Source organism: Gorilla gorilla, chromosome 9 (genome assembly GCF_029281585.2).
Source record: "Gorilla gorilla gorilla isolate KB3781 chromosome 9, NHGRI_mGorGor1-v2.1_pri, whole genome shotgun sequence".
Classification (NCBI taxonomy): Eukaryota; Metazoa; Chordata; class Mammalia; order Primates; family Hominidae; genus Gorilla; species Gorilla gorilla.
In genome coordinates, this window is record NC_073233.2 from 68,455,402 (window position 1) to 68,598,467 (window position 143,066).

General features: G+C 47.1%; 4 protein-coding genes across 5 annotated transcripts; all 4 read left to right on the top strand.

Annotated features, from left to right (window-relative positions):
- Positions 1–17,651: 17,651 nt before the first annotated feature.
- Positions 17,652–33,583, top strand: MS4A8 (membrane spanning 4-domains A8). The gene is made up of 7 exons (XM_004051287.4): positions 17,652–17,817; positions 18,910–19,129; positions 21,438–21,560; positions 24,984–25,043; positions 26,621–26,752; positions 32,797–32,910; positions 33,086–33,583. Exons 2-7 carry the CDS (start codon positions 18,911–18,913, stop codon positions 33,188–33,190), a joined length of 753 nt encoding a protein of 250 aa, XP_004051335.1. The 5' UTR covers positions 17,652–17,817; position 18,910; the 3' UTR covers positions 33,191–33,583.
- An 8,933-nt stretch (positions 33,584–42,516) lies between these two features.
- Positions 42,517–63,077, top strand: MS4A18 (membrane spanning 4-domains A18). Its single transcript, XM_031016409.3, has 7 exons — positions 42,517–42,591; positions 47,083–47,565; positions 51,329–51,442; positions 54,765–54,821; positions 56,666–56,761; positions 58,769–58,882; positions 61,700–63,077. The coding sequence occupies exons 2-7, from the start codon at positions 47,095–47,097 to the stop codon at positions 62,042–62,044; spliced, it is 1,197 nt and encodes a 398-aa protein (XP_030872269.1). The 5' UTR covers positions 42,517–42,591; positions 47,083–47,094; the 3' UTR covers positions 62,045–63,077.
- A 12,024-nt stretch (positions 63,078–75,101) lies between these two features.
- Positions 75,102–94,903, top strand: MS4A15 (membrane spanning 4-domains A15). Of its 2 annotated transcripts, XM_063693186.1 has the most exons (7): positions 75,102–75,166; positions 81,815–82,053; positions 85,665–85,787; positions 89,438–89,494; positions 91,564–91,656; positions 92,009–92,122; positions 93,778–94,903. In XM_063693186.1, exons 2-7 carry the CDS (start codon positions 81,829–81,831, stop codon positions 93,883–93,885), a joined length of 720 nt encoding a protein of 239 aa, XP_063549256.1. In that variant the 5' UTR covers positions 75,102–75,166; positions 81,815–81,828; the 3' UTR covers positions 93,886–94,903. The 2 variants fall into 2 exon arrangements, with proteins under 2 accessions (XP_063549256.1, XP_018891530.2); XM_019035985.3 differs by lacking the exon at positions 75,102–75,166 and having other exon boundaries at positions 81,801–82,053.
- An 8,959-nt stretch (positions 94,904–103,862) lies between these two features.
- Positions 103,863–119,828, top strand: MS4A10 (membrane spanning 4-domains A10). The gene is made up of 8 exons (XM_019036063.3): positions 103,863–103,951; positions 108,840–109,044; positions 109,502–109,621; positions 110,793–110,849; positions 112,501–112,632; positions 114,085–114,195; positions 116,933–117,051; positions 118,363–119,828. The coding sequence occupies exons 2-8, from the start codon at positions 108,862–108,864 to the stop codon at positions 118,442–118,444; spliced, it is 804 nt and encodes a 267-aa protein (XP_018891608.1). The 5' UTR covers positions 103,863–103,951; positions 108,840–108,861; the 3' UTR covers positions 118,445–119,828.
- The last annotated feature ends 23,238 nt before the right edge of the window (positions 119,829–143,066 follow it).

Below are 143,066 nucleotides of genomic sequence, written 5' to 3' on the forward strand. Positions count from 1 at the left end.
AAAATGTGCATAATGGTGAACACATAAGGAAAGAAGAGAGAAAGAAATAAAAAAATGGCACAATGAGTTTGTGAAGAAATATTGGAAAATGTATAGCTGTAAAGACTATATTTTGAATAAGTATCTGAAATCAAAAACCCAACTTTCCCCCTTAAAAAATCAGGAAAAGAAAACTAAACCTAAAGTGAAAATATTAAAGACTAGAGTAGAACTAAATGAAATAGAAGATAGGAAAACAATAGAGAAAAACAATAAAACCAGAAGTTCCTTCTTTAAAAAGAATCCCAAAATAACAAACCATTAACCACACTGACCAAGAAAAAAGAAAGAAGACTTAATTTACTATAATTATAAAGAAAGAACATTACTGACAATGTTTTAGAAGTAAAAATATTGAACAATCATATGCCAACAAATTAGATAACCTACATAAAATGGACAAATTTCTAGAAATACAGACATGACTGAAACTGACTCAAGAAGAAATAGAAATCTAAGTACACCTATCACAAGTTAAAGAATCAAATTAATAATCAAAAACTTTCCATAAAGAATAGCCCAGTCTCAGATAGCTACATTGTGAACTCTACCAAAGGTTTAAAGCATTAATACTAGTTATTCACAAACTTTTTCCCAAAAAAAAGAGGAGGAATAAATACTTCCCAACTCATTCTACAAGGCTAGCACTAGTTTGGTACTAAAATAAAACAAAGACATTATAATAAAAGGAAACTATAGACTAATATCCATTATGAATATAGATGCATAAATCCTCAAAAACTATTAACAAATGGAATCTAGCAACATACAAAAAGTATTATATATCATGACCAGTTAGGATTTATCCTAAGAGTACAGAGCTGGTTCAATATATGAAAACTAATCAATGTATTCCACCTTATTAATAGAATAAAAGCCAGAAACCACATGATCACCTCAAAAGACATAGAAGAAGCATTTAAGAAAATTGAACACCCTTTTATGATTAAAAAAGTTGAAAAACTAGGAATAGAATGGAATTTTCTCAACCTAAATATGGGCGTTTATTAAAAATTTATAGTTCACATAATACTTGATAAAGAGACACTGAATCATTTTCTTCTTAAGATAAGAAACAAGATATCTTGTCACTTACATTCAACATTGTATTGTAGGTTCTATCCAGGAAAATCAGGCAATAAAAAATAAACAAAAGAATTTAGTTTAATCAAGGAAAAATTAAAACTAACACTTTGTACAAATGACATTATCTGATCTTGTATAAAATGCTGAAAAATCCATAAAAATCTAGTCGAACTAATAAATAAGTTTAACAAAATGGCAGAATACATGGCCAATATACAGAAACCAACTGTATTTTTGTAAACAAAAACACAGTTACAGTAACATCAAAAGGAATAAATATACATATACTTCACATTTAGGAACAAATTTTTAAAAAGAAGTGTGAGACTTGTCTACCACAAACTCTAAAACATTATTGAAAGAAATTTAAGAAGATACAAACAAATGAAAAGACATCCCATGTTCATTGATAAAAGACAATGTTTGAAGACAATATTATGATGGTAATACTCCCCAACTTAATATACAATTTAACACAACCCCTGTTAAATTACAGCTGGCATTTTTCAGAAATTGACAAGCTTATCCTAACATTCATATGAACATGGAAAAGACCCAAAATAGTCAAACCAATATCAAAAAAGAAAAACAAAGTAGGAGGTGTTAGGTTTTGAAGGGAAGGTAAGGGTTAAAGAAAGACACACACACACACACACACACACACACACACACACACACACACATAAAAAGGGCACCTCAACAGCAAATGCAGGTTTTACATCCAGCATAAAACCTACAGAAGTGGGGAACCAGTGTAATGCTAGAGCCCACCGCTGCTTATAGCCTGGGGGTACTTATAGGTATGGGTGGGAGGGGTCTAGACAGTACGGCTTGCTACTCAGCAGGATATTGATAAGATGTTCCCATGATGAGGTGGTTCTGGCCCTTGGTTTGGCAGAATGTCATTATGGTGTTCCTTGGACCTTTGCCCAGCAAGATATAATAGGGCTGTTTCTTTAGTTGGGCCTTTGTCTGCCTTGTGGTCATGTGGTTAGGCAGAATGTTTCTCACGGCCCGAACTCCTGTGAAATGTTTCACTTTGACCAAGGTCTGCAAAATAGCAGAGAATTTACAAAATGGTGCAGTTTGGACTAACAGGAAGGCTCGCACTTCCTAGTTTCAAAAGTTACTAAAAAATTACAGTAATCAAGAAATTGTGGTGTAGCAGGATGAGCCGTGGACAAAACTCCACAGACACTGAGATAGTGAGGGAAGTAGCTTTAATCAGCTGGAAGCATCGGCAGACTAGCGTCTTAAAATCCAACCTTGTTGAGTGCACAATTTCTGTCCCTTTTTTTTTTTTAGTGCTCACAATACTAAAGGTTTCGCATGAAAGGGTTGTGATTGATTGAGCAATCTAGGGGGGTACAGGACAGGGGCTGCAGCTACATGCACCAGTAATCAGAGTGAAACAGAACAGAATGGAAAATTTGTTGTATGTCCTTCCACACAATGTCTGGAATCTATGGATAACATCAGTTGCTAAGTCATGGGTTGAATTTTAACCATCAGGCTAAGGTCAGGCAGGCTCAGGCCTGGTTTTGGGTCTGGTATTGGGTCTGGTGCCTGGCGCCAGGCTGCCTGCCTTTGGTTTCGCTTCCTTGTTTCTTCTTAAAACAGGTACTGAGTATAAAACAGTATAGAACAATATGGGGGGGTCTCTTTCTTTCTTCTCTCAGTGATACTGCCATAATGATAGACATAAAAATCAGTAGAATAGGATCAAAAACCCAAAAATAAGTTCATACGTAGCTACTTGATTTTTGACTAGCATGACAAGACAATTCAATGGAGAAATAGTGGTCTCTTCAACAAATGGTGCCAGGACAACTGGATATCTGCATACAAAAGAATGAAGTTAGACCACTACCTCACAGAATATACACAAATTAACTCAAAATGCATAGACCTAGATTTAAGAGCTAACATTACAAAACTCTTAGAAGAAAATACAGGCATAATTATTTCTGGCCTGAATTAGTTAATGGTATATTAGCTATCACACCAAAAGCATATTTAACAAAAGAAAAATCATAGATAAATTGACCAAGGGAAGAAAACTACAGACCAACATGTCTGATGACTACGGATACAAAAATCTTCAACAAAAAACTAGCAAACCAAATCCAGCAACATATAAATATGATTATACAACAGGGTCAAGTGAGATTTATTATAGGAATTCAAAGTTAGTTTAACATACCAAAATCAATCAATGCAATATATTTCATTAAAATAATAAAGGGCAAAAACATGCTCACTAAACAAAGTGATGAAAGGAAATAGATTGTAATGGCTGATGATTTTATCTCCTTACTTATCTATTTTCCCTAAATCCTTTCAAAATAGATAATTAATTCCAAAAACAAAAATCTGTAGTTTGGTGTCAACCTAAAACTCTGCCAGGAGCCAAAGGAATGGCATGTTTGTGGAATTCCTGTAGGATAATATGTGGGGGATCATGGCAGGAAATGAGGCTGTAGAAGTACATTGAGACCAGATCTTAATGGGGCTTAACTATACCTTATTAAAGAATTTTGAATTTAGTCTATAGATACCAGGGTGCTCTTGCAGGGTTTTTAACAACAGTGTTTCTTGATCAAACTTTTCATTTATATAATTATTTTCATTAGAATATTTCCTGCGGCAAATTACAGCCCTTCCCCCCTACCCTCAACTCAAACTGCTAAATCAATCAGGAATCATCTCATGATCATAAGACGGCTTAGGCAGCATAATTTCCGGTTCACATCCAGCAGGAGAAACTGGCCTTTCTCAGAAGCTACAAGGAGACCTCTCTTTACTTCACTTGGCTTAACTGCCTCAGATCTGCTAATCTCTGAGTTGAGTAATAGCAAAGGGAATAGGATTACCATGAAGGATTCAGCCAAATCATTTGTAGTAGGATAATTTTGAGGGAGTCAACCAGTGTCCTCAGTCATTCTGGGAGGAAAATAGAGATAGAGATAGGAAAAAGAAGAACAAAGCTAGAGATGAATATAATTAGCTGGTTGCCCCAACAGGCAAGCCAAACAATGAGTACCTAAACCTAAACAATGAAGAATAAAGAGAAGATGATAAATTTGAAAGATATTTAGGAGGCTTATTAATGTCTTGTATGTTCGTTTCACACTCAATGTTAAATCTTAGATTAAATAAAATTAGTTTAATAAACTGCTTATCCCTTATTTCTATTTCCCATACTGCTCAATAACTATTGAACATAGCTTTAAATACTAACCTGTATTTTACTTGATTAGGAAACTATTTTTTAAATCATGTATTTTCAGTTTTGTGTGTATGCGCTTATACGATATAATATTCTGCTGTGAACTTAAAAACAAAATAGAAAAACAGAGGTTTACTCAAGAAAAGAATGACACTGCTCCTATTAGAATGGCTTCTACAGTGGCTCCCAAAAATCCTGTAGTATGAGCCAGATGGCTCTCTGCTCCAATGGTTGTTCAGATATTTCTCTTCTGATCTAGAATATGAAGTAGAGTACCCAAGAGGAATCAGGACTCACCAGAGTCCAGTTAAAATCATTTTAAGAAGAATAATTTAGTTTAGTATGGTTGTTGTAGTTCATTGAAACCTCTGATATCTGATGAGTTATAGGTCTGATATGCCTTTGGCTAGGCCCCCCAGAACTGAGTAGGTACTGTCTTCTCAGTACACTTTTAACTAACCACATTCCAGGTTTACATATTTGTTCATTTTTTGTTGTTGTTTTGTCTTACTTTAACTCAATGTCTCAGGATAAGGCTCTTATTTTAGACTATAATAATGATCAATTTGCTATCTCAATTCATCTCAGGCACTTCGCCCTCGGAAATCTCACTGTCGGAATCCTTGGAAATCACACCACGCACAACTTCTATTTCTTCATAATTTGCAAAGAACCAGTGTGACTCCAGTCAAGAACAAAAGATTAATTGTGAATTAGCGAAGAACTCTAATTTTTTCAAGAAGCCACATGGAAAACGCATTCTAATGAAGTCCTTTCCATTGCTCTTTTTTCTTAGTTCTTCAATAAAGCATGCGATTTGATCACAAATTGACTCTTCCCTTTTTAAAAAGCCAGTATGGGTTAACATGGATAAAAATAGCCCCTGCAATCCCTGTGGTTGAAGGGATGTAGGAGAGTAGTGTTGCATGCCCACTTTATCTTAGGTTGGAGGAGATTGGCTCGAATTAAGGAACTCCTTCATCCAAGAGGAGAAAATACTCTGATTTTGGAAGTTGGCATAATGTTCATGTGATAATGTCAATACTCTTGCTCTCTCTGTACTTTTGTTTTCTCATCTGTAAAACAGAAATAAGAGTCTCTAACCCACAGAGTAGATGGGAGGATTAAATGACAATATGTCATTAAAAGAGCTTACAACAGCTCCTAACTCATAGTTGTCCCTCAATAAGTTTTTATTATTTATTATTTATCAGCTCTTATTAGTGTATCAGTAGCATAATGATATATGAAGCCAGATTGAATTTTTCTTGTTTTCCAAGAATTGGTGACTAGAACCTCCCTCTGAAAGCAGATGTACTGAAATGAGGCCATAAAACCACTTAAAATCTTGATGAAAATGTTATGTATTGAGTTGTGTCCCCCTCAAAAAAATATATTGAGGTCCTAATCCCCCGTACTCAGAATATGACCTAATTTAGAAGTAGGGTCTTTAAATAACCAATCAAATTAAAATGAAGTCATTAGGAGAGAGTCTAATCCAATATCACTGGTTTCCTTATAAAAAAGGGAAAATTGGGCCAGGCGCAGTGGCTCATGCCTGTAATCCCAGCACTTTGGGAGGCCGAGGCAGGTGGATTGCTTGAGGTCAGGAGTTCAAGACTAGCCTGACCAACATGGTGAAATCCTGTCTCTACTAAAAATACAAAAATTAGCCGGGCATAGTGGTGCGCACCCGTAATCCCACCTACTCGGGAGGCTGAGGCAGGAGAATCACTTGAACCCAGGAGGCAGAGATTGTGATGAGACTAGATCACACCATTGCACTCCAGCCTGGGTGACAGAGTGAGACTCTCATCTCAAAACAAAGAAAAGGGGAAATTAGACACAGACACAGATATGCACAGAGGGAAAACGATGTGAAGACACACAAGGAGAAAACCATGTAAAGATGAAGGATTGGGTGATGCATCGACAAGCCGAGAAGTGCCAAAGATTTCTAGCAAATCAGGAGGACGTCAGGAAGGATCCTTCTCCTCCAGGTTTCTGAGGGAGCATGACCCTGACAGCACCTTGATTTTGGACTTCCAACCTCCAGAACAGTGAGATAATAAATTTCTCATTTTAACACCTTGTTTTAACCACTCATTTTAACACCTTGTTACATTAGCTCGGGGAAACTAATGCAGGTGGCTTTTCACTATAAGGGGCGCTAGATTTCCCCCACCCCATGGAACATGTTAGGTGTTTATGAAAGGAGGTTATCCTCTCACCTCAGCATTCCACAGTAGGAGTGCAGCATTCGAACGGCTCTACTCTCTGAAGCTCGGGGAGAGAAGCAGCAGCTGTAAAGTGTGTGGCTGTTTACAGGAAGCATCCCACTTCCCAACGATAGTCTTTGGGACCCAGGTGGGACTTGCTGACCCGATCTAGAAAAACCAGAGCAAAAGCCAGCAATGTTAAAAAGAAGGCATGGTATAGGAGCCTGCAGAGAGGGACCGTGGACCACTCCTAAAAGTCAGAGCTTGCAAGAGGTAAAAAAGAAAGATACCTATCACCACTGCCTGCAGGCCCCAACCCTGGAACACTAGAGGGAAATGAGACTGGAAGCCTCAGGTTACCTGAGAATTGCTGTAGCATGGGGAGCAAGGCATACGAAAGCACTTCAGCAAAATGCTGCCAATGGAGGGTCAGTACGAAGGTGTAGCCAAATCACCAAAGAAGCTACTAATGCCTAGGAGAGAGCTTCTCAGAATTGAGTGGCTCTTAACTGTGGCCGGTAGAAGCTTCCACATACCTGCCTAGGTTAGGAATATAATCCACAGAAAGAAAACTATATTCTGACATGGGAGCTCATTTCATTTCATTTAATTTTTAAAAAATAAAGGTTGTTTTTATATGTATAAAATTTGTCATTTTATAGGCATATTTTAAATATGGATATTTTAATTTATATCATAATTGTATAATTTATATGCATATTTTAAATGTGCATATTTTGTAACATAATTTTTAAAGCCTCTGCTGTGAACATTACATATTGAATGTATATGTTTGGGTCGTCTGTTGTTTTTCAGTCTTATTCTGATGTTATCTCCAGGAGTCCACCATACAATTTCTCCAGAGCCTCTGTTACAACTATCTTCTTCCAATCCATCCTTGATACACTTTTAAAGATAACAGCACCCAAGATCATGTTAAGTACTAGAGACTGAATATATATCTCTACAGATAGTGGGATCTCACAGTTCAAACTTTGTATGGGATACTTTTCTAATTCCCCATTCCATGTAATAACAAAAGAAATTAATACTGTATTTGCCCTGGTTAATTATGAGACTATTTCTCACTTTTTCTACTTCAGCACTCTGTAATTGGCCTCAGCCTGTTCTGCCTACACAGATTAACATCATATCCTCCTTCCTCCTATATTAGATGAATAAGTCTGTTCTTTTATTATCTCATTCTATTCTTTATTATTTACAATAGTAATTCCCATTAATACCTCTGCTCTTTCTTTTTTACATATTTTTTGTACATATGACTTCTGATCTTTTTCTCTTACATACAAAGTATTATTATAAAAATGTACAGGCATATCTAATTATTATGTATTTCAGTATATTCAGGTCTGAAATTTTATATAATAAAATGGATATTTTATAATAAATTTACTTGCCCTTTATATTACAGTTAAGCATTATATTGATCTCTTAAATTATGTAGATCTCATTATTTGTGGTTTGTATCTCAGGATATGAAAAATATTAACTCTACATTTATTTTACTGAGAAATTTTTAAACCATCTAGATCTTGACTAAAAGTCTTAGTACAGACTTTTAATTCCATCCAATGTGAAATAACTGATATCAGATATACTGAAACTAGCTACAAAAACTGGGGAAAATGCATAAAACATCAATTTTTAGGCACTGTACAAAAACCAACAGAAAGTTTCCATTCTTTGGAAATGGGAAACATACAAGGTGAGCCCCCACATTCACCCAGACTTCCCCTTGGAAACATTTTCCAGGCCATGTGGTAGGAACGTAGAACCCAAATAGTTACAGTGGTCTTGCTGGATGGAAGCAGAGATTAAGTTTGAAACTGCTAAAGTAGCTGGAATTTGATGGGCATACCTACAGAGATAGGGAAGCTACTGAACAGATACCTCAGAAGTCTACAAAGAAATTTTCCTTAAGTCCTTAGCTGAATCCTGGCCATATCCTTTAATACAACTTCAGAAGGCCTAACAGAAAGTAAATTCCTGGCTGGGTGTGGTGGCTCACGCCTGTAATCACAGCACTTTGTGAGGGAGGCCGAAGAGGGCAGATCACTTGAGGTCAGGGGTTTGAGACCAGCCTGGCCAACATGGTAAAACCCCATCTCTACTAAAAACACAAAAATTACTCGGGCATGGTGGTGGGCGCCTGTAGTCCCAGCTACTCAGGTGGCTGAGGCAGAAGAATCACTTGAAACAGGAGACGGAGGTTGCAGTGAGCCAAGATCCTGCCACTGCAGTCCAGCCTGGGTGACAGAGCGAGACCCTGTCTTAAAAAAAAAAAAAAAAAGAAAAGAAAAAAAAAAAGGAAGTAAATTCCAGGGAGACTGAGAGCTGAGCATGGATTCTTGATCCTACACAGTGTGGTGAGTGGTGAAGTGCAGGCGCAGCCAAAAGAGAGAAACCTTCTTGATCATCCCTGACATTCAAAGGATACTCCAGAGATGCTACAGCTTCTAATTAAGAACGATGAACTAGGAGTACAGGCTACACCTTGGAATAAGAAAAAGGGAGAAAAAGACGCACCCTAACAAAGCCTAAAATCAGGATGCAAGTTGATCTGCAAAAATGTAATTGCTGGTGTGCCTCCTCCAAGGAGAGGAAAGAGAATAGTACCCAGATCCTCACATTTTGAACAGATCGTCTAGGAAAGAACACTTGGATACAGCAGAGAACAGACGAGAAACACCAGCAGTAAGAAAGGACATGGTGTGAGGAAGCTTGCCCAGCCAGGAACTGACCAAGAGCCAAGAGAGGCTCCTGGACCTAGGGAAACAGGAAGAGAGAAACCCCTAGAACTCCAAAATGGGCTTTTATGATCTTGGCTATGGGAGAAACCCTGTAGTGGATTCACGACAGCATCAGGCCTGGCATATGGAGCTTCCTAAAGATTGCACAGAGATGTTGCCCCAGAAAGGGAACCCACACAGAATCCCACAAGCTTCAGCACTCAGAGCAGCCTCAGCTGGGAGCCATTTTGAGAGCCTGGATACTGGGGATCTACAGACACAGCTGCTGCCACTGAGCAGCTCCAAGGAGGGAGAGGGAAGAACAGGTGCTCCCATACACCAATGAGAGGGTACCTGCCGCCCTGCTATGGGCTGCAGTTGAGACTGAGACATAAATGAGCCACGTTCCCCACAGCCTCTTGCTCACACTGCTTGCCTGGGAGATGCCCCACCCTCTCTGGTCTTAACCCCAAGGCACCATCTTAAGAGTTGAATGCTGGACTGTGCCCTGCCCTTGGGCTGAGGTCAAACTAACACAATTACAGCTGCTGCCTAGCCAAGGAGTGACGGGGAAACCAGGCTATCTCATGCAAATATAGGACAATACCCACTGATCTGCAACAGGCTGCTGTGAGACTGAGACGTGAGGGGATGACACTCCCCACAGCTTCTTACATATGCTTCTTGCCTAGGAGGGACCCCACCCTCCCTGGCCACAGGCCTAAGGTGCCATTTTGCGAGTTTAATGCTGGGCTATGCCCCACGGTCAGGCCAAAGTCAAGTGACATGGCTGCAGCTACTGCCCAGTCAAGGAGGGATAGGGCAGCCAGGCTTTCCGACGCATACCTAGGACAATATTCAATGCCCTGCCATAGGCTGCTGCAAGATCAACACTCAAGCGAACCACACTTCTCACAGAGTCTTGCCCATACTGTTCGCCTGAGAAGGGCCTGACCCTCTCTGGTCACAAGCCCACAGCTGGCACTATTTTGAGAGTTTAACACTAAGCTGTGCCCCACCCTTGGGCCAAGGTCAAGGTGACACAACAGCAGTCGCCACCCAACTGAGAGAGAGACAAGGAAGACCAAGGTCTCCAAAGCACACTTAGGACAATACCCACTGCCCTGCTAAAGGCAGCTGTGGGACCAGGGAGTAACCCACCCAATCCATTGCAGCTTCCAGCAACACCAACACAGATGGCATGGGTCACTGTGGTTTCCTCCACCACTGCTACTGCCACAGCACACCAGCTTCCCAGGGGCCTGAGACTCCACCCACACACCAGGCCCACTGCTCCCACTGCCCACTTCTAAGCAAGCAGCTTGGAGGCCCAAGAATGAGCCCTCTAGGACCGCTAACACAAGGGCCAGTATAAGCCACTCTGGAGCCTTAAAACAGGCTCACTCACCCCAGTGCTGCCACTACTCGGGCCCAAAGACTGGCTCAGTTGGTGTATTAGTTTGTTCTCACACTGCTATAGAGAAATACCTGATGGCCAGGCACAGTGGCTCATGCCTATAATCCCAGCACTTTGGGAAGGTGAGGCAGACAGATCACTTGAGGCCAGGAGTTCGAGACCAGCCTGGACAACATGGTGAAACCCTGTCTCTACTAAAATACAAAAATTAGATGGGTGTGGTGGTGCACACCTGTAATTCCAGCTACTTGGGAGGCTGAGGCATGAGAATCACTTGAACCTGGAAGGTGGAGGCTGCCGTGAGCTGAGATCGCAACACTGCACTCCAGCCTGGGTGACAGAGTGAGACCCTGTCTAAAAACAAAAGAAGAAAGAAAGAGAGAGAGAGAGAGAGAGGGAGAGAGAGAAAGAAAGAGAGAAAGAGAGAAAGGAAGGAAGGAAGAGAAGAAAAAGAAAGAAAGAAAGAAAGAAAGAAAGAAAGAAAGAAAGAAAGAAAGAAAGAAAGAAAGAAAGAAAGAAAGAAAGAAAGAAAGAAAGAAGGAAAGGAAGAAAGAAAGAAGGAAAGGAAGAAAGAAAAAGAAAGAAAGAAAGAAAGGAAAGACCTGAGACTGGGTAATTTATAAAGAAAATAGGTTTAATTGCCTGGTGGTTCCACGGACTGTACAGGAAGCATGGCAGCATATGCTTCTGCAGAGGCCTCAGGGAGCTTTTCCTCATGACGGAAGGCAACATGGGAACAGGCATCTTACATGGTAGGAGCAGGACCGAGAGAGAGGGGGGTGGTGCCCCACACTTTTAAACAACCAGATATCACACAAACTCACTCACTATTGTGACACAGTACCAAGGGGAAAATCTGCTCCTGTGATTCAATCGCCTGTCACCAGGCCCTGCCTCCAACACTGGGGATTGCAATTCAGCATGAGATTTGGGCAGGGACACAGACCAAAACCACATCAGTTGGCATCTAAGTCCCCAGCTAAAAGTCACCACAACCTTAACTAATAACTGTACCATAAGTCACCAAGGCAATCCCAGAGACCACTGACTTTGTGTACTGCAAAAGAAGTCATACAAAGATCACACTACTGCCAGCACACAAAATCAAAGCCTAAGTATCTTAATCAACAACACGTACACAACCTCAGAAAGAAAAAAAAAATTCCCCTACCAAAGCAATTTCAAAAAATTGGAACAAGCAACTGCTACACTAGATGCAAAGACATCAATGGAAAAACACAGGAAGCACGAAAAAGCAGGGAAATGGGACATCATCAAAGGACCACAATTGTCCAGCAACAGATTCCAACAAAATGAATTCCTTGAAATGCCAGATAAATAATTTAAAATATTGATTTTTAAAGAAGCTTAATGAGATGCAAAGGATATCTGAAAATCAGGCCAGGCATAGTGTCTCGTGCATGTAATCCCACTGTAATCCCAGCACTTTGGGAGGCCATGGCAGGCAGATCACTTGAGGCCAGGAGTTCAAGACCAGCCTGGGCACCATACTGAAACCCTGTCTTTCTACTAAAAATACAAAAAAAAAAAATGTAAACTAATACAAGAAAATCAGTAAATCAATTCAGAAAATGAAAGAAAATAAAATCTCAGTACCTGAAGACATGTCTTTTGAAGTAATTCAACCAGACAAAAATAAGGAAAAAAGAATTACAAAGGATAAACAAAGCCTTTAAGATATCTGAGATGATATAAAACAACCAAACTTACAAATTATCAGTACACCCAAGGGGGAAGAGAGATCCAAAAGTTTAGAAATGGCCAGGTGTAGCGGCTCATGCCTGTACTCCCAGCAATTTGGGAGGCCAAAGTGGGAGAACTGCTTGAGATCAAGAGTTCAAGACTAGCTTAGGCAAGAAAACAAGAATCTGCCTTTACAATTTTTTTTTTTTTTAATTAGCCAGGCATGGTGGCTCATGTGTGTCATCCCAGCTACTTGAGGGGCTAAGGTGGGAGGATTGCTTGAGCCCAGGAGTTTGAGGTTGCAATGGGCCATGATTGTGCCACTGCACTCCAACCTGGGTGATAGAGTGAAACAAACCAAAACAAAAGCTTAGAAAACATATTTGAGGAAATAATCAATAAAAATGTCCCAAGAATATCAAGAGAGTTAGACGTAAAGATACAGGAAGTCCAGTGATACCCAGGCAAACACATTGCAAAAAGGATCTCACCATGGCAATATTATATTCAGAATGTCTAAAGTCAATGAGAAAGAAAGAATTTTGTCAGTAACAATACAAAAGTTTCTAGTCACCTATAAAGAAAACTCCATTAGACTAACAGCAGACTTTTCAGCAGAAATCTTACAGGCCAGAAGAGAAGGGAATGGTATTTTCAAAGTGCTTGAACAAAAGAACTGTCAGCCAAGAATTTTGTGTCCTGCCAAAATAGGTTTCATAAATAAAGTCCTTTCCAGGCAAGCAAACACTGAGGGAATTTGTCACCCCTACAAATGGTCACCCTACAGGAAATGCTCAAAGAGATCTTAAACATGTAAATGAAAAGTCAATATCCATCATCATTAAAACCCATGGAAATATAAAACTTACAGTTTGTATAAAACAATCACACAAAGGAGGAAAAGAAAGGAATCAAATGGCAACATGACAAAATTTTACTAAACCACAAAGACAAAAAGACAGAAACAAAGAATCTATAAAACAACTTGAAATCGATCAACAATATGACAGGAACAAAGCTTCACATATCAATATTAACCCCAAAAGTAAATGGACTAAATGCTCCACTGAAAAGATGCAGTTTGGCAGAATGGGTTTAAAAAATAATCCAAGTATATGCTGCCTACAAGAAACTCACCTTACCCACAAAAACAGATATAGGTTGAAAGTAAACAGGTGGAAAAGATATTCCAAGCAAACAGAAATAAAAGCAAGCAGGAGTAGTTATACTTACGTCAGATAAAATAGACTTTAAATCAAAAACAGGAAGAAAGAACAAAGAAGGGCATTACATAGTGATAAAGTGATCGAGAAGATGAAACAATCCTAAATATATATGCACCCAACATTGGAGCACCCAAATTTACAAAACAAGTATTACTGCAGAAAACCAAATACCACATGTTCTCACTTATAAGTTGGAGCTAAATGATGAAAACTCATCAACACAAAGGGAACAATAGACACTGAGATCTATTTGAGGGTGAAGGGTAGGACGAGGAAGAGGAGCAGTAACATAACTAATGGGTACTGGGCTTAATACCTGGGTGATGAAATAATCTGTACAATGAACCCCCATGACATAAGTTTATCTATGTAATAAACCTTCATGTGTACCCCCAAACCTAAGAAAACACACACAAATATTACTACACCTAAAGAAAGAGAAAGACGAGAAAGGCAGCAACACAATAATAGTGGGGGACTTAACCACCCCACTTGCAGCACTAGACAGATCATAGGGAGAAAAAATTAACAAAGAAACATTGGCCTTAAAGTGGACTTTAGACCAAATGGATTTGACAGGTATTTGTGCAGTGGTGCAATCTTGGCTCACTGCAACCTCCACTTCCTGGGTTCAAGTGATTCTCCTGCCTCAGCCTCCCAAGTAGCTGGGACTACAGGCATGCACCACCATGCCCAGCTACTTTTTTGTGTTTTTAGTAGAGACGGGGTTTCAGCATGTTGGTCAGGCTGGTCTTGGACTACTGACCTCAGATGATCCACCCTCCTCGGCCTCCCAAAATGCTGGGTTCACAGGCATGAGTCACTGCGCCTGGCCCAGAATATGCATTATTTTTATCAGCACATGGACCATTCCCCAAGATAGACTACATGTTAGGCCACAAAACTAGCCTTAAGAAATTTTTAAAAATTGAAATTATATCAACTATCTTCTCAGATGACAATGCAATAAAGCTAAAAATCAGTACCAAGAGAAATTTCAGAAAGTTATACAAATACATGGAAACTAAACAGCATGCTCCTGAACAATCACTGGGTCAATGAAGAAATTAAGACAGAAATTTAGAATTTTTATGAAATGAAAAGAAAAACACATCATACCAAAACCTGTGGGATACAGTGAAAGTAGTTCTATGAGGGAAATTTATAGCATTAAATGCCTACATCAAAAAAAGCAGAAAGATGACAAATTAACAGCTTAACATTGTATCTCAAGGATGTAGAGAAACGAGGAGAAATCAAACCCAAAATTGGCAGAAGAAAAAAAAAAAGATCAAGGCAGGACTAAATAAATCAGAAACGAAAAAAGAATAAAAAGGATCAATGAAATGAAGTTTGTTCTCTGAGAAGATAAAATTGATAAACCACTAGCTAGACTAATAAAAGGGAGAGAAGATTCAAATAAACACAATCAGAATTGAAAATGAAGACATTACAATTGATACCACAGCAATACAAAAGGCTCTGACATAAGGATTTGGGTGCTTACTTGGGAAGTGACCCAAGACTCACTGTGAAAAAAAATGGAAAAGTGATACAAAAAAAGGAAGAAAGTCAATAGACTATGTATTAATGAATGAGTTCTGTTATAGGGAACTGGTGCTTAATCCTGTTGGAGACTCTCTAAGAGACAGTTGAAACACACTTCCAAATTATTTCTCTTAGGGGACAGAGAAGCTAGGGTAGTTACCCAGCATATGCATGTTACACTGGATAGGAAAAATTCTTGTGGGATTAACTTCCCAGCACCTATGGCCTGCCCCATACCTACGCATCCTCGGAAAAGAAAGGAGTTGTCCGTAGATGTGGAGACTGGCTGAAGATGCAGCACCAATACAGCATTTGCTGCAGAGTTTGCTCGGAGTTTGAGGCTGCAGTGAGCTATGATCACGTCACTGTACTCCAGCTTGAGCAAGACCCTGTCTCAAGACCTCCAGAGTGGATCAAGGGGATATAGATGCTGCATCAACAGCATTTGCTGAAGTAGGTTTGGACAATAATAATCTCCCTTGTATGTCTCCGGTCCCTTCTAGAAAGTTGGCACCACTTCTATAAACTCAATTAAAAGGTGACAAATTTCATCTTCTACAATATCTGGTTAAACCTGGTCCTGAATGTCCCACGTGCACTAGGGCTTAGCCACCTATATGTCCTCATTCAGATGCCTCTTATTATTTCTGTCAATACAGTTTGGTTCATGTCATTCGTCTTTACCAAAAGCTATTGAGTTACTTTAAAGAGTTAGACAAATGCTAAAGTTCATTTGGAAAAACAAACATGCAAGAATAGCCATAAAATATAATGAAAAAGGAAAAATTACACAGGAGACTAACCCTACAGGACATTGAAGTACACTGTAAAGCCTCTATAATTAAAACATTGTTGAAATAACACATGAATAGACAAATAGACCAATAGAAAGTAAAAGAAAGACCAGAATTAGAACCAAATGCATATAGAAATTTAGGCTGTGACAAAGGTGGCATTTCAAATGCCGCTGAAGACAAGATGAGCTATTTAATACATTGCCCTGGGGCAGCCAGGTAGACTTTTGGAAAAATATAAAATTAGACCCATATCTCATAGCATTCACAAAAAAATACATTTTACATGTATTAAGAATCAAAATGTAAAAAGTAAAACAATACAAGTATTAGAAGAAAACACAGCTAAATTCCTGCTTAATCTTAGTGTTAGGAAAGGCTTTCAAACAATGACTCAAATGCATAGGTAATAAAAGATAAGACTGATAAATTTTACTACAAAAATTTTTTAAATTTTTCTTGACAGAAAACCACCCTAAACAAAATCAAAAGACACTTGTCAAAATTGGAGAATATACCAAAGACAAAGACCTAAAATCCCTAGTATATAAAGAACTCTTTAAAAATTAAGGGACAAAGGTCCAGGAATCTGATAGAAAAAACGGGTAAAGAAGTAAAATTTGGGCTAGGCATGGTGGCTCACTCCTGTAATCCCTGCACTTTGGGAGGCCGAGACAGGAGAATCATTTGAGGCCAGGAATTGAAGACCAGCCTGGGCAGCATAGTGAAATCCTGTCTCTACAAAAATTTTTAAGATTTAGCTGGGCACAGTAGTGCGTGCCTGCAGTCCCAGCTATTCAGGAGGCTGAGGCACGTGGATTGCTTGAGCCTGGGAGTTTGAGGCTGCATTGAACTATGATCATATCACTGCACTCCAGCCTGAGCAAGACCCTGTCTCTAAAAAATACAAGCAACAACAAAAAAGTGAAGTCTGACTCCAGCTACCTTTTCATCTTTATTACATTCAATATCCTTCACCGTGAGCCATTCCCAACATATCTCTACCTTCTCTTCCCCAGGACTTTTCCCTTTCCATACCCTCAACAGTGTTCTTTTTGTTTTGACCATCTTACAATGTTCTAGCCATCCCATCAACTTCATTTGTTCTTCACGTTCACCTTCTTCAACGGTAAATGTGTCATGGACTATTCCATGCAGCTGTTTTTGTACTGTGCAATTCACACGATGTATGTCATAGATATGTGGAATGCCCTCCCATGGATGGCTTCTGATTTTCTATTGGCTCTGACTTGGATGAAAATAGATCTAAGTTGATTACAAGTCTCATTTCACTCGCTGTGACTCTACCCCTTTCTTGACTGCAGTTTATTGATTTCATATGCCACCTTCTGTTTGAAGTCTTCCCTAATCTCTTCAAGTCCAACAAATCATTTTCTCCTCTGTTCTCCTGTGGGGACATTTATCTCTCTTCTGTGGTGGTTATTTCATCCTGTCTCATGTTACAGCTAAATACAGCGCACCCTGGGTGCCCAGTTCATTTCTGTGTCTCCCAGAGCAACCAGCCCAACCCTTTCTTCTCCATGGAGATGATACCATAGACTCTTGTCAAATCAAACCATATTTAACTGGCTCATTAACCAAAACAGGAAATAAATACGAATGAAACTAAGCTCTAAGCAGCACGTAACCTGGCCTGCATCCAGGAAATAGAGGACTTCGGATCCTTCTAACCCTACCACCCAATTGGCCCCAGTACATTCATTCTCTCGGGAAAAAAAAACAAGGTCCCCACAGCAAAGAAAAGGGAATAGGATCAAGAGATACGTGGCTGCTGGCAGAGCAAGGTGAGTCTGCTTAATCTGGTGGTTGGTAACTGGGAGTTGGTGATAAGGTTTTTCTACCAAGTGAGACTTATGGCGAACCAGTGTGGATGAGGGATAGACAGAGTGTATTGTACTAGCTTTATTGAGTCTGCTCCAAGAGAAAGAAAGAGAAAGACAGGAGATGGAGGGGGACAGGAGAAACAAAAAGAAAAAGAATTTTTAAAACCACATTAGAATGTATAAGTAGCCTAGAAAATTGAGCAGTGGAAGCCACCCAATGAACAGACACTGCCTTGGCAATGGGGCTTCCCTTGAGAAGGATAATCTCCATTTAACTAATATTGACATACCTGGGACCTTGGAGGATTCTTGTCCACTCTCTCACCCTGTTTCCTTTTCCAGAAAATGAGAGACTTGAACTCAATGTTGTCCAAGAGATTTTCTAGTTCTGAACTTTTGCTTTCAGCCAGTACTAACATATGCAAATCAGTACTGTAAATACTATGAGAGGCCGGGTGCGGTGGTTCACATCTGTAATCCCAGCACTTTGGGAGGCCAAGGCGAGCGGATCACCTGAGGTCAGGAGTTTGAGACCAGCCTGGCCAACAGGGTGAAGCTCCATCTCTACTAAAAATACAAAAATTAGCTGGGTGTGGTGGCGGGCACCTGTAATCCCAGCTACTCAGGAGGCTGAGGCAGGAGAATTGCTTGAACCTGGGAGGCAGAGATTGCAGTGAGCCAAGATCGTGCCACTGCACTCCAGCCTGGGTGACAGAGCGAGACTCTGTCTCAAAAAAAAAAATTAAAAAAATAAACACTATGATGGACACAAAGATAGAAAAGACAGACCCCTTGCCCTCTGGTAGCCTTTACCCTCTTTGAGTCTTAGTTTTCTCATGGGTAAAACTGGGAGGGTGAGAGGATGAAAGGAAATGTATTTGTAAAGCACTTCTTAAGTACCCTATAACTGATATCTATTATTTGTAACATGGGATTCATAAACTTGTAGAGGGTTAAGATGCTCCAAGGAACTAGAAGAAGCAAAAGTCCTTTTTAAATGTAAGTACGAGTCCATATGTGAGGGAAAATTCTGTCGCATTTATTTCTTGGCAGCATGAATTCGATGACTTCAGCAGTTCCGGTGGCCAATTCTGTGTTGGTGGTGGCACCCCACAATGGTTATCCTGTGACCCCAGGAATTATGTCTCAGGTGCCCCTGTATCCAAACAGCCAGCCGCAAGTCCACCTAGTTCCTGGGAACCCACCTAGTTTGGTGTCGAATGTGAATGGGCAGCCTGTGCAGAAAGCTTTGAAAGAAGGCAAAACCTTGGGGGTAAGTGAGATTTCCCTTTGCAGGCCACAGACTGCACAGCTGGAGTGATGGCAGGGGGAAGGGAAGGCCTGGGAAATACACAAACACTACATCCCGCAAGTGGGGCTGAGTTGATCGCGCCTTGCCAAGCACAGGTCTATTAGAAAGCTCAGCTGCACAACATCACAGGGGGCCTCTGCGCAGACCTTGTATTTTCTGATTTAGGCATTTTCGGAAAGAGAAAGAAAAGCAACAAAAAAGCAGCGCACTTGAAGGTTGATCCTGTTGCCAGGATCCACGCCCAGCCCTGTGGCCTCTGAAGAAAGGGGTCCCAGCAAGACCAAAGTAGACCACAAGGTGGAGTCAGAATCCAATAAGATCGAATCAAATATTTGCCCAACAGGAAACAAAGCAGGTTAGGCAACCAACAACATAAATGGTCACCGCAACCCCTGAAAGGCTGTCCTGCGCAGGACAAAGAAAGGCCCATTTCACTGTGTAGCTGAATGATCATGGGCATGAATTTGGATGCAGACTGCCCGAGCTCCAACCCTAGCTCCACCCTCAGACAGTGCTCATGGGAACAAAAATTGATACAACCCTTAGGAAGGGAAATTTGTATCTGCCAAATTTACAAAATATCCAACAATTCCACTGCTGGAACTTCATTCTCCAGATATGCCTGTGCCCACAAAAACTGTGATATGTATGAGCTTATTCATTGCAGCGTGGTTTGTGATAACAAAAAAATTGTAATATCCATCAATATAATACCGGTTAAGTCAGTATATTGGTTAAGTCAGTGTAATATACTGGTTAAGTCAGTGCATCCAAAGAATAAAATGTAGTGGAGCTATGAAAAGAACAAGAAAGCTCTTTGTTTAATGATAGGGACACACCCCAAGATATGGAGTTAATGGAAGAAAGTAAGGGGCAGACACTGTGTATAATTTGCTTACATTTATGTGAATTTAAGGAAGTAATATATTTGTATTTGCTACCACGTGTGTAATATACAAACATACACAGATGTTCTTTCATTTACAATGGGATTATGTCCCAGTGTACCCATCATAAATTAAAAATATCATAAGTCAAAAATACATTTAATACGTGTAGCCTACCAAACATCATAGCTTAGCCTCACCTACCTTAAACAAGTTCAGAACACTTAGGTTAGCTTACAGTTGGGCAAAATCAACTAACACAAAGCCTATTTAATAGTGTTATTGAATATCTAATGTAGTTTACTGAATACTGGACTGAAAATGAAAAGCAGAATGATTGTATGGGTACTCCAAATACGGTTTCTACTGAATTCATGTCACTTTCACACCATAATAAAGTTGAAAACTTTTTTTGTTTTTTTGAGACAGAGTCTCACTCTGTCACCCAGGCTGAAGCGCAGTGGCGCAGTCTTGGCTCACTGCAAACTCTGCCTCCCGGGTTTAAGCGATTCTTCCGCCTCAGCCTCCCAAGTAGCTGGGATTACAGGCACCCACCATCATGCCTAGCTAGTTTTTGTATTTTTGTAGAGACAGGGTTTCACCATGTTGGCCAGGCTGGTCTTGAACTCCTGACCTCACGTGATCCGCCTGTCTCAGCTTCCCAAAGTGCTGAGATTACAGGTGTGAGCCACTGTGCCTGGCCCACATGGCATTTTTTATAAGGACACCAGTCATATTGGTTTGGAGACCCGCTCTACTCCAATGTGACCTCATCTTGGCTGATTACATCTGCAACAACTCTGTTTTCAAATAGAGTCACATTCTGAGGCACTCAGCATTAGAATTTCAACATACGAATTTGGAGGAGGGTTGGGGGAGGGGAGCATAATTTAACACATAACAATATCCTAAAGAAATAAGAGATGAAGGCAAAGATTTACATAGAAGGATGTTTATCACAATGTTACATATAATAGAAAAAAGTAGAAATAATCTTACCTGTCCAATAACTCTGTCTCAACTACTCCACAGACCATCCATAATGGGATCTGAGCAGCCCTGAAAAAACATATGTTCCAAGAATACTTAATGCCATGAGGACACATTCATGATGAAATATTAAGTTAATAAAATTCAGGGGGCCATGTTGTGCTATCAAGGTATATATTTGAAAAGAATAATGGGAGAATACACCAAAATGTAAACAGTTGTTTTCTCCAGGCGGAGGGGAGATTACAGGTAGTTTTTATTTCATTTTTGTATTTCCCATATTACTTTTTAGACCATGAAAATAAAACATTTAATAAAATTAAAAGGAGGCTCATAGGGGAGGCAGGACCCAGCCTCAGAAACAAGACTTCAGCTTGTGGCTCTCCTGACAGGCCATCCAGATCATCATTGGCCTGGCTCACATCGGCCTCGGCTCCATCATGGCGACGGTTCTCGTAGGGGAATACCTGTCTATTTCATTCTACGGAGGCTTTCCCTTCTGGGGAGGCTTGTGGGTGAGTAACTCAAGTCCTCCTGCCGATGAGTTCCCAGAAGGTGCCAAGGCACTCAAGGCCACCTTGCCAAGTTGTGCAGCTGTGCCCTGCCGAAGGTTCCCAGCCACCCAAATGTGGGGGATAGGAACCCAGCCAGCCCTGGCCTTGTTCCGCAAGCATATTAGTTTGGTAGGGCCGCCCCAACAGAGTATAGCACCACACGTTGGATGGCTTAAACAACAGAAATTTGTTATCTCACAGTTCTGGCGGCTGAAAGTCTGCGATGAAGATGTTAGCAGATGTTTTCCCCTAAGGTCTCTCTCCTTGGCTTGCAGAAGGTCGTCTTCTCCCTGAGCCTTTCCACGGCCTTTCCTCCATGCTTGTGTCCTAGTCTCCTCTTCCTATGAGGACACCAGTCATTTTGGATTAGGGTCCCCCCTGATGACCTCATTTAACCTGAATGACGGTTTTTAACAACCCTATCTCCAAACACAGTCAGATTCTGGAGCACTACAGATTAGGGCTTCGATCTACGAAATTTGGTGGGGGATAGAGGGTGTGGACACAATTCAGCCCATAATGTCAAGCTACAACCCCGCAAGGTGACATCCCCTCAAAAGGGATGTATTTTCTTTTTACTTTTTTTTTTTTTTTTTGAGATGGAGTCTCACTCTGTCACCCAAGCTGGAGCGCAGTGGTGCAATCTCGGCTCACCGCAACCTCCCCCTCCCGGATTCAAGCAATTCTCCTGCCTCAGTCTCCCTAGTAGCTGGGATTACAGACACTCACAACCACGCCCGGCTAATTTTTGTATTTTTAGTAGTGATAAGGTTTCACCACGTTGGCCAGGCTGGTCTCAAACTCCTGACCTCAGGTGATCCACCTGCCTCAGCCTCCCAAAGTGCTGGGATTACAGGTGTGAGCCACCACACCCGGCCAAAAGGGATGTATTTTCTTAATTCACAAAGAAAACATCCACATGTAAAAAATACACTGGGAATAGCCCCTGGCATTGTTGGACATAGGCCCACAAGCCTGAGCTTCAGGAGAAAAACACTCAACAAAGGTGAAGAGTGGCTTCCCAGCTGTAGAACAGCAAGGGTTTGAGTGCTTGAGCACTGGGGACTCAGTCTAGATCTGCAGATGGGCTTTGGGGGCTCCATTTTGGCAAAATACCTAATATGCTAAATGTGTATTATTTTTCTGGAAGGGTCCATAGCTGTCGTCAGATTATCAGAGTGATTCGTGACTCCATAAAGTGTTAAGAACTACAGTCCTTCTTCCACGTCAGTTTATTACCTTTATGGTTCCTTTGCAGTGTCCCCCTGCCCACACACACACACACACACACATACACACACACACACTCTCTCTCTCCTTCTCCTCCCCTCTCCACCTTCCTTTCTCCTTTCTCTCCCTTCTGTTAGTCTTCCTCCTGACTCACACACCTACATGTGACACTAATGCAACTTTCCTCATAAATGGCACAACTCCAGAGTAACCTAGGTGCCAGCCCAAGTCCCTCTACCTTATAAGAGTTAAATAAAATAGCCTAGAGCTATCTCCATCCCCGACAGCCACACAAGTTCTGCAAATGAACAGGGCTCCTCTAGCGAGGCTCTGCACACACCCAAACTCAGAACTCAGCCCCTTTCCCTCCCACAACCACTCACAAGATACCTGTTCCTGTATCTCTGACCTTCGTGGAATGTGGGGCTATGGAGAGGGCTAGCATCACGGCCACCCAGGCCTACCATTGAGCACACAATGCCTACCACGGAGCACTGGATTCCACCAAGTGCCAGTGAGCAGCAGGCAGTTGTCCTGGCATCTCAAATGCCTCACTGACCACGCCCCCTCCCACCAGGCTGCTGAGTCCCTTCAGCTCTCATGACCTTCCTCCTTTTGCTCTGCAGGGCAGTTGTGCTCTTTGCTGCCTTCTTGATCCCAGGACTGTCTTTCTATTTCCCAAAGATCATCAGTATCCTCTTCTGAAACAAAGGCTCATCTCCTCTGGCACCTCAGAAGGACTGAGAGGGACACCAAAAGTCCAGCCCTTCCTCCCCATCAAATCTCTATAAACAGAAGGGTGTGAGCCTGAGATTTGCTTTTCCACTCATAGGAGAATATGGCCTTGGCCTTGGAAGGCGGAAACAGCTGGAATAAGTTTTCATTGTAAATAACTATGTCCACTCTATGGCACATGCATCTGCCGTGGGTGGGAGGGAGTATGGAGTGAGGGTTAGGAACATGGAGTCTGAAATCAAGCTGTCTGGATTTGATTCTCAAATGCATGTGCCTTAGAGTGGAAACACTTATTTACAATGAAAACTCCGCCAGATGATGTTGTGTGAGTTGTTTAAAATCTCTAAGCCTCAGTCTCCTCATTGATAAAATGGCAAGAGTAATAGTGCTTGATAGGCCACCATGTGGTTAAATGAGGCGAGGTTAAACAAGTACTTCATCTGTTGGGGGAAGGGCAGTGATGGGTTGCTAGTCGGTACGCGGCTTCTTTTGGGGCTGATGCAAATGTTCTAACTTACATTGTAGTGATGATTGCACAACTTTATAAATATACTAAAAATAATTGCATAATATACTTTAAATGGGTGAATTATATGATATATGAATTATATGTCAATGAAGCCTTTTCTAAAAAAGCATTTTCTATAGTGCCCCACAAATGGTAGCTCCTATTAAATATAGCTCATGCCCTCTCATACCACTGTTGCTAGCCCACTGGGCAAATGATGGCAGGCAATCCCATCAGCCACAGTGCCTGCGGAATACCATGTTGGATGAAATGCACGCAATTGACATCATCATCCTCGTATTTGATGTTCAGCATCGTAGCGACACAATGTTTATCTGAGTAATTAAAAGTTATTTGTCCAGATATGCAGACAGGCAAGGATTGATGTCAGGCTTCTATCTAAAAGCAGCAGAGAAGACGCTGGTAACCCCTTCCTTCTCCCCTCCAGAGCCCCCAAACCTAACTGAATCTTGATATAAAGATTGGAAAACAATAGGGTGTACTTGTGGGAAAATAAAATACAAGGAAATAATCCAACATTTATTGAGCATCTACTAAGTGTAATGCCAGATGTAGGGCATAAGTTGTCTCATGACAATGACACTTGGGAAGAGCTATAAATTTTTCCATTTTGTAGATGAGGAAATAAAGACTTAGAGAAGTTAATAACTTACCCAAGGTCAAGAGTTTCTAGCCAGAAAGTAAAACCAGGTTTGCTGGATCCTAGAATATATATTTATTCCACCCCAGTGCCCTTTCAGGCAGTGCAAAACAGCTCATTTTTTCTGTTGCCCATGTTGAGCTGATGGTTCCAGCAAAGGTTCCCACTGTGTGTGACCAGAATCACAGAAGCCTGGGGAAGGGCACCCTAGCCCCTGACCTCTTTCTAAACCCACTCTGTTCTGCACCAGTTTATCATTTCAGGATCTCTCTCCGTGGCAGCAGAAAATCAGCCATATTCTTATTGCCTGGTAAGTTACATTCTGAGACCAGCTCTTCCAACTGGAGACCTATAGAATGGTGTCACAAAGGGGAAAATAAGGTCACATACGATTCCTCCCCCAGCCTTGCACCTACTATAACCAGACACAGGGTGCTCACACACATTCCCGCTCATACAGACTGGCCACAGGAGCCTGGCCCTGGAGTCACATGTGGAAAAGTCCCAAGAGGATGCAGAAGTGAGAAGGGGCAATACGGTCACCTTAGTTAAGTCATCAGAGTATGGAGAGCGAGAGAGAGAGAGAGAGATAACAGCTTTCCTAAGAAGCCCTGCCACGGAGAGGCACAGAGCTCCCAAGGGCCCAGGGCTGCCCTCTAGCAGAGCAAGGAGCCAAGAGTACCTCCAGTACACAGAAGAGGACTCCGGGGAAGCCGAAGGAGGCTCAGTCACTCGCTTTCCTAAGGAATCCAGCCAACAGAACTCTGATAATCAACATGGACAAAGCTTTGTGCTCCCCTATCAACAGACCAAGAAATACCTTCATTTGTCTCATAATCAGGTTATGAAGGGTAAAGGGTGACCAGGTCCCTACAACCAGATGAGATCTATTTGAAAGTCTTCAAAAGAAAGCTCAAAATGTGGAAGCGTATCTTTCTGCACATGGCCCAGAATCATGGAGCATCTGAGCTTATCACATCCCAAGACAATTGGGCTAAGATTCTATTTATCCTATCGGACAAATAGGTCAAGTGTTTCCCAGAGATTTTTCTTTTTTCTTTTTTGTGTGTGTGTGTGTGTGAGACGGAGTCTCACTCTGTCCCCCAGGCTGGAGTGCAGTGGTTTGATCTCAACTCACTGCAGCATCTGCCTCCTGGGTTCAAGCAATTCTCCTGCCTCAGCCTCCCTAGTAGCTGGGATTACAGGTGCACACCACCATGCCCAGCTAATTATTGTATTTTTTGTATTTTTTGGTGTTTTGGTAGAGATGGACTTTCGCCATTTTGGCCAGGCTGGTCTTGAACTCCTGACCTCAGGTGATCCGCCTGCCTCAGCCTCCCAAAGTGCTGGGATTACAGGTGTGAGCAACTGCGTCCAGCCCCAAAGATTATTCTTGAGAACACTTCTCCCATGATATGCTCAATGAAGATAGTTAGATGAACTTGGGAAAATCTCTATGTATTATTTCCTCTCTGAAAGATCTAAAGTCTCTGAGACTTTAAAGGCTCTGAGAAGTCCCACCACGATGATCTGTTTACCTTTGCCCAACCCAGCTATTTTCAAAGCCAACTTACCCCAAAACCTTTCTTGCACAGAACACCTCTTTACTTGCAGTGGAAATAGGGTTCCTGGGATTCACATTAAGAAACACTTTTTGATGAAAAGAGTTATAGAGATGGATGGTGGCAATGGTTGCACAGCATTGTGGATGTATTTAATGCTACTGAACTGTAACACCTGAAAATGATTAGGATGTTAAATTTTATGTTACGTATATGTTAATGCAATTTTAGAAACTGGGGGGAAAAAGAAACACTTGTTGGGTCTCCATTCATCTCAGCTATAACAGCTTTTCTCGCCCGCCCTGACCCTCTGTGTCTTCTTCAGCTGTCTGGCAGTTTGGGCTTGAACATCGTCAGTGCAATCTGCTCTGCAGTTGGAGTCATACTCTTCATCACAGATCTAAGTATTCCCCACCCATATGCCTACCCCAACTATTATCCTTACGCCTGGGGTGTGGTGAGTATCCCTCTCAACCAAAGATCCTCTAAGTTCTGAATTAGCTACATTTAGAAAACTCCCAGAAAGGGCTTGACAACCAAGCTTCCTCATTGAACATGGTAGGAAAAGGAGGTGCTTTCAGAATAGGAACAAATTTTAAAGTCCTTGACCCATAGCTTTAAGCACGTGACCTTTCTCAGTTTGGGTTTCTGCCTTCATAAAACAATACCTTTCTTGTGGCAATGTTGAGAGAATTAAATGCAATTTTACAAAGAATGCATATGTGCCCACCAACCAGCACCTCTCCTCACATTCTCTGCCTTCTTGCCCATTACTATAAGCAAGAGGTTAGCAAACTTATTCTCTAAAGAGCCAATAGTAAGTAGTTAAGGTTTTGCAGGCCTACAGTCTCTGTCCTGCAGCTATAGCTGCCTTATAGCAGCCACAGAAAACACTAAACAAATGAATATGGCTGTGTTCTGATAAAACTTTATTTACAAAACAGGCAGCAGGCAGGATTTGACCCATGGATCATAATTCACCCACCTCTACTATATATTAGCACTGTCCTATGGAAATATGCAAGCCACATATGTTATTTTAAATTTTCTAGTTGCCACATTTAAAAGAGAGAGAGAGTGAAAGCAACAGGTGAAATTGATTTTAATAATCTATTTTATTTAACCCCGTATATCCGAAATATTGTCATTTCAACATGTAATCAGTATAAAAACTTGGTTTGCTATTTTGCATTTGGGGAACTAAATCTTCAAAATCCAGTGTATATTTTGCGCTTACGGCACATCTCGATTTGGGACCAGCTGCATCTCAAGTGTTTAAAAGCCACATGGGAATTGTGGCTGCTGAATAGAACAGGGCAGCTACAGATGAGCTACCTGTGTCTCACGTAAATTCAATCCTCTGTCTGCACAACTGAGTCCATCCTCTCCTACCTGCTCAAGTTCTCCTCCCCTCTCCCTCATCCCGTCTCTCCTCTACATCATCAGTCTTTCCCCCTTTACTGGGGCTTTTGCATCAGCATTAAGCATGCTTTTGTTTCTTAAAAAACAAACCAACCAACCTCCTCTTCATTCTACTTCCTTTATCCACTACCACTGTATCTCTCTGGCCCTCTTTGCAGACAAATTCTTAAAAGAATTGTCTACACTTAGTGAGTCCAATCCTCTTCTCTCATATTCTCTCTGAACCTGCTCCAGTTAGACTTTCAGCCTCGCTTCCCTAAACACCTGCTCTTCTCCAAATCCCCAATGAGGTGATTGATCCTTCTTCTCGGAAGGACTTTGCTTGACTTCCAGGCACCACCCTCACTTGTTGCCCTCTTCTCTGTCTCCTCTGCTAGTTCTCTTTTTCCCAATCTCTTAGGCTCAATAATTGGTTCTCTGGTTTTCTTTCTGTACTCATTTGTCTATCTCATTTAGTCTGGCAACTTGAAACACCTTGTCTATGACAATTGTTCTAGAATACATGGCTCCAGCCAAATCTTCTCCCCTATACACCAGTCTAGCATGTCCAATAGTCAACTCAACAGCTCTTAGTTCATACATCCAAGTCTGATCTCCAGATTTCACTTCCCAAACCTTCTCTACTCAGTTTTCCTGATTCTATTTGATGACAACTCCATCCTTCCAGTTGCTCGGGACAAAACCCTGGAGTCGTCATTGACCCTGTCTTTCTCTCAAACCTCACAGCCAATCCCTCGGGCAATCCTGTTGGTTCAAAAAGCATTCAGAATCCCACCATTTTCCCCCAGCCCCTCTACTCCCACGCTGGCCTGAGCCACCGCATTTCTCATCCAGTCATGGAAACAGCCTCCTGACTGCTCCCCTTCTCCCACTCTGGCTTCACTGCAGCTGTTGATAGCATGGCCACCAGAGGGATCCTTTGGAAACATAAGATCCCATCACTTCTCTGCTGGCATCTTACTCAGAAAAAAAGCCAATGTCCTTCCAGCAGCCTGAAGATGCTGGCCCTCTGGTGCCCCCCGCCCCAGGCTCTGCTGCCATCCTCTGGTTCTGCTGCTGAACCACAGGAACCTCCGTGATGTTTTCTCCAACACTCCAGGCATGTTTCCACCTTTGGGCCTGGAATGTTCCCTCCGACTGGGGAACTCTTCCCTCAGATGTTCCCACAGCTTCCTCTGTCCCTTCCTCACCTCCTTCAGATCACTACTCTGCAACCACCTTCCCAATGAGGCCCACCTGAACAACCCAACACCCACACTCTCCTAGTAACCCGCTTCCCTTCCCCTTATGTATCTTTCCTGTAGTCTATGCATCTAACACCCTCTGCAACTGACTTATTTGTTACATTTCATGCTTACTGCCTGTCCCTGGAATGAGATTCTTAAGGACAGGGATGTTTTTGGTTTCATTCACTGTCATACCTCAAATACCTAGAACTGTGTCTGGCACACGGTTGACACTTGATAAGCATTTGTGAAGGAATAAATTAATGTGCCAGCTGTGATGCATACTCAGTAAACATCAACAGCCATTAACTGTTGTTTGTATTTGATCAGATCCTTTTATCTGCAAGAGACTTAAAGACTTATCTTTCCAAGATTCTTAGGCAAAGCCTCTCCCTAGAGACCCTATGGACCAAGTCCATGTCATTTATCAAAAGTACCTTGAGTTTCTCCCCTCCCAGAAACATTTTATGGCTCCCAGATACTTTAGGATTAAAGTCCAAATTCCTCAGCCAGGTATTTGCCCCCCTGGGGAATCTGGCTCTATCTCACTGTGCCCTACAGTTCACCTCCCTTTGAATCTCTCACTCACCCTGAACCCCAGCTACTCCCGTCCACTGGGAGAGGTAGGCACAACCGAGTACTTGGGAATTTTCCTGCTGGGAAAGAACCAATCAGGGAGGCATGGACTGCCCAATAGAAGAAATTAAGAAGCAAATGCTGGTGGAGGAACTAAGGGAAAGGAAGATGGGAGAAGAGTTTAGGAAAGACTAAACCCCAAGCAGCACAGCCAGGTGCCCTGGAGTAGAGGGAGCAGCAATTTTTGATTCAGAAAATTTGGCTTTTAATCTTAGTTCTGCCAATGATTGATCTTGGAATGAGAACTCGCCCCATGCCCACCACCCATTCCAACTTCAAGCCTCAGTCATCCCATCTGAACATGGAGGGTCGGACTGCATCTGAGCTTTGCAAATAATGACCCAAGGAATGGAGAGACTCCAGGGTTTCCACATCAGGAATTATTTTTCATCAGATAACAAATATCTCAACTGCTTGAGGGACCCCTTTTCCATGAAATATTTTATATGTAAAAAAATTTTATTTAAAAAAAATTGAAAAAGACCAGCATACTTTGCCCGGGCCATTCTACTCTAAGTCTCTGTGATCCGTTGACTTAGACATCCTGCACTCCCCTTTTCCTGGGACAACTGCCTCTACCCTCACCCTCTCTAAATCCCTTCATGACAGTGAACCTCTCCCTCCTCAGTGCTCTGGGATACCTTTTTGCTGTTCTGTAGCTCTTACCCTATCTGATGTGAATTATAATTATCATCTGCATCTGTTTTCCTACTAGATTTTGCCTCTCAGGATGCATTTCTTAGCCGCTTCTACCAAGTAGATGTTTAATAACCACTTGCTAAATGGAGAGGAAGGAGAAGAAAAGGGGCTAAGGAGAGGCCTCTCCAAAAGAGAGAATTCTCCAAGCATCTGGCTGTCACCAATGCTGTTTTTAAAAATCATAATTGAGATAATTGAGGCCGGGCACGGTGGCTCACACCTGTAATCCCAGCACTTTGGGAGACCGAGGCAGGTGGACCACTTGAGCTCAGGAGTTCAAGACCAGCCTGGGCAACATGGCGAAATCCCATCTATACAAAATATACAAAAATTAGCCGGGCATGGTAGCGCGTGCCTGTAATCCCAGCTACTCAGGAGGCTGAGGCAGGAGAATCGCTTGAACCCAGGAGGCGGAGCTCACAATGCTGAGCTCATGCCACTGCTCTCCAACCTGAGTGGCAGAGCAACACTCTGTCTCAAAAAAAAAATAAAATAAAAAAATCATAATTGAGAGGCATTTCTTTGGTACCTACTGCATGCCATCCACCTTCACTATGGAATGTTCTCATGTCACATAATTGGAACCCAAATGGTAATGGGAGTCTCCTGGATGGACCTTTTAGATTGAAACTCGCTTCCCAGATACACTGGAAGACTCCATACTCCTGGGTATTCTTGGGTAACAGCAAATGGAGGGTTTCTGTTTCTCCCGGTTACCTCTTGCTACGGTTAATTTACTTCATTTTGGGGATCCTTTCACTGATTGTTCTTCCCAAGCCAGAGAAACAGCCCCAATTCCTGCCTTCCACAAAACACCACTGTCACAAGCCAAGAAAGTCTTTTCAGAGGCTGACATTTTCCCAAAGGTTCAGATGAAGGGGTGGGTTGCCCCTTCACACCTGTGGGTGTTTCTCGTTAGGTGGAACAAGAGACTTGGAAAAGAAAGAGACACAGAGATAAAGTACAGAGAAAGAAAAAGGGGGCCCAGGGGACTGGTGTTCAGCATACAGAGGATCCACGTGGGCACCGGCCTCTGAGTTCCCTTAGTATTTATTGATCATTATAGGGCATGGCAGGATAATAGGATAATAGTGGAGAGAATGAGGCAGGAGAATGGCGTGAACCCGGGAGGCGGAGCTTGCAGTGAGCCGAGATTGCGCCACTGCACTCCAGCCTGGGCGACAGAGCGAGACTCCGTCTCAAAAAAAAAAAAAAAAAAATAGTGGAGAGAAGGTCAGAAAGTAAACACGTGAACAAATGTCTCTGCATCATAAACAAGGTAAAGAAAAAAGTGCTGTGTTTTTGATGTGCATATACATAAACATCTCAATGCCTTAAGGAGCAGTATTGCTGCCAGCATGTCCCACCTCCAGCCCTAAGGCAGTTTTCCCCTATCTCAGTAAATGGAATATACAATGGACTTTACACCAAGACATTCCATTGCCCAGAGACGAGCAGGAGACAGAAGCTTTCCTCTTACCTCAACTGCAAAGAGGTGTTCCTTCCTCTTTTACTAATCCTCCTCAGCACAGACCCTTTACGGGTGTTGGGCTGGGGGACGGTCAGGTCTTTCCCATCCCATGAGGCCATATTTCAGACTATCACATGGGGAGAAACCTTGGAAAATACCTGGCTTTCCTAGGCAGAGGTCTCTGTGGCCTTCCGCAGTGTTTTGTGTCTCTGGGTACTTGAGATTAGGGAGTGGTTTGAGATTAGGGAGTGGTGATGACTCTTAACAAGCATGCTGCCTTCAAGCATTTGTTTAACAAAGCACACCCTGCACAACCCTTAATCCATCTAACCCTGACTTGACACAGCACATGTTTCAGGGAGCACAGGGTTGGGGGTAGGGTTACAGATTAACAGCAGCTCAAGGCAGAAGAATTTTTCTTAGTACAGAACAAAATGGAGTCTCCTATGTCTACTTCCTTCTACACAGACACAGTAACAATCTGATCTCTCTTTCTTTTCCCCACATTCAGAGGGATGGTGGAGGTTTACATCAGAGCCCAGCAAACCACTGATTACTGAAGATAAGACATCCTTGCTTTGGGAAGTCTTCATTTTTCACAGGAGGCCTTTTCCTGTGGCCTCCCCCTTCCCACCATGGCGCTCAACTCCTTCTTTTTCCTCTAACCATCTCCCTGTTCTCTCTGTGGCTTGTCCATACCCTCCAATTCCTACCGACGGCCTCCCCAGAGCAGTGTCACTGCTCCCCTCTCTGACTCCAGAGCACACCCTCAGGTCTCCACACCCGAAGCAACCTATCAAGGGGCTTCCCTAAACATGGTCATCTTTTTTCTCAGAGGAACACTACCAAGTAAATGTTGCAATAACAATTCTTTTACCCACACACTTGATACTTACAAAAACCCGGTGGGAAATTTCCCCCCACGAGGCTGAGAGAGGATAGGGGACTTCCGCAAAGCCACAAAGAGTCCATGGCAGGGCCCCAGTGAGAGGTCAGTTCGGACTCCCAGTACCGTGCTCCTGTCCTCCCCATCTGCTCTGCCTACAGAACCCTGGAATGGCGATTTCTGGCGTGCTGCTGGTCTTCTGCCTCCTGGAGTTTGGCATTGCATGCGCATCTTCCCACTTTGGCTGCCAGTTGGTCTGCTGTCAATCAAGCAATGTGAGTCCCAGGGCTCCTCAGTGGGTGGAAAGATGCCCCCAAAAAGGTGGAGACAAGGGAGCTCTTTGTGCTTTCCACTGCCTGCTCAGGAGCAGGAGTAGTTCCTCGGTGTCCGAGGCCTTTGGTGCATGGCCCGTCCTTCTTAGCATGCCCCCTGTGTGCCTGTGTTTTCTAGGTGAGTGTCATCTATCCAAACATCTATGCAGCAAACCCAGTGATCACCCCAGAACCGGTGACCTCACCACCAAGTTATTCCAGTGAGATCCAAGCAAATAAGTAAAGCTACAGATTCTGGAAGCACCTTTCACTGGGACCAAAAGAAGTCCTCCTCCCTTTCTGGGCTTCCATAACCCAGGTCGTTCCTGTTCTGACAGCTGAGGAAACGTCTCTCCCACTGTTTGTACTCTCACCTTCATTCTTCAATTCAGTCTAGGAAATCATGCTGTTTCTCTATCAAGAAGAAGACAGAGATTTTAAACGGATGTTAACCAAGAGGGACTCCCTAGGGCACATGCATCAGCATGTATGCTGGCATCCAGCCTCTGGGGCCTTGGCACACACACATTCGTGTGCTCTGCTGCATGTGAGCTTGTGGGTTAGAGGAACAAATATCTAGACATTCAATCTTCACTCTTTCAATTGTGCATTCGTTTAATAAATAGATACTGAGCATTCAATGTGTTCAAGGCTCTCTTCATGGCAGGAGGGGGCTGGACATTGACATGACACAGTCTTGGACCTCAAGGAACTTCTGGCCTCAGGACAGAGGACACCAGGACATCACGGGAGCAATTTTCACTCACAAAGGGCAACATAGGGGAGAGGCAGAAGGAGCCCAGAGTGAATTCTGGCTGTGATGCAGAAAGGAAGGAATGAGGAGAGCAGAGGACAGGTCTGGTTGGGGGAGCAACATCTGAATGGGGCATTAAAGGACAGTAAGGATTTTCAGTGTAATAAGGGACCACGTGGTTCAGGAGGCCTTCAGAGAGAATGATCAGTCCTTTTAGATTCTGTTACCAATGAGGCAACCAAATTCACGAATGTGCAAGAATGTAGAAGGAATCTTCCAGAGACATAAGGCCAATACATCATTATCGGTAAAAGGACTAATTCCAAAGAGAAATGGCCATGTCATTCCTATTACCATTTCTGCATTTACCGTGGTAACAGCATCTAAAAGGACTAATCCTTTCAGCAGATGACTCACTGTCTCCAAAGGTCTCCCAAACAGCGTTGTCCCTCATACTGAAAATCCCTCACTGTCCTTTAATGGCCCATTTAGATGTCGCTTCCTGAACCAGGCAAAATTTAAACATTGTTATGTATGATAACCAATGGGCATCCAAGAAATTGCATTCTGTGGGGTTATAGCAATCATCTCTAAAATCCAGCTGTTGTCAAGCTTTTCTTACCTACAGAAGCACTGCAAGGATTTGTTTGTTTGTTGTTTGTTTTGGTTACTAAATACAAAATGTGATTTTGCTCTTGTAAATAACTCTGTTCTTGGGGTTATCTAAGAAGTTTCTTCTAAATGGCATGCAGTTAGAGGTCTGTCGCCTGTGCACCTGCATCTTCTCATTTTCTCTGATCAGGAATCCTTCTGATGCCCATCAGCTAGCCAGGAACAGGAGTGTTTTCATTTCCTAGAACTAAATGGGCCTTAGGAATTACAGACCTCCTGAAAAATTGATTTTTTCAAGTGGAATATGAGGCATGTAATATCCTGGTTCTAGATCAGTCCTTCACATACCTGTTTTGTAAGCCAGGAGGTTAGGACATTGAGCTCCCCAAAAGGGACCCACCTGTTTGCACCGTTCTCTGAGGGCTGGGTAAACAGAGCAAGCCTGCCCCTCTCACCACCTCCTTTCTTATTGCTGCCTCTTGCTGCCCCATCTAATTCCACACCTCCTCATTCTACAGAACTCTACCCCTCAACCCTGACCCTCCATTCTGTTCACAGAGCCTCCTTCCTGACATTTCTGACCTATGAGTTAATTCAGATATTGCTAACGTAGCTCGCTTCCTGCAGTGTGGGTCATCCCAGAGAAAGTACTTTCTAATACATCTGGTGCCTCTCCAGATGGGGACACCTGACCCTGCCCTCCTGAAATCACCACGGGGCTTGTTGGAACAGATTCTTTCCTATCTTATCACCTACTATATTAGTCCTGTGTTCTAGGCCCTTGTCCCAGGGGGAACAATTGCCAACCTAGGGTGACAGCTCATTGCATAAAATGTTATGCATTCTCTGCACCACCCCACAAGCCCTCCATCCACAGTGGTCCATCCCCTCCCTATCCACTCCATAACAATGGAACATAAAACCCAGAAGAGATCTCAGAGATCTGTGGCCCACCCAACTATTTAACCATAGCACTGTGGCAGTGCAACGGTTTAAATCTCCCCTCCAAAACTCATGTTGCAATTTAATTGCCATTGTAATGGTATTTAAAAGTGGAGTCTTTAAAAGATGATTAGATCATAAGGCCTCTGCCCTCATGAATGGAGTAGTGCCATTATTTTGGGAGTGGGTTAGTTATCACAGGAGTGGGCTCCTGATAGAAGGATAAATTTTGGTCCTTGTCCTCTCTCCGCCTCATGTGCTCATTTGCCCTTCAGCCATGTTATGATGCATCAGGGCCCTCAGCAGATACTGGCACCATGCTCTCGGACTTCCCAGCCTCCAGAACTGTGAGAAATAAATTTATTTTCTTTATGAATTACCCAGTCTCTGTTATTCTGTTATAGCAATGTAAAACAGACTAAGACAGGTAGAGATGGATATTTGCCCAAGATCATCAACCCAGCTAGAGGTATAGCCAGGTCCAGAACCAGAACTTCAGATGGCCGGTTCAGGGCTCCTTGCAGAAGGAGGAGCATGTGGTAAAAAAAAAAAAATCAGGGTGACTAAGATTAAAACACTGTCTTCACTTCCTTAGCTTGAAATGACACAGGATCCTTCGGGTGCCACTTCACCAGCCAGAGACTTCCACAGCCAGCAGCACCTCTGCTAGAGTTTTGCTCATGACTGCTGAGCTGGCTCCTCCCACTTGGCCCAGCAGGCTGTGCTCAGCTCATGCTACCGGCCCAGATCTCACACCCACCATGGGCAAGTTAGGCATGGAGCAGAAAGGGGTGTGTGAGCAAGCGAGCGAGAGTGGGGTCTGGCCATGGTACACCTGTGCTGGCTGCTGTGGTGGGGCAGGCAGCTCCAGGGGCCAGCACAGGCACAAGCTCTGTGCAAGGCTATGGCTGGACAAGGCATGCCTTAAGTGGCTTCCACCTTGAGCACTGGCATTTGGACAAGGGGAACACATGGTGCCTGAACACTTAGAGACGCCAGCAACTGCAGAGCCCCAAATGGGTGTTACAGCATGTCACGGCTCTGGCTCAGGGAGTACCAAGATCTGGGCTCCCAGAAGGGTCACAGCTCTTCTCTCATAGTCTGGCAAACGAGAGCATGTCACCACCCATAGCTCGGCAATCTGGCCAGAAACATGTTTCAGCTTGGTTGTTTTACACCTTGTTTGGTCCTGCTGCCCTGCTCCAGCCCACAGTTCCTGGGCTGGCCTGGCCCTGCTCTGCTTCCCATCATGCAGAGCAGCTGCCCAGCATCAGTAGAAGGCAGGAGGGATACAATGTTACAGCTCCTTTCGCAGCCGCCATTCCACGGGTGCTGGGTTTTTGTCCTGTGTCCAGGAAGAATGAGGTTACATGGACAACCAGAGAGTGAGCAAGGCAGAGAAGAGTTTTATTGAGCAATAAAACAGCTCTTAGTGGAGAAGGGCCCCAAAGCGGGTAGCCCCTACCCAGAAGTGGGTAGTCCCACGTGGCTGAGTCCAGAGGTTTTATGGGCTTTGGCCCCATCCCAGACTTACTGAATTAGCACTCTGGGGACAGGATCCAGCAATCTGTTTTTGAACAAGTCTGCTGGGTGATTCTGATGCACACTCTCAGGTTTGAGAACCACTGCTCCACAGCATCTTCTCAAATGACTGTTTTTCTCATTTTGAGTACCTTCTAACATGATGGCGTATGTTATGATGGTGTTTACAGAGGCAGCCCATGCCATCTGTAGACAATTGTACTGAGAGGCTCTTCTTAAGAATGAACTATGTCAAAACGGAATGAATTATGTCAAGTTTTCATGTGGAAGATTAAAAAAAAAAAAAGATGACCCTTCACCTTTAGACTTGCAGAATCAGAGTATTAGATAAGACTCTGTCTCAGCCCATCCACTTGCTGACAGTCTCTGGCAGGTTACGTCCCCCATGTTCCCTTTGGTCAACCTTCTCCCCCTTCTCACCCCAGCAAGGCTAGTATCAGGTACACTTTTTATGTCTCATAAAGTTAAATCAACAACCAGGAGTCAATAGAAACTATACAGATACAGAGATCAATAAAGGCAGAAGCAGCAACATTCAACTTCACCCAGGTAAGAGGGTAATAAAATTCCATAAAGGACAACCCAGTGGGCCAATCCACAGACTGCCAGAAGCATCAGGCAACTGAGCACTCCCCACCTCCACTACTGAACACTGCCAGCATGCTGGCCACGGGGCTGGTAGTGCTCAATAAATGTCTGTCAAATGAACACAATCTTATGAAAATGGAAGTAATTAACATTTATTGAGTCTTTAATGTCTGACAACTTATTCTGTTCAATGCCCTTTGATAAAAGAAAAACTTCAGCCGAATTAAATTTAAAGGAGTTTAACTGAGCAATGAACAATTCACAAATCGGGCAGCCCCCAGAATCACAGCAGATTCTCAGAAACTCCATGAGTGCCTCGTGTTCAGAACAAATTTATACACAAAAAGGAAACATGATGTACTGGAATTGGAAGTGAGGTACAGAAACAGTGAGATTGGTTATAGCTCCGCATTTGCCTTAGTTGAAGGCAGCTTGAATAGTCAGTGGTCTATGAATGGTTGAAGTATGGCCGCTGGGATTGGCCAATGCTCAGCTATTGTTACTGATGCATACTATTAAGTTAGGTTTTCGATTTTGTCTGACTATTAAGCTAGGTTACAGTTCACCCACAAGGACTCAAATATAGAAGTACAGAGTCCTTCTCAGGCCATATTTAGTTTGCTTTAACACCTTTCAGCTGCATGATCTCATTTTGTATTGCAAAAATACAGAGTGGCATTATCTATGCTTTAGGAAAGAGAAATATGAAAAATCTGGGGCTCAGAGAGGTTAAGTAATTTGCCCAAGTCTGTCCGCACTGCTAGTAAATGATAGAGCTGGGTCTTAATTCATGTCTCCTCACTCCAAATCCCATGTTCTTTTGCCACTGCAAAATGTATCTCTCACAGTTCTGGAGGCTGGGAAGCCCAAGACCAAAGTACCAGCAGATTTGATGTCTGGTGAGGGGCTGCTTCCTAGTTCATAGATAGCAGTGCTCTCACTATGTCCTCACATGGCAGAGGGGCCAAGGGAGCTCTCTGGAGTCTTTTATTATATAAAGCCACTAATCTTATTCATGAGCCCCTCATGAGCTAATCACCTCCCAAAAAACCCACCTCCAAATATCATTACATTGAGGACTAGGTTTTAACATAGGAATTTTAGGATGACAAAAACGTTCAGTCTGTAGCACAGAGTACAAAAAGCTTATTGATACAGCTTCAGATTCCACACCGCAAGTAACCTCTCGGGAACTAACACTTGAGTTTGGTGTATCAGGGGTTCTTAAGAAGCGGGAAGAGGTGAATTTGGTAACGTCTGGATGTATTTTTTGTTGCCACAGCTGGAGTTGAGGGAAAGGGTGCTACTGGCATCTAGTGGGTAGAAGCCAAGGATAATGCTGAACATCCTACAATGCACAGGACAGCCCCTTCATCAAAGAATTGTCTAGCCCAAAGTGGCAATAATGTTGAGGGCTAAGAAAGAAGACTACCAGTAATTATCTGAAAAGGCTATTAAAATACTCACTTTTCTAACTACCAATCTGATTTTCTTCATATACTTCAACCAAAACAACATACCAAAACAGACAATATATAAGCAGATGTGAAAATCTAGCTCTCTTCCAGTAATCCAAACAGGAAAGAGGTATACATACCTGATATGGTTCAGGTCACACAGCCACAAAATGTAGTGTCCTAGCATCGGTGAAAACAGCAGAAACAGGAAAGTCATGCTCACCTTTCCCCACCACTTCTTCCCTGAAGCAACTCATAAGACCCTAATTCGAAAGGTACCCTCCCAACCCTTTGGGAGGCTGAGGCAGGAGGATCACCTGAGGCCAGGAGTTCGGGGCTGCAGTGAGCTATGATTGTATCACTACACTACAGCCTAGATGACAGAATGGAAGCTCAAAGACAAAAAAAAAAAAAAATAAAGTAGAAAAGAAAAGTGCCCTCCCTACACCGAGAGGAAAGGAACATCCTTATCTCTGAATAAATGTGGTTACAAAATGATATTAAACAAATAGGCCTTGCTAATTTCATCCCAGTTTATTACCATTAAGTCGTGGTTTTTTATTTAATCATACTTCACAATTATTCACGTCGTCATCAAACCTAGCATAAAAAGTACACAAGTTTATCTGTTTCTTCAGGTCTTTATTTCCTTATGAAGACCATCACATCAAGCAAAACTTATATTAAATAAATGTGTATGCTTTTCTCTTGTTAATCTGTCTTTTGTCAAAAGGCCCTTGGCCATAAATGTAGTGATGGTTGAAGAAAAGGTATTTCTCCTCTCCTATGAACCTATAAAACAATACCACTCTTCTCACTAATTTTTTTTCATTTTGGAAAATAGAATTATTTTTTATTTAAAAATATTTATTTATGTTAATATGTGATAAATATTTTATTTTAAAATAGATTAGTAAATCATTTTTAAGTATCTCCATTTTAATTTCTAATATGGTATAAATATCAACAAATTTAACCCACATAAACAAGTGTTCTTCGAGAGTACTTAATAACTTTTAAAAATGCAAAGGACTCCTGAGACCAAAGAGTGTGGGTCCTGAGACCAGAGTTTATGCTGTTATTCTCCTCCTCAAAGCCCTGCAAGGGTTCCTAGCATCCACAGAATAAATTCCTGACCACGGCATTCAAGACCCTGTTCAGTTGCCCTTCAATCCCTCTTCCCACAATGTCCAAATCCCAGTTGTCCAGCCTCTCTGTCAATGGCTCCTGCCTTGAACTCACCAAATTCAGGCATCCATTCACTCATTCATCAAATGCCAAGCACCTGCCTCTGCAGGTAAGAACCACATCCCACCCCTTAGGAGCTCAGAAGCTCATAAGGAAGGATACACACATACTCAGATAACAGTGGGGCAAGGATGCAGGAGAGGTTCCGACAAAACGCTATGGGAGCCTGTAATCCCAGCACTTTGGGAGGCCAAGGCAGGTGGATAGTCTTAGGTCAGCCTGGCCGACATGGTGAAACCTGGTCTCTACCAAAAGTACAAAAATGGGTCTGGTGTGGTGGCAGCCACCTGTAATCCCAGCTAACCTATAATCCCAGCTACCCGGGAGGCTCAGGCAGGAGAATCGTTTGAATCCAGAAGGCGGAGGTTGCAGTGAACCGAGATTGTGCCACTGCACTCCAGCCTGGGTGACATGAGGGTGAATGAGGGTGAATGAAGCTCCTTCTCAAAAAAAAAAAAGCTATGAGAGTTTGGAGTAGGATGCTGTCAAAGGACAAAGCACTTATTTTTTTCAAGTGGCGGCAGGTTTCCTTAGGAAATAACTGTTTTTGGCTCTTTTGGGGTATGGGAAATGAAGCCCTCCTCCCATCCCAAGGAATGACCAGGTTGGGGAGGGTAAAACAGAGAATTGTTCTGCACAATATTGCAGGGAGCATCTGGAAATTCTGAGGGCAGCTCTGCAGGGGCCGGAGGACAAGGCTCTAGGATGGGAAGAAAAGGAAAGAGCGGAGAGGAAGAGGATGGGGCCTAGAAGCATGGAGGAAGGCCAGGGTCCTGGAGAAGAAAGGGCCCAGCTGAAGTTCTCTGTGACAGGAATGAGCAAGGGACTAAGATCAGAGACATCCAGCACTTGATGTTTAGTTCATTGCTCTGTTTTGGGGCATTGGCATCTTTCCCACCCCCTACACTTTAGTAAAATTCTGCTACACAGAACCACTTTGTGTGAGTAAAGCTGTAGGAAAATCAAGGAAGGGAGAGTTTTCTAGTGCTGCCATAACAAACGACTACAAACTGGGTGGCTTGCTAATTCAATGTATCGTCTCACAGATCTGGAGACTGGAAGTCTGAGATCAAGGTGTCAGCAGGGTGGGCTCCTTCTGGGGCTGTGAAGGACTCCATTCCAGGCCTCCCTGCAGGCTTCTGGTGGTCCATGGGCATCTTGGCCACTCCTTGGCCTATAGATGCATCACCCCAGAGTCTGCCTTCATGTTCATGCAGGCTTCTCCCTGTGTGCAAGTCTGTGCAATATCCCCTTTTTACAAAAACATCAGTCATAGTAAATTAGGGCCCCTTTTAACCTAATTACTTTTGTCATGAAACTGTCTCCGAATAAAGTCACATTCTGAGATACTAGATGAGGGGTTAAGACTTCAGTATATCTTTTTGGAGGGTTCCATTTCAACCCACAGCAGGAGATGTGTTCCAGGACTGAGTTCATGTGGGGTGGACAAACAGCCGTACAAGGGGAGATGTGAGGGAGATCAGGAGTGTATAGGAAATTGAGCAAGGAAATTGACTATGTAAAGCGTAATCTACATGAAGAAATCCTCCAACTTATTGGGAATGGAGCCACTATATATAGGATGGCGGCTTTAGCCAGTTCATGTAAACTAAAGGAAAGGGTGATTCTATAAGGCTGGAAAAATTGGAGACACACACACACACACAAACATCACAGGCAGCTCACATTTGGGGCATGTGGATCCCAAAGAGATTTAGTTTGGAAACTTCCCTGGAAATTTCAGGGAAGGCTTTGTGGAGGAAGAGGCTTCAGGATGAGTGTTGGAGGATGGGGTGAATCTGGACATGCTCCCACACCTCTGGTTCACACTTTTCTGGAATACACTGTGCGTTCAGTGCAGCTTTGATCCAATCTTTCTTTCAATGTCCAACTTGAGTTAGATGTCCAATTCCATGTCCAGCCACTCGACAAACCTCCTAGGACCAGCCCATCCCTTTGACGCATCTCCCAGCCACGTCATCCCTGATGGTCTGACTGAATGTTTGTTCCTATCCATACTTGCACTAGAATTATCCCAACAGTGGTTGTATTCTGTCTCGTCAACTCCTTGCAAATTCTAGAGCACCTCGTATCTTAGCATACCACCTAGCACACACCAGACACTCAATAAATGCTCACTAATTGCTTATAAGGGAAATCTATTGGCTCACAAAATCTTAATGACCCACTTCTGGATTTCTCACTTTCTCAAAGAGAAACTTTGGAAGGAGATCCCATGGAATCCTACTTTAGCCAAGGCCATAAATACTCTGAGGGGCAAATAAACTCAGCGTGGATGCCAGAGAATAGACGTATTGACTCCAAATGAAACTGCAAAGAGGACTTTGGAGCTTGAAAGAGAAACCTAATTTGAGTTTATTTTCTAGATGATTAACATTAAATAGTGCCAATCCATCAGCTAGCACCAGAATTTCTAGATCAGGCTACAGAAACCCACAGAGCCTGAAGAAAGAGCATCCAAAGACTTCCCAGGAGCACAAGGTAAGACTTCTGTGAATTCTTCCGCAAGACTCTGACAGAGCCTGGATAGCACCAGCAGAGACGTGGACCTAGGCAGTCCCTCGGAAGTGTCTCTTGAGAACCACAAGGAATCAGGGGTTCAGACATAGAGTAGTGCTCTCCAGCAAGACAGGCGTGCAGCCACCCATCCTTGGAGGTGCTGGGAGGCTGGGAAGTAACTGAAGAGTCACAACAGGTTCTCAAATTGAGCTCCTGTCTCTGCATGGACACAGCAATCTTAAGATAGAAGGCTGGAGACTCTGCTAGGCATTTTCTGTCTGCCTTGCTCCCTAAGCCCAGCTGTAGGCGCACTGTGATCAGGTCTACTTAGGACCTCAATCTAGAACTGGTGGAATGGCTTCTGATGGAACCACTCTTTTTTCTTCTTCTTCTTCTTTTTGAGATGGAGTCTCGCTCTGTCGCCCAGGCTGGAGTGCAGTGGCGCGATCTCGGCTCACTGCAAGTTCCGCCTCCCGGTTTCAGGCCATTCTCCTGCCTCAGCCTCCTGAGTAGCTGGGACTACAGGCACCGGCCACCACGCCCGGCTAATTTTTTGTATTTTTTAGTAGAGACAGGGTTTCACCGTGTTAACCAGGATGGTCTCGATCTCCTGACCTCGTGATCTGCCCACCTCGGCCTCCCAAAGTGCTGGGATTACAGGCGGAACCACTCTTTTTGTTCCTGACATTTTCCTGACAGGAGGTAGAATCTCAGGGGTCCCAGGAACATCCCTTATAGGGCCCAACTGTTTGTGCCAATTGTCAGGTCTACAGCTGTATTGTTGTTCACACATCAAAGAAGGAGTCCTCTGAAGAAAAGGAAGAGAGAAATGATTAATTTTTTAATATCATGAAGCAGAGTATAACATTTAGCACAGTATTCATTATGAAAATTGAAGGCAGGCAGACTTTCAATTCTTGTATTTCAAATCTCAACTTCAGCATTTCCTAGCTGTGTGACTATGGTCAAGGTACTTAACCTCTCTGAGCCTCAGAGAGTTTGTCCGAAAAATGGTCATAACAATAATATATTGCTGGGGGAACTGCCTTATATCTACAGGGTTATGAGGCATCAACATCCAAGGATGCTGTAGTCGTTATTCTTAACCACCCTCCTGGGAAATCTGTTATTCTTCAAGAAAGCAAGGAATGTCAAGGTCTAAGGCAGAAGTGGCTCACACTGCCTGCACAGCCTCCATTCATGCAGCTGAACATTCCACCATCCATATGTCACTGGTAAAACATTTCTTCTGGGAACTGAAAACATAGTGAAATGCAAATAGCAGTCAGAAAAAAATTAATTTGAGTCTCAGATCTATTCCTGTGGGTTGCATAATTGTAGACAAGTTACTCCACTTTCAGAGCCTTGGTCTCCCTACTTTGCAAAGAGGCGGGTCAGATCAAAATGAGTGAGAAGACAGGGGTGAGTGCCTTAGCCATCAGGTGACAGACCAGTGACAGTTGTTTTTCCTATGGAAGAGTAGCATGGAAAGGGGCCTCAGAGACCAGCTAGATTTTAAAATAAGGAAAAAGCTAGGAATTTTCTGAAGCTTTATATAACCAATATTTTGAACTGTTGGGATCCAAGGAAAAAGAAGTGAAACCACAAAGGAGAAGTGTAGGGCATTTCTGCATGGAAGTGGTTCTCAAACTTCAGCAGCATGAGATTCACTTGGAGGGTGTGTTGAAACACAGGTGGCTGATCCTTGCCCCTGGACTTTCTAGTAGCTCTGGGGAGGGGACCAAGAATTTGACTTTCCGACAAGTTCCCGGTGATACTGATACTGCTAGTCCAGAGACCGTACTTTGAGATCCTCTGCTATTAATACTAAATCTAATAGTTTGGGGTCAATTAGGAAAAATATTCACAACAATGGCCCCTCTCTTTTTTAAGATTGGGGTAACACTTTTATTTTATTTTATTTTATTTTATTTTATTTTATTTTATTTTTACTCTAAGTTCTGGGATACATGTGCAGAACGTGCAGGTTTGTTACACAGGTATACATGTGCTATGGTGGTTTGCTGCATCTATCAACCCGTCATCTAGGTTTTGAGCCCCACATGCATTAGGTATTTGTCCTAATGCTCTCCCTCCCCTTGCCCCCCCACCCTCCGACAGGCCCTAGTGTGTAATGTTCCCCAACCTGTGTCCATGTGTTCTCATTGTTTAACTCCCACTTATGTTTGGTTTTCTGTTCCTGTGTTAGTTTGCTGAGAATGATGGTTTCCAGCTTCATCCACGTCCCTGCAAAGGACATGAACTCATTCTTTTTTATGGCTGCATAGTATTCCATGGTGTATATGTGCCACGTTTTCTTTATCCAGTCTATTGTTGAGGGGCATTTGGGTTGGTTCCAAGACTTTGCTAAACAATGGCCCTTCTCTTATGGGTGGTCTCTACCTTTCAACAAAGAACAAATGTTAACTCTTCCCTCTGTGCCAGGTTCTATGCTGGCAGTTTTCTCAATCTTCAAAACACCCTTTGGAGAAGGTGCCACTATCATGCACCTTTTATAGATAAGAAACTGACAGCGTATGCAACTTGCTCAAGGTTGTACAACTAATAAATGAAGGAACTGAGAAGTGGACTTAGGGCTGTCTGAGCTCTTAACCCTGATACTGTCTTGCTTTCGAGTTTACTTTATAGGTGATTAATATTAAATAATGCCAATTCATCAGCTAGCACCAAACTCAAGATGACCATTGACAATTTGGAGTGTTTCTCTCACTCAGGATGCAGCTGGGACAGGGGGATCAATTTATACTTGTGATTTAGTGAGGACAGAAAGCCTCCTGAGAACATACTTCTGGGGTCCTGCACACATTATTTTGTGCCATAGGATTTGGAGTCTTGCTAGTAAGGACTGTATAATTTAAGTAAAGGGATAAGCCCACCAGCCACAACAATTAACAAGTAAAGTACACTAGTAACATTATCTCTCATCTGAATGATATATCTTTGCATCTAATAATATCTTTAATGTTCTGAGGGCTACATGCCTACCTCCTCCCATTGCACACTTGCTCACCAGCATCAAAAAATTAAGCAATTCTCTAAGTCCAGCTTATCAGTCCTCATCAAATCGGGACAATATCCCAGGTCTCCCCCCAAGTGATTCCCTTCTCAACTTTTTCTAATGCTCAAGATTCAGTAGAAACTGCAGGCTATTAAGGGTTTGGTCACTGTCATAATCTCTAGGACCCTGGACCATAATGGTTTAAACACAAGGAAAATGCAACAAAATTTCTACATGGTCGCAATCCCAACACCAACATGGACAAGATCCATGAAGAGATTGAAAGGGATGATCATTCCCAGGCCACTTGGTCCATGGTTCCTCCTGGGATGTCAAGGGCACCCAAGAAGCCTGGGAAAGACAGTCTGTTTTTTTGCTCTGAAACCAATTAATGTTGAAAAATCATACACAAAATGCATTAATTAAATTAAACCCATAAATGAGTTAACTAGTTATAGACTTCAAGGACAGAAGTACAGCTGGGGCAAATGAGAACCTAGAACCGAGAGTCAAAAGGACATCAAGGACCAAGGTAGTATCTGTGTGTATGTGTGTATGTATGTGTGTGTGTGTGTGTGCGTGTGTATCTGTGTGTGTGTGTCTGTGTGTCTGTGTCTATGTCTGTGTTATCTGTCTTCCTCCCTCCTTCCCTCTCTCTGTCTGTGTGTGTGTGTGTGTCTGTGTATCTGTCTTCCTCCCTCCTTCCTCTCTCTGTGTGTGAGTGTGTGTCTGTCTGTCTATGTCTGTGTCTTCCTCCCTCCTTCCCTCTTTCTCTGTGTGTGTGTCTGTCTGTCTGTCTGTGTCTATGTGTCTTCTTTCTCCTTCCCTCTCGCTCTCTCTTTCTCTCCTTCCCCCTTCTCCTTTCCCTCTCTCTCTCCTTCTCTCCTCTTCTTTTATCTCTCCCTCCCCCAATGCTTCTCAGCTTTACTCTCTTCACTCTGCTAACTGGTGTTCTCTGCTCCCCCTGCACACAACATACATGTGACCCCTCCAACTCTGCCTAGCCTCCCATCCCACAGTAGTCCTTGGGCCCAGTTCCAAATTCCCAGGAGAAAGAAGTTACCAGAGCATTTGGGGTCAGTTGTTCACCCCCAGATCAATCAGCTTTGCCAGGGCAGGGGGCAAGATGGGGAGGTAGCCTGTGCCCACTCAACAAACTCAAGGCATGCAGATTAAAATGCCAACTGCAGGGGGCTAAGCAAAGCCACCATCCAGACTGTGAACAAAAGGTCTACAAGAAGCTAAGTAGCCTCGGGAAACCCTAGTCTTGCAAATCCAAACCCGTAAAAGGAAAACAGTGTGTTCTTGCCAAGAAAGGCAAGAAGTTTATTTTGTCTGGTACTATGCTAGGTGATTCTTATTTTAATGAAGATGAAACTAAAGATAAGAATGAGATAAGATGCATTATTCATTTTGTCAGAAGAGGGAAATGCACCTTCTTATGTGTTTTGCAGCAGTTGTACACCATGACCGAACAGGTGATTGGAGCCAACAGTGTACCTGGCATTATTGCCCCAGATAATGTTCACGTCATCCAGCCCAGCTACCCCGTGGCCTCTGGAAGTCATCTGCAGCCTTCAGAGGTGACCACTTACCCAATCTCACCAAAAGTAATCCAGTGTGATACAGGAAGAGCAAACTTACAGAATCTACTCGTGGTGAACCAGAACTCAGCGGCAGGTGTACAGAGTCAACCCATTGGGTATCAGCGACAGTATCCAGTGGGAACAGCCAGTTTGCAGATGGTGCCTGGAGTAATCCAATACACACAAGGAATGACTAATCTCCAGACACGGCCTGGAGACCTTCAGAATCCTCTGAATGCTAACCCTGGGCTGACACACACCTCAAACTCATCCCAGTGGAACACGTCATTTGCATCATTTACTTCATTTAATCCCAAGAAATTCATAAATGAGGAGGTCAGAACATTAGGGGTGAGTGTGATTTCTCCTTCTCTCCGATTTGGGTCACTTCATAAGCCCTCGTCTAGTGCTCTGGGATGAGGAAGGGAATGTGTTGAGAGGGTAAAGGGGAGATGGAGTGGGTGTGGGGGGCAGTTTCTGGAGGCTGGACCCAGTACAATCACCCAGATGCTGGCCCCTCTCCCTTGTCTTCCTTCCACTCCCCAAGGAGACCCATGGTTTGGGGGATAATGGTTTGAATAATCAGTGAACTTCCCCACCTTACCCAGCTATCTATCAGGGGCATGGGTCAGCAATAGTTCCACTAAAAAGACCACTGAGCAGGGAATCAGGCAATCCAGGTCTCAGGCCAGCTAGATTTGCTGAGTGGCCTTGCAGATATCTCTTCCTCGCTCTGAGCCTCCATTTCCTCATCTTTAGAATAAGAAGATTCAGCTTTCTTAAATTCCTTCCGGCTCCAGGGTTTTGTGATGTCCTCTTCAATCAAGGGGGCCTCTGCCTCTTTCCTGCCTCCTCCAGTTTCATTTAGCACCTTGCAAAGCTCAATTCAATTCTGTTTTTGAGGCAGAAGCCGGATGCCTGGCTGGATCTGGATGCCTGGCCAACTCTTAGTATGGAGACTGGCATGTCACAGATGCCAATACTCTATGCACTCATCCATTCAACACGGCAGGTGCCCTGCAAGGAGCTGGAGACTCAGAGATAACCAAGACGTCATCCATGAAGATGAAGGAGGGTCTTTGTTCATGGCAGCTGTCGTAATTACAATTACCTTCTGGCAATTGCCATGAGACATGCTTAAGTTGTTGTGGCTGCCCAAAGTGCAAATTTTCTGGCTTCTTTGAGAAGTTACAAACTGCCTCCTGGAAGCAGGAAGACAAGGACAGGGGCAGGAAGGGGACCCATTCCTCCTTATTTAATCCTGGGTAGACAAGTAGATTGTGCCAGGAACAAGGCATTGTTTGCCTCCCAAACAAATCAAAATCAAATCCTGAACTAAATTCTATAAAACAGCAATCAGGAATAGAAATCCTGGTCAGGTCGGGCACGGTGGCTCACGCCTGTAATCCCAGCACTTTGGGAGGCCAAGGCAGGCAGATCACAAGGTCAGGAGATCGAGACCATCCTGGCTAACACGGTGAAACCCTGTCTCTACTAAAAATACAAAAAATTAGCCAGGTGTGGTGGTGGGTGCCCGTAGTCCCAGATACTCCAGAGGCTGAGGCAGGAGAATGGCGTGAACCCGGGAGGCAGAGCTTGCAGTGAGCCAAGATAGCGCCACTGCACTCCAGCCTGGGCTACAGAGCTAGACTCAGTCTTTAAAAAAAAAAAAAAAAAAGAGGGAAATCCTAGTCACAAGCATCGAGTGAGATTATAAATGTGTGCGGAAATCCTCCAAAAGGTAAAGCTGGTCTATGATATTGCGTAGTAATTATCATCTTGTATTACAATGACTATCATTATTATTAATTAATACTGGGTAAAGGTTTGTTAACTTTGGCTCGCAATTATTCTAAGATAATTTGGAAGGATTTCAAAATTTGTCAAAACAGAATTAAGTCAGAGCAAATATCTGGGGAACCTGGCCAAACAAAATGAAAAGCCAAAAAGCCAAAACTGCGGACTATCTTTAATTAGTTACAATTTTGTTTTGGGAAGGAAACTATGAGTGCCTCTTAGCCCTTTTCCTGATTGCCCCAAGAATATTCACCAGCAGCACTTGCAGCTGCAGTATTTAGCCCGAGATAACTTTGCCAATATCTCCCTTTTATTATAACTTTCGCCTTGCTCTAGCGTATTGACCTTGGAAGCAAGAGACATCATTCTATTTATAGCATTCTGTTTTTAGTAGTAGTATTCCCATTTACAAAATACAGTAATTCTCGATTACTTAAAATGTCAAATCCTAGAAAACGTAGCATTTCTAAGCATGGTGTTAACTTTGTTCTCAAACAGTTGTTGGCCGAAGATTCATTTGATGAATCCAGTGTTTCCGAAGTAAACAATTCTATGTTAGTTCTGTTTAGAAATCACTCGAAAAACCGTTTTTATCATTTATTTTCACAATGAAAATCAGCCAGATTTGCTTCAGCCTCAAGAGTGTGTTTATGTAAAATTAAATGAGTGCTGGCAGCGAGCGGCACTATTTTTTTTCTAAATGGGAACGGGGTTCATTAATATACTGATAAAGTGGGCCTGTAGACAGAGTCAAGCATGTCGCCTTAGGAAGGGATGTTCATATGAAACCCAGGTCTGTCACCAACTCATAGACTCATGGACCAGGAAGACAGAAAGCAGCTGCCCTAGGCTAGTCATTTGATCCCTGAGGAAACTGAGGCCCAGAGAAGCCAGTGGTAAATGCTGTAGGAGCCCCAAATGAGAGGGGATTCATCCTGGATGGGGGCTCAGGAAAAGAATCTCTCTGGTCCTTAAGGGAAGGATAGGATTTCAGTAGGAGGAGAGTAAAGCAAGCAGATTTCAGACAGTGGCAACAGTGGAGGAAAAGCAGGGAGGAAGGGGAAAAACACAGGACTTGCAGGGGACAGAGGATCTCCCCTTGTGTACGTTGCCAAGGGGAACTGTGGGGACGTCATAGAGGAGGCCATAAAGAGAATATCGGTACTGGGAAGACGAATGGAGTCAGCAGAGGGCATTGAAATACTTACTGCATTCAGGCCTGGCGTGGTGGCTCACCCCTGTAATCCCAGCACTTTGAGAGGCCGAGGCGGGCAGATCACGAGGTCAGGAGATCGAGACCATCCTGGCTAACATGGTAAACCCCATCTCTACTAAAAATACAAAAAAAAAAAATTAGCCTGGCTGGGTGGCGGACACATGTATTCCCAGCTACTCGGGAGGCTGAGGCAGGAGAATCGCGTGAACCTGGGAGGCACAGCTTGCAGTGAGCCAAGATCACGCCATTGCACTCCAGCCTGGGCGACAGGGCAAGACTCCATCTCAAAAAAAAAAAAAAAAAGACAAAAAAAAAAAAAAAAAAGATACACCTACTGCATGCTAGGAACTGGGCTACAAGTTTCATAGGCACTTTTAATCTCTACCACAGCCCTGCAAGCTGGATACTGTTACCCCCATCTTGCAAATGTGTAGCCTCTTAAACATGCTCTTGAGGCTGAAGCAAATCTGGCTGATTTTCAGAGTGAAAATAAAATATAAAGACCTTTCTTTGAGTTATTTCTAAACAGAACTAACATCGAATGGTCTGAATCATCAGAATCATCTATTTTGGAAAAATCAGATTCATCACATGAATTTCGGCCAACAACTGAGAACGATGTTAACATCACGTGTAGGAATGCTACGTTTTCTAGGATTTGACATTTTTGGTTTCCCTGCAAATAAGGAAACCCTGAGGCAGAGAGGATATTTGCTGGAGACCACACAGCCGGCCAGTGCTGCAGCCAGGACAGGAGCCAGGTGGTTTTCAGCCACAACCCGGGCTCGGCCCGTGTCTCTGCACACTTGTGGGCTCAGTCTAAAGGGAACACATTTCTTGCTCTGTTATAGGCTGTCTTACCTTTCCTTTATGCCTGTGATTCTCAGCCTGAGTGCAAATTCGCATCACCTGTGAAGTTTTTAAAAAAACACCCAGGCATGGACCCTACCCTCAGAGATTTGTATCCATTTGGTCTGGGATGAGCCCCCAACACCAATCACACCTGGGGTGATTCTGGGGCACAGCCAGGGTGCAAAGCACAGCTCCACAGCCCACGGGCCCCCAGTTCTGCTCTCTCACAGTGACTTGTTCTCCCTGCAGGCCATCCAGATCCTCATCGGCCTGACGCACATTTTCTCTGCAATTAACCCTGTGCTGTATTACTATCCTTCTGTGACCTGGTTGTCAGGGTACCCGCTCTGGGGAGGATTATCCGTGAGTACAAGGCCATATGGTCTCCTTCCTGGGTCACCAGACTGGGACAAGAAGGAAGTGGAGGAAGAAGGAGCATGGAATCCCATTCCCAGTAATATGACTCTGTAGACTAGAGCCAGCCTCCAACTTGCAGATACAGCAAAGGGTTGTATCAACTCCCTGCCCCAGCAACACTCCCTCCCACCACCACCCTCCCCATCTCCCATACCCCCCACCCAGCCTCTAGGGAACTATTGGGTACAAACGCTCATTATCATGTTCTTTACCTCTTCCACCCTCTCTGGGTTCTCTTTTATGAGATATTTATCTGATAAGGCCAGGCAGGGTGGCTCACGCAGGTAATCCCAGCACTTTGGGAGGCCGAGGTAGGTGAATCACTTGGGGTCAGGAGTTTGAGACCAGCCTGGGCAACATGGCAAGACCTCCCCCGCCCGCCATCTCTACAAAAATACAAAAAATTAGCTGGGTGTGGTGGTGTGCACTTGTAGTCCCAGCTACTTGGGATGCTGAGATGGAAGGATCGCCTGAGCCCAGGAGGCGGAGGCTTCAGTGAGCCATGATCGCACCACTGCACTCCAGCCTGGGTAACAGAGTGAGAGCCTGTCTCAAAGAAAAAAAAAGAAATATCTCATATGTAACTCAGAGTACGTAAAGTTGTGTGCTATAGACAGCATCTACTTACCATACCAGTTATGGGAGCCGACTGCAAAATTTCCAGGAATTATGTAAAATGATTGTCAAACCATTTGGTAGCAGGAAGTTGGCCATGTTGGGTATACATACGACATGGAAATCAACACGTGCTCCAAATCAGGGCCCTTCCCTGCAGTGCTGCCACCTCATAAGGCAGATGTTAATCATTTACCAGCAGGCCATTCAGTATATTTCATCTTGCAGAGCTTAAATAATATTAATAAAGTGAACACCCACATGTACAATTCCACTTAGATGAGGTCCCTAGGGTAGTCAAATTCATAAAGATAGAAAAAGCAGCATGGTGATTGCCAGGGGCTGGGGTAAGAGGGTAATGGGGAGTTAGTGTTTTATGGGGACTGAGTTTCAATTTGGGATGATAAAAGGAGATCTTGGGGTGGCTGGTTGCACAACAATATGAATTTTCTTTTCTTTTCTTTTTTTTTTTTTTTTGAGGTGGAGTCTCGCTCTGTTGCCCAGGCTGGAGTGCAGTAGTGCCATCTCAGCTCACTGTAACCTCTGCCTCCTGGGTTCAAGAAATTCTCCCGTGTCGGCCTCCCGAGTAGCTGGGATTACAGGCATGTGCCACCATGCCCGGCTAATTTTTTGTATTTTTAGTAGAGACGGGGTTTCGCCATGTTGGCCAGCCTGGTCTCGAACTCCTGACCTCAGGTGATCTGCCCACCTTGGCTTCCTAAAGCGCTGGGATTACAGGCATGAGCCATCCCACCCAGCCTAACAATATGAATTTTCTTGGTGCTAGTAAACCAAACACTTGAAGGGGTTCGAATGGTATGTTTTAAGTTGTGTGTATTTTACCACGATTAAAAATAATAAATTAAATTAAAGTTTTAAAAAATGAACACCTACGTGTCCACCACCTAACTTAAAAAACAAAGCATCACCCGTGGTTTTTAAATTTTTAAATCCCTATAAGTATCCCCTCTATGCCCCGAGAGGTAACCACTATTTTCAATTTAATGTTTTTCTTTTTTTTTTTTTTTTTGAGACGGAGTCTCGCTCTGTCGCCCAGGCTGGAGTGCAGTGGCGCCATCTCGGCTCACTGCAAGCTCCGCCTCCCGGGTTCACGCCATTCTCCTGCCTCAGCCTCCAGAGTAGCTGGGACTACAGGCGCCTGCCACCGTGCCCAGCTAATTTTTTTTTTTTTTTTTTTTGTATTTTTAGTAGAGACAGGGTTTCACCGTGGTCTCAATCTCCTGACCTTGTGATCCACCTGCCTCGGCCTCCCAAAGTGCTGGGATTACAAGCGTGAGCCACGGCGGCCGGCCAATTTAATGTTTTTCATTCCCTTGCTTTTTTTTTTTCTTTTGAGACGGAGTCACTCTGTCACCCAGGCTGAGACACAGTGGCACAATCTTGGCTCACTGCAACCTCTGCCTCCTAGGTTCAAGCGATTGTCCTGCCTCAGCCTCCTGAGTAACTGGGATTACAGGCGTGCACCACCACTCCCAGCTAATTTTTGTATTTTCAGTAGAGACAGGGTTTCACCATGTTAGCCAGGCTGGTCTCAAACTCCTGGTCTCATAATCCACCCACCTCGGCCTCCCAAAGTGCTGGGATTACAGGCGTGAGCTAGCACGTCCAGCCTCCCTTACTTTTCTTTATGGTCTGATCATATTTACCTATATGCCTAAGCAACGAGTGGCTTGGCTTTGCTTGTTTACAAACACATATACATGGAATAATCCTGTATCTGCATGCAGCTGGCTCTTTTCCCCCACTGGCCATTTTGTTTGGCAAGAAGTGAGTTCCTTTGAGGGGCAGCTTCAAGAGAGCTAGCAAAACCCCTGAGTGCCCCTATTCTCCCCCATCAATAATCCCATCCTTGTTCTCTCACTCGAACTACATGACCTACTTGCAGATAGAGAGGGCTGGAATCATTATGTATGCCCATTTGCCAGATGAGGAGACTGAAGCTCAAGATCTTCCTCTAGCACTTTCTGGCTATGAGGATGACACCACCACATCCTCATAGCCAGAAAGTGCTGGAGGAATGTCCTGAGCCCAGGCCCCCTCAGTTCAGGGCTCTCATAACTGAACAGAGCTCTTACTGCTTCTAATGTTCATGTTTCCATCACCTGCTCAGCAGCATCAAGTGCTAAAGAGGACCCTCTAGCTGGGTCCAGGACCACAGCAGATGAGGCCACAGCCCAGGTCTCCTATCTCCCAGCCCCAAGGCTCCACCCACCACACTACTCAGCCCCTGGTTTTCCAAGATCACAGTTGAGGATAGGGCAGCGGAGGCCAAATGAGCAATTAATGCATTTTGGTGATGATATGTCCAGACAGTGGACTCAAGGAGAATCAGTCAAAACATAATAATAATGAGATTTACAGCATCCTGGGACAAAATTCAGGTTTTTAGGGGAAAGGAAGGTGTTAGCCTAGACCCACAGGAGTTTGAGTATCATGGTATTTAGTATATTTGGTGCCTAACCATTGGGATAGTAAAAATGTTGGGAGGAAATAAACAGATTTGCACATTTTGTGAAACAAGGTGCATAGAACATAAAGATTGAGAAATGCGTCTCTGAGTGGACAGCTGTCTTTTTTAACATGCTGCACAATTGGTCATTCTTTTTTTTTTTTTTTTTTTTTGTCTGCATAGTATATTGTATCTGGATCCCTCTCAGTATGGGCTGCAAAGGACCCCAGTCCTTGTGTGGTAAGTCACAGTGCTGTCTTTGATGATCCTTGAGTGTTAGAATTTGACTCTCTACCAAACATGAAAAAAGGAGACTCACAGTAGTGGTGTGGCCTGGCCCTGGCCCTGGGTACAGTGCATTTCCATACCTTATTCCAGTCAATCCCCATCACTCTGTGAAGCTGTATTATCCCCATTTTTCAGAGGAGAAAATTGAGGAGCAGAGAGGTCAGGTGGCTTGCCTAAGATCACACAGTGAGTACATGGCAGAGCTGGGATTTGACCCCAGAGCCCTCTGATTCCAAGCTGTTCTTTTTTAACTATTGCATTTTACTATTCAAAAACTTAGCTCTTTGGGAAACTCATGAGTATTTACATGCAGTGCCTTATGGGCGCTCTGAATTAAGCAGAAAGCCAGGCCTGAGCCAAACGAAAATGTGTGTGCATCTCGGCCATCTCTTTAAGATATTTTCCACGATCCTCTTTGTGTGGACCTAGAAAAGTGAGAGCAATACCTGCCTTGAACAATTTAAAGTCCCAACCAAGAGCACAGGGCCCAGAATTCCCTTGCACCTTTGGGGCATTTATTCTCTGTCTCAGCATCCAGCAAAGTATCTGGTCATGTTTTGATTTTTGTTGCAGCCTCTAAGAAGCTTAGGGATAAATTTAGAGCTCCACAATGACCCTTCTCTCATCTCCTTCCTTCTCAGATCCTCCTTCCCTCTCCACTTTCTCTGCATGGCTTGTCGTCTTTCTTCTGCCTTTTGATGGGAAAGCAGTAGGTCAGCTAGGGGCTGGGTGTCTAACGGAGGGTTTCCCAATTACCAATCTCCAGTCTACAAGGTAAACTCCTGTGGCCCCACAGTCTGCCTTGCTTCACCCCCTTTAGGAAGAGCAGAGTCCTCCAGACACCCCAGCATCAGCCAAGCTCACACCACCTGTTCATATCCCAAAAGGACCGGGAAGTTCCATATCCCCTGGGAAGTCAAATGCTCTCCCTAAGGTGTCTGCTGACTCGTGGGGGTCTCCTAGTCCTCTCTTGCTCTGACATCTGACTTTCTATTGAAATCTCAACTTCCGTTTCTACTTTATACATCTTACAGCTGTCCTGGCCTCAGCCCAAATGTAGAACACGGTCCCTTTCTCTTTCAGCTTTCTCTCTTCATCCCCATAACCCTCTTAAAGGGAAGCAGCTTGAGTAGGGGATGGATAATGAATAATTAGAGGACTTCAGCCTCTCAACACTGAGCAGCAGACCCCTCAAAGCTGAATAGGAGAACTTCCGGTTCTGAAAACCTTCCCCAGCCAATCCTGCCAGGATGCTGGCCCCAGCCTTCCACCACAGGGACCAAGTCTCCCCGACTCCCTTCCCTCAATTCAAGCTTGGGATCTCTGCTCACTTCTTCTGCAGAGTAGTTCTACATCTTTGCCTTATCTCTTTCTGAATCTCATTGCCTACTCTCTGCTGCTTCGCAAGAAATTTTCCCAAACAAATCCAGTCCCTGCCATAGAAGGATGCTGCACATTGATTAACGAATGATTTTGGGTGGAGGTTTGGAGGAAAGAAAGGATCAGGTAAAACAGGTACTAGGCTTAATACCTGGGTGATGAAATAATCTCTACAACAAACCCCCATGCCACAAGTTTACCCATGAAACAAACCTGGACTTGTACCCATGAACTTAAAATAAAAGTTAAAAAAAAAAAGCAATGATTTATCGCTAAAATAAATGCTTCTCCACCCTGCCTGGCCATCTCTTTTCTGCCCTGCCTTCTCTCTTCTCCAACTTCCCAAGAGTCCCCACAAGCCAGGCTTCAGACTCTTCAGACTCGGCTCCCTCTCTCCTCTCCCTCCTCTCCTGCAGGTGAACAGCAGCATCAGCTTCAACATCATCAGCGCACTCTTCGCCTTTGCCGGGATCTTCATTATCATTACAGATCTGAGCCTTTACTATGTGACGGTGAGCATCTGACTGCCAGGGCCCCGTGCTGCCAAAGGACCAGGAGGGCTTCTGAGGTTTCCTCCAGAGCAGAATGGAATTGCCCCAGAATTCCATCCTAGTATGACAACCACTACATCCATAAGCTATTTAACCGTCACCAAAACCCTGTGCCCTCTGTGGTGGCCATGATAAACTCCATTTCACAGTGAGGACACTGAGACTCAGAGAGGTATAGCCACTTGACCTCTCCTCGTACCTATCCTATTCTCTACTTGGAGGTAGCAGGTGACCAGGTAAGCGGCCTAGGCGGCTGCCACACTCAGACTCACAAGATCACCTGCCCCTAGGGGTCTCTTGAGGGATAGCCTTTCACACAAACAGGAGGTGCTGATGCTAGTTCTGGTCTTTTGGTGCGGGGACCTCCAGATGCAGATGCAAAGAGAAGGATTCAGGTGCAAGTCGTGTATTTCAGAGGTTATTCTAGGAAACCTCACTAGAGGAGGGAAGAAGTAAGACAAACAAGGAGAGGAAGCTGCACTATAAACGTATTATCCGGCAAGGACCCCTGGAGGTGGACCTGCTGGGGCCCTGGTAGCCAGGGAATGATATGTGCCTTAGCTACACCCTGTCCTGGAGTGAGGGTGTATTTATCCACCAACTCCCCTCAATCATTGATCAAAAACTGCTCCTGAGGGGCATCAATTCCCTAGTGCTTCCAGTCTGTCATGCTCATGGGCAAAGGAGTTTCTTGTGGCCAAAGGAAGCCCTCAAGTGAAGCCATGCAAATGAAAGTCAGGCAGCAAGCATGGAAAGACATCAGTAACACTGACACAGTACTTGAGGAGGCCTGAAGAACAAGATCGAGAGTAGCTAGCTCCACAGTTGGCTGCAATCTGATCCTCTCTTGGGACTAACCAAGTGGGCAAGGGAAGGCTGGCAGGACGCAGGGTCTTAAACCAGACATGTCTACAGGGGTGAGGGCAGTCCCTAAGAGGAGAGCTCCCTGAAGGCCCCAGGAAGAAGCCTGATGCACAGGGTGTAACTTGCTATCTAGGGGATGTGGCAGCAAGGTGCTGGCCTCTGGAGTCCAATAGGATACAACAGGATGTCCCAACAAGGGAGTGGATTGCGGTCATGCGGAACCAAGAGCACAACAGCTACAAATCCTAAAGGTGGTCATTTGGCAATCAGGACCTCTGTCATCAAGGAGCATACTAGTGCAGTGTAGCACAACGGCACTGGATTCCAACAGGCATTCCAAGCCCTGGGATCCCCACCCTCTGCTCCAGAGAAAGAGTGTGTAGGGATGAGAGGAGCTCAGTGATCCCTTCCACCCTACTGTGGGCAGGGACCAGGCCCAGAGCACACTGAGCTCTCTGGGGCTCCTTCAATCCTGCCTTAGTTTCTGTCTTGACAGAATCCCTTGAAGCTCTGAGGTCCCATCCCAACCTGTCAAGGGCAGTATGAGGCAGGGATACTGGAAGAGGGCTGAGAAAGCCAGAAGCCAGACAGAGCTAATGACCCTGACCTAGCTGGTGTCTATCCTCTGGCCCCACCGGGTTTCCTAGCCAGTGCACGTGTTGAAATGTCTCAGTTTGGGTTCCTCCCAGGAGCAGAACTTGAGACAAGTAGTTTATCTGGGAGAGGAAGCAAACACCAACCTAAGGGGTAAGAGAGCTGGGGTATTTATACACCAGACCCTGACAGTCATGGAGAGAGGGCTGTTCTCAAGAGGCACTCATTTCCTGGAACTTTGAGCCTGTGCAAACAGCAAAGTAGGCTTCAGAGGCCAGAGAGAGCCCTGAGGCAAAGGAATGCAGGTGCTGGCAGTTGGAAGTCAGGCCAGTGACTAAGAGGGTAAGGCAAGGGCATATAAAATGGGTGACCCAAGCATCTGCTCCAAAGGGCCACATGCAGAGAGGGTCTCAGGCCTTCCAGGTGAGGTGTGTGGCACTCCAAATGTGGACTGTCACCTAGGCCATCAACCTGAAGGACTAAATGCCTTCCATTTCTCTTTGCCTTCAGACATATTCAAAGGCGGTTTCTGGCGGTCTTCTCCCCTTTGCCCTCCTGGAGTTCATCCTCACTTGTGTGGTCTCACATTTTGGGTGCCAGGCTACCTGCTGCAGACAATTTGAGGTAAGCATTGGACTCTGTTCCAGGAATCAGATCATGCTCTGGAATTGGGCGTGGGCTATAGCAAGAGGTAACCAGAGATCTGGAGAAATGAGGCCTGAGAGAGAGTATATCAGTTAAGTTTTGCTGCATAGCTACCTACCCCAGAACTTAGTGACTTCCGGTTATTTAGCTCTTTATTCTGTGCATCATCAGCTTGGGCTATGATCAGTGGGTAGCTCTTCTGTTGGCCTCAGATGAACTCACCCTTGTATCTTAGCTTGGCGATGGTTGGTCTCCAGGGATCTTTGTGAAATAGCTCACCTCTGCTCCACATGTTATCTCATCCTCCAGTACGCTCACCTGAGCTTCTTCATGGGGAGCTGGGTTCCAAGAGTAGCAAGACACAGCAAGCTCCCACAGGCAAGCACTTTAAGTCCCTGCTTGCATCACATTTGCTAATGTCCCACTGGTCACAGTCAGTCACATGGCCGAACCCAGATTCTACGAGTGGAGCAACAGCTCTACCTCTTGATAAGAGGAGCTACAAAGTCACCCAGCAAAGGTTAATGAATATAAGGATTTGTAACCAGTATTGCAGTCTACAACACTCTTTCCTCTGGCCACAAATTACTCACAGCTGTCCAAGATGCAAAGTATGCTCAACCCATATTTTGGATGCCCAAATGTCCCATCTAATCATGGCATCAGGCTTGAAGTCTAGGATCCAAATCAGATCTAGATGTGACTGAGGATTTGGGTGTATTGCTCTTCTTGATCCAGAAACCATGAACTAAAAGCAAGTTCTGTCCCCATATATCCAACATACTTTAGTGAGAGAAAAATAGGATAAATAGAATTCTGTTATTTCCCCATTCAATAAAGGAAAGAACAGAAGCACAAGATTGTCACTGCTCCATAATAATTCTGAAATCCTATGAGGCACGTATTGTCCTACCCTGGGGGCAGAGAATGTTTCTTAATTAGGAGTCAATTTGACTCTCTGGAAGACTCTGCCCATGCCATTGATTTCTATTGCTTCCTGAGAGGAGCTTTCTAATCCATTGTTTTCCAGGACCTTGACTCCACCCTCTGGACTCTTGGCTCTACCCTCAGAAACATGTTTTCTTTTTTCATAAGAAAAGGCCTGTATTTTCCACTTTGCTTTCTCAATCTGCTTCCCATATTAAGAGTGAGCCCCAAAGGTCTTTTTGCAGTTTGAGCAATTTCAGTCAGATTTGGTCCAAGTTGGTAATCCTGTTACTAATACAATTCCCTTAAAAACTCCAAGGGTGGCCGGGCGCGGTGGCTCACGCCTGTAATCCCAGCACTTTGGGAGGCCGAGGCGGGCGGAACACGAGGTCAGGAGATCGAGACCATCCTGGCTAACACAGTGAAACCCCATCTCTACTAAAAAATACAAAAAATTAGCCGGGCGTGGTGGCGGGCGCCTGTAGTCCCAGCTACACGGGAGGCTGAGGCAGGAGAATGGCGTGAACCCGGGAGGCGGAGCTTGCAGTGAGCCGAGATCGCGCCACTGCACTCCAGCCTGGGCGACAGAGCGAGACTCCGTCTCAAAAAAAAAAAAAAAAACTCCAAGGGTGTTTTATGTATCAGATTATGGCTTTCACCATCTGATAAGAGCCACACCTAAGACTGTGTTCTAGACACACTCTTGCTCTAAATCTACCAGTGTCTATTTTGGGATTAGGCTTCTGTGAGACCAATACCTTTAGATTCTTAGAAGCATTTCTGTCTAGCTGAAAGGGTCTAATAAGCACTGATTAAGCCTTTCAAAGGTCTTAACAAAGGGCTGTATAGACACATCCTTGTCTGATCTTCGTTCTTAGGCCTAGTTTTACTTTGAATGTTATTTATCCATTGAGGACCTTGGAAATTAGAGACAATCTTGTTTTCTAACTCATTAAGTCCTGGGCTCTCTTCTTTTCCTCTAAATACCACTTGCAAACTAAATCATTCCTTCTTTATCCTCTCACTTTCTCACAGCACTTTACCATATGCAACCAGAAGCACCCAAATGACATTTTCATTATTCTGCCTGATGATCTCCTTAGCCAAATCCAAAAGTTATTAGATGCATATTTTTGTCTTCTGAAGTACAACAGCACTCCACCACTACATAACATGGGAAATCATTTCTCCAGTCTGCTGTGGCAGTTTCCTCTCCCCTTTTCCAGATTCCTTCAGCAGTGAGATCACCACTTTTCCAGCCTTTGCTAGAGGCTTACTCACAGCTTCTCCAGCCCCACCTGCCACCTAGTCCCAAACCCAATGCATGTGTTGGATTATTGTTATCTTACTTCTAGCTACCAATTTCTACATCAACTAGCTTTTGCCCCATATCAAACAACCCCAAAACTTAATAGCTTACTCAACAACCACTTATTTAGCTCCTGATTCCCTGGGTCTGCTGGGCAGTTCTTCTGACCTCTGCTGGGCTTGCCATGAGTCTGCAGTCAGTTGGTGAGTTGCCTGGTGGCTGGATAATATTGGGCAGTCCCACATGGGTGTCTGGCTCTTTGCAAGCTGGCAATCAACAGGGACAACTGGGCCACTTGTCTTGCATTATCCAGCAGGCAGGCCAGTCTTTATGTTCAGTGTTCCAAAGAGCAATAAGAGAAAGCAAGCTCCAATGGGCAGACACTGTACAGATCACATTTACTGTTGCCCCCTTGGCCAAAGAAAGTGACATGACCAAGCCCAGCATCAGGGAGAGAGGGTCTACCTAAGGGTATGGAAACAGGAGGAAGAAAAAATTTATGGCTATTGTTGTTGTTTACTACAGAGGAAGATGACGACCACATGTCCTTTGTCTTTCAGAATGTGGCAGTGATTCCAACCGTATTCAGTTTCAACCCAGCCAATACCACCACCAGCCCTGTCAATGCTACCACTGGTCCTGTCAATGCTACCACCAGCCCTGTCAGTGCCACCAATGGTCCTGTCAATACTACCATTCACCCTGTCAACACCACCACCAGCCCTGTCAACACCACCACCAGCCCTGTCAATGTTACCACGGGTCCTGTCAATGCTAACATTGGCCCTGTCAATGTGACAACTGGCCCCGTTAACACTACCACTGCCCCTGCCAAAGCTACCACCAGTTGTGTCAATGCTATCCACACCAGCAATGTACCCCCGAACCCTCGTACCAAGAAATAGCTGATTTGCACAGAGATAGATGACATGGGATGCCTGTCTCAATGACAAGGGGATACACTGTAGCAGTGTCTTTCCTTCTCCCTGAAACTTCCATGACCATGACCCTAGCCTTGTTGCCAGACTGAAATGAACAAGCATTTCCTCTCCTCTTCACTCCTAAGCTTCATTTGTGTTTGTTATTGATGTCTTTTTTTTCATTCATAAATAATTTTCCTTTGGCTCTCAGTATCTTTTAACCTTGGCAAAGTGCAGGGTGCATTTTGGTTCCATGGTTCCTGATGTATGCTCACTGTTGAAAAACCGGTTCTAAATCGGTGCCTCGGCCATGGAATTCTTGTAGGTCCAACTTCTTCCCAGTCCCCAGCTCTAACTCTGACACGGTTCTCCCCCACAGAGGAGGGGGAGCAATGTGGAGTGTGTTCAGTATTCCCAGGTGTAGGAGGAGGAAAATCTTTGTGACCTAGAGTTAGGTGAAGAGTTTTTAAACAAGACACCAAAAATACAATTCACAAAAGGAAAAAAATCAATAAGTTGGACTTAGAATTAAAAACAGTTGCTCTGTGAAAGATCTTGCTAAGATAAAAAGTCACAGGCTGGAAGAAAATATTTGCAAATCATATATCTGACAAAGGACATGTTTCCACAATATATAAAGAACTCTCTAAACTCAACAGTATAAAAAAAATCTAATCACAAAATGGACAAAAGGCTTGAACAGAGGCTCTAACAAAGAGAATATAGGGTTGCAAATAAGCGTATGAAAAGATGTTCAATGTTATTAGCCATTAAGTACAATGAAATAACACTACACACCTATTAGAATGGCTGAAATTAAAAATACTGATAATACCAAGTGCTGGTGAAAACAGAGCAACTGGAGGTCTCAGATGTTGTTAGGATGTAAATGGCACTGCTACTCTGGAAAACAACTTGGCTGATTATTATAAAGCAAAGTATACACTTACCATATGACTCAGCAATCTTGCTCCTGGGTATTTATCATAGAGAAAATAAAACTTACTTCCACACGAAATGCGAATAGCAGCTTTATTTGTAATAAACAAAAACTGGAAACAACCTGAGTGTTCTTCACTGGATAAATAATGGAAAAGCAAACTGTGCTACATCCATACAACAGAATACTTCTCAGCAGTAAAAAGGAACAAGCTATTGATGGCTGTGGAGGAAGCAAAACTTTACCTCTACCTATCTTCATTTTTGTTTGTTATTGATGTCTTTTTTTTTTCATTCATAATAATTTTCCTTTGGCTCTCAGTATCTTTTAACCTGGCAAAGGGCAGGGTGCATTTTTGTTCCATGGTCCCTGATGTGTGTTCACTGTTGAAAAACCAGTTCTAAGCCAGTTCTAAATCAAGCTAAAATAGGTTTTCAGCTGAGGCTCTTTAACAAAAAGACAGGTTCACAAGAGAAAAGCAGTTTAATTAGCCCACACAGCACACATCACCTGGGAAAAACCTCAGGGAGAAGTAACTCAGGGCAGTGGCTTAGAATCTGCTTACATAGCATCTTCCCCAAAGAACAATGGATTTGTAGAGAAATGACAGGACAAAGGAAAGCAGTTTTAGGCTTCCAAAGGCAGGAAACGGTGGGAAGTTAAATATATGGAAAGAAACTAATGGAGTAAGGTTTGCTTACAGTTTCCTCTGGAGCCATTTCTGGGCTAATAAGAGTTTAGAGTCTTCTTCAGCAAAGGGGAATTTACATCCTGCCTTTAGGCAGAAAAGGAAGAAGATAGAGGGAACTTTTCCTGCATTTGCTTCTTCTTAATTGCCTTCAGCTTGAAATACTTTTTCGTCAAAGAGGCATATTTGGGGGTGACATAATCTGTTTTCCTTCAATACACACAACAATTTGGATTTCAAAGACATGAGTGAAAAACCCAATCTCAAAGTATTGCATACTGCATGACTCCACGTATATAATATTCTCATAATGACAAAATTATAGCCAAAAAAGGAACGAATTAGAACATCAAGAATAATAGCAATGGCTGGGCACGGTGGCTCACGCTTGTAATCCCAGCACTTTGGGAGGCCGAGGTGGGGTGGGGGGGGATCACCTGAGGTCAGGAGTTCGAAACCAGCCTGGCCGACATGGTGAAACCCCGTCTCTACTAATAATACAAAAATTAGCTGGGTGTGGTGGTGTACGCCTGTAATCCCAGCTACTCGGGAGGCTGAGGCAGAAGAATTGCTTGAACTCAGGAGGTGGAGGTTGCAGTGAGCTGAGATAGCACCATTACACTCCAGCCTGGGTGACAAGAGTGAAACTCTGTAGAAGAAGAAGAAGAGGAAGAGGAAAAGGAGGAGGAGGAGGAGGAGGAGGAAGAAGAAGAAGAAGGAGAAGGAGAAGGAGAAGAAGAAGAAGAAGAAGAGCAATTGCAATAATAATCATAGCAGCAACACCTGCAATGGATTGAAACACATGGCTCATCATGTTAGGAAAAAAAAATCTGTGATCATCTTTGGAGATTGCTAGGGCACACCTATTATTCTAAAAACTTGTAAATAACAGGAAAGAATCGAGCATTCCCAAAAGCAAAAGCAAGGAAAGAATCACTCAGCCTATAGCAGCACCAGGGAAGGTAAATAGGTCATCAGCTGGGATAGCACAGCACTGGGCAATCAGAGGGTAGGGCTTAGTGCTGGGCTTAGAGTCTGGACATTTCCATTTTTTCCTGCTGTTCCTAGTTCTTAAATTTCAGCATACCTTGCTTGGTCTGGCCTACAGGTTGCTGATATGAGCAATGATCAGGCCACCATAAAGAAACGGACTGTTGCACTTAGCTATTGCCACAAAATTTCTGTAAAACCTCAGAGGCTTCCCACAAGAAGCATTTATTTTTGCTCACGAGTCTGTTGGTTGGCTGGGCAGCCTTCCTGATCTGATCTGGGCTTGGCAGGACTCATCCATGTGCTTGTGTTCAGCTGAGGGTCAGCTAGGTGGCCCTGCTGACCTTGACTGCATATGTGGGGCCTCAGCGGGGACAACTGGGCCAGCTTGGCTGCGCTCCATGTGTCTCATCCTCCAGCAGGCTGGTCCAGGAGTGGTCCATGGTGGTTGCAGAGCTCCAAGGGAGAACAGAAGCAGCTCAGACCTGACACATGGCCACTTCTGCCTTGTTCTATTGGCAAAGGAAGCCACAAGGCAGCTCAGTTTCAAGGATTTGGCAAAAGAGACTCCATCTCTAGCTTCAAGAGGTGTGGTGCTGGTTCAACTGAGAGCTGGCCCAGCCATGGGCATCCAGACCATTCCCTTTGCCATCTTGAGCCCTCAGGTCCTGTGTCATCTCCCTGACTTTGTGTGGGGGCATCAAGAGCAATTTTGGTGAGAACTTGAACCCAGAAACTGATGAACAGTTTGCTCCACTTGCATGTGCCACTCCAATATCACTCCATGTGCACACTCACACTAACGTGTGCACACATACACGTGTGCACACACTTATGTGTACACACACATGCATACGTGTGCACACATACACGTGTGCACACATTCACACTCGTATGCACACACTTATGTGTACACACACATGCATACGTGTGCACATATGCACATGGGTGCACACAGACTTACACGCATGTGTGCACACTCACCCATATGTGTTCTCACACACGTGTGTGCACTGGCACGTGTGTGCACAATCACTCACGTGTGCACACACCTTACTCTCACATGCATGCGCATGCACCCACATGCACATGTGCACACACACGTGTGCACACACTAACACACACCTACACGTGCACACACATTCACACTCACATCCTCACATGAATTTACACACACGTGTATGTGCACACACATTCATGCCCACCCTCACACATTCACACACCATCACACACATCCACACACTCACATCCACACACATTCACACACATCCACCTCACATGCACACACATGTGTGCACATGCTCACACCCTCACACACACTCACCCCTATGCTCACACACCCCTATGCTCCTGCCATTGGGAAGCTGTGGGCTCCCTGGCCCCCAATCTAACATTAGACAAGTCCAGTGGAAGAAAGCCAGTTGGCCTCTGATTACTCAGTTTCCCCCTCTCAGCGGCAGGAGGATGAAGGCCAGTGTGGATCCCCATCCCAGCTCTGATGCTAACTGGGGGACCCCAGCAGGAAACCTGCCTCTCTGGGCCTCAGTGTCCCCTTTTGTAGATTGTAGGAAGGGATCCAGATGCTCTCCCTGGGCCCTTGCGGCCTGGCGGCCGATGATTCCACGAGCGGCTTCCTCCTCTCCCTCAGTTGGGCCATATGGACAGAAGCCTCTGAGCCAGGAGGGACCTGAGAACTTCCCAGAGGCAGCAGCTCGCAAGCAGAGTGGATTTCCAAGCCCCACGCGAATAGCAAGGATTTCACATGAATATGTGTGAACTCAGGAGAGTTGGCTGCGGGAGAGCAGAGGCAGCCGGGAGCGAGCGGCAGCACAGCAGCAGTGGCAGCCCGGTGAGTACCCTCCGCCCTTCCAGGGGGGCAGTCCAGGCCGCCCAGCCCTGAGGCGTAGCAGGGGAACTGGCGCAGGAGCACCTGGGATCCCCGGGAAAGGAAAGAGATAGAGCTGCTCATCAGAGGAGGGTGCGGCCCTCCCTGTGTGTCTCATCCCCCACCTGGCACTAAGGGGCTGGACGGCTCCTGGGGCCCTCTGAAGTCCTTGCCTCCCACAGACAGGGAACCACCAGCCTAGAGCCCATGGGCCCCATTGCACAGGTGATGGGGTAAAGGAGGGGCCTCTGTCTTCTCTCCTCAAAGCCAGTGGCTGAGATGACTCAGGCATCCCCTAGAGACCCTGGGGCCCTAACCGTTCTCCCAGGGAAATGGAGTGTAGGTCCCCACTCCAACCCAGCCCCAGACTGGGCAGAAAGGTGATTCCTGCTGAGATGCAGGCACCTTGCAAGAAAAAGAGAAGGACCCGGCAGGGCTTCTTAGCTGGAAAGGAGCTGAGGGGCAAATTGTTTCACCTCTCATTTATAGATGAAGAAATGGAAGCCCAGGGCAGGAAAGGGGCTGTCCCTGCACCTGGCCCTTAGTGACAATGGAGAGCACAGTGGCGTAGAGCAGAACCCTGCCAAGGGGCCAAGCTTGGGGAGTGGGAAGGGAGGGGAGGCCTGCATCCACCATGGTGTGTTTGCATCTGTTGGCATCCTTTCTAGGCCGGTGGGGCAGGTCTAGGCTGTCCTGGAAGGGCTAAGATTGGAGGAACCCGGGCCCAGCCTCCCGGCTCTGGCATCCAGATAGATGCCATGGGGTCAGACTTAGACAGAAGGGGTGAATTCATACCTGATCCACAAAGTGGTGGGGCCACAGCAACCAATGGGCAAAGTAGATGGAGCATCCTCAGGAGCCTGGAGCACCCACCACCCTCACAGCCACCCATCTGGCAGATGGGGAAACTGAGGCCCAGAGAGCCTAAGCAACTTGCCCAAAGTCATGCAGCTGGTTAAGCTCATTGAATAGTAGGGTGGATTCTTACCAAGCTGATCCCAAGGCCTATTAGCTTAACCACTAAGTAAAACTGCCTCCTCTCAGATGTGCAGATGTGCAGGGCCTCCCCACCCAGATGTGCGCTTGTAAATTTTGTCCAAGACACCCTCTCTTCCAGCTGGTAATGCCCCATTCCAGGCAACAGCTGCAGCCCATGAACAAAGCTGCTTTTGGCTCTTCATGTATAAAGGTGATAAACCTGCTCACAAGACAAGTCCTGGCTGCTCAGGGCAGCTCAGCCTAGGACTCTGGGGCAGCCTGTCACTGAATGTCCTGAGCTCAGTTTCCTCATCTGCAAAATGGGAATATTAATAGTACCAACCTCATAAGGTTTTTAAAATAATAGAAGCTAAAGGGCATGGCAATGGCATGCCTCCTGGGTACCAGGCACTGTGCTAGGCACAAGGTTGGGTATTAACTCTTTTAAAACTCACAGCAACCATAGAAGGCTGAAATTGGGGCAGTCCAGTGGCTTTTCTGACTGCACTCAGACAAGACAAACATCTGTGATCTAGTAATTAAAGTGTTCAATCTTGTGTTATGTCACGACTTGATTTGGGGCCCCTCGGTTCTCAGCCCGGGCACGTGGCAGGTGAGAAAGGGTGTCTGGTGGGCTTCCTCTCCCTTTTCCCACTGGATTTCCCTCCTCCTCCCCAGCCAGCCAGCTAACTGTGGCTTCTGCCCTCTCCAAGGCTGAATAATGGGGAAAGAGGGGAACGGGGTAGGAATGCATACTTGTCTGATACTGTTGGAAGCTAGCGTTACCTCCCTGAGACTGGCAGAGGAAAAGCTGACTTCTCTGCAGGTGTTTTCATGGGTTCTACGGAGATGCCCCCCACACTTGGGATCTCTCTGCTGTGTCCCCCCGACAAAATTCCTCCCTCAACTCAAGAGGAATCTGTCAGGTCCACTATGCAGGCTGTACATTGAAATGTCTCCCAGGAGTCACCTTAAAGCCAGCCTCTCTGCCTTAAGACAAAGAAGGACGCATCCCCCTCCCCCATATACAGTGCTCAGATGATTCTATAAGTTCTCTCCCAAAACCCACTCTCAATCCCCACTCCCAACCCCATGGGGGAGGTGCGAAAGGCATCTAGCAGGTTCTCAGCCACCTGCTTTCCGCACGTCCCACTGGGCCATCTACAGCACAGCTCACTTCAGTACCTGATCTCAGCTGAAACCTCCCTTTAACATCTCTGATAAATACATCAGCCTTCAAGGCCCACAGCCTGTCCCATTCTCCCACACTGCTGTTTCTAGTCTTTGGTTTACTGGTCTGCAAAATGGGCTGAATAACACTTACCTTACAGGGCTACTGGATGGTTCTGTGGTCTTATACAGGTGACGGCTCTTTATAAACTGTGAAAGGGCTGTGCATATGAGGGGCTGTTACTACCACTGCTCATTCATTGGGTGATGACATGCATTTTGGTGATGTCTAGGTATTTTATGTGTCTCTGCTACAGGCAGCTCTTCCTCTGGTGGGTATCTTGCAGATTCCTAGAGGCAGGGGACAGTGGCTTTTCCCTCTTCCACCTGTCCGTCCCTGACATGCATGCATTTGTGTTTTGGGCATGCTAACTGATTGGTTAGTAAGAAAAAGACAGTCCTCCTTCTGGGTGGCACAGAGCCGGGGCGTGGGCCAGGTAGCCTCTGGAATGTGGCGGATGGGTTAGTCCCTGGCCCCAGGGTGCAGAGGTGCTGGTGGTGGCTGCAGAGGGCTAGGAAAAGAGAGGAATTTGCAATCTCAGGAACTGTGTGACACTTTCACGCTCATGATTTCACTTAACCTGCCTGTTGACAGGGAGCCTATTTTTGTAGGTGTTTTCTCCTGGGGATCACAAGGTCTCCATTTTCTCAAATTTCTCACCACTTGCCCAGGAGAGATGTTGTTAATTACACATGTGCTCCCTTCTGGGGCTGCGCAGGCCCAGTCTGATCTGAAAGCCCACGAAGAGCCCAGCTGAACCGCATGGGGCTGGTCCTTCCCCACCCCAGAAGGTCCACAAACCTGCCACACACCACTGTGGGTCTCAGATGCAGTGTTCACCTGTCCCTGGTGAAATGACAACTATACAGGCAGAGTGGTGAGGGGCTCACCAAGTTAAAATTGTTAAATTTTAAGGTTTTGTGTTTGTATCTTTTTTTTTTTTTTTTTTTTGAGATGGAGTCTTGCTCTATCGCCCAGGCTGAAGTGCAGTGGCACGATCTTGGCTTACCTCCATCTCCTGGGTTCAAGCGATTCTCCTGTCTCAGCCTCCCGAGTAGCTGGGATTACAGGCGTGCGCCACCATGCCCAGCTAATTTTTGTATTTTTAGTAGAGATGGGGTTTTACCATGTTGGCCAGGATGGTCTCAATCTCCTGACCTCATGATCCACCTGCCTCGGCTTCCCAAAGTCCTGGGATTACAGGCGTGAGCCACCGCGCCCAGCCTGTATCTTAAAATTATGTCCTTTCTACTTCTTTGGTGTTAAAATATCTTTTCTAGATGATGGTGAAAACATGGATGACTTTTTGCATGAACTTACTTGGGGAAGTAGAAAACTGGCAGACTCATTTGGTCCCAATTTGTTTCTCATTTGCTGATCTGTGAACAACAAGCATTTCAGAACTATTACTCCCAGGAGTGAAGTTCAAACATTTGTTCCTTCATCTGACAAAGCCAGGACTCAAACCCAAAAGTACTGGAATTCCATAACGTCAGCACTCTTCCTACTGAGAGATGGGAGTCTGGGTCCATTCCTGTTCTGCCGCTGAGGTGCTGTGCAACTGGAAGGAAAATACTCGTCCTCTCTGAACTTCTGTTTTCTTATCTCTAAATCACACCTAATAATCCATGCCTGCCTCTCCCTTAGAGTGAGATGCGGGCTGTAAATGTTCATTATTACATCTGAGGAAGGGAAAGACCGATGGGCGGGGTGGGTCCCCCCTCACCCCAAGTTCTTCATTGTTCTGCCATGTGTTTCTCTTGTCCAGTGTTCATGGACTCCCAGCCAAGGCAATCTTTAGCAATGTCCTCAGAAACTGTAGAGTCTCCCCAGATATGTCCATTTTGTGCTGCTATCACAGAATACCCAAGACTGGATAATTTATAAACATCAGAAATGTATGCCTCACAGCTCTGGAGGCTGAGATGTCCAAGATCAAGGTGCCAGCAGATTTGGTGTCTGGTGAGAGCCCCATTCCTCACTTACTTCCGAGGTGGCGCTTTGTTGCGGCATCTTCCGTGGGGGACAAATGCTGTGTCTTCACATGGTGGAAGGCATGAGGGCAAAAGGACCTAAGCTAGTTCCCTCTCTGCCTTTTATAAGGCATGAGTCTACTAATAAGGCAGAGCCCTCATGACTTAACCATTTTCCAAAAGGCCCCACCTCCTAATGCCATCACAATGGAGATTAAGTTTCAACATGAATTTTGGAGGGGACACATTCAAACCACAGAAGGTGGGGAAGAAGAAAGAGATTGAAGAAGAGAGAAAAAGGAAAGAGAAGGAGCATGGGGCAAGGGAGATGGGGACAGCAGGGGAGCAGGCAGAGGACCCTTGTTTTGGGTCCACGTCCTCCCTGAAGACATCCCTGAGTTCCACAATCAGGAACGCTTCTCCCTTCCCCCACCGAGCCTCCTCTACCTTGCTAGTCTCTGAGAGCAGGACATCCAGCCTTAATTCGTCGTTGCATTCCCAGTCCCTGAACTTGGTGCTCATAGTAAACACTTAACAATTGTTTGTTGGACTGAATTGCAAACTGCTCTTGCTCCTCCTACTAAACTCTAAGTCATTTGAGGACATGGACTTTGTGTTTTACTCCTGTATGGATTCATTCTGGGAAAATGTAACAATCAGGAGAAACTTAAGTTATGCTGCTGTAACAAACAGCTCAGTGGCTTAACACAACAAAGGTTTATTTCTTCCTTCTGTTCTGTGTCTCCTGGAGGCTCTGTTCACTCAGGGACCCAGATGGATAAGGCAGGCTCTGCCTGGAACACTGATAGTCACTGTGACAAAGGGAAAAAGAGCCCTGCAGAGTCACGTGCTGACACCTAAATGCTCCACCCAGAAGCTATGCGTTTACTTCCACTTGCATTGGTTTAACCAAAACAAGTCACGTGGCCATGCCAAACTTGAAGGCACCCAGAATGTAAGGGCTGGAACAATAGGGAGATAACAGTTGTGTCTGGCACTGGAGACAGCAATAGGGGGCACAGATGCAGACTCTGCGGATGGCCAAACTTGGACTTGAATGCCAGCTCAGCCATTTCATGATATATCACCTTGAGCAAGTCCTTTCACTGCCCTGAACCGAGGTTATCACAGCCGTAAAAAATACTTTCAGGAATTATCAAAGGACCATTGTGAGGATAAGAAATAACTTATTTGAAGTGCCTAGGAAAGAGCAAGTCCTCAAAAAATGTTTATGATAAGCTCTTATTAATCTGGCACCAGTGCAGAAACAACGTGGGGCTCTATCACTGTTAATTGGTTTAGAAAGTTCCAGAGAGGGCCAAGCGTGGTGGCTTGTACCTGTAATCCCAGCACTTTGGGAGACCAAGGTGGGTGGATCACCTGAGGTCAGAAGTTCAAGACCATCCTGGGCAGCATGGCCAAATCCTGTCTCTACTAAAAATACAAAAATTAGCTGGGCATGTTGGTGACGCCTACAGTCCTAGCTACTTGGGAGGCTAAGGCAGGAGAATTGCTTGAACCTGGGAGGTGGTGGTTGCAGTGAGCCCAGATTGCGCCATTGCACTCCAGCCTGGGTGACAGAGCAAGACTCCATCTCAAAAAAAAAAAAAAAAGAAAGTTCCAGAGAGGTGAGTGATGAGATAGGATCATTAGCAACATCATCTTGAAACCCTCACCCAAAAGTGAACCCCAAAACATCCACAGCACCTTGCCAATTTCCAAGGACTTTCTTACCATTTTCGACCCTCACAATAAACTGAGGCACAGTGAGCAGCCTTCAGTATCTTTATTTTATGGAAATGTAGAGTAGCTCAGTGCCATTTCACATTTTGCCCAAAATCACAGCAAATAATCAAGATAAACAACTAGGATAGGCAATATTTAGCAATGTCCTCAGAAACTATATAGTCTTTCCAAATACGTCCATTTTGTGCTGCTATAACAGAAGACCTGAGACTGGGTAATTTATAAAGAACAGAAATTTATGCCTCACAGTTCTGGAGGCTGAGACATGCAAGTTGAAGCAATAGCTAAAATTTAATGAGTGTTTACTATGTGCCAGGCAGTGTTCTAAGAATGGGGTTGGCAAATTACAGCCCACAGATCACACCTGGCTCACCATCTGTTTCTGTAAGTAAGTTTTTGTTTTGTTTTGTTTGAGACAAGGTCTCACTCTGTCACTCAGGCTGGAGTGCAGGGGCGCAGTCTTAGCTCACTGCAGCCTTGACCTCCGGGGCTCAAGAGATCCTCCCACCTCAGCCTCACGAGTAGCTGCGACATGTGTGTGCCACCACACCTGGCTATTTTTGGTATTTTTTTTGGTAGGGGTGAGGTTTCACCATGTTGCCCAGGCTGGTCTCAAACTCCTGAGCTCAACCAATCTGCCCACCTCAGCCTGCCAAAGTGCTGGGATTACAGACATGAGCCACTGCACCCAGGCATAAATAAAGTTTTATTGGAACACAGCCACACCCATTTGGGTATATATTGCCTATGTCTGCTTTGCACTACAATGGAAGAGTCACGTGTTTGCAATCGAAGTTATATGGGTCCCCAAAGCCCAAAATATTTACTATCTGATTCTCTCTTTTTTTTTTTTCTTTTGAGATGGAGTCGCGCTCTGTCACCGAGGCTGGAGCGCAGTGGAGCGCAGTGGAGCGCAGTGATCTCGGCTTACTGCAAGCTCCGCCTCCCAGGTTCACACCATTCTCCTGCCTCAGCCTCCCGAGACTACAGGCACCCGCCAACACGCCCGGCTAATTTTTTGTATTTTTAGTAGAGACAGGGTTTCACCATATTAGCCAGGATGGTCTCAATCTCCTGACCTTGTGATCCACCCGTCTTGGCCTCCCAAAGTGCTGGGATTACAGCCGTGAGCCACCGTGCCCAGCCTACTATCTGATTCTTGACAGAAAAAGTTTGCCAACCCTGCTCTGAGTAGTTGTCATGTCTACTAATAATCAGGTTAGTGTCAGATCCTGGAAATGAGAGACTCAATGGAGACAGTGCTATTTGGGAAGTCACAGCATAATCCCTCTGGTGATCCACTCTGAGCATCACGTGTTGATCACACCTCCTAGGCTGAAGGGAGCCATGTTAGTTAGCCCTTAAAAATGTCAAATGGCTTCCCCCACCCCTTAATGCCAGCAGATTCTTATCCTGTGTTTTCTCAGCCATCTCCTTGGAGGTGCCTCTAGTCACTGAAAACCTTGCTCAAGAGCCTATATGTCCTTTTCCCTCTATTTCTCTGCATAGGGTCCAACGCTGTCCCTTGCCCCCTTTGTTCACCAATATAGGTCAGACCTATCACAAAATAAATGGCACAGAGGCTTCCTGAAGACACACATATTTTGAGCACAGAACAGTGAGGCTGAGCCCTTATCAGCCAAGAGCGCTTGCAGAACCACAGAGAATCTGCTGCACAATCTGCAAGCTGGCGCTCTCCCGAGCATGCATAGTAGGTCTCAGAGCACTGGGAAGCAATGCACATCCACGGTCCATTGTAAGTCACTGGCTTAGATATGTTATATTTAACAAAACATCTCAGCCGCATCGTGTTATAACAAGTCATGTTGTAAGGGATGGATTTTATCAAGTTGGTGTGTGTTTCCCACCAAACTCTATGAGATTGGTATTATCCCTATTTCACAGGTAAGGAAACTGAGGCAGAGGGGTGACCCTCTTGCTCCCGTGCCTCACAGTAACCAGAGGAGCCAGAATTCAAACCCTGGCTTCTATCTCAGACCCTTACACTGAACTGGTAAACTCCTCACACACCCATGCCAACAAGAAGGACGACTGTTTTCGATCTCATTGTATAATCTGGCAGATTCATCACTCTGTTGTTTCCTGGTAAGCTCGTCTCCTGACACCTGGGTAATGGGTGTTTTTTCCCAAAGTGTTTGCCCAGGCCAGCCACACCTAAAGTGTTGGGGTACATGGCAACATATCCAAGCTTATGTACGTGGCATTTGAGGTCGGGGCAGGGAAAAATACGGAGGCACTGTGTGTATGTTATTTGTGCATAAGAATGTAACTCCTTGGCCCTAAAAACAGGACAAGGAGTGAAGTGTGTCATAAGGAACGCTGAAAACAGCCTCCTAAGAATGTGGCTTGAGAGCTTTTGCAAGGCCGCAGGTGTCTCATGACCCCACCTCAAAAAGCCATCTAGCGGATGTTTGTGGTTTAACAAGCCCTTTCAATAAATACTTGGCGGACAGATGCTGGGGCAGGCTCTCACAAGGGCGGGCTCTCAGAAGAGCTGCCCCCACCCCCTCTCCCAGCCCCCTTCAGCTGAAATTGTCTAAGAACTCATTCTTGGCGTTCACTGCAAGCTATAAGCTCTGCAAGTGGTGACCCCGACGTGATCGCCTTGAAGTTACGCGTGAAGGAGGAAAACTCATCAATTTTCGGGGAATCCCGGTAAGGGACAGTCCTGACTCCCGTCAGGAGGATGGGACCCACGCGTAAAATATCAGGGGTTGGATTATCATGGGTCAAGAAATGACCAAAGAACACAAAGTGTTTTTTAAAAACAGTGCGACAGCTACTTAAGGCTAACCAGTGCACTGCAGAGCCTGGAGCTCTACACAACGCTATGATCTTAATTCGGCAGGAATGCCCTTGGTTTCCTGATCAAGGAACCTTAGACTTGAGTCATGGAGCAGGTAGGTCACTGCCTGAAAACAGGATATGAGCAAGGTCATTTTACTGAGGTTATTGTTTTGACCACCTGGGCGCTGGTACACTCGGTGTTGTATCCTCTTTATCTGCCAGATTGCGGTGGGTCAGACTGCCCGTCTTCTCTGCCTGAAGGGAATTCAGGAGGTTTAAAGGAGAAGGAAGAACAGGAACCAACCAGGACAGCGGGAGGCGGGCGGGGGGTCCTCTCTCTACTTCATTCCCTTCTGTAGGGCATAAGGAGGATATTTTTTTCTAGTGATCATGAGGACGGACCGGAGCCTTTTCCTCCCCCTATAGAAAAGCCATTGCCCTCTTTTCCTCCACCCTTAAAGGGACCTGTATTCGTTGGCCCCGTTCAGGCAATGGCGCCTCCCATCCCCCTTGAGGAGACTGGAGGCCGCCCAAGAGATGGTTCTTGGATAAGACCTCCAGTCAGTGAATATCTATGTGATCGGGTGGTCGCGTCCTCAACGCCGACTCCTCGTCAAACTTTCTTAGTAGAGGGGTGCCTCCAAGAGGGACTTAGGAAGGGAGACTCTGAGGCGCTTTTTGGCACATTCCGTGTTATTGTTCAAAACAACAGGAGATGGCATGAGAGTTTGCTTTTTACTGTCTTTAAAGAGTTAAAGAAAAGTATCCGTGAAAACAGTGTACATTCACCGTTTAGGAAGGAGGTGATTGAGGCTCTGGGTAATGGCTATAAGATGACTCCACATGATTGGAAAATTTTGGTAAAAGTTTTGGTTTCAGCTGCAGAATATACTGTGTGGTGGAGTGAGTACAGTGATTTAGCCATGCAGCAGTCCTTGCAAAATTTGGATAATAATATCCCAATACAACTTGATATGCTATTGGGAACAGGGCCTTTTGCTTCAGCTCAGACTCAGGGTCAAGCAGGTGGCCATCTATTTCCTCAATGCTCACAGCTAGCAATACAAACATAAAAAAAAAATCCCGTAAGACAATCCCAGGGTTCCTTTATAACAGTTAAACAGGGTGCCACAGAAACATACATTAAATTTATCAACGGACTGCAAGCTGCAATTGAAAAACAGGTACCCCATCCTAAAGCTACCAAACTTCTTATGTTACAATTGGCTTTTGAAAAAGCAAATAAGGATTGTCAGACAGCAATAACTCCAGTCTAAGCCACTGCCGCTGAAATCAGTGTGTTTATTAAAGCATGCCAAAATATAGGCACTACAACTCATCTGACTCAAACTTTTGCTGCAATAATGACTGGAACCACATATTATAATTGTGACCTAACCAGGCATATGGCAAAAATAACCCTGCTACTGTTTTCCTACCTTTAAGCAAAAAACAATTTCATACTCTTCTAGCTTGTGCTCTTGATTGGCAAATCGCAATAGCTGACTTTATTGGTAATATCAGCTTTCATTTACCAGCTTCTAAGCTCCTGAACTTTTCACAAACTGTGCCTGTTAAATTTGTATCTATTGTTGTTTCTCAGCCCTTGCTTCATGCCACTACTGTCTTTACAGATGGTTTAGGAAAAACTGGAAGAGCAGCTACAGTGTGGCAATATGCCATGCAGAAATGGCAGCACAAAATCCAGGAACATTTTAAAACTACGCAACAGGCAGAGTTAGGTGCCCTGATATTGGCCTTACAAACTTTTCCTCACCAAGACATAAACATAGTTAGTGATTCCGCTTACGCGGTGTGTAGTATTACTCATTTAGATCCTGCACATGTGAAGGGCATTACTAATGAACCCCTACTAGCTTTGTTTCTCGCAGCGTAAGAGTTCCTCTGTGCCCATCATTGTGGGGAAAAGAGAGATCAGACTGTTACTGTGCCTATGTAGAAAAGGAAGACAAAAGAAACTCCATTTTGATCTGTACAAAGAAAAATTGTTATGCTTTGAGATGCTGTTAACCTGTAACTTTAGCCCCAACCCTGTGCTCACAGAAACATGTGCTGTATTGAATCAAGGTTTAAGGGATTTAGGGCTGTGCAGGATGTGCCTTGTTAACCATATGTTTGCAGACAGTATGCTTGGTAAAAGTCATCGCCATTCTCCATTCTCTGTTAACCAGGGACACGATGCACTGCGGAAAGCCGCAGGGACCTCTGCCCAAGAAAGCCTGGGTATTGTCCAAGGTTTCCCCCGACTGAGACAGCCCGAGATATGGCCTCGTGGGATTGGAAAGACCTTACCATCCCCTAGCCCGACACCCGTAAAGGGTCTGTGCTGAGGAGGATTAGTAAAAGAGGAAGGCCTCTTTGTGGTTGAGATAAGAGGAAGTCCTCTGTTTCCCGCATGTCCCTGGGAATGGAATGTCTCGGTGTAAAGCCGACTATTCGTTCTATTCTGAGATAGGAGAAAACTGCCCTGTGGCTGGAGGCGAGATATGCTGGCAGCAATACTGCTCTGTTACTCTTTACTAACTGAGATGTTTGGGTGAAGAGAAACATAAATCTAGCCTACGTGCACATCTGGGCACAGTACCTTCCCTTGAACTTATTTATGACGCAGATTCCCTTACTCACATGTTTTCCTGCTGACCTTCTCCCCACCATCACCCTGTTCACCCTATTCTTCTGCCGTACCCCCCATGCCAAGATAGTGAAAATAGTAATCAGTAAACCCTGAGGGAACTCGGAGACCGGCGCCGGTGCAGTTCCTCGCATGCTGAGTGTGCCGGACCCCTGGGCCCACCATTCTTTCTCTGTACTTTGTGTCTTATTTCTTTTCTCAGTCTCTTGTCTCCACCTGACGAGAAATACCCACAGGTGTGGAGGGGCAAGCCCCCTTCGATCATCACCCTCTTTACATCACACATATTCACTCTCATTCTGGGCTACCTGGTCCCTTATCAGAAGGGAACGCTCGAGCTAATGCTCTGGTACACACACAGATGTGGTTTGCAGACTCTCCTGCTTTTTTGCGAGTTCAAGCTGATCATGCTTTTTTCCATCAGAACGCCTGCAGTCTTAAACAACAGTTTCATTTAACACTTGCTCAAGCTCACATGATTATTAAAACTTATCCTGATTGCCAATGGCATTCTCTTTCCCCTTTTTCCTTAGGACTTGGTGCCAACCCACGAGGTCTGGTGCCTAATGCTATCTGGCAAACTGATGTTACTCAGTATCCACCCTTTGGACGTTTTAAATCTCTCCACGTTACTGTGGACACTTATATAGACCTAATACATGCTATCCCCCATGCCGGAGAAAAAACTAAAGATGCAGTTGCTCATTTGTTTGAATCTATTATGACTCCAGGCCTTCCACAAACTGTAAAACTGATAACGGCCCCTGCTATCTTAGTGCTCACTTTGGCTATGCATTGCAACTTTGGCAATAAGATCAACATACAACACAAGACTGGGATTCTCTGCAACTCAACCGGTCAGGCCATTATTAAACAAGCTCATCAAACTCCTAAAGTATATCTTAATAAACAAAAAAGGGGGAATATCGGGCCCTCTTCTCGAGAACAGGACCTGTCATTGGAGAATCGACTGACAATGACGGTGATGACTCAGAAGGCACCTGACATTACCTGGGGACAGCTAAAGAAATTGGATCAACAGGCAACTATCCGGCTTGCAGGCATAGAAGCCTCTGTAACTGCAGAGAATCAGTTTCTTATGTATCTGGGGGTAATTGGGAAAACTTCTGAGAAAGTAAGACGACATAGATGTTGGAGTGGCTGGTAATTCTTGTCCTTTGCCAAGTGGGATCACCTCAAGAACATGTTTACTGGAGTCATGTTCTAAATCTCCCTGTTTTTAATGTTATTTCATGGTGGGATGCTGACCTGCCTTTGTCATCTAATGATACTTCTTGGACAAGAGGTCGATGGATGCCCCTGTCTCACCCTTCAGTGGAAAATTTGGGATGGATTAAACTTAATAACTCCTTGGTTGTATTGTCTAGTAATCCCCCTCTTTGTTTTTCCACAATAGCACATGCTAAGTGTGTTACTCTTATTCTTCAGGAGTATCTTTACTATCAGCCTAAAAGGGATGCTAAGCTTGCAAACTTGACCTTTATTTCTGCTGTTACCACTAATCTTACTGAGGTCTCTAATGAAGCTACGCAAGTGCCTGATCTTCCTATATGCCGTCTGAGTAGGGACTGGCAATGTAAGTTTGAGGCCATTCAGTGGTCTCCATCCAGACAGCCTGCGCCATGTCAAGGGCCTGTTTGATAATGGCACCTTACTTGATTGGAGTCCCCATGGTTATCTTATGTCTGCAAATCAGACTATTGGATCTGGGAGTCCCCAGTGAGTCTATCACCTGGTCAGAGTACAGGCTTTCAGGACCAATATTACAACTAAAAGGGAAACAAGCTTTAAGCCCTGCTCATACCCAAATTTGGAGATTAGGACTTCCTTTTTTTGAATGGGTTCTTTCACATGATGAGTATGTTACTAGCAGTGGCAATTATACCCTCCGTTTCCATAATAATGTTACTGACACAGTTGTGATTTGTACTACGCACTCTTATATACTTTTGTTTGGGCAAAGTGTTCCTAATATAGAGCAGAATCAATCCTTTTATAGTAGTAAAGTCTCTTCCAGTAGTTAGTATTCTACATGCCTGTCTCATCGAAATGTTACATAGTTAAATATAACCTATGTCATGATCTTAAAATGGTGGGCAGAATTTTGGCTGCCTGTAAATTTAACATGGAGCTGGGAAGGAGATTCAACCCTGCAGCTGTTTAGAAAAGCACTGTCTCATACTCAGAAAAAAAGATTTCTGGCCACTTTAGTTGCTTTTTTAGTCTCAGCTATTATTATATTAGCAACTGCTGCTACTGCAGCTGTTTTTCTAACAAAATCTATTCACACAGCTTCAGTGGTGAACCACATGGTATATAATGTAACCCATAAATTTCAAAAACAGGTAAATATTAATCAAACTACTCTGTCTCACCTGGAGGCTCTTAAAGCCGCTGTTGAATGGCTGGGAGATCAGCAGCAGGCATTCATTACCCATCAACATTTATATTGTAATTGGCAATATAATTCTATCTATGTCACACCTCTGCCATATAATAGCTCCCAATATGCTTGGGAGAGAGTGAAAACACACCTGCAAGAGGCTTATCACAATCATTAGTCTTCTCAAATTCCCACTCTTAAGTGTAAATTTAAAAAACAACTTAAAAAATGGTCGCAGCAATTATAAACAAATACCCTTCAACAATTATAAAAAGGCTTTCAATAGTTAAACCCAAACACTTAGTTATCTGGGTTAAACATACACATTTGGGTAATGGCCAATATACTTATTCTTTTTTGTATTTGTTTGCTAGGTATGTACAAAGGGCTCTGTGCTGTCGCTCAGTGCATCTATAACCAAGAAAAAGCAATAAAAGCTTACCTCGCTTTAAATAACCAACATACTCTAAAAATTAAAGAAGGGGGAGATGTTGAGGGTGCACGGCAACATATTCAAGCTTATGTACATGGCATTTGAGGTCGGGGCATGGAATAATACTGAGGCACTCTGTGTATGTTATTTATGCATGAGAATGTAACTCCTTGACCCTAAAAACAGGACAAGGATTGAGGTGTGTAATAAGGAACGCTGAAAACAGCCTCCTAAGAAGGTGGTTTGAGAGCTTTTACAAGGTCATAGGTGTCTCATGACCCTCAAAAAGCCATCTAGTGGATGTTTGTGGTTTAACAAGCTCTTTCAATAAATACTTGGCGGACAGATGCTGGGGTGGACTCTCTCAGAAGAGCTCCCCTCCACCCCCCCTCGAGGCCCACTCAGCTGGAATTGTCTAAGAACTCATTCTTGGCGTTCACTGCAAGCTATAAACTCTGCATAAAGTTTCCATATCTACACGTTTCTTGGCTACATCAATGGTAATTGCTTGGGTGGCCAAATAGAAAGCTTCCCACAGCAGGTGGGAAGTTCCCATACCCAGGGGAATTATTGACGCTAGCTCAATAGCCGAGAGCTGAGAGGCAGGAAGTGGCAGTGAGTCCTGGTCTAGGGGTGAAGAAACCGGTACTCTAGCTAAGCTCTACCTTGCACTAGCTGTGTGTCCTTAGGTAAGTCACTTGCCCTTTCTGGGAAAAGAAGGGCATTTAAATATACACTCCTCCAGAAGGAGCTTTCTACATAATATAGCTCAGAGATTAAGAGCAAGGCCTCTGAAACCAGAGAGACTGGAATTCAAATCTCAGTCTTACCCCACCTACAGGCCCTTGACATCTTTCGCTTCTCTGAGTCTCAGCTTCCCCAGCTTTGATGAGAGCGTTTGGGGCCATCCTGGCAGGGCTGCAGTAAGCAAGGGAAGTAGGCACATTGCTTATCAACTAAAAAGCTTTATGCACATGGGTGACAATCATCATTACCATTATTATCTCCCAAGCCTTTGTTTTCCAGGCTCTCTGAGCACGATGTCTGCAGCTCCCGCCAGCAATAGAGTGTTTGTTGTCATCCCGCCAAGCAACGCCAGTGGCCTCTGCCCACCTCCAGCCATTCTGCCCACATCCATGTGCCAAGCTCCAGGGATTATGCAGTTTGAGGAGCCACCGCTGGGGGCACAGACACCAAGGGCCACACAGCCACCTGACCTGCGGCCCGTGGAGACATTCCTGACAGGAGAGCCCAAAGTTTTGGGGGTAAGAACAGCCTCTCTGCACAACCTGAGGCAGGTAGTGAGTATCCCAGCACCGGAACATGCATGCATGTTTTGGAGAGGGGAGAAGGCAGTTAACAAATATGTAGTAATGACTCAAAGATTCAGCCATGCACCAGGTAGACAAGCACTCTTCCCACATAAAGTTCACAGAGAGTAAACCAGTAAACAAATGACTCAGAAACCTCCAAAGAGAAAAGTAAGGTTGAAAACGATGACTAGGGCTAAGGGGAATACTAGCGAGGGTAGGTGGAAACTTCTCTCTGGGGAGATGACATTTAAGCCCAAACCTGGCTGTTAGATTGAAGCCAGCCATGGGAATAGCTAGTGGAAGGGCTGGAGAGGGAGGGCTCACCAGGTAGAGTGCAAAGGCCTTGAGAATGAGTGTGGCTGTTAAAGGAAGAGGGGGAAGCTCGCCATAGCTGGAATGTAATGAGCAAAGGAAAGGGGGAGATGAGATGGAATGAAAGTGGTAGATGAAAGTCAGCCCTGATAGAGCTGAAGGCACATGAAGGATTTCAATCTCAGATGGCCTTGAGCTATTGGTCTCAATAAAATACTGAAGTCATAAAATATTAGGTAGAGATAGAAAGATACATACACACATTTGCACGTGTGTGTGTATACATGTAGCGTTAAAAAGAAAAGCTTTAGTCCAGGTGAGGTGGCTCACGCCTGTAATCCCAGCACTTTGGGAGGCCGAGGCAGGCAGATCATGAAGTCAGGAGATCAAGACCAACCTGGCCAACATGGTGAAACCCCGTCTCTACTAGAAATACAAAAATTAGCTGGGTGTGGAGCCATGTGCCTGTAGTCCCAGCTACTCGGGAGGCTGAGGCAGGAGAATTGCTTGAACCCGGGAGGCGGAGATTGCAGTGAGCTGTGATCATGCCACTGCACTCCAGCCTGGGTGACAGTGTGAGACCCCATCTCAAAAAAAAAGAAAAAGAAAAGCTTTAAACAAATTAAATTTAGCAGAGTTTATGTGAGCTAAGAATAATTCAGGAATCTGGCAGCACTCAAAACCAGAAGAGGTTCAGAGAGCTCCATCCAGCTATGTGAGCAGTAAGCTCTTACAGGCCAAACACAGAAGTGAAGCAGAGAAATCTCCCGATCAGCTGCAGCTAGATGTCTGCCTTATTTGGGCATGACATCATGAGGCATTTGCCTTATTTGGGCATAGTCTGATCAGTTGGCTGAAGCTGTTTGTCATTAGCTGAAACCCAGCTATTTGTTACAAAAATATACTCCTAGGTTAGGTTTCAGTGTGTTTATGTACTGGTTGGGTTGCAGTTTGTTATGTAGGAACTCAAATTATGGAGACAGGCTAATGGCCGCCTGCTATTTTAATTATATACACACATATGTAGATTCTTCAGTATGTTCCTTGGCCTCAGTTTCTCCAAGTAGAAGATGAAAGCATAGATTAAGCAATGGTGATGATGATGAAGGTGAAGATGATGACAGCTCTTACTTACGAAGCATCTCTGAGAGGTGCACGTACTGTGCTGGGGACTTTGCATGCATCATCTCACTAGATTCTCAGCACCACCTTGTAAGAAGGGGATCATCATTCCTGTTGGACAGATTAGGAAACTGAGGTTTCTTAAGCCTAAGTCATTTGCCTAAGGCCACACAGCTGATAAATGGCATCCTGTAAACTAGGGATGGCTGACCCTAAAGTTCTACTTTCCACCCCTCTGCTTTGTGGCATCCAGGACCTCTGGCTCAAACATGCTGGAATTCTATCCAAATAGCTGCACCACATCCATTGGTGCAGAGGGGGACTGGACTGGGGGCACAGACACCAAGGGCCACACAGCCACTGACTTGTGGCCCATGGAGACAGTGGACAAAGAGGGGGTCAACAATTGCCGGAATTTCGAAGCCTCAAAGCAGACCCTGGGAACCAGAGCTCTCCCCCTCCAAAAAAAAAAAAAAATTGATGAGACAAACAAACTGCTGAAAAGCACAAAAAAGTGGAAAATACAAATAAGAGTTATGGAATGCCACCCGCTAAGAATACCACTGCAGACTTAGCTGGCCTGCCGCCTCATAGCTGGGACACTTCGGGCAAGTTACTGAACATCTCTGACCTTCAGTTTCCTCATCTCCAAAATTAGGATAATAATAACCTACCTCTGGCCGGGCACGGTGGCACACACCTGTAATCCCAGCACTTTGGGAGGCCAAAGTGGGTGGATCACCTGAGGTCAGGAGTTCGAGACCAGCCTGGCCAACATTGCAAAACCCCGTTTGTACTAAAAGTACAAAAATTAGCCAGGGGTAGTGACAGGTGCCTATAATCCCCACTACTCAGGAGGCTGAGGCAGGAGAATCACCTAAACCTGGGAGGCAGAGTTTGCAGTGAGCTGAGATGGTGCCATTGCACTCCAGCCTGGGCAACAAGAGTGAAACTCCTTCTCAAAAATAATAATAATAATAGTAATAACCTACCTCTTCTCATTAGGATTAAATGAGACCACATCTGTAAAACCCCCAGCACAGTGCTTAGCATAGACAGGCATTCAATAAGTGGCAGCTGGTGTTTCCCAAGGCATAATGGCAGTAGCTGTGGTGGTCTATCCACAGGGGAAAGATCTAAGGAAGGGGAGCAACGCTGGCGACTTGGACACCATGCCATGCTGTGCCCTGTGAGGACACTGAAAAGATGGAAGACGTGTAGCTGAAGAGAAAAAGAAGCTGAAGATTCAGGGGCTCATGTCCATGAATATCCAAACACTTGGCACTCACGTTAGAAAGAAATATATATTCCACGTGATGTTGACATGACAATTCTAGTTGTTCCCAGTCAGAACTGCCCATAAAAGGACCATGCTGGTTTGGGTAGTGGTGAGTACTGGTCACTGGAGTCCCCGTGAAAGTCATGGAGCCGGAAGTGGCTCATGGGCTCCCAGGGCTGGATTCCAGCGGTCTTCAACATCTCTTTCCACTCAGTTCCAGAATTCAATAGTTACCCAAAACGTTGCAATGTTTCTGCTATTTGGCAGACCTTTCTAGAAGCTCACACTTGGGAAAACCATCCCACTTCTGGGCATAGACTAGTAGGGTGCTGGTAAACCAACTCTTAGAAAGAGAAAAAATCCCGCTGGAGATTTCAGCAGGCTGAGAGGCAGCTGCTGCACAGGGCTGGGACGATCAGTGATGGACACTGAAATAGAAAGATGCTCTAGGAGAAGGTGCTCGCTGCAGATTGACAGGGTGGTGGGAGATGAGGAAGGGCAAGGTGAGGCATGCAGTGCAGGGAATGTTGGGCCATTGAACCGAGTCCTGAGAAAGCCAGGTAGGGACACAGCGATGCTTGAGATCCGTGGATCAGAGCAGAAAGCAGGAGGCAGGCTGGCTGAGAGAGCTGTGCTTTGTGGGTCCCGTAGGCTGCGGGGAACTAGCTTTCTCCTTAAAAGTGTCTCTATTGGTTTCTGTAATAATATCGCCTCTAAAGAACAGAATCTGAGTTTCTTTCCCAGTCGCCAACAAGCTGGAGGAGGGCGGGGCCAGCCACGCTCTCCGCGGGGCCGGCAGGGGGCGGTGTGGAACAGGGCCCGCAGCACTGAGCCTCGGGGCTTCCTGCAGACGGTGCAGATCCTCATCGGCCTCATCCACCTGGGCTTTGGCAGCGTGCTGCTCATGGTTCGCCGCGGCCACGTAGGCATCGTCTTCATCGAGGGCGGCGTCCCCTTCTGGGGAGGAGCTTGCGTGAGTGCCGGGGCCATGGAGAGGGAGGGTAGGGGGGTGCTGCCCAGGCTCACCTCTCCCCCACGCGCCCACTCCCACCATCCTCCTGGGCACAGCCTCTCCTAGGTGGGGGCCTGGAGGCACTTCCCAGAAGAACTAGAGTCTAAATCTAACTCCTTCCCCGAAACCCTCACCATAAACTTGAGCCTGACCCCACTCCTGAGGATCAAAAGCTCCCAGCAAACAGCCAGAGAAACTGCCAAAAAGGACGGGAAAGGCGGGGCACGGTGGCTCATGCCTGTAATCCCAGCACTTTGGGAGGCCGAGGCGGGCAGATCACTTGAGGTCAGGAGTTGGAGACCAGCCTGACCAACATGGTCATACCCCGTCTCTACTAAAAATACAAAAATTAGCCGGGCATGGTGGTACTTGCCTGTAATCCCAGCTACTTGGGAGGCTGAGGCAGGTGAATCGCTTTAACCCGGGAGGCGGAGGTTGCAGTGAGCTGAGATCTTGCCACTGCACTCCAGCCTGGGAAACAGAGCAAGACTCCATCTCAAAAAGAAAAAAAAAGGGATGGAGGGCATCAGGGCTGGGTCCAAACCACCTGCACTGCCCAGATCCTAAGCCTCACCCTGCAAACAAACCCCTCCTGCAGAAACCCTCTAGCTCCCTGAGTTGGGTCCCAGCCCTCCAGGAGCTCTGTTCCCTGGGAGTCCAACCAGCTCTGAAGCCCCTGAGCCCATTCCTTTGACGTCCTTCCTGCCAAACTGGCCACTCACCCGTGCCGGAAAACAGGCAGGTGAGTCCTTGTCACTGCCAACGTTAAAGGGCACTTGAGTGTATACCGCGAACCTTGGTGTTTGCACCCCCATCAATACATCACCAGAGCCTCCAGCTGCCCCAAGGAAGCACAGGCCTCAGGGTCAGGTCAACGGGGTCTGAATCTCAGCTTCACCGCATGTTAAGATGGAGTCCCTTGGGCGTGTCACTGAATCTCGAGACTCAACTTCCTCATCTAAAACTTGGGCTCATAGATCTGGCCCTGCCTACCCCATAGTTTGCAGAGGAAATCGAGAGATAATGTGCATGGTGAGTGGATTACTAACGCTAAAATTCTGCACCAAATGGTGACTGTTGAGCAAGTCCCTTTTTCGAGAGAAAGCCAGAGATTTGCATAAAAGGGGTCTCCATTGTGTGAGTGTTGGTTCCAGAACCCAGGCACAGTGACTTTCTTCCCCTGCCCAGGCTGCCTCCAGCAAGAGCACAAAATCCACCAGAATGGGGTTCAGGGAGGACAAAGTGGCTGACAACCAGATCAGGATGACATCCAGATCAGGATGGTCACCTGGCCATCCTTGGGGACAAGCTCTGGCCCTTTGAGTGGTCCCCCTGACCTGAAGGTGGAGGAAAATTTTGCAATCGGGAGAACCCATGGGGAGAAATCACAACAGGAAGAAACAAAGGGGTCACTTTCCCCTCTGAGCCCCCTCCTGCCAGGCTTTATCACAAATATGCCCAGTAAAGCTTCAAAAATGGGGGAAGGAACAAAAGCAAAAACTTGATTTTCAATCTCAGGAGACATGAGCGTCAGGAGATCCTGGCAGGACACCTGTGAGCTCCAACATTTAATCATTGTGTTGGATCTTCACATCGCTGATGTCTGGGGACCCCTGAAAGTACAGGGGTATTATGTGCATTTTTCTAGAAAGCAGGCTCATAGCTTTTCTTGGAGGCTCAAAGGAGACCTTAGTTGAAAATTCCCAGAATTCCAGGATGGTGGATGACTTGGAAGGAAAGAGGCAGTCAGCCGGCATGCGGGTGCAGCCAGGCCTCCTTCTCTATATGAACCTGGGCAAGTTGCTGCCTGTCTCTGGGGCTTGACATTCTCATCAATAAGACATCATGCCTGTCTCCAGCCCAGAGAGCTGGATTCTAAACCCAGCTGCCCTCTTGACAACTCCGCTTGATGCTGAAAAGGCAACTCAGTATATCAAAATGAAACTCTTGATTCCTGCCATAGGCTTGTCCCCAGCCCTATCCCTCCTATCACCTCCTCATCTCAGCAAATGGCACCTCCAGCCACCCAACTGCCAAAGCTAAACACATCCCAAGAATTGTCCTAGAGTCTTCTTTCCCTGCCGCGCATCTACCCCAGCAGCAGGTCGCGCCGGATTGCCCTCCAGAGCATAGCCTGAGTGTGTCCGCTTCTTCCCACCCCCATGGCCACCATGCTGAGCTACACCTGCTTGGGACCTGTAGTGACTCCTTCCTGGTCCTCTGTCTCCGTGTCACCCCAGGGCCTCGTCCACCCACCGCTGTCCCTGCGGTCTCCCCAACATGGCAGCTGAGTGCCCCCTGGAAATTGCAGACCTGCTAAGCTGCAGGCCCAGAGTGGTGCAGCGCTGCTCAGCTCCACCCTCTCAGCTCAGCAGACGCAGGGCCAGCCCCACCTCAGTGTGTCAGGCGACTGCCAAGTACATAGGTGCCATGATGCAGGTCCCTGGGCTATCCTTATGGATAGCCTCGTGCCCGGCTGTTGTCATCCCAGCTCACAGAGACAAGCCTGACACCCACCCAACCTCGAGTAGCCCCAGTGACCGCTATGACCTCATCACAGCTCTTAGCACCACTGTCTGTACTTTTCTTCACTGTTTGCTAAGTGTCAGTCTTCCCCAATTAGAACATAAGTTCCGGCCGGGCACGGTGGCTGATGCCTGTAATCCCAGCACTTTGGGAGGCCGAGTCAGGTGGATCACGAGGTCAGGAGTTCAAAACCAGCCTGACCAATATGGTGAAACCCCGTCTCTACTAAAAATACTAAAATTAGCCGGGTGTGGTGGCAGGCATATGTAGTCCCAGCTACTTGGGAGGCTGGGGCAGAAGAATTGCTTGAACCTGGGAGGCGGAGGTTGCAGTGAGCCGAGATCATACCACTGCACTCCAGCCTGGGTGACAGAGCAAGACTCCATCTTAAAAAAAAAAAAAAAAAAAGAGAAAAAAGCTCCTTGAGGGCAGAGATCTGGTCTGCCTTATTCAACTCTGTCATGTTCCTGGCACATAACTGCCACTCAGAAAATATTTGGTTTTTCTGTTTTTTGTTTTGAGACAGAGTCTCACTCTGTCCCCCAGGCTGGAGTGCAGTGGCACTATCTTGGCTCACTGCAACCTCCGCCTCCCAGGTTCAAGTGATTCTTGCTCCTTAGCCTCCCGACTAGCTGGGATTACAGGTGCACGTCACTCTGCCCAGCTCATTTTTGTATTTTTAGTAGAGACTGGAGTTTCACCATGTTGGCCAGGCTGGTCTTGAACTCTTGACTTCAAGAGATCCTCCCACCTCGGCCTCCCAAACTTCTGGGATTACAGGCATGAGCTACCACGTTCAGCCTCACTCAGTAAATGTTTGATGAGTGAATGTTTGAAGGAACAATGCCTTCCCCATGAGGCCCTGATGATATGATGTCAATGAAAACACTCACCTTGTAAGCCACAGCCCTAGTTCTCTGGACAGGGGACACCCCTACCGAGAGACCCCAAGGTGCCTGCCTGGCAGAGAAAGTGGCATCAGGAGGCTGTTGTCTCTCCCTGGCACCTCTTGACAGATCCCAAGCAGGGTCTGCCCTGCCCAGGGTCCTGGCTGAGGCCTCACCTGGTCCCCTCTCCCCATACAGTTCATCATCTCCGGATCCCTCTCAGTGGCAGCCGAGAAGAACCACACCAGTTGCCTGGTGAGTGTGAACAGGGGGACCCAGGGGCGGGGATGAGGCCACAGCTAAATCTCACTCTACCCTGCCCTTCCCATCCACTCACTCCTTCAGCTCATTCCCCAGCACTTCAGGGGACCTGCAAAGTGCCAGGGGAGGGGCACCACCCAGGCAGACCAGATGCAGACTGTGCATGTCCAGGAGAAGACAGGGATACTCTTTCAATACACAAGCCAGGGTGGAAAGTGAGGTCCATGCTCATGGTCATTCCGAGAAAGGAAAGATGCTAGAAGATCTCCTGTAAGAGTCCTACTGGGCCTTGGTGAGCAGAGAGGACTTAGAAATACCACAGGGAAAGCTGAAGAATGCACGGAGGAGTGTGGGCAGGGTCGCCACTGAAACCATGCCTGGCTCCATCCAACGAAGGCAAAGGTAGGAGAAGGAAAGTGGAAAGAAATTAGACAGAGAGATTTAATCCCATGATAGGGCTGGATTGTGGAAGGCTTGGTGCCTTCTGCAGGCACTGGGAGGTGATGGAGGCTTTGAACAGTAGGGTGTGAGCTTTATGTCAGGCTCAGAGAACACGGCAATGAAGATCATGAACACGGCAGTGAAGGTCATGAACACGGCAGCGAAGGTCATGAACACGGCAGTGAAGGTCATGGCACTTACCTTCTGGTGCCTTGTAAGACACCCGTAAAGCAAACTAACAAAGATAGTTGCCAAGCGTGAGAAGTACTGAAAGGAAGCAGGCGGGATAATGTGAGTCATTCTAAGCTCAGCTGGGACGGTCTGGAGTCCCTGAGCAGGGATCACGGAACCGAGTCTTCACAGTTCAGAAGGCAACAACGACGGAAGAGCCCAGTCGGGAAACGCCATGGCTGGACGGGAGACCAGAGTGCCGGACCATCACAGGCAAAGGGGTGGGCCGAGAGGGAGAGGCCAGGGAGGTGACTCAGAGCCTAAATACCAAGTTCAGGATTTGTTTTAAGGACAATGAGAGACCACGGAGGCTTCAGCAGGGTATTCCTTGCCCTGTTTCCATACTTGGGAGGTATCCCAGGTGCTGGGCAGAGAATGGGTTGCGGAGGGGCAGGACTAGAAGCGAGGACTCTCCGGACCAAACCCAGTGTCCCCCAGGCCATGAGCTCCAGGAGGACAAGACCTGACTTACTCTCTCCTGGACTCACAGCAATTTGCATAGTGCCTGGCATGCAGTAGGTGCTCAATAAAAGCTTTTGGCTTAATTAATCAATTAATGGATTTCTTGTGAGGCTGTTCTGATCTCAATGACCTCCTGATTGCCATTTAAAAAGAAGAATCAGGGCTCTTTAAACCTGAAGAGGTCCTAGAGTCCCCAGCCCACCCATGAATGTTTCCCCTTGGGGCAGTTTAACCAGAAGGCTCCAGCTATGGGTCACGAGACCATCAGGTTTTGGCTGCAAGGGGATGGTGACCCCTGGGTGGCTGCCTGGACCACCCCAGGAGTCACTTGCCCTGCATGCTCTTTAGACCCTGGAGTCCTAGGCCTCTCAGCCCACCCAGACTTCAGACTTCCAGTTCATGCCTCTCCTGTCTCCCCTGCCTGCTGCCCCACCAGTGTCTGCAGTGCCTCACTCCACCAGCCACTTCCTGGGACCTCATGGAAATGAACTCAACCCCTCTCCCAACCAGGCCTCAGTGTCCACAGCAAAGGGCCTCCCCCCAACCCATGCCCCTGAGCAGGCCTCAGCTGCAGCTTCTCCTGCGAGGTGCTGGGCCTGGGGGTGAGGGAGCCACAGTACGGGGTAGGCTGGAGGCTGCAAACTCCACCCAGAGAGGCTGTAAAGGAGGTGGTGCCCTTCTCCCTAGCAGCTTCCAAGAAGACGAGAGAAGGAAAGAGAGACAACAAGACCTCCTCCCGAGGTCCCAGGGGAGGAGAAGAGAAAAGGGGAGCAGTCAATGAGAACACAGCTGCATGCAGGGTGGTGTGGCCACTGCCTCCTTGGCTGTGGGAGGCAGCGTGCTGGGGGCTGGGCAGCTGAGCCACAGCCCCTGCTTTTTCTCCTTCTCTTTGCCTCTTCCCTCTGCTCCTGTCTCTCTGCTCTCTGCAGGTGAGGAGCAGCCTGGGCACCAACATCCTCAGCGTCGTGGGGGCCTTTGCTGGGACAGCCATTCTGCTCATGGATTTTGGTGTTACTAACTGGGTGGGTTGTCAGATGGCCCTCGGGGTGGGAAAACTTGGAAAATGAGGCAGCTGTGTCCAGGAGGGTAGGGAGGTGAGAGTTTGCAGCGCCAGGACGTTGGCAGAGCCTGCCAGTCCCTATAGACCCCATGAATCCATGGATCCTCTGAGCCTTCCCCAAGATAGGCATCAGAAGGAGCAAGGAGGCAGCCTGCAGGGTGAAGGGGAGGGTGCAGGACTGGTGGTAGGGGGACTGGCTGCAGGCACAGCTCTGCTCCCAACTAGCTGCGTGACCTGGGGCAAGTGGTTCTCACTCGGGGGACCCCCTTACTCTAGAACTCTGGGCTCACCTTTCTGTGGGTTTTGGTCCCCAGGATGTGGACAGGGGCTATCTGGCCGTGCTTACTATCTTCACCGTCCTGGAGTTCTTCATCGCGGTCATTGCCACTCACTTCGGGTGCCAAGCCATCCATGCCCAGGCCAGTGCAGTGAGTACCCCCACCCCCACGTCCACTAAACCTGAGCTGAGCCTCTGTGGAAGGCAGCTGGCTGGGAGCGTGCTCTGCCTCCAGCCCCCTCCCTCTGCACTCTGGGTAGCAATAAGAAGAGACAGCGCTAGGAGGGGTGTCCCATCCATGTCAGGGGGCCCAAAGAAGTCTTTGGGCTGGGCATGGTGACTCACACCCATAACCCCAGCACTTTGAAAAATGAGATGGGAGGATCTCTTGAGCCCTGGAGTTTGAGACAAGCTTGGGCAACATAAAAAGATCCTATCGCTACAAAAAAAATGTATTTTTAATTAGCCAAGTGTGGTGGTACGTGCCTGTACTCCTAGCTAGTTGGGAGGCTGAGGCAGGAGGATCGCTTGAGCCCAGGAGGTTGAGGCTGCAGTGAGCTATATGATCATACCACTGCCCTTCAGCCTGGGTGACAGAGCAAGGCTGTCTCTAAAACCAAAACAAAACCAAAGACGTCTTCACAGGTCAGTGAAGACAGGACTGCTCTCCCCGTGGCACTGGGTGCACCAGCACCCACAGGGCCACACTGCTCTGTGCAGCCCCGCAGGCAGCCTTGCAGAATGGAAGGCCCGGGCTCAGGGCATGGGGGCAGTGCTGCACCCAGAGGAGTGGGACTTTTAGGAGTTCCCAGGCCACATGGGAGATGGGGGCATCAGAGAGGGCAGCATAATGGAGATGGAAATTAAGCTTTGATTTCCAAAAAAGATGGAGGACAGTGATGACAGAAAGGGGCTGGAGTGAGTGTTCAAGGCAGGGGAACCAGTTGGAGCAAAGGCTGCCTCGGGCAGGCAAATGCAGGCCACAGGGTGGGGTGCCCTTGGCAGGGGCACGATGGGATGCATTGGGGGATTGAAGGTCTGAGCAGGGGAGCGAGCTGGTTCAGAGAAATCAGTCAAGAGGATTTGTCCAGTGCCGGAAGGTGGAGAGGGTGGACGAGCAGGGGCTCGAGGCCAGGAAGCTACAAGGAGCCTGGTGCCACGGTGCCGGCAAGAGAGAGCGAAGTCCTGAACCAGGCCAGGGCAGTCGGGAGAGAAAGAACAGCAGAGCCGGGCGTGGTGGCTCATGCCTGTAATCCCAGCACTTTGGGAGGCCGAGGCGGGCGGATCATCTGAGGTCAGGAGTTCAAGACCAGCCTGGCCAACATGATGAAACCCCGTCTCTACTAAAAATACAAAAAATTACCTGGGCGTGGTGGCAGGCGCCTGTAATCCCAGCTACTCGGGAGGCTGAGGCAGGAGAATAGCTTGAACCCAAGAGGCGGAGGTTGCAGTGAGCCGAGATCACGCCATTGCACTCCAGCCTGGGCAACAAGAGCAAAACTCTGTCTCAAAAAAAAAAAAAAGAAAAAAGAAAAGAAAAAAAAGAACAGCAGAACGTTAGCGCCTGGAGAAATGGGACTTTTGTCTGTTTTGTTCGCTGCTGTATTCCCAATGCCTGGATCATAGCTGGCCCCAGTAAATGTTGTTTGAAATATTGGTTGCACAGAGAGCCCTGAGCATGCGATTCAGACTTGCGGAATTCAGTACCAGGGCGCTGTTCTCAGATTACCCACAAGGGGGCACTATTGAGCCACTACCCTGAAGCTCCAGCGTCCTCCAGGACGCTCAGTGCTGTTTTCTTTGCAGCCTGTGATCCTGCCAAACGCCTTCAGCGCAGACTTCAACATCCCCAGCCCGGCAGCCTCTGCGCCCCCTGCCTACGACAATGTGGCATATGCCCAAGGAGTCGTCTGAGTAGCAGATGTGGCACCTGCGGGTGGAGTCCAGCCTTTTCCCTCTGGGCCCAGCCTCTCCCCACCCCCACCTTGTTCGTCAGGGGCCAGCCCCATCCCAGCTACCCTCCCTCACCACATCCACACATACTCCGGCATCTGAGTGAAGCGTGCCCAGGGACATCTCTCCCACACTTTCCCCAGTGCTTTCTTTCTAAAAGACACCCGGCTGACGTCAGGGGTGTGTGTCCTTCAGCTCCCCGAGCCCCATCACCCTTCCAGGACACCCACCTTGTGCATCTAAGCATTTCTCTGCTCATTGGGGAAATCCTGGCCTCATTGGAGACTCAGGTTCAAGGCCTGCCCTGACCCTCAGGCCTCGGGAAGGTCAGAGAGCCCGGAATCCTCCAGAATGGAAGAGTCTGACTCTGGCATTCCACAGAGGTGCCGATACCAGACCAAGGCCTCACAGCAGGGTAGTGGCCTGGCCGCAGGTCTCCTGGCCCCAAGATCAGCTCTGTCCTTTGTCATCTGTTGCCACATCCGTGGAACTCAGGTTTCCTATTTGGAAACTAGAGTATTGAACCAGATAAGGTTCATCAGGCCCTTCCAGCTCCCCAGGCTCCCTGAAGTCCTGGGTGTAGGCCAGGCATTGTCCCCCTGCTTCCTGGAAACCCTCATTTTCCTTGTCTGTAATATGAAGTCAGCATTGGCCCCGCCCCCCACCCCCCACCATCTCCCAAGGGAGGGGAGGTTTCAGGGGAGAGCTGACTCCAGCCCACTCCTGAGGCGCCACCACAGTCAGCATCGACAGGGGCACAGCAGTGGCAGTTTGGGACCTCCCTGTGCCTCTCAGCACTCCCTTCCCCACCCCCAGAGCCCAAGGACAAGGCTACCACAGAAGGTTACCACGGGACCTGGGCTTCGTCTCCAGGGGACAAGGAGACACTGTCAGCCTGGTGTTGACCAGGCCTGGTAGATGAGATGGCTTGTCTCATCCACACCACAGAAGGAAATAAACCATGTGGCTTAAATTTTGAGCTGGTCTTGTTGCCATGACTTTTTCTTTTTAACCTCAGGGGCTTCCAAGGGTCATCCCACGTTTATCAGAGGACCTGGGGAACTATCCCACTGTCACAAAAGGGCACCTCTGGGTGCCTCGCTCTGTGTGGTGTAATGCTTACACTTACTCTGTCCCCATCTCGGTTCAAACAAACACGCCTTCATATCCCCACTCCGCAACTAAGGACACTGAAGCTTAAAGGTGTTAAATTATATGCCCAAGGCCACCGAGCTAGTTAGGAGCAAAACTGGGATCCGAACCTAGTTCCATGTGACGTCAGAGTCCGTGTTCTCACCACTTGGTCTCCCCTTAGTACAAACCTAAGTTCTTCCCACCAACCCCTTTTCCTCCTTCCTTCTGTTTCTTCATCCCCAAAACTGAGGCAGGGCTGCATTCCTCAACACACTCACTTCTTCACCCAACAAACTCCACCTCCTCCTTTAAGGCCCTATTTAAATGTTGCCCCTTCTGTGAAGTCTTCCCAAAGGAAGGGTGGTCCACGTGGTAGCTAAGTGCCGTGACCACAACACTGGAATGAAGGTGGGGCAAGGGAGGTGCCATTCAAGGGGACATTCACTCTCAGGATCATGCCAGTGCAGAGTTGGTGTAAGGGGTACAACAAGCTTTGGCTTTTACAATCAAGAAAGGAGACTCGAGGATTTAGAGCTTCGAGTTTTAAGATCATTAAGTATAGAGTTGGAGGAAATGTACTTGAAGATTTAGGACCAGTTTTCTTGCCATATAAAGGAGACTAGAGACATTTCAGAACTGAGGGGAGGAGTTGGGGGAGAGAGAGGGAGAAAAAGAGAGAGGTTAGCCCCAAGCTGGGATTGCTGCCCTCTCTCCTCTGCTGACCAAATCCCTCAGGAAGTGTGTAGGCCAAAAACCACAGGTCCATTAAGAGGAATTAGAGACTACAAGGTCACTAGAGATGTCCCATATTCAGACAGCATGGAGCCACAACATAAAGATGGCTGGGGACTGTGCCTGGTGACACAATAGTCCTGCATTCCCATGCAGTATATGAGTCCAAGCGTGAGAAAGCTCCCTGTGTTTCCTGAGCTGGCCAGTGGCCGGATGTGCAATGTGGATTACGTGAGACTATAACTTTATAACAAATATGAGCAGCAAATAAGAGTGGGGACAGTGGCCACCACTGAGAGACCAGCAAGGACAAACTATACCTCAGCAGAGGCTAGCAAGGACAGATGAGGGCTAAGGGCTTATGGACTGGAAGCCATTGGAAGTGACTGAGTTATCCTCAATTGGCAAAATTAAGTTTTCTACCACTACTGAGAGTAAATGGGAGGTAGAGATATAATTTCTGTGAAAAAGAACGCTGAGAACTACAAAATGTTACTCAGAGAAATTAACAAAGATCTAAGTCAATGAGATGATATCCTGTGTTCATGAACTGAGAAGCTCAAGTTTGTTAAAATGTCAAAATTTATCTATAAATTCAATATGATTCCATTCAAAATTTTAGCAGTTTATTTTGGGGAAATTGACAAGTCAATTCTAAAATTCATATGGAAATTCAAAGGATCTTAAAAAATACAAGAAAACTTAAAGACAAAGTTGGAGGATTTAAACAACATGATTTCAAGATTTACTACTTAGCAATAATTTAGACAGCATAGTTTTAGCACAAAAATAGACAAAAAGACCAATGGAATAAAATAGAGAGCTCAGAAACAGACCCTCACATACAGTCCTTTGATCTATGGCAAAGACACCCATAATTAAGTGGATAAATGACATTCTTTTTAATCAATGGTGCTGAAGCAATTAGATATTGGCATAGAAAAAAATGGACCTTAATTCCTACCCCACACCATACATAAAAATTAATTCAGGATGAGTCACAGATCTGAATTTTATAACAAAGCAAGCTTCTAAGAGAAAACATAGGAAAATATTATTGGGGATAAGCAAAGATTTACTAAACTAGAAATGCAAAAAACACTAACCACAAAAGACATAAAAACCATAAAAGAAATTGGAGTTTATTAAAAATTAAGAGCTCTCTTTATCAAAAATCACATTATAAGTGTGAAAATGCAAAACATATACTGGGAGAGAATTTTGAAATGCATCATATCTGACATAGGTCTCATGTGCAGAACATATACATAACTCCTAAAAATAATAAGTAGGCCAGGTGCACTGGCTCATCATGCCTGTAATCCCAGCACTTTGAGAGGCCAAGGTGGCTGGATCGCCTGAGGTCAGGAGTTCAAGACCAGCCTAGCCAACATGGTGAAACCTCGTCTCTATTGAAAATACAAAAATTAGCTGGGCATGGTGGCATGTGCCTGTAATCCCAACTACCTGGGAGGCTGAGGCAGGAGAATCACTTGAACCTGGGGGGCAGAGGTTGTAGTGAGCTGAGATTGTGCCACTGTGCTCCATCCTGGACAACAGAGTGAGACTCTTGTCTCAAAAAAATAAATAAATAAAATTAAATAAATAAATACATAAAAGATAGCTCAATTTAAAATGGGCAAAGAACTTGAGCAGACATTTCACAAAAGAAGATATAGAAGTGGCCAATAAATGTGCTCAACATCATTAGTGCTTAGAGAAATAGAAATTAAAACTACAATGAGAAAGCGCAACACACTAGAAGAGCTAAAATTTAAAAGACTGACTATAGAAGTGTTGATTAGCTTGGGAAGCTAGTCTTCTTATACATTGCTGGTGGGAGTAAAAATTAATACAACCACTTTGGAAAAAAATGTTTGGCAATATCTACTAAAGCTAAACATACACATTCAGTATAACCCAACAATTTTATTCCTGGATATGGACCCAACAGAAGTCACTAAAAGATATGGACAAGAGATTTTGATGACAGCTTTATTTATCATAGGCAAAAACTTGAAACCACTGAAATGTCCATCAACCATAGAGGTAAATAAACTGTTCTATATTCGTTAAAAAGGAATAAATAAAAAGAACAAACTACCAATACATCTAACACACGAATGAATGTCTACGTGAAAGAAGACAAATAGAAAAGAGCACATCCTGGGTTATTCCAGTGATAGGAATTTCAAGAACGGTTTAGATAAACTAATGGTAGTAGAAGTCAGCACAGTTGTTGGCCCTTGGGAGCAGCAGGGGAGGGGAGTGTGAGGTAGCCTCCTGGGGCAGTGCAGATCTTCATATCTTGATCTGAGTTATGGCTGCATGAATGTATACACAGATAAAAATTAACCAAATTGGACACACCTGTGCACTTTACTGTATGTTGTTGCCTCCGTTTTTTTTAAGTGGAAAAAAATAAATTAAAAAGTTACTATATTAGCTATCTATTTCTGCACAATAAATGACCACAAACTTAATGGCTTAAAGCCACATACATATATATTACCTCACGATTTCTGTGGTCAGATACAGGTGCATCTTGGTTGGGTCCCCTGGTTAGGGCTTCACAAAGCTGCACTCAAGATGGCGGCTGGGCTGCACTCTTATCTGGAGACTCAACTGGTGAAGAATCCACTTCCAAGCTCACTCAGGTTGATGGCAGAATTCATTTTCTTGAAACTCTGGGACTGAGGGCCATAGCTTCTTTCTGACTGTCATTACCCTCAGCCCCTAGAGGCTGTGCTAAGCTCCTTGCCAAGGGAGCCTCATAACATGGACATTTACTTGTTTGAAACCAGCTGGGGAGTGATACCTATAGCAAGTTGACTAGCAGGATGAAGATTTATATAACAACATAATTATGGAAGTGCCACCTCATCACCTTTGCAGTAGGTTACTGGTTAGAAGCAAGTCACAGGTGCTACCCACACTCAAAGGGAAGGGTTATTGGGACCGCCTTAGAATTTGTCTGCCTCAGTTACAGTTCTGCTCATTTAAATTTGTAATTTTGAAAATGCAAATTCAATGTATTTAATTTTCTCCCAGTTTAAAAAGCACTATCTATACCCCCTAAAACCCTTCAGCTGCAGGTTAATTTTTCTCCTCTCCTTTATTTTCCTCACTGCCACTCAACCCATTGAAATCACTCTCTGTAAGGTTATTGCATTGACCTTGTCACCAAAATCAATAGGCTTTTAAAAATCCTTGTTTTAATAAAAGCTCTCTCCATTTCTTAAACGTTGCCTACCCATAGATTTCCTCTGTGTACACTACATACTCTCTACATGATCTCATCCACTACTTCAGGTTCATTTCATCTTTTATTCAGCAAGTGCTGATTGGGTGTGTGCTGTGTAAGCTCTGGAGACACCAGACATTAGCCAAGATCCCTGTTCTCATGGAGCTCACATTAGCCATCTATCACCATCCTGACAGTTTTCAAATCACTGTCTTCCACCCAGATCTCTTTTGCTGAGACAGCCTCAGCATCTACTTTCTTGTCTCACAAAAAGGAATTTACATCTTCTCTTCCAACTCAAGCCATTTCCCCTCCTGTGTTCCTGATGTCAGTTGATGTCCCTACAGACTTTGGGCCACCCAAGACTGAACCCAAGCATCATTCTTGGTTTCCCCTCTCTCTAAGCCACACAGAATCATCCTCCACTGATTCTCCTTGCTCTGGTTTCTCAACTGAGTCCACTCTCCTTATCCTCCTCCTTTGAGCCACATCTGATTCTCCTTGCTCTGGTTTCTCAACTGAGTCCACTCTCCTTATCCTCCTCCTTTGAGCCACATCACTTTTCACCTGCATCTTTGAACCACACCACCTTTGAACCACATCACCCTTCACCTGCATCAGGCGTCAGCCTCCTGCCACGTCCCCAGCTCTGACCCTGCCCCATGCATCTCTTGACTAGATGACAGCCAGAGGGATTTTTCTAAAGTACAAAGTCATCATGCTACTGTTCTGCCTAAACTTATTCAGGCTCTCCTTTGCCCTTGGGCTAAAGTCCAAATGCTCTAGCAATGCTTACAAAGCCCTGGAGATGTAGCAGCTCACCTCTCCAGCCCCATCCCTCCTCACCCTCCACTTACACTTGACCCCGAGCCATCCTGAGTCTCTGTGAGCTCCATCTGCCTGGAAGGCTGCTCTCTGCCTGCTTCCAACCCTCCTATTTGTCCTGCTTAGCTCCCAACCCCCCTTCAGACCTTCATTTAGATACCACTTCCTCCAGGAAGCCTTATCTGGCCTCATCCCCCAACCCCTTCTAGATTAGGGGAACTCCTCCAGGCTCTCGCCACACCCACATCTCAGTATCACATCACTCACCCGTCCACAGCACAGTTACCTCTCTCCCTGTTCATCTTATTCAATGGACTTCATATTCTTTCCCTATTGCTGCTTTAACAAATTACCATGAACTTAGTGGCTTAACATAACACAGACTTATTATTAGACAGTTCTGAGGTCAGAGGTCCTAAAATCCAGGTGTCGGCAGGGCTGAGTTCCTTCTGGAGGCTCCAGGACGGCCCCACTTCTTTGCCTTTTCTAGCTTCTAGAAGCCACCTGCCTTGCTTGGCTTGGGACCTCGGCCTCCACCTGCCAAGCTCTTCCACTAACTCTGACCCTCTTGCCTCCCACTTGGGAATACATTGGGCCCACTGAATAATCTCTCCCTATCAACAACTTTGACTTAATCATCTGCAAAGCCCTTTTCACTGCGTAAGGTAACATATTCACAGATTCTAGGGATGTGGACATTGTTGAGGTGCCATTGCTCTGACTACCACAAATTCCGAGCTCCTCAAGGCTAGGGGCAGCCTCTTGCCCACTCCTGGATCCCCAGCATGTCGCACAGTGCCTGGCCTGAGTAAGTGCTCATTAGCTGTTTTATCAATGAATGGATCAGTTAATGAACAAGGGTATCAGGGGGGTGGGGGCTGTCTTCCTACTCAGCAAAAAAGCACTGGTCCTGGAAAAACACTCACCCCATGTTTGAGGAGCTAAAGTTGTGGGTGATGAACGGGTGCAAGGCAACCAATGACAGTGATTAATGGCCTCACGTGTCTCAGCATTGCAGTGGGCAGGCGAGTGCCTTCAGAAGAAACAGGTCTCTCTCAAAGCTACTGGCTGCTGCTCAGCCTGGCCCCCTACCCCTCAGGGGAAGCCTGCATAGTCCAGCAGGTCTGAGAGGGGTGAGTGGCCTTTCGCCTGATTGTGTGTGTGACATCGAAGTCTATGCCACATTGAACATGCATGACAGCTGAGCACGAGCGACCCTGAAATCACACAGCAACTAAAATAATTAGGCATGGCCACTGACACATGTGAGGCACTGCTTTTAAACATTTTACATATTCTAACTCATTTAACCCTCCAGCAACTTTATGGGTACTATTATCCCCATTTTATAGAGGGGAAAACTGAGGCCCACCAAAGTCAAATAACTTGCACAAGGTCACACAACATTAAGAGGTAGAATCAAGATTTGAACTCAGGCATCCCAGATGCAGAGTCAGCTCTGAAGTGCTATGCTGTGCTCAGCAAGTCAAAGTCAGTCAGTCCTGGCATCAGGGACGATCTGTACAGCTGCTGGGCTCTGCCTCGCGCTTCCCTGTCCACCCTCAGCAGAGCGATGTGGAGAGAGAAGCCAGATGGAAAAGGAAGAGCCCAAGGCGGGATCTAGGGGTCGCTGGATCTGGGGGTCGCTGGATCTGGGGGTCACTGGATCTGGGGGGTCGCTGGATCTGGGGGTCACAGGATCTGGGGGTTGCTGGATCTGGGAGTTGTGGGATCTGAGGGTTGTTGGATCTGGGGGTTGTGAGATCTGGGGGTTGCTGGATCTGGGAGTTGTGGGATCTGAGGGTTGTTGGATCTGGGGGTTGTGGGATCTGGGGGTTGCTGGATCTGGGAGTTGTGGGATCTGAGGGTTGTTGGATCTGGGGGTTGTGAGATCTGGGGGTTGCTGGATCTGGGAGTTGTGGGATCTGAGGGTTGTTGGATCTGGGGGTTGTGGGATCTGGGGGTTGCTGGATCTGGGAGTTGTGGGATCTGAGGGTTGTTGGATCTGGGGGTTGTGGGATCTGGGGGTTGCTGGATCTGGGAGTTGTGGGATCTGGAGGTTGCTGGATCTGGGGGTTGTGGGATCTGAGGGTTGTTGGATCTGGGAGTTGTGGGATCTGGAGGTTGCTGGATCTGGGGATTGTGGGATCTGAGGGTTGTTGGATCTGGGGGTCATGGGATCTGGGGGTTGCTGGATCTGGGGGTCACAGGATCTGGGGGTCATGGGATCTGGGGTCATAGGATCTGGCGGTCACTGGATCTGGGGGTCATGGGATCTGGGGGTCACAGGATCTGAGGGTTGTGGGATCTGGGGGTGGCTGGATCTGGGGGTTGTGGGACCTGGGGGTCGCTGGATCTGGGGTCACTGGATCTGGGGGTCACGGGATCTGGGGGTCACTGGAGCCCACTCCACACCTCCTCCACCAGAACAGCCTCACGGAAGACCTTCACACTTCCCAGAGCAGCACCGTGCTCATGGAAAGATCAGGGCACAAGATGTGGCAACTGATTCTGCCAGATGCAATTTGTGGGCCATGCCTGGATCCTGGATCCTGATTTGAACAAATCAAAAGTAACAAGACATTTGTGAGATAATCAGAAACTGAAGCTCCGACTAGTTATTTGATACCCAGTAAGTACCAAAAACTAGATAAGAACAGGTTTTTCTGACTCCTAGGGTTAAGCTTGTCCCCCACAACAGGGGTCCCCAACCCCCAGGCCATGGAGCTATACCAGTCTGTGGCCTGTTAGGAACTGGGCCTCACAGCAGAAGGTGAGGGGCAGCAGGCAAGCATGACCTACCACCTGAGTGCCACCTCCTGTCAGATCAGCCGTAGCAATAGATTCTCATAGCAGAGCGGGCCCTATTGTGAATTGCACATGAGAGGGATCTAGGTGGTACCCTCATGAGAATCGAATGCCTGATGATCTGAGGTGGACTAATTTCATCCCAGAACCATCCCCCATCCCCACCCCTGCCCATGGAAAAATTGTCTTCCACAAAACTGGTCCCTAGTGCCAGAACGGTTGGGGACCACTGCTCTACGAAAGTAGTTTCTTTTTTCCTTTCCTCCTTTTTTTTTTTTTTTTTTTTTTTTGAGACAGGGTCACACTGTGTTGCCCGGACTGAGGTGCAGTGGTGTGACCACAGCTCACCAGACTTGAATGATGCTCCCACCTCAGCCTCTCGAGCAGCTGGGACCATAGACAGGGACCAAGACACCTGGTTCATTTTTGAATTTTTGAATTTTTATAGAGATGAGGTCTCGCTATGTTGCCCAGGCTGGTCTTGAGCTCTTGGGCTCAAGTGATCCTCCCACTTTGGTCTCCCAAAGAGCTGGGATGGCAGGCATGAGCCACTGCCCGGCCCTTTAAAAGACTAGTTTCCAAATGTTCAGCAGAGCTCTCTGGGGCTGCGGGGTTAAACCCTGAGCGTAAATAGACCTCAGTGAGCACCAGGACTCAGTTTTAATTGTTTTGTTCTGATCATGTGGTCACACTTTTTTTTTAAACAGTCCATATTTTTTAGAGATAAATGCTAAAATGCTTATAAATAAAATGGGAAGATATCTGAGTTTTGCTTACTTCTGGGGGAGAATAAGATTGGCCAAGAGCTGCTGATGGTGGCTGTAGCTCGGGAATGGGCACAGGGGTGTCATGGAACCATTCTCTCTACTTTTGTGAGTGCTTGAAATTTTCCAAAATTAAAAGAACTCTTTCAAAAGGTTCAACTTCTTACTCTACTCCCAGGATCTAAGAAGATTACAACCACTTTCACTCCATCAGTCCTGCCCTGAAAACAGATTAAATTATCAACATTTCTCTTGCCAAAGGAAATTTACAACTGTCAAGGAGAGACATAAAGAAGGGCACTAAGATTTTCACCTGCCGGGGTTTGGAGGGAGGGGGAAAGACTTTGACAGCTTCCATGCAACCGGGACATGAAGCAGGGCGTGGGTCCAGGAGGGAGAAGATCCAAAGTCTAATGTTGTAAAGATGTGCTGATTTCCCAGCGCTGTCTCTGGGGAGCTCCGGCAGCGCAAGAGGGCAAAGCACAGCCGGAAGCTCAGAGCTGCGGTCCCAGGTCCTGGGGTGAGTGGTCCCCCCATGGCAGGAACAGAGGGGAGTGATTTTGTGTTTCCATGTGGAGTTGGGGGGTTGCTCAGGTGTACAGACCTGGTCCCACCTTGAAGCCAGGGGACCGGCCTCTTATACCCCTAGCCAATCAGTTGTTGGCTGTAGGGTTGGGGCGGTGTAACTTAAACTCCCAGAAGGGAGGAGATGTGAGCCTTTAGCAATGAACAATAATACCAGCTGGAGAATGGGTGGCCCACCCAGCAGAGGGGATCTGGGAAGTAGGGGGCACCATCGGCCTCTCCCCTGGGGAGCCCCATCCTGCTGCCAGTCACTGACCCTTAGAGTTGGAGGAGCCCCAGACGCTTCTCTTGCAGTCTGGAAATGCATACACACAGAGACTAGTTCGAGAAAACAGAGCCCCAGGGAGGAGAAGGGACTTGTTGAGGGCCACCAGGGGGCAGGACTAGAATCCAGATTCTTGACTCCCTCCTTGGATGGAGGCCTCTGTTTCCTGCAGGCCTTCCAGCTGCTTGTGGGTGAGCTCTCTTTACACCAGGCACACTGTCTGGAAGCACCAGGAGGAGGCTGGTTCAGTACAGTCGTAGGTGGTTTTCTAACTGGCATTCACGGAAATGCTGATCCTCTAAGGGACCCCACCCCCAACGCCAGCCTGCCTGTCACATGTTGTGACACTCTTGTCACTCAGCACCTCTCAATTCCTGCCTTTCTGTCCTTGACGTGCATGCACACGCATGCACGCATGCACATGCGCACACGCGCGCGCGCGCGCGCGCGCGCACACACACACACACACACACACACACCTTGAGAAGCTCTCTCTGTCCTCTAGGGCTCCACTGCACAGTCTGATGAGGGTCATATTATTCGTGCCACGTTTCCTCTGCCTGCTCGGCCACAGACCTCCCATGGACACATCTTACTCACTCCTGCCTCGGTCCCTGCAGTGTCCAGTGCAGAAACTCCACAAACAAATCCACGAATGACAGTGTTGGATCTCAGATCACTAGCTCAATACACTCAGTGCCTTTCTTCCCTCACGACCCCCTACCCCCACCCCAGGGCCCCAGAGCTCTCACGGCCCTCTCCCCCTGTAAGCAGGATGGGGATGGAGGCAATAAACTCACCACTCCAGATGATAGGGACAGGGTGTATCATGTCTTAACCGAGAACCAGACGAGGACAAGGTGGAGCCTCGCTCTCACAGCCCTCTCCCCCTGTAAGCAGGATGCAGATGGAGGCAATAAACTCACCACTCCAGATGATAGGGACGGGGTGTACCATGTCTTAACCGAGAACCAGACGAGGACAAGGTGGAGCCTCGCTGGTGGGATTCTAGACACGCAACAGGCCAGTGGCAACTGTGGCTGACATTTATTGCTATACGCCAGTCCCTGTCAGTTGCAGGCATTGTTTCAGCTACTCCTCACCACCTACCCCCCAGGGACAGGCAGTGGCACTCCCCATGAGAAGGTGAGGGGAGACTCAGATGCTGAGATGTAAAAAACTGGCCCAAGGTCAAAGCTCCAGGGAGCAGAGCCAGGACTTTGCATGGAGCACCCATTCTAGCCGACAACTTCCAGCGCTCAGGGGCGTGCCCACTCTGCTGCTTTGCTGGGGGGTTCTGGAGGGTCCTGCCCAGCTCTGTCCCTGTCCTCCCTCCACTCCCAGAACTGAAGGAACAACGAGAATATGTATGGGACCCAGGCATCGCGTGGCCCTGTGCAGAGCGCTGAGGCCCTAGTGGCAGTGGGTTTCCCGTGGGATACCAAGCTGGCTGGGTCCGTGGTCCTGAGCTGGCTGAGGGGGCTGGGGGTGGGCGGGGAAAGGCTAAAAAAGTTCCTTTATGCACCAAACAGCCTGCTGCCTGCCCCCTCTCTGTCAGCACACTGTCACCTCCTAGCAGCCCTGCACAGGTCCTGGAAGTGGGCCAGGACAGCCGGGAATAAGTGTTCTAAGGAATCAGAGTTCATGCTCTTTGTCTTGGAAAGGCATACGAGAGAGTCATAACAAACTTTTCCCCATGATGACTAAGGTCTGCCCTCTGCAACTCCTTCCTCTCCTGGTTGTATAAAATTACTTGTAGCAGCTCTCTATCCCGTGAGAGAAGTATTATATTTAAAGTTGGAAGGGACCCTAGAGATCATCACTCAATTCCCATTCCCACTGTGATATGCACATGAGCAAACCAAAAGCAGAGAAAAGGCCAAAAACCAGAGCCCAGGACCAGAAATTGAAACCTTCAAGGCCACTTTGCCCAAAAGCAGACTCCACAGAATACCAATTGCATAGAACCATTAGACAATGAGAAAAAAAAGATCCTATGGCCAGCCGGGCGCAGTGGCTCACATCTGTAATCCTAGCACTTTCGGAGGCCAAGGTATGCGTATCACCTGAGGTCGGGAGTTTGAGACCAGCCTGACCAACATGAAGAAACCCCGTCTCTACTAAAAATACAAAATTAGCAGTGCGTGGTGGCAGGTGCCTGTAATCCCAGTTACTCAGGAGGCTGAGGCAGGAGAATCACTTGAACCCGGGAGGCGGAGGTTGCGGTGAGCCAAGATTACGCCACTACACTCCAGCCTGGGTGACAAGAGCGAAACTCCATCTCAAAAATAAAAATAAATAAATAATAAAGATTCTATGGCCAATTAAGTTTGGGAAATGCCCTTAATACTAAAACAGAGTGTGCCACTTGTAGAAAATCTCAGAGTCTTTAATATGAGAAAAAGGGAGAAGAGGCTAACCATGGTTTCTCAAACTTATTTGACCATGGAACCCTTTTACTGCAGATCCATCAGGACCAATGTTCCTTGGAACATACTTTGAGAAAGGTTATTCTGGATTCTTGAGTCCAACTCCCTGTTGGATATTTGAACCATTCCTACTGCCACAGCTCTCACAAGTGAATGTCTAGGTGGAGGTACAGCTCCAGTGCCCAGGCACTCACTATCTCCGTGGACAAGCAGTTTCATCCAAGGCAGCTCTACTAAGAAGTCCCTCTTCTTCTGTTCTTTGCAGTGGAGTCCAGGCCCGGGTCCAGGTATTGTCCTCCCACGTGTACAGAGTCTAGGTGAAGCCAGTGGCTAATCTGGTTCAGGCCTCTGCCACCAAATACATCCCTTAGTCCAGCTAGCTGTGTCAGACGGACTTCTGAAGGCTTGGGAATCTTCCCAAGGGACAGTTCCCAGAGGGACAGTTCCCATGCATAGCTGGGCAGAGTCACAAAGAGAATCATACAGCACTGTGTCTATGAGCTCAGCTTCTGAAGCCCAGGAAAGAGGGAGACCCTCTGCCCACTCACCCCACTAAATCAGTGGTTGTCACTGCAGGACCATGGAGATATCAATCAGGGGGTCCTACCCAGCAGCCCAGGCCCAGAGCACTGGCAATGGAATAAGACCATGCGTGGTTCCAATTCCAGGCACTTCCTCACTGTGTGACCATGGCCAAGGCAGGCAACCTCTCTGAACCTTGGTTTCCTCTTCTATGCAATGGTCCTGACTTCCTGAGTATTAAGGAGGTTGCCAGGCAAAACTGCCTCCTGGCACAGTGCCCGGCATACAGTGCTCACCCAACTGTGAGGCCCCATCTGGCTCTTTGGCTCTTGATAATGTCCCTTCCTTTCCCCTCTACCCAATCCAGGATATAGTCACCTGGGCTATTTGTCCCTCCAAACTTCCCAAGACTCTTTCCCTGCATCCCTGTGGAAAATGTGGATGCTCAATGGAACTTCCTGGATCCACAAGTCAGACTTAAAAGTGAGAGGAATGCCGCTCCCTTTTCATTCATCCAGGATACAGTCTGAGAGCAGCCTCTCTCTCTCTCTCAAGGATTTGCTCATTAGCCCCATCCCCATGGAGAAACCATCTCTGACCTCAATCCCTGCAAGCCAGCTCCCTTTCTTCCCCGCCCAGCTGTCCACTTCCTGGGACAGAAAGGCTACGTTGGATTTTCTCACCAAGTCCCCAGGCAGCCCCCAAGCCCTAGTGCATCCCACGGCATCAGTATACACTATACCAGGCCCTGTCTGCAGGTCGTGTGTCCAGCCCCCTTCTAAGTTTTTTCCCCAACTCCTTTTTGTGCCCATGAGAACATCCAGAACATTCATTTCCAATTGTTGAGCCAACAGTGCATGAAGGACTTAAGCCCCAGGCTCTGGAGCCAGCCTGCCATGCCTCAAGTCCAAGTTACTGGTTGTGTGACCATGGGCAAGTGGCTTAACCTTTCTGAGCCTCATCTGCAAAATGAGAGTGAGGACAGTATTTACCTCATAAGGTTGGAATGAGGACAAAATCAGGTAATGCCTGTAGAAGATTTATCTCAGTGCCTGGAGCAGAGAAAGTATTTGTAAATGTTGGCATCATTAAATATGGACTTCCTGACTCAGTGTTGGCTCATAAAAAGTCCTTGGTGGAAGATATTTTCTTCCCTTCTCTCCAGGAGGCACGGGCACCACCACAGGAGGTAGGACAATTATTTCCCACCTGCCTTCAGTCACTCATCTTGGACCAGTGGATGGAGACAGTTTACAAAGCCCCTCCATTGACCCACATCTCTCGCACCTCCCAACTCTTCCAAACTGCAGTCTGGCCACTTTGGGTGAGCTCTGTCTTCCACTGGTTGTGAAGTTCACCTGGTCCTCGTTTTTCTGCCCCAAAAGGAGCTGTGTCTTTGCAACCCCAGAAAGGCTGTGAGCAGCAATTACTCCCATCCCCAGGGGCCAGATTATTCCAGGTCATATCAAGACCAGGGTCTGCTAGACAGGGCAACCACAGTTCTGGAAAGATCCAGTCCCGTAAACAGAGGTGATTGGCAGAGGATCACCCAGGCACAAGCCTCAGAAATGAGACGGGTTCTGATGGCCTTTCTCCCCGTCCTGCAGCCAGGGCCCCCATCCAGCGTCAATGAAAGCAGAAGCCACAGTTATTCCCAGCCGTTGTGCTAGGGGGCTCCCATCATGGCAAGTCCTCAGCCCAGTCCAGCCCTGGCAGACAAGTGCACCCCAGAACACGACCCAGCCCAAGCTCCTGGCTCCACACCAGCACGAGAAGTCCCAGAAGAAGAGCAGCCTTCTTAAGGAGCTGGGGGTGAGCATCCACTTCCCAGGGTCCCAGCAGTGGGAGGCAGAGGAGAGGGGGATATGAGGAGGATGCTGGGGGGCCCCAAGGGAAGAAAGGGAAAAGAGAAAGGCACCAGCTTTCCTGCTGAACATTCATCTGAACTGGAAAAGGCCTTGAGGATTGGAGAGAATCTGCCCACACCTACTACTGCCTTGTGAGGTTTGGACAGGGCCCTGTCCTGGGGAGAATGGCAGGAGAAGGCTGCCAGCTCCAGGATAGACAGCTCCCACCCATGGGGCCCTTGGCAGCTTCAGCTCTTTCTGCAGGAAATCCTGGGGAGTGGTCCTTCTTAGAGAGCCTGGTCTCTGGGATCCCTAAGAGGACAGAAGGGACTCAGCACAGCCAGTAGGTCCAGGGCACTAGTGGCCTCAATTAGAGCCGTGACCGATGCCCTCACCCCAGCCATTCTCTCTTCCCTACCCAGGCCTTCCACATCACCATCGCTCTGCTGCACCTGGTCTTTGGGGGCTACCTGGCCTCTACAGTCAAGAGCCTTCACCTGGTGGTGCTGAAGTCTTGGTATCCATTCTGGGGGGCTGCCTCTGTGAGTAGAAGGCAAAACACAGACCGGGTGTGGGAGTCTGCAAGGCAGGCCTGGGAGGCCCTGGCATTTGGGACAGGATGCCCGGTGGGATAGAGAGAGCTAATAGGAGTGCGGCAGAAGCGAGGCCCTTTCTCCAGTGTTCCTAGCTCTGCTTCTTTTATCTCAGTCACAATGGAAATAGCTCCTTCCAGGGAGCCCCTGTCAATTCTGAGTCCCAAGAGAGCACTCGGAGGCTATCCACTCTCCCATAATTGAATATGTGCATTTGGCAAAGAGGAGGGTGAGTAGGACCCAGGGACAGCTTCATTCTTCCCCGGCCTTCTGAGCAGCCAGGCTGCCTCTGGATCCAGCTACAGGTGCCCTGTTGGGGTTGAGCTACAAAAACACACAGGGTGTAAGGTGTGGCTCCTGTCCTCCCAAGGCCATCAGCCAGGATGGGAGATGACACTGGACCAGTGCATGCACCATTTCCCAGAAGCTCTACATTCCTTCAGGTCTCCAAGGAGCCCACCCCATTCCTGACTCCCAGGTGGAGTCCTGCCTATGCACTAAGTCCAAGCTCCACGGCACTGTCTTGGGCAAGTATCCCAATCCCCCTTTCACATCAGTCCTCTGTTCTCACTGCCCACAGGATGGGGCTTTCACTGCACAGTGATAGAACTTTCCACACATGCAGTGTTTATTCACCCTGTGCTCCCAGGGACTAGCCCATAGTAGGTGCTCAGTGCACATTGGAAAGAATGATTGCAGAGGTGCTCCCAGAGACCTTGGAAGCAAGAACTCATATCCTTCCAACTGCAAGATTCAAGAAAAGAGAAACAGTCGGGGTAGAGGGGATAGTGCCACTGATCCCAGCGATGGTTTGGGTTTGTAAAATGAGGGAAGCAGGAGGGTCTAGGAGGGAGTTCTAAGTGCAGGGCACAGCTTGGTCCAAGGTGTAGAGATGGGAGGAGGTATGGAGGTTTGTGCACATGAGAAGATGTGAGGTGGAGCAGCGCCTTGGATGGGCCACATGGCAGGCAAGAGGAGCTCACTTTGCTGGAGGAATAGTATTCTCTGCCCCACTGGCCGCCAAGGGTTGATTTTCTTGGAGAATAGGGGTGGGGGTGGGAATTTGTGGGTTTTGAGGAACCCCAGCTTCTCTCCTTTGACTTTCAAACCTGTCCTGCAGTTTCTCATTTCAGGGATCTTGGCGATAACAATGAAGACCTTTTCTAAAACTTACCTGGTGAGTGGGCGCACTGAGATCATTCTCTTCCATCCAAGCATGGCATAACTTTGTTAAGGGCATCTGTCTGTAGGGGTGATTGTGAGAGCACTTCTCCAGGACTTGCTAAGAGCAGGCTCTTGCCTTCAGGACAGCAGAGGGTGTCCAAGCAGAAGGGTCCAGATGCAGACAGGCTGACAGATTTGGCTGTGGGAGGAAAGGAAGCACCATCTGAAGCTTCTCTCTTTCTAGTGCAGTGAGGCAGAGAAGGAAATGGCTCCCAGGCACCCTGACCCATCCATCTAGGACACAACTTTGCTTCCTCTCAAATCTACTGTGTCTTAATCTTAATCACCACATAGCCTGCAAGCCCCAGCCTCCCCCTGGATTTGCATCTACTTCTCCTCTCTAAGAGCCAGGCAGATGGAACTGTGGTCCTCCCTTTTCTGCCCGTGCTGGCCACTGCCCAAACACCTTGCCCTCTCCCCTGCGCACATGGCTCCCATCTTTGACTTACTCCTGACCACTCAAGACAACCTGTATGTCTTGTCCTCCTGGAGATCTTCCCTGACCTCCATGGCTGCCTTCCATTCTCCCACAACTCTGTGGACTTAACCTGTCTCTACCGTACACTAAATTATTTCTGGGCAGAATGTGCCCAAGCATAGTGATAGCCCAAGGTGGCCCAAGTAGGCACAGAGTAGACACCTAGCACAAGACTGGATGGGTGGAGGTGGATGGATGATGGAAGGAACATCCCTGAAAATCACAGCTCACACCCAGGTCTTCCCACCTCCCCTCCTTCTGCCGCCGAAGCCCAAGCCAGGTCCTTCCCTATTTGTGTCCCTCAGCCTGGCTAGGCTGTGGTTGCTCCCTGCTTTCTCAGAGGGCATACAGAATAGAAGGATGGTTGTGCAGTTTACCGAGCAGAGGCAGGAGATGCTTGACAAAGACGTGCCCATTCCCCAGACCTCACCCTCCTGGGCTGAGCCCCTTTTAGAACCACAGGCCTCTTGCTTTGTATACCTGAGCATAAGGACACTCTTACTGTAAAGAAACCCATTCCAGTATAAAAGGCTACAGATTCCATATGTGCATAGTCTTTCCTCACTAGGAGGATTTGCACTTGGCAAGAGGCTCTTGGAATGATGCTTAACCCGAGAGGACGATGAATACAGGCATTTCAGGAATCATGGCAGGTGGGTGGAGAAAAGGGGCTGGTACTGGGATATGTGAGGATAGGGCACTTTCAGAGCTCCTCCTGACCTTTCTGGTGGGGAAGGGGCTGGATGAGGGGTCACCTGGGTGTCAAATCCCTGACACTTGGCATAGCTGATGTAGGATGGTCGGGGCTGGCTTTGAGCAGGAAATGGCAATAGGGCGTCCTTTATTGCAAAGCTCTTGGATCTGAAGGCAGCTCTTGGGTTCTCCCAATTTGTCCCATAGAAGGCAAGGGCCAGCTGGGCCCTCCTCAGTGGTCACACAGGAGCAGCTCAGCTCAATCCTGTGTGAGGGGCTGAGGGGCCAGTGACAGGCAGAGGGGGCCTTGGGCCCAGTGACAGGCAGAGTCTCTCCTGAGGCTACAGAGGAAGCTACTGGCAAGCATGAGGGGAGGACCTAGCCCCAGGTCTCCACCCTTTGGACAGCTGTTACCTTTATTTTTCACCTATAGAAGATGTTGTGCCTGATGACAAACCTCATCAGCCTCTTTTGCGTGCTGTCTGGCCTTTTTGTTATCTCCAAGGATCTCTTTCTAGAGAGCCCATTTGAGTCCCCGATCTGGAGAATGTACCCCAACTCCACAGTGAGTACCCAGGCCTGGAGGGCCCTCTGACTTCAGTGAAGGTGCTGCCTTGGATTTGGCCAACAGGAGGTTTCCAGCTCACAGAAAGCCCCTCCTGGAGCCCAGGTGTGGGCTGCTGGGCCCTTGGCCAACCTGTTTCTGTCTCCTACAAGGTGTGGTGGAAAGGTGGGTGCTGGGCTGCTGACTGGTCAGCATCACTGAATCCAAGTCCACTTTTATAGATTGGGAAATGGGGCCAGAGACAGGGAGGAGCCTGCCTGAGGTCAAGCAGCAACTTGACCGCAAATCCAGGACCACAGCCTAAAACTGCTGATTTCCCAGCCAGGGCTCTAAGCGTGGTGTCCCTGGTGGCCCCTGTGATCCGGGAGCCTCCCAGCAGCCTTGCAAAGCTGGCCAAGTCCACTTTGTTACCCTCATCTTCTGGTAGTGAACACTGAGGTCCAGAGAGGCTAGATTAGTGGGTCTTTGACTCCAAGTCTGGTGCTGTTTTCACCATACCACTGCTGCCTCTGAAGCAGAAGGCAGACCGCTGGGTGCCTCTGGGCCAGGCTCCAAGAATTCTTTTTTCTTTTTTTGGTGGGGGGGGTGGGGGGGAACGGAGTCTCACTCTTGTCACCCAGGCTGGAGTGCAGTGGCACAATCGAGGCTCACTGTAACCTCCACCTCCCAGATTCAAGCAATTCTCCTGCCTCAGCCTCTCGAGTAGCTAGGATTACAGGCACCCACCACAGGCACCACCACGCCAGGCTACTTTTTGTATTTTTAGTAGAGATGGGGTTTCACCACGTCGGCCAGGCAGGTCTCGAACTCCTGACCTCTAGTGATCCTCCCGCCTCAGCCTCCCAAAGTGCTGGGATTACAGGCATGAGCCACCATGCCCACAAGGGTTCTGACCATAGTGGTTTGTTATGCTTTATCTCCTCCCAGCACATACACACACATGCATACATATGCACATCACATGCATGTGCAAGCATGCATGGACACACATGTGCATGCACACACACACATATACATGTTTCTCCATCAAATGCATGTGATACTATGAGATGTCTCCCAGCTGCACAGCTCTTCCCCTCCCCTGCTGTAAAACATGCTCCCTCACTCTGGGACAAAGTACCCCCATCTGTCAAACAGGCTTGGATCAGATGACCCTAAGGCTACCTTCATTCTTACCAGGGACCCATGAGATTCTCCAGCCCTCAAACGTTAGGCCAATACTCACCAAAGACCCATATGTGCCAGGCATTGAGTGTAGGGCAGTGACCAAGACAGACCCAGTCCCCGTCCCACAGAGACCCACCCTGCCTTCCCCACGCACACCTGGGAGCTGAAGCCCCAACTGCCCTCTGCTATGGATCTTAGCCAGGACCCCTGCCTGGCTAAGCCCACGTGATGCGTGCAGACACCCAGCGAGGCCTCACCCTGCCTTCCTTCCCTCTCCCCTCTCAGGTCCACATCCAGAGGCTGGAGCTGGCCTTGCTCTGCTTCACTGTCCTAGAGCTCTTCCTGCCAGTGCCCACAGCTGTCACAGCCTGGAGAGGGGACTGCTCATCTGCAAAGGTAAGACAAGGGCTTGTCTTCCCAGGAAGACAAAAAATGGGGGCATGAGGCAGCAGAGAGCTCAGAAAGGAAAAATATGTGGGAGTTACAAGAGGAGCGTGTTTCATTCATTCCTCACGTTGCTGAGCGTTCACTAAGTGACAGCCCACGGTCCAGTAGGGGAGCCAAGGCACGGGGGCAAGAGAGGAGGCCAATCCAAGGAGAAAAGGGTGAGGCTGCCAGAGAGGAAACTCCATGGGTGCCCAGAACAACAGGCTACTGTGCTGCCAGCTCTGAAGGCCCTGGGGAAATTGCATCACAGAGGCCCCTGGTGACTGGGCAGGATTCGGACCCACAGGCATAGGTGGAAGAGGGACTTTCAGCAGAGCAAGAAGAGCACGAGCACTGGCTTGGAGACAGGACAGAGAAGGCCTGGGGAAGCTATGGTGTGTGTGGAGTTTGGCTGTAGTGGAAACAAGTGACAGAGTCATCAAAGATTGGGCATTTAAGGAATTCCAGGGACTCTATTAAGCATCAATTGATGCAACCATTGATGGATGGATGGATGGATGGATGATGTATGGATGGATATAGACGTGCAGATATACAGATAAATATAGCTGTATTTAACTTTATCTTCTCAACAACCCTTTTTCTTTTGAGACTGAGTCTCACTCTGTCACCCAGGCTGGAGTACAGTGGCACGATCTCGGCCCACTGCAACCTCCGCCTCCCGGGTTCAAGCAATTCTCCTACCTCAGCCTCCCAAGTAGCTGGGACTACAGGCATGTGCCACCATACCTGGCTAATTTTTGTATTTTTTTAAGTATAGATGAGGTTTTGCCATCCTGGCCAGGCTGGTCTCAAACTCCTGACCTCAGGTGATCCGCCAGCTATGGCCTCCCAAAGTGCTGGGATTACAGGCATCAGCCATCATGCCCAGCCCTCAACAACCCTTTGAGGTACTTACATTCTCATACTACAGACTAGCAAGCTGAGGTCCAGAGAGGTCACATCACTTCCCAAGGCGAAGCAGCCAATCAGGAAATCCAGGACTCAGCCTGAGCTATGTCCAACCCACAGTCTCGCCCTTGTCTACCCATGGGGATGGCATGGGGCTAGATATATTTTAAAATAGAAGGCAAGTCTCTGCTCACCCCAAAGATCCTGAACAGTTCAGGATAAGGATGTTTTATAAAAGAAAAAAATAAATAAAAAATAAAGACCCTGACCAGAAGTGATCTCCAAGGCTCATTTCTTTAAAGAAAAAAAAATCATATTACAATCTCAACTTTAGAACATTATTTTAAAAAGGGCCAAATCCCCCATAATTCTTCAAGTTTGACACTGATTTTCATGTTAGTGACCTCATCACACACCGAGTGTTCACATAATGCATATATAAGTTGATGGCCTCTGAGTTTCATTTAACATCAAGCAGAGAAGGTGTCTTTGTTAATTCCTAGCTGCCTGACAGGAAGTCTTCTCATTAAGACAGCAGAAAGCCAGATGGGTGTCTTGAGTCACTGAGGCCAACCCCACTTTTAAGGATGGGGAAAACTCAGGCCCCATACCTAGCTGCAGCTATGAGCAATAATTGTTCCTATTTATTGACCTTTGCTGTGTTCCAGGCACTGTGCTAGTGCTGCAGGTGGCTGTATTCGTTTTCTATTGATGTTGTAGTAAATTATCACAAATTTGGTGGCTTAAAATGATACCTGCTTTATCCTACAGCTCTGGAGGTCAGCAGTTTGAAATGAGTCTCAAGGGCTCAAATCAAGGTGTGTCGCCAGGACTGCATCCCTTCCGGGGGCATCGAAAAGAATCTCTTTCCTTGCCTTTTCCAGCTTCTAGAGGCTGCCTGCATTCCTTGGCTTGTGGCCCCTTCTTCCACCTTCAAAGCCAGCATCACAACATCCTCCTATAACCCTGTCTTCCTCTTCTACCTTTAAGGACCCTTGTCATCATACTGGGCCCAGAGAGATAATCCAGGAGAATCTCCCAATCTCAAAGCTGATTGGAAACCTTAATTCCATCTGCAACCTTAATTCCTCTCTGCCGTGTGACCAGAGATTAGAACATGGGCATCGTCTGGGGGCCGTGCTTCTGCCTACTGCACTAGCTAAGACCTCCTTGAATCTCACAGCCATTCTGGGACGCAGGTTCTGCTTTTCCATTTTAAAGAGGAAAAAATGAATCTTAGAAGAGTTAAGTGACTTCCCATGGTCTCAAAGCCAGTAAGCGGCCATGCCAGGTTTCCCAATGGGCCCTGTGCCCTCCCCATCGGTAAGGATGGTGCCAGGGACAGGCTCTCCAGCACTGAGTTGGTGCCACCCTCATCACTAATCAGGGATGGAGGTGTGGCAGCAATCATTGGCAGACACTGTTGGCATTAGACCTGCCCCTAGAGTGTATCCTGGCTAGAAGGGACTTGGGTTATTACCTGGCCCAGCCCCCCTCAGGAAACCCGACAGGGTGAGTGACTTGCACCTGGTCACCAGGACACTGGTAGTGGGACGGGAACCAGAGCCCCATCCAGTGACTCCCATGTGGGCCTCACCCTACTCCCTTTTCAAGAACAGGGAGGGTGGAGGGAGTCACACGCTGGTCTATGGAAGTCGCTTCGTCTCTCAAGCCTCAGTTTCCCCACATTCATGGAGAACCTGAGTCTTCACAGTGAACTAGCAGAGAAGTGTTTCGGAAGCAGCCAGTCGCTCCACAGCTGTGAGCAGCAGGGGCGGCGACTTTTCTTTCGCAGAATGATGATGCATGCCTTGTTCCGAACACACCATTGCATCTCAAAGGCCTGCCGGTGGAGCCCCCGCCATCCTACCAGAGTGTGATTCAAGGCGATGCACAACACAAGCAACATCAGAGGTGAAGAGGTTTGGCCCTGGCTCCCCAGACCTTCAGAACCCATGCTTGGCCCCTTCTCCCTGGCATAGATAGAAACCAGTTCCCAAGGGTGCTGCAAGGGGCAAGGGGCTAACAGTGCTGCAGCTAGAACTGCCAGGCCTGGGAGTGGTAGCCAAGGCAGCAATGGTCCTATCCCCTCAGGCACTAGAGGAACTCCCAGGGCCCCCCAGGAACATCTCAGCACCTGACTTGGTTGACCAGAGCTACCTCAGCTGAACCTGGGCACAACCAGGACCCATCACCTTCCCTGCCAGCCTCCAGAGCAAACTCCTGGGCCTGCAGCTCCCCGGTGCCCCTCATGCTCTCTGGCCTCCCTTGCCTGCCTTCTCTGATCAATGGTGGATGCACAGGGGGATATAAGGGCAGCCAGGAAGGAAGGTCTCCAGAGCGGCACAGGCAGGGGCTTCCCTTGCCTCAACCTACTAAGACATCTCTGAGGGAGCCTGTGTGTCTGAATCCCTGGATTTGGGCTGAGGGCAGCTGGGGAGTTGAGTCCCATAGAAACTGTGTACAGTTCTTCCCTCTGAACTAGACCCTCTGCATGAATCTTTTTGCCCTCCTGGACCTCAGTGTCTCCATCTGTAAAGTGGAGGTGCAAGGATGACATGATCCAGGAGTCTCCCAGCTTGAAAGCTCTGAGATCAGGAAAATTCAAGGTTCACAGTTGTGACATGGAGGTTGCCAGTAAAACTTCAGCCTCGGAATTTCAAACCTACTTGTGCTAAGTGAATAATGTGAGGGAGAGGGACCTGCCTTCCTCATTTTCCTAATTTCAGTCATCTGAGGATAGTCTTCAGGATTTTTGCTTATTTGTGAGCTGCAATGTATTCTGTTTTTTTTCCACACTGATTCTTTTTTCTATGTTATTTTAAAGGGGCACTTTGTAGCAGCAAGATATGGGAAATCAGTATCTTTCCATAAACAGAAGCAAACCCCAAAAATAACAAACACGTGAAATAAAACGCAATTTTCCCCTCCAACCCTGTGGTCTCACCCACTGCTTCCCTTCCTCTTGCTAGCTCTGCCCTAGCCACCATGACTTCCTTGAGGTTCCACAGACACCCCAGGGACACCCCTGCCTCTGAGCCATCACCCTTGCCCTTCCTCCACCTGGATTCTCTTCCCCCAGGTATTTGCAGAGCTCACTCTTTGAATCTTTACTGGGCCACTGACTCTGAGCGAAGTAAATGTCATTTAATCTCAATGTCATTTAATCCTCCCATCGATCTGTGACCTAGCTGCTGTTACTATTAATATCTCCATTTCATGCAGGCTCAGAGAAGTTAAGCAAGTTGCCCCGGACACATGGATAGTCACTGACGGAGCTGCGATCTGGACCCAGACTGCAAACTGAAGAGCCACTGCCTGACAATGCCCAAACTTGGTTGGAGCATAGCCCCTGCTCTCCCAAAGTTGCACTTTCACTGGGAAGATGAGATTTGCACATACAAAAGGCTAGTGCAATGGTCTATACAGCAAAGTCAGCCCTCACAGCTCCTGGGAACCCTGTCCTCTCAGATAAGCCATTTCTTACACAGTTGATGGCTCGATACCTGTGGTAGCCCAGATTGTTTTGTTTTGTTTCGCTTTGTTTTGTTTTGTTGAGATGGAGTCTCGCTCTGTTGCCCAGCCCAGAGTGCAGTGGCACTACCTCAGCTCACTGCAACCTCCGCCTCCCTGGTTCAAGTGATTCTCCTATCTCAGCCTCCCAAGTAGCTGGGACTACAGGCACACGCCACCACACCCAGCTAATTTTTATATTTTTAGTAGAGACAGGATTGCACCATATTGGTCAGGCTGGTCTCGAACTCCTGACCTCAGGTGATCCACCTGCCTCAGCCTCCCAAAGTGCTGGGATTACAGGCGTGAGCCACTGTGCCCAGCCCAGGTTTTGAAGTTGTCCGAGATAGCAGTCTGCTCTCTACTACCTTATAAAATCCCTGTGTGAAGGGATGCTCTCAGTATCATTTGCCCTTGCACAGAATATCCCTGGGGTTTGAGGTTCTTTGAATTCTCCTTCTTTGTCATCTCTTTCGCTGCCACTTCTGGCTGTGGTCACTAGCTTGGCCATAGCACCTCTCTTCTCCCCTTCTGATCTGTTGCTTCTAACCTTCTATAGATTGCAGCTGGCTTTAAAATAGATTGTAAAGTGTAAGGCATTAGGTTCTGAGAGAGCAGCAGAGAGAGCCATGCAAATGTTTAGGATAACCCAGTCTTTCTTTTTTTTTTTTTTTTTTTTTTTTTGAGACGGAGTCTCACTCTGTCACCCAGGCTGGAGTGCAGTGGTGCGATCTCGGCTCACTGCAAGCTCTACCTCCCGAGTTCAAGCAATTCTCCTGCCTCAGCCTCCCAAGTAGCTGGGATTACAGGCGACCGCCACCACGCCTGGCTACTTTTTGTATTTTTAGTAGAGACGGGGTTTCACCACGTTAGCCACGATGGTCTTGAACTTCTGACCTCATAATCCGCCCGCCTTGGCCTCCCAAAGTGCTACGATTACAGGCATGAGCCACCGCCCCTGGCTGAAACCCAATCTTTCAAAACATGAAAGGGGGTGATGGAGAAAACCTTAGCTTGGTTGTCTAAAGACGTGGGTGCAAACTCTAGGCTAGCTCTGCCAATCACTTACTGTGCGGGTTTGACTCAGTCCCTTCCCCTCACTAGGTCCCAGTTTCTCCATTTGTAAAACAAGCAATTGTGCTACATTGATGGTTTACATCAATAAAGGTTGAAATGGCTTCTGGTTCGACTTCTATTTTTCAAAAATCAGTCAGTGGAAGACTTGTCAATGTTCCCTTTGAAAGGGCACTGCCTCTGCAGGTGCGTGGTGGAAGCCCGGGCAGGGTTAGCTGGTCTCGGGGGAGCATGGCCACAGCCCAGTCCCTGAGTGGCTCATCAATACCGCGACCTGCTAGAATGGCTGATATCTTCTACACAGTATGCAGAATTTCTAACACCAGGCTAGAAACAGAAAGCAATCTTTGACTATTGTTAATACTGTGGTTAAATTTTAGTCTGTATTTTGACTTTTTTTTTTTCAATTCTTTTTCTCTTTTGAGATGGAGTCTCACTCTGTCGCCCAGGCTAGAGTGCAATGGCACGATCTCTGCTCACTGCAACCTCCGCCTCCCATGGCCAAGCGATTCTCCTGCCTCAGCCTCCTGAGTAGCTGGGACTACAGGCAGACGCCACCACACTCAGCTAATTTTTGTATTTTTAGTAGAGACAAGGTTTCACCACGTTGTTCACGCTGGTCTCGAACTTCTGACCTCGTGATCTGCCCACCTCAGCCTCCCAAAGTGCTGGGATTACAGGCGTGAGCCACCATGCCCAGCCTTTTTTTTTCAATGTTTGAGACAGGATTTTGCTCTGTCACCCAGGTTGGAGTGCAGTGGCACAGCCATAGCCCACTGCCAGCTTGAACTCCTGGGCCCAAGCAGTCCTCCCATCTCAGCCTCCTGAGTAGCTGGGACTACAGGTGTGCACCACCACGCCCACTAATTTTTTAATTTTTAGCAGAGCTCTCGATATGTTGCCCAGGCTGGTTCTTCAAACTCCTGGTCTCAAGCAATCCTGTCGCCTCGGCCTCCCAAAGTGCTGAAATTAGAAGTGTGAACTGCCACACCAGCTGATTTTGATATGGATTCAGCCCTAAATGAAGCCTAATATCATTTTTACTCATGATGAAAAATTCAAACATACAGAAAAGTTAATAGTACAATTGACACCCTTATAGCTCCCCTGAGATTACAGTGTTAACATTTTGCATATTTGCTTTCCCTCCTTCTCCACATATATATGTCTCTTTATATATACGTATGTGTGTATATAGACCATGTATATAGTATACATAGATAGACATACATTTGTATATATACTTTTTCATTGAACCATTTGTAAGTTGCAGACATCATGACTTTTCCTCTCTAAATTCTTCTACCTGCATTATTTCCTAAGAATAAGCACATCCTCCTATGTAATCATAATACTATTATCACACTAGGAAAATTAAAAATAATTCTATAATCCTAATACCCTGTCCATATTCAAATTTCCCCCACTAGGCCAAAAATGTCTTTATTGTGTTTTTTTTAACCTGGATCTGGCCACGTTTCACACATTAGATTTGATTGTTACATCACTTTATTTTCTTTTAATCTAGAAAAGCCCTCTCACCTTTTTCATGACTTTTGAGACCAGTTGTCTTGCAGAATGTTGATGGTTTCTTCATGGTGTCTTTCCCCTGCTCCTCCACCCTCCCTCTTTCCTGTAGCCTGGTAGTCACATCTAGAAGACCCTCGAATCTTGGTTCAATGCAGGGTAAGCACAGTTGGGGAGAACACTCCAGAGGTGATGGTGTAACCTTCACCCTGCACCCAACCCGGGGTACTCGGGGCCAGCTCATCCCTCGATTAGCGGCTGGACCCAAGGAACTGTCATGTCTCTCCATGGCCAGCGTCATTTTTCATTTCTTCCTTCTCCTACAAAGTTTCTTTGCAGAAGATGAACCAAATGGCATCACATGTCAAGTAGGAAAATGTTGAAGTGTGTCTTTCTGTAATATCTGAACATATACTATAGAAAATTTTCACATGTATTAAACCCTACCTTTATAACACTGTATTAAAACCAATGACTCGAACTCCCATTTTTTTTTCTTTTTACTTAGAGTCTTTTTTTATCCTGGGCCACACAAAATGCAGAGTCGTTGGAAATATATCTGGAGGAGTCATATGATGATGAAGCCCATCACAATGTACAGGGACTTCACAAGTCTGGATAAAGTTTAGGGGACACTGAACCAGATGATGGTTTTGTTCCTGGCCAGCTGTAGCACTCGAGGTTTCTACCGTGAGACAAAAGGACGATGTCACGGCCAACATCTGGCCTCAGGATGCTCTAACTTAGAGATGTCAGTTCAATGGCCTTGAGGTAAATAAACCAGAAGGCTCAGGGCCCTGGGTCCCCATAGGCAGATCCCTTCATTCCCTAACAAAGATACTGCCACAGTATCCCTGAGCCTGGGGAGGGACAGGCTGTGTGCACCCTGTCTAGGGCAGGAGTTGGGGGCAGCAGCTCTCAGGGAGAAAGAGCACCTGAACTAAGAACTTCCTCAACCACTTTCTGCGGAACTCAGGTAAAACAGCTAACTTCCCCAACCCTCAGTTTTCTCATCTGTAAAATGGGAATGATAATCCCTCCCTCACAGAGTTATAGTGAGGCTCCAAAGAGACCATGGATATGAAAGCCCAACCTTAGTGGTCCCCAAAATGTGAGACGCTGAGGGGAAACCTCTTAGGGATTACTTCTTTTTCAATCTCTTACATTTATTTAAGGACAAAATCTTGGTTTGGGACAGCTATATCTTTTTTGCTTGTTTGTTTGTTTGTTTTTTGAGACAGAGTCTCACTCTGTCACCCAGGCTGGAGTGCAGTGGCGCCATCTCGGCTCGCTGCAAGCTCCGCCTCCTGGGTTCATGCAATTCTCCTGCCTCAGCCTCCCGAGTAGCTGGGACTACAGGCGCGTGCTACCACGCCCGGCTGATTTTTTGTATTGTTAGTAGAAACGGGGTTTCACCGTGTTAGCCAGGATGGTCTCGATCTCCCGACCTCATGATCCGCCCGCCTCGGCCTCCCAAAGTGCTGGGACTACCGGCGTGAGCCACCACACCCAGCCTGGGACAGCTATATCTTTAACACCTAACACTTGTTCTTCCTTCCTTTTACTAAGACAGCAAGCCCAGCGTGCAGCAGGCAATCGTATAGAGCCAGAATTCGACAACACAGTTTTGTTCCCATTGGGTTTGTGGTTTTTTTTTTTTTTTTTTGGTTTTTGGGTTTTTTTGTGCTGTTTTGTTTTGTTGTTTTGTTTTGTTTTTTTTTTTGAGACAGAGTCTCACTCTGTCGCCCAGGCTAGAGTGCAGTGGCACGATCTCGGCTCACTGCAAGCTCTGCCTCCCGGGTTCACACCATTATCTTGCCTCAGCCTCCCGAGAAGCTGGGACTATAGGCACCCGCCACCGCGCCCGGCTAATTTTTTGTATTTTTAGTAGAGACAGGGTTTCACTGTATTAGCCAGAATGCCCATTGGGTTTACTTTTATGTGTATCTTCCATTTATGGCAAGTGATACTGAATTTCTATTTATGGTAGTGCTATCAAGTGCTCTTTTATAATATACATATGTAAGTTAAAACCGTGATAGTGGATATGGGGTTTTCTGAAGGAGTGACAAAAATGTTCTAATATTAATTGTAATGATGCTTGCATAAGTCTGCCCATACTAAAAATCATTGATTTAAAAAAGAGGCCACTTAAGGAAACTTATTAAACAAATAATGACACAAAACACAGATGTTTTAGAGTCAAGAAGTTAGGCCGGGTGTGGTAACTCACACATGTAATCCCAGCACTTTGGGAGGCAGAGGCGCGTGGATCACCTGAGGTCAGGAGATCGAGACCAACCTGGCCAACATGGTGAAACCCCGTCTCTACTAAAAATACAAAATAATTAGCCGGGTGTGGTGGCGCATGCCTGTAATCCCAGCTACTCGAGAGGCTGAGGCAGGAGAATCGCTTGAACCCAGGAGGCGGAGGTTGCAGTGAGCCGAGATTGAGCCATTGCACTCCAGCCTGGGCACCAAGAGCGAAACTCTGTCTCAATAAAAACAAATAAATAAATTAATAAAAATATTAAAAAATAAAGTCACGAAGTTAGAGCTTGAAGGACTGAAGTCTGGAAAACAAGGCAAGTAGATCTCTTCATTCCACTCTGTTTGCAGAAGGGAAGTGCAAGGGTTTGCACTCTGCAGTTGAGATTAAAAATTTACTGTGGCCCTTGAACCTAGAATTCTACTTCCTAATCTCATTGAACTCTGGTGTTGGAAGAATCTTTGCGGATCATCTCAACTAACCTATCATGAGACAGATGGAGAAACTTGGCCCAGATGAAGCTTAGTGAAGTTATCCAGCAGACCTTTGATGGACATGAGGCTAGAACCCCGGTCTTGAGCTATCACCACACTGCCCATGATATCCTTCCCCAGCCTGCCCCACCTGCTTTTTTCCTAGGAGCCTGAGAGCAGGAACACGGCCAACTCCTAACTGCATCCAGCACCCTGACTTCCTGGCTCCCAAATTTATCATCTCCCCTAGACTATGAGATAATTCTGCAAACTGTAACCCCAACCCGACCCTCAGAGCCTAAAAGAAACTTCAAAGCCACACCCTCTTCCTTCTCCATCTCCATGACCTTAAGGCAGGTCACAGACGCAGGACGGCATTGCACTCATTTCCTCTTCATTCATTCCACAGGTAAAGACTGAGTCCCTACAATGCTACGTCCACGGGCAAACCACCATGAGCAAACCCCAGCCTCTCAGAGCTCAGACTCTGGTGGGAGAGACAGGCACTAATCCAACGATCACACCTGCGAATGTATAACTACCATAAAGGGAAGTTGAGAGGCGTTATGAGAGAATGTGATGGAGACCTAATCTGGAATGCAGGGCATGGCCAGAAGGAGAGGCTGTGTGAGAAGAGGCCTGCAGGTGTCTGAGCTGTCCTGGCCCTGTCATTTCTTCTGCACAGAGACTTAGCTCTTCCCAGGTCAAAACCCTTAGCCTGCCCCTCACCACCCCTCATGGCTGTGATCACTTCCTCCCCACCTCCTCACTTCCTTCCAAACAGTCCGACTGCCTTGCATCCGTTCAGAAGCAGATTGTCCCCATGGTGTGTCAGGCCCCTGCCAGGTGCTGGACGCTCTTATCAGTTAGGGTTCCCCCATAGACACAGAAACAGTGAGACATATAGACTAAGATTCATGGCAAGGAATTGGCTTATATGGTTAGGGGGAGCTGCAGGCTCAAGTGTAGGCTCTGCTGCAGGCAGAGCAGACACTCGGGAAGGCAGAGCTGGAGCTGCTGTCCACAGGGGGAATAACTTCATCAGGGGAACCTCAGTTCTATTCTTTAAGCTTTTCAACGGAATCAGGCCCACCCAGATTATCTAGGAAAATCTCCCTTACTTACAGTCAACTCATTGTGGATTCAATCACACCTACAAAATACTTTCACAGGTTTTTTTGTGTTTTTTTGACACAGAGTCTCACTCTGTCACCCAGGCTGGAGTGCAGTGGTAGGATCTTGGCTCACTGCAACCTCCGCCTCCAGGGTTCAAGCGATTCTCCTGCCTCAGCCTCCTGAGTAGCTGAGATTACAGGCGCGTGCCTCCACGTTCAGGTAATTTTTTGTATTTTTAGTAGAGATGGGGTTTCACCATGTTGGTCAGGCTGGTCTCAAATTCCTGACCTTGTGATCCACCTGCCTCAGCCTCCCAAAGTGCTGGGGTTACTGGCGTAAGCCACCGTGCCCGGCCTACTTTCACAGGTATTAACACCTAGATTAATGCTTGGTCGAATTGCTGGGGATGTAGCCCAGCCAAACTGACACATCAAAAGATCATCACAGGCACACAGAGGCAAGAGAAGTTGTAGAACAAGTGGACAGGACTGGCAATCACAGAATTATCTTTGGCAGCCTGGAGGCTGGTAGTCGTCAAACATCCCCATGTTAAATTTTATTCCACTCCAATAGCTAACCTTTACTGAGTGCTTACTCTATGCCAGACACCATTCTAAGCACTTTTGCAAGAAGTCCTCACAAAAAGCAGTTTATGGATTAGGAGACTCAGGCCCAGAGGAGTTAAGTAATTTCCTGAAAGTCACATAGCAAGAAAGTGGTAGAACGAGGAATCACACTCCATTGGATGCCAGAACCTGAACTTATGACTCGTGGCCGCTCTGCAATGCCGCCTCCGTTTGTCAGTTTATTTGTGCCAGAAGTGGCTGAGCAGTTTATCAGCATCTCTTCATCCTCAGGGATCTTTCTCTTTTTTTTTGAAACAGAGCCTCACTCTGTTGCCCAGGCTGGAGTGCAGTGGCATGACCTCGGCTCACTACAACCTCCTCTTCCTGGGTTCAAGCGATTCTCCTGCCTCAGCCTTCTGGGTATCTGGGATTACAGGCACGCACCAGCACTCCCAGCTAATTTTTGTATTTTTAGTAGAGATAGGGTTTCACCGTGTTGGTCAGACTGGTCTCGAACTCCTGACTTTGAGTGATCCACCCACCTCAACCTCCCAAAGTGCTGGGATTATAGGCATGAGCCACCAGGCCCGGTCATCCTCAAGGATCTTCTCAGAAAAGGGCTGTGGTTGTCTCTATTTTGCAGATAAAGATATGGAGGCCTAGAGAGGCTGCTTAATGCAGCTTCATGGTGGCAGAAACAGGACTCAAGCCTTCGTCTGATTAACGACAAAGTCCAGGCTCTTCTGTCTCTGAAACAGAAGTGAAAAGGCCCTTCTGCAAGACGGCTCCAGGGAGTGAAAAAATCAACACAAGACAACACAGTGAAATGAGGAGGCCCTGGGCCAGGCGTCATAGGAACACAGAGGAGCAAGCCACATTCGGCCTGGGCTGGGGCAGCCAGGGAAGAGCTGTAGGAGGATTAGATGCCTGAGCTGAGTTCCAGGGGGAAGAATGATATTCCAGGCACAGGGCAAGCATGGACAAAGGCATGAGATGAGGGAAGCAGGGAGCAAGTGTAGCCTCCAAACACAGGAAATTCCCATTACACAGAGATTAGTATCCCAAGCCAGTGGACAAGATAAAAATCATGCAGGGGATGGCCAGGCGCAGTGGCTCACACCTGTAATCCCAGCACTTTGGGAGGCCAAGGCGGGCGATCACCTCAGGTCAGGAGTTCGAGACCACCCTGGCCAACTTGGCGAAACCCCGTCTCTACTAAAAATACAAAAATTAATTGGTCGTGGTGGTGCACGCCTGTGGTCCCAGCTACTTGGGAGGCTGAGGCAGGAGAATTGCTTGAACCCAGAAGGCGGAGGTTGCAGTGAGCTGAGATCACGTCACTGCACTCCAGCCTGGGCGACAAAGACTCCACCTAAAAAAAAAAAGAAAAAGAAAAAAGAAAAGAAAAATTATGGAGGGTCAAAGTTGCCCTAGAAGATCTCTTAAATTTCCCAAATAGTTTAATAACACAACACAGACCAACTGCGGGAACACCACACTCCCTCTCCCACATAGACTCACTCCGGGCATCAGCTCACGGAGAGGAAGCTGGTGGGAGTGCCCTAGCTATTTAAACCTTACTTTTTTCTACCACAACCTCTTGGGCAGGGCAGGAGGTAAGGGGGACAGAGCGTGATGGTTGAACCTCTGAGGAGGTTCCGCGTCTTGTCTGGGGTCTGCTCGAAGTTGACGTGACTGGGTTGCTGGGCAAGGCAGAGACTAGTAGGGATGCAGCAGCAGTGGGGCCAGCTCAGAGGTCCCATGTGGATCAGAACCATCTGGGAAGCCTTTAAAATCCCCAGCCCCCTCCCAACCTGCCCCCACCTCCAACAGCTCCCATTTATTTAGTCTAGAGCAGTGGTTCTAATTGGCAACGTCTGGAGACATTTTTCGTTGTAATGACGGGGATGGGGATGCTACTGGCATCTTGGGTAGAGGGCAAGGTCGCTGCTAGACATCCTATATGCTAAGGGCAGCCCTACAACAGAGAAGCAGCCAGCCCCAAATGCCAGTACTGCTGAGGCTGGGGAACCCTGTGCTAGGATGAGGCCCCAGAGTCCAGATTGTGCTGTAGGCCATAGGGAGCCATTGGTTTGTGTCCTGGGAAGATCTGTCTAGGACCACAGTATAGAAAGTCTGGATAATTTCCCACCTGGATGGGAGCCAGCAATTGCCCCACTGCTTCATCAGCTCCAGTGCAAACCACTGTGCAAACCACACTCCAGGCTCCAGTATTTGAGGAACTTCTTGCCCGTTTAATCCTGCCCTTCACCTTTCCCACAGTGAGTCCCCTGCCCTGCTCTGGCCAGCCGTTCTCGCCCTCAGAGAGGTCAAGTGCCTTGCCTAAGGTGGCACAGCAGGTGAGTGGTAGAGCTGGGTCAGGGCTGTAAGGGACTTGCCCAGGTGAGGGGGCTCACACAGGGCCACACAAAGGACCTGTCTGCATGAAGCCTCCCTGGCCATCAAAGCCAAGCCAGTCCACACGAGGTGAGGAGCCAGCCTGGCTACAAAAGGATGCAGGAAGGTGAGGGACGGAGGGAAGAGAGGGCTGAGAAAAAACTAGTGACAGAGGGAGGTGTGGTCATGGGAAGCAAGAGAAGCCATGGGGGTGAGGATGATGCCAAGATGAGAGAAGACAGCCCAAGAGTGTGTGCGAGTGTCTGTGCCTGTACACGAGTGGCGTGTGCATGGGTGTGTGCCTGTGTATGCGTGGGAGGTGTGTGTGTCCCGCTGCATCATCACCCTCTTTATTCAGAGCAATGTTGTCAGACACCTATTAAATAAAGTAACTTCCCCGCCTTCTCAGGATGATTTCACACGGAAACCATGGGCTGAGGCATGTGACGCTCCACCACGGAATTAAAAGGGCACCACAGGCAAATAAAACCTTCCATGTCTCTACCTTTCTTAACTGAGCGAAACCTGGCTGTGAACCCCACCTGCCTGCTTTTCTCAGTCATTGTTGCGTTCTGCCCGGCTCCAATGGGTCCTACGGAAACTCCAGGGCTTTGTCCTTATAATAGTGGGGAGGAGGAAGGACCACATCCATGGTGGGCTCTGTTGTCCTTTTGGCTACACAATGCTGCTGACCACCCTGGGTATGCCCCTCACATCCTCGGGGTGGGGTGGGCTGGGCCTGCCAGTGAGCCCCTCCCCACTGCCATGGAGTCCAGGTGCAGAGTGATCCATCCCTGCGCGCCACCATTTGTGAACCCGCACCCACCACCCCTCAGGTTTCCAGGCCTCCCACCTCCCCTAGAAAGGGCCAGTCTGTATTTCCTAGCCAAGCTCCCATCTGTCTTCTCTTCTCCCTCAGCCCCCTTCAGACAACTCCGTTTTATTTTTTTGATGGGCCAAATCTTCCCCAGAATACCTACCTTGGAAACATAAGTAGGGCAGCCTTTGAGACTCAAAGATGACATTACCTCCCCAGTTGTCTCCTCACTCACTCAGACAAGAAAAACCTAGACCTCAGACCTTGACAGATTTCTCTGTTCTCTCCAGGAAGGGGAGGCAGTGAGCCTAGAGGCTGGAGCACAAAGGTGAAAAAAAGCACAGCTGATTTTTCTCCTGGCCTCTGCCCCTCCAACGAGCAGGAAAGGCGGATGTTTCTTTGCCGCAGAGACTTCCTGGCACCTGCTCCTGACTCCAGGGCAATGCTCGGGGAAACTCCCATTGCCAAGGGGGCAGGCCCTGTCTGTGAGCTGATTATGGCCTGTTACTTTTGTGCTAGAGGAGGAAACAAATGCCTGAGCCCAAGGGGGCTGTGCGAGGTCTCTGGCCCATGGGTGCGGCAGGGCAACACCGTCCTCCCACTCCCAACCCCACATGCTCTGCCCCTCGGTGAGCCACAGCCTCTGCCTGCCTGTCCCCACCACCTACCAGGCCTTCCCAGGACACGGCTTCCTTGGACATCCACGTGGCCGCCTCCACTCACTTTCTTCCCCAGGCCCTCATTGCCACCAAAAATCCTGCAAGACTCCTCCAAGAGGAGCTCCCAGAGAACAACAGATCCCCTACCCCCTATCTGTGGGAGAATGTGGCTTCGGGGGCTCTGAAGAGAGGAAGGGAAGGAAGAAGGGAGCCAGGGCTCCTCGGCAGCCTCATTTATCTCGGAGTCTGACTCCCCTGTGAGTCCAGAGAGCCGTACGCGATGCAGCCAACCCACCTGCCCCAGAGGCATGGCTGCTTTCTGGGTAGGGCAAAGAGAAAAGCCTGGAAGAGCATGTGTATTATCCATGTGTACCTTCAGTAGTGGCCTCTGCAGCCAGTAGAGAACCCCACCAGCCTCCTCTCCTTTTCAGAAATCTCTTGCTCCAGCCACACGAAAACCTGGCATCCACCCCGCACCGCCACCTCCAAATGTCCTGGGTCTCCACTCCCCTCTGTCTGGTTCTTCTGTTTGGAAATCTCGAAGCCCCCATCCCACCCCATCCCCCTCCTCATCCTTCCTTCTTATCCCCAATACACACCTTGTTGTGTGTGTGGTGCCTTGTTGTGGCCTGGCTGTCATGTGTGCTGTCCAGGTTTTTGTTGTTAGTTTGTTTTGAGATGGAGTCTCGCTCTGTCCCCCAGGCTGGAGTGCAATGCCGCAATCTCGGCTCACTACAACTTCCACCTCCTAGGTCAAGTGATTCTCCCTCCTCAGTCTCCCGAGTAGCTGAGATTACAGGCATAAGCCACCACGCCCAGCTTTTTTACCATCCAGTTTTAAGGCTTTTACACTCACAGCTCTTCAGGGCTCAGGTTAGTGGCATAAATGAGTTATAAAGTGGGTGCAAGACAACAGTGAGTGGCCATCAACTAGAAAGGGCTTGTCCCTTAGTTCCAAAAAATAAATAAATAAATGGGCAAGACCCAAGAAGCAGAAAGGTCAAATTCCAAGGACCACAGACAATTGCCCTTTGGTGTATGCATATCTTCCCTACTGAACCACAAGCTCCTTCAGCACAGTGACATCTTCTATTGTCTTTTATAATAAAACACAAATTAAGGGCTTGGCCAGTTAAACTGAATTCAGATTTTCTCCACCACGCCTTTGCACATAATCTTGGAGAAACAACACGTTGGGTGGAACTGGCAATGGCCACAGCTCTCACCAAATCTCTGTCATGGTCTGGGTATGAATTAGAATCCCTAAAGAATGGCAAAGTGTTGTTGACCACGTAACTGAATTTCCAAATTAACATCTTAATTCTCCTTGAAACTCTCTCCTTCCTGGCTTCCTCCATACCAGTGCTCTTGGAACACTCCAGCCATCTCACTGGCCTCTCTGGTCACTGGGCATCCCCATTTGAGCATGCACCAAGACATGGGGTAGAGATTTACCGTTCTCTATTTTTACTGTAGCATGGGCCAGGGGGGCACCTTTAGTTAGGGGGTGCATAGAATTGATAGAAATTAAGAAGGTAGGGGCCGGATGTGGTGGAGCACACCTATAGTGCCAGCTATTCTGGAGGCTGAGGTGAGAGGACTGCTGGAGCCCAGGAGGTGGAGGCTGCAGTGCACTATGATCACACCTGTGAATAGCCACTGCACTCCAGCTAGGCAACATAATGAGACCCTGGCTGAAAAAAAAGGGGAGGGGAGGATGATGCAATTTATATGCATCATCCACCTCCAGTCCTGGGCATAGGGAGGATGGAGAAGTAGGGAGAGTGATCCTGGAGGGACACCTGGAGAATGTGCAGCACAGACCCTAACATGGTGACTGTAATAGTCTGTTCTCACGCTGTTAATAAAGACATATGAGAGACTGGGTAATTTATAAAGAAAAAGAGGTTTAATATAAAGAAAAAGACTCACAGTTCCACATGGTTGGAGAGGCCTCACAATTGTGGTGGAAGGCAAAGGAGGAGCAAAGGCACGTCTTACATGGTGGCAGGCAAGAGTGAAGTCCATTACAAAAGGGGGAAAAGCCCCTTATAAAACCATCAGATCTCATGAGAATTCACTATCACGAGAATAGGAAGAGGGAAACCTCCCCCACCCCCATGATTCAATTATCTCCAACTGCTCCCTCCCATGACACGTGAGGATTATGGGAACTACAATTCAATATGAGATATGGGTGGGGACACCCATATCTCATAACAGTGACCCAACCATAACATAACCCAAACCATAACAGTGACCTAGATGGCAGTACACTAGCTGCTCAAATCACCTGCAAATTCTTCCCTCTGCCTCTGTGAAGACCGACCTCTCCATTCCTGCTCCATCTAGCTGTCTCCTATCATCAGCTACCTTCACAGCATTAACACCACCCTGTGCATTAATGCCCTGAGCTCCAACTTAAAGAGTCCTAGACTGTCCCAGCCAGCAGGTACTTCAGCCATCAGCTGAAGTTACTGTAGTCTACTTCCTCTTTATGCAACCAAGGAAGCTGAGGCTGATGGAAATGACCAGCCTGAGAATTAGAAGGTGACTAAAAGGAAGAACTGGAACTATCCCTCAGGCTGCATGCATGCCACCCCAAGCATCTGTGGGTACACAGTGACCAAGAAGCACTGCAGCTGTGTCAGCACCTGGAAAGGCAGAAAAATTAGGCAAGAGTCTTTAATGTTTAGCGGCAAAACTTTTTTTTTTTTTCCTGAGATGGAGTCTTGCTCTGTCACCCAGGCTGGAGTGCAGTGGCATGATCTCGGCTCACTGCAACCTCTGCCTCCCAGGTTCAAGCAATTCTCCTGCCTCAGCCTCCCGAGTAGCTGGGATTACAGGTGCCCACCACCTCGCCCAGATAATTTTTGTAGTGGCAGAACTTTTTAAAAGCAAAATCTTATGGTAGATAATGCAAGTAATGGTGGTATTTTATTATATATTTTGCAATTCAACTTAATAGCATTTATCTGTTACAAAGAAAATCAATGAGAGCAATGAGGCAGTTTCGATTAGCACAAAATTTGAAACCAAGGAGTGTAGTAGCTGCATCCACTCATCCTCTTCTGAATTTGATCTGATTGCATAGTGTCAACAAAGGCCTAAATCAAAAAGACAAGTAGTTGCAAATGATAATAGTTTTTACCAGCTTGTCTGACAATCTTGCAGTGCTATTCCATAAAACATAGTTGGCAGGAGAAATTTTAAGTCAAAGACAGCAGATATGGGATGAACAAACATCCCAAGTAAACACATTAATGGATTCCAATAGTCAAATCTGGAACACAATGTACCTTTGAGTATGCTTGATTTCAATAGTTTGTTCAAATAGTCAAAATCTATATTTTAAAAGTGGAATTCTCATCAAATATTGTCCAAAAAAATAAATGAGTAGAAGCGAGACGGCCAGTCAAGTGTTTTGCCCTGCCGTTTGCCCACTGTGTGTGGCCTTGGGGATGGAGGGGGAGATGTTCGGGAGGTACAATGGGAAGGGAAACTTCTCCTCTCTGGCTATAAGTTCCCACATCTACAAAATGAATAAGCTGAAAGAAAATGAAAATATAACATATACAAATCTGTGGGATGCAGCTAAAGCAGTTCTTTGAGGGACATTGATAGTCTTAGATGTTTTTATTTGAAAACATGAGTAGTCTCAAATCAATAAAATAACTTTCCAACTCCTTCCCTTAGAAGACCAGAACAGTCACAGCATCATACAAGCATAACTCCTAACAGGTGGATGCAATCTACCAGTCATTCTAGCCCATCACTTTCATTTTACAGATGGAGAAACTGAGACCTGGGGAAGGCAGCAACTGGCCTGATATCACACAGGATGTTAGTGGCAGAGCCAGGACTTGAACCTCAGACCTGTTATTGTTTCTCTTGGAGGTCAAAGACTGGGGCTTATCTCCCTGCGTTTATTCCTAGGATGGCACAGGTAGGAGATCCCAAAAACTTGTTATTCTTTGTGAAGCTTGGTCAATGAAGAACCTTTAGGTCCCCCCATGCGGCACTCACATGGCAGTTTCTCCTGGCAGTGCTCAGCTGTGTCCTGACACCCTTCTGGATCCTCCATCCCATTGATTAATCATCTTTGGGAACTAATTTCCTTAGACTATGTCCTTGGTTAGCCAACCTTTTCCTTTTGAAGCTGAATGGGGTCAGTTTCTGTTATTTGTGTTAATTCTGCTAGACTGGGAGACTAGTGGGGATTTTTCTAACTTTGTAATCCTGGCATGTAATATGTGTTGGAATAAAACATCTATATGGGCGTGGTGGTGCACACCTGTAGTCCCAGTTACCCAGGAGGCTGTGGCGGGAGGATTCGTTCCTTGAGCCTAGGAGTTCAAGTCCAGCCTGGGCAACATAACAAGACTCATCTCTTAAAAAAAAAAAATCTGCTAACTTTGCCCTCCTCTCGGCTTGTGTCTGGGGAGGACCCTTAAGGAAAGAGCAGCCACATGGCTGGGGCTGGGCTCAGGATCCTGCTCCCCAACTTGAATGGGCAGAAAGGAAACAGCAGGAATTTATCCAGCACCTACAGTGGACTGGCCATGACAATACCACCCCCTTTACACAGAAGAGGAAGCTGAGGATCAGAAAGTCGAACAGCTTGTCATAAGGAAGCACACTTACTGGAATTCCAGTGCAGCTGTCGTGCAGCACAATCCGTGGGTAACTCAAGTGAGACCCCGAGCCTTGCCGAAAATGTGGATTATATGGTAATATTGGCAGAGCCTAGGCAGGACCTCAGAAGTATTAGACACAGAAATCACACATGTTTGGACAATGGATGCTATTTTTCTGTTTAAATTTTTTAAAATTATAGTAGAAATGTATAGTTGATCCCAACCATGAGACTAAGAATGTCAGAATCAGAAATGACTTTGGGGATCATGATCGGGTCTAATGCTTCCATTTCACAGATGAGGAAGTGGGGGCCCGAGATAGGAAAGGACTTGCCAAGGTCACACAGTACCGTTAATAGAAGCGGCCGGGTCTCCTCCCTCTCCAGACAGTCCTCCATCTACTGCTGGTCTCCTGCCAACTCCTGCTGAATGGTCGGGAATGTTCCCAGTTCCTTCTGCCAACTCTAACACCTGTAGGGGTCTCTATCGCCACAATAGCATCACCCACCAGCTTTTCCTGATGGTTGCTCTACCCCACTGTCATGGCCCAAACAGGTGACAGAGAAGTCTAGAAAAAATAAATCCTCCAAAAATATCCAGAAAGAGTTCAGGGAGTAGTGAGAAAGTGGCAACAGGGCTGACCTGCCAGGAGGAGCAGGGCTTTTGCAACGGGCTCCATGAAGCCACAAGCCTGAGGCTCGGGGTGCCTTCCCAGCATGCCAGCCCCACCAATCCACTGCCAAGGTTCAGACATGGCCCCGGACAGATGTCAGGATTGGCAGATACCCACTTATAAAAGAAACACACAGGCCTTTCAGAAAGGTGTACCCATATTTCCACAGAGGACAGGTGGGCATCTCAGACGGCCTCATCTCGAGGACTCATCTCAAGCCGTTTGAGACAGGTCTATAGGACCCAAGGGGTTAGCACGGTTTTAAGCCTCAAGAGGGCCCTAGTCCATTATTTCTGCAGCTGATTTGTGTCTGGCAGGAAAGAAAAAGCTAACATGGATGCAGCCACCTCCGCGCGCTGGGAACTGCACGGGCACTTTGCATGTAGTATCCCATTTAATCTCACAAGATCCCATGGAATAGGGATTCCTCTGCCCCCTTTTTGAGATGAGCAAATGAAAGCTCAGGGAGGTTAACAAACCTGCTTGGGTGTGGGGTTGCATCATCAGCACAGAGTGCAGCCAGGAGACCTCACAGGCACCACTGAAACCCACCAGGGCCTGAAGGATGGGAGGGTTTGGATGGGCCAGTATCCTGCAAACTGGCCTGATCAAAAGGGTCACCTGGGGTGTTTTAAAGGTGAAGATTCCCAGGCCCCTGCCCTAGAGAGTCTGATTCAGAAGGCCGAACATGAGGCCCAAGTAACTGTATTTTCAGCAAGTGCTCAGATGATTCTTATGATCAAGCAAGATTGGGAAACACCAGGTAGAGAAAGAAGGAAAAGGAATGGGTTGCAGGGCATAGACACGCCTTGTGCAAAGGCTCAGCAGTGGCCTCAGTGAAGCATGTTTGGAGGGCAGTGAGAGGCACAGGTTGAGGCAGAGAAGGAGTGACATCAGGAGAGGTGAAGATGTGTCCAGGCTGCTGGACAGAGAGCCCCATGACCAGGTGAAGGCCAAGAGCTTCAGGCCTTAGGATCCCAGGGACCTCCCAGCTCTCTGTTCCTGGGTTCGCTTGGAATTGGAGGCATGTTTTCGGTTTTTTGTTTTTGTGTTGCTTTTTATTTTTCTTTTAATGTCTCTCACTTTTGCTTAGGGAGGCAGTGGGATGAACACTGGACAGGAGTCAGAAGCCATGGGTTCCAATATAGGCCCTACTATTTACAGCCTGTCTGACCTGAGCCAACTGGAGGGTTGCTCCTGGGCCTCGTCACACAGGAGGCTTAGTAATTAAGCACAGGACCATGTGTGAAGACTCCAGGTAAGTGGTAACAAGCCATACAGACAGGTGTAGGCTGTGGAGTTGGTGGTGTTATTAACTAGCCTGGCGGACTGGAAGGGAATGGCCTGGGAGACAAGTGGGGATGTATCGTAAAGCAGGAAAAACCCAGGTTTTCTAGCCAGCTGTCTTGGATTTAGATCCCACCTCCACTATTTATTAACCGTGTGATCCAAGCAAGTTACTTAACCTCTCTGGTCCTCAGTTTGCATAAGAGTGAAATGGAGATTGGGCTTACCAAATTATAAATCCATGCTGGTAAGCATGAGGTTGTAATGGTTGTCACCAGGTCCAAACTTCTTCCCTTACCTCTGTCTCATTAACTCCCTTTTACCTCCATTCCCCACAGCCTTCCAGCCCCAGGTAACAACTTCAGCACGTTTTAATGCATGTTGTGTTACAGGATATTAGTGTACACATATTTAACTTGTGTGTATGGTATTGTTTTGTCTCATTTTGGTTCTTTTTTTCCCCCTCTCAGCCCTGTGTCTAAGAGCCATCACGTTGCTCTCTGTGGACATCCTGACCTTTGCTTTTAGCTGCTAAGAATTACACACAATTCATGTTTTACCAATCACTCCTCCTGGTGACGTAGCTTTACTTTTCAGATGGGAAAACTGAGACCCAGGAAATGGGGATCTGCCTGTGAATGTTCTTCCTCATCCTGGGACCCCGGTTGTGTGTGCGGCAGGTGTCTGAAATGTCAAAAGCAAGACCCAGGCTCCAGCTCCCTCCAGGAGACATGAGGCAGCCCAGCCCACAGCCCACCTGCCTTCTGAAGCCAGCTGACAGGGCAGCAGCAATCAGTGAGGCTCCCTCCTTCTGAAACCTCAGGGGTGCCATGGCAGAGCCCAGAGGAGCCATCCTGGCAGGCTGAGACCCTGGGCAATGCCCACCCCAGCAGAGAGAAGCTCTTTTTCCGGGGACAGCCAACCATCTTGGGAGTAAGTGGACCACCCAGTCTCCACAGACCTGTGCCTTTCCCAGGGCAGATCCCAAACAGCCACTGCCAATCCCAACAGTGATGCAGTCAGTAGAATTTATGGGGCCAAGGGTACATACCAGTGGAGGGATTGTGGAGCAGCAGGGAGGCAAGACAGATCTGCTGGGGTTTTCCTTCCTGGCCTCCAGCTCTGAAAATCAGCAGCAAAGGGCTGGTGCTGCCACTGCCCTGGAAAGCACTGCTTGAATCCAGGATACGAGAGCAAACCTATGTCCCCCTTGCCAGGCCCCAGGAGCTGGGTACCATCCCTCTAAGGCCACTCTGGGGTGATCCGGGAGCTTTCCTTTTCTGATGCCGCACCCCTGCACCAAGGCTCTCCTCATTGTAGCTGAGCGGGTCTTGGTCAGTGGTGAGACCAGCACATGTGGGCAGAAGTCTGTGCCTGTCTCCCGCTGATGTCAATGTGGGCAGCTGAGCAGAGAGTATGGGCCCAGCCAGGCACTGGAATCCTAGATCCTCCGTTCTCTGCATGTGTGGCTCTGGGTCCCAGTTTCGAAAATGAGGTCTCTTTTACCTTGCCATTGAGCACGAAACGATGGGAGGAGCGGAGCCTGCTGGGAGAAGCTACTCCTCTTGGGTGACAGAGAGGTGGAGTGTTAAGGGTGAGGTCAAAGTGCTGCTCTCAGGATCAGAGAAGCCTATTTGAGACAAATGATCGCAAACTTCTGGGCTTCAGCCTAGGCTGAGTCAACCCTGTGCCCTGGAAGGACAGGCTTGCATGTGCAGTATGGAGGCTTAGGGAACATGGGCAGAGGCAGGCTCCGATCCCACTCTGAGACCCCAGCTTCGTCCCTAGAATGCCATGAGCAGGGTGCTGCTCCATTCATGGGTGTGGTGAGAGCTAAATGACTCAGTGCACAGAGCAAGCTCGGTGCACTCAGGGCCAGCACCTTGGAGGTAACCAGTGTGTTGGGCTTGATGCCTGAGATGGCCCTCACCCAAGCTTTCTAGGGTTCTGCAATCCTGCGGTGCCCCTGGGACGAGGAGGCCTGGTTCTGCGCCTGCGCCTCACTGGCTGGGGTAGTTGGCAAGGTTCTTATTCTCTCCAGGCCTCTGTTTTCCTGGCTGCCAAGGAAGGAGGTGGATGGGGAATTTGTCTTAGATCCTTTTTGGCAGAGACATGTGCAGAGATCTGCCCAGCCACTCAAGTCCTGGGAGACACAGCCCCGCCCCGGAAGCCCAAGGCTTTAGCTCTGCGCCCTCCCACCTCCACCCCCAGGCCCTGCAGATCATTATCAGCTGCGGGGGGGCGGGGGCGGGAGGTGGCGGCGGGGGGGGGGGGAGGTGGCGGCGGGGGGGGGGGGAGGTGGCGGCGGGGGGGGAGGTGGCGGCGGGGGGGGGGAGGTGGCGGCGGGGGGGGGAGGTGGCGGCGGGGGGGGGAGGTGGCGGCGGGGGGGGGAGGTGGCGGCGGGGGGGGGGAGGTGGCGGCGGGGGGGGAGGTGGCGGCGGGGGGGGGAGGTGGCGGCGGGGGGGGGAGGTGGCGGGGCCGCATCCTGGCTGCCTCCTCGAGCTCCACCGAGTTCCCCACCACTTACTTGTACCCGCTGGCAGGAGGAGTGCTCCTGAGGACCCTGCAGATCCTACTTGGTGGTGGCTCAGAGACAGGGAGGGCTGCAAAGACCAGGACTGAAGATCCTCCCTGCACCCTTGGGAGGGAGTTTGAGTCTGTGAAGTGGGAGTGAAGCTGCAGGGTGTGGAACTGTTCTGAGCTCGAGGGGAAGTTCCAGGCCCACCCCACATGGGACTGGATGGCCCAGGGGAGGCACTGGGCTGTTGAGGCGGCCAGCTAAAGAGCTGAAGCTGGTTCACAGCGTGTGGTGGGGGGAGTCGTGGCAAAGGGCCTCTGCCCCAATATATGTAGCCGAGGAAGGAGAAAGGTGGTGTCCCTGGGGACTTACCCCGAGGGTAACACTCAAGTCAAGGCGCTCAGCCACTACAATGAAACAAAAGCCCCTGGGACTTGATTTCTAGATCCAGATCTATCACTTAGCAGCCCTGTGACTTAGGCAGGTTGCCTCCTTCTCTCAGCCTTAGTTTCTCCATCTTCAAAATGAGAGACTAGTCCCTCCCACCTCCAAGCATGGGCCAGAGACCAGCATCTTTGGCATCACCTGGGAGCTTATTAGAAATGCAGAGTCTCAGGCCAGCTCCAGTGGCTCAAGCCTGCAATCCCAGAGCTTTGGGAGGCTGAGGGGAGGATCTCTTGAGGCAAGGAGTTTGAGAACACCTAAGCAACATAGCACGACCTTGTCTCTACTAAAAATAAAAAATGTTGATATGCAACAAGATATAAAAAAGGAAAAAAAAATTAAAAAGGAGAACTAGCTGGGTATGGTGGTGCATACCTGTAGTCCCAGCTACTCAGGAGGCTGAGGTAGGAGGTTCACTTGAGCCCAGGAGTTGGAGGCTGCAGTGAGCTATGATGGTGCCACTGCATTCCAGCCTGGGCCAGAGAGCAAGACCCTGTCTCTTAAAAAAAATAAATGCAGGCCAGGCACGGTGACTCACGCCTGTAATCCCAGAACTTTGGGAGGCCGAGGCAGGCAGGATCACGAGGTCAAGAGATCAAGACCATCCTGGCCAACATGGAGAAACTCCATCTCTACTAAAAATATAAAAATTAGCTGGGCATGGTGACACAGACCTGTAGTCTCAGCTACTTAGGAGGCTGAGGCAGGAGAATCGCTTGAACCTGGGAGGCAGAGGTTGCAGTGAGACGAGATTGCGCCACTGCACTCCAGCCTGGTGACAGAGCAAGAGGGAGACTCCATCTCAAAAAAAAAATTAAAAATAAAAATAAATAAATAAATGCAGAATTTGAGCCCCACCGTACACGGGCTGAGTCAGTCTGCAGCTTAACAGGATCCGTAGGCTGCTCATGTCCTCTGTCAAGTTTGAAAAGTACTGGACCAGGTACCTAGGAATCTTTCGGGCATTCCCGGCTAATTTTTGTATTTTTAGTAGAGACAGGGTTTCGCCACATTGGCCAGGCTGGTCTTAAACTCCTGACCTCAGGTGATCTGCCTGCGTTGGCCTCCCAACGTGCTGGGATTACAGGCATGAGCCACCATGCTCGGCAGGTACCTAGGAATCTTTAGTGGCCCCCTTCTAAAATCCTATCTCACCAACCTATGCAGAGCCCAGTGGGGAGGACTAGATGCCTTTCTCTGTTCCCATAAGCCCCATTACTCCCTGGTGTCAGGCCTCTGAGCCCAAGCTAAGCCATCATTTTCCCTGTGACCTGCATGTATACATCCAGATGGCCTGAAGCAACTGAAGATCCACAAAAGAAGTGAAAATAGCCTTAACTGATGACATTCCACCATTGTGATTTGTTCCTGCCCCACCCTAACTGATACAATATATTCTCCCCTGCCCTTAAGAAGGTACTTTGTAATATTCAAAGTACCCTTAAGAAGGTACTTTGTTCGCCTATCCCAAACCTGTAAGAACTAATGATAATCCCACCACCCTTTACTGACTCCTTTTTCGGACTCAGCCCACCTGCACCTGGGTGAAATAAACAGCCTTGTTGCTCACACAAAGCCTGTTTGATGGACTCTCTTCACACGGACGCGCGTGACACTTGGTACATGGCCCACTGTGCCAAGCCATAAATGCTCATGGCAAACCTTCCCTGCATGAGGGTTTCCAGGAGGCAGGTGCCTCTGGGCTCCCTGAGACCATCAATCTCCCTGCCTCTCTGTGCAGTTCTTAGTTTCAGGAGCAACCACCCTGGTCATCTCAGCAAACTGCACAGTTCCCCTGGTGAGTTTCATAGACATTTCTTCTGCCTCTGGGCACAGCTTATCCTGGAAGACCTTATATGAAAGTGGATGCTTGTGGGGCCTTTCCACAGGATGGTGGGCGAGTAGGGAGTGGGCCTTTGTCCGCAATCCTACTCACTGGCAGGTCTGAGCTCCTGACCATCCTCCTGTCCTGTAGAAGCTTCCTGTATCTAACTTGAGTCTGTTTCTAGTCTCCTCTCCTTTACCACAGCTCCTCCATGCCTTTAATACAGCCTGGACCTCAGCAAGTCGCCCCTAATCGGATAGGTTGGATGCAGACCCAAATGGCATTAAACTTGCCGGACCTCCTGGTTCGACCTCCAGAAAGGGGACTCCATCCCCACCAGAGCCATCTGTTTTGAACCTAGGAAACTAGAATCCTAGGGCTGCTGTAACCAATTACCACACACCAGGTAGCTTAAAACAACAGAAACACAGCCGGGCCTGGTAGCTCATGCCTGTAATCCCAGCACTTTGGTAGGCCGAGGCAGGTGGATCACTTGAGGTCAGGAGTTCGAGACCAGCCTGGCCAACATGGTGAAACCCCGCCTGTACTAAAAATACAAAAATTAGCCAGGCATGGTGGCAGTTGCCTGTAATCCCAGCTACTCGGGAGACTGAGGCAGGAGAATTGCTTGAGCCCAGGAGGCAGAGGTTGCAGTAAGCTTAGATCGTGCCACTGCACTCCAGCCTGGGCAACAGTGAGACTCCATCTCAAGAAAAAAAAAAAAAGAGAAAGAAAACAGAAACCTGTAGTCTATGATTCTGGAGGCTGGAAGCCCAAGGTCAAGGTGCTGGCAGGATCGAGTTCTCTCTGAAGGCTCTTGGGGAGAATGCTTTCTGGCCTCGTCCCAGCTTCCAGCGGTTGCTGGCAACTTTTGGTGTTCCTTGGCTCGTAGACACATCCTGCCAGTCTCTGCCTCTGTCATCAGGGGCTGTTCTCCCTGTGTCCCTTCCCTTCTTCTAAGGACACCAGTCATAATCCATTATGACCTCATCTTAACTCGATTACATCTGCAAAGACCCTATTTCCAAATAGATCCCGTTCACAGGTACCAGGGTTAAGACTTCAACATATCTTTTGGGGGGATACAATTCAACCCACAAAAGATGGCAAATAGCTTTTCTATCGATGCGGCCCTGGTGGGTTCTGAGGAGTGATGGATGTTGTCTGCCATGGACTTTGCAGGAAGAAGTGGCCACACGTGTTGCTGTCTGTGCCCCTGCAACAAATCCATCTCCTGGCTATTAAGGCTGACATAGCCTCTGTGGCCCATGGGCTCCAGCAGGTGGAGCAGAGATGCTGTCACCTTGGTCACCGGTTCCTGGCTCCTAGGGCAAGTCAGTGGTTCCTCCAGGATCAAAAGCCTGCAAAGGAAGCCTGCAACACAGAGGGCATGTGAGCCAGCACTCTCCCCTTCCCGCTGGGTAGTAACTCGGGCTCCGGTCTCCTTAGCAGGTGAAGGTCAGCACAGGGCCAAACCTGGTCAGCTCACTGTGTGCCAGCCTCGGGGTGTATGCCTTCGTGGTTGAGCTGGCTGCCAGCAACAACTATACCCAGATCAGTGTCTCAGGCCCAGAGAATCAGCATCCACTCTTTGGGCACCATTTAATCCTAGAAACCACCACCAAGAGATATTTTCTTATCCTCTATTGTCAAAGTTAAAATGGGGAGTGGGATTTTTTTTTTCTTTAAATACAGACAGAGCCTCGCTAACTTGCTCATGCTGTCCTCAAACTCCTGGGCTCCAGCGATCCTCCTGCCTAAGCCTCCTGAGTGGCTGGGACTCCAGGCAGGTACCATGACACCCAGCTTTTGGGAGTAGGGTTTAAGTGTTTAGCAATTAGCTCCGGAGCCCCTGAAGCAGAACTCCACCAGGATCTGATGGCCCCAGGTACTTCCCTCTGGACTAGTTTTTCCTGTGTTAATGCTGATGTGGTGGCTCTTTAGGAGGCCAAGGCGGGAGGATCGCTTGAACCCAGGAGTTTGAGACTAGCCTGAGAAACATGGTGAGGCCCACTCTCAACCAAAAATATTTTTTTTTTAAAAATTAGCCAGGTATGTTGGTGCAGGCCTGTAGTCCCAGCTACTTGGGAGGCTGAAGTGGGAGGATTGCTTGAGCCCATGAGTTCAAGGCTGC

What these genes read in the sequence shown, in the direction of transcription:
- MS4A8 (XM_004051287.4), top strand. Translation starts at nt 18,911, where the DNA reads ATGAATTCGATGACTTCAGCAGTTCCGGTGGCCAATTCTGTGTTGGTG. An exon ending in CCTTCTGGGGAGGCTTGTGG is followed by an intron (nt 21,561 to 24,983) that starts GTGAGTAACTCA and finishes GTTCTGCACCAG; the next exon opens with TTTATCATTTCAGGATCTCT. An exon ending in AGCCATATTCTTATTGCCTG is followed by an intron (nt 25,044 to 26,620) that starts GTAAGTTACATT and finishes TGTCTTCTTCAG; the next exon opens with CTGTCTGGCAGTTTGGGCTT.
- MS4A18 (XM_031016409.3), top strand. Translation starts at nt 47,095, where the DNA reads ATGACCGAACAGGTGATTGGAGCCAACAGTGTACCTGGCATTATTGCC. An exon ending in AGGAGGTCAGAACATTAGGG is followed by an intron (nt 47,566 to 51,328) that starts GTGAGTGTGATT and finishes TTCTCCCTGCAG; the next exon opens with GCCATCCAGATCCTCATCGG. An exon ending in AGGACCCCAGTCCTTGTGTG is followed by an intron (nt 54,822 to 56,665) that starts GTAAGTCACAGT and finishes CCTCTCCTGCAG; the next exon opens with GTGAACAGCAGCATCAGCTT.
- MS4A15 (XM_063693186.1), top strand. Translation starts at nt 81,829, where the DNA reads ATGTCTGCAGCTCCCGCCAGCAATAGAGTGTTTGTTGTCATCCCGCCA. An exon ending in GAGAGCCCAAAGTTTTGGGG is followed by an intron (nt 82,054 to 85,664) that starts GTAAGAACAGCC and finishes GGCTTCCTGCAG; the next exon opens with ACGGTGCAGATCCTCATCGG. An exon ending in ATTTTGGTGTTACTAACTGG is followed by an intron (nt 91,657 to 92,008) that starts GTGGGTTGTCAG and finishes TTTGGTCCCCAG; the next exon opens with GATGTGGACAGGGGCTATCT.
- MS4A10 (XM_019036063.3), top strand. Translation starts at nt 108,862, where the DNA reads ATGAAAGCAGAAGCCACAGTTATTCCCAGCCGTTGTGCTAGGGGGCTC. An exon ending in GCCTTCTTAAGGAGCTGGGG is followed by an intron (nt 109,045 to 109,501) that starts GTGAGCATCCAC and finishes TTCCCTACCCAG; the next exon opens with GCCTTCCACATCACCATCGC. An exon ending in CATTCTGGGGGGCTGCCTCT is followed by an intron (nt 109,622 to 110,792) that starts GTGAGTAGAAGG and finishes CCTGTCCTGCAG; the next exon opens with TTTCTCATTTCAGGGATCTT.